Source organism: Tachyglossus aculeatus, chromosome 14 (genome assembly GCF_015852505.1).
Source record: "Tachyglossus aculeatus isolate mTacAcu1 chromosome 14, mTacAcu1.pri, whole genome shotgun sequence".
In the NCBI taxonomy this organism is placed as follows: Eukaryota; Metazoa; Chordata; class Mammalia; order Monotremata; family Tachyglossidae; genus Tachyglossus; species Tachyglossus aculeatus.
Genome location: NC_052079.1, coordinates 10,768,027 through 10,912,205, shown reverse-complemented (window position 1 = coordinate 10,912,205; position 144,179 = coordinate 10,768,027). Strand labels below are relative to the sequence as shown.

The 144,179-nt window shown below is 40.1% G+C and overlaps 1 long non-coding RNA gene and 1 other non-coding gene across 2 annotated transcripts; one reads left to right on the top strand and one right to left on the bottom strand.

Moving 5' to 3' along the window:
• The first annotated feature begins 30,249 nt into the window (after positions 1 to 30,249).
• Positions 30,250 to 30,387, top strand: LOC119937431. Its single transcript, XR_005454101.1, has one exon. It is a non-coding gene; the product is annotated as a small nucleolar RNA SNORA7 (small nucleolar RNA).
• Positions 30,388 to 38,821: 8,434 nt separating this feature from the next.
• LOC119936529 lies at positions 38,822 to 125,135 on the bottom strand. The gene is made up of 3 exons (XR_005453795.1): positions 125,012 to 125,135; positions 123,884 to 123,992; positions 38,822 to 38,964 (listed from the first exon to the last, which is right to left on the bottom strand). It is a non-coding gene; the product is annotated as an uncharacterized LOC119936529 (long non-coding RNA).
• Positions 125,136 to 144,179: the final 19,044 nt, after the last annotated feature.

Below are 144,179 nucleotides of genomic sequence, written 5' to 3'. Positions count from 1 at the left end.
AGGTAATTGAGGCATAGAGAAGTTAAGTGGCTTGCCCAAGGTCACACAGCTGACAAGTGGCAGAGCCGGGATTCAAACCCATGACGTCTGACTCCCAAGCCCGTGCTCTTTCCACTGAGCCACGTTGCTTCTCTGCAGGAAGACAAATAATAAGTGAATATTACAGGATATGCAGTGTGTGTGTGTGTGTGTGTGTGTGTGTTTGTGTCTATGGGTGTAAATGCGTACGGGTGCATGCGTGCATACCTGTAAAGAGACTGTTAAATTTTAGGATTGATTTAATGTGACTGAGTTGGTTCTTTTTTAAAATATTTCAAATTAGACAAATATGTATAGATGAATGAAAAAATATGTGAAATGCAATTTTAATTCTCCTGGAGAAAAATGGAAAGGAATAAAATTTGGCAAACACAAACATACGCACACACATACATACACTCACTCCCCTCTAAATATTAAGCCTTGCTCCTAAAAGCTCATAAGCTCATCAGAATTTTGCCTGAATGTAATGAAGACCTCATCATCATTAGAGTGCAAGTCAGTTGGTGAGGATTTGCATACTTGTTTTGTAAATGTTACATGGGTGAAATTATTAATTAGCATCTAATTAATATTTGTGTTGCTGAGAATGTATTTTTTAAATCCTGGAATCAAGGAAATATAGAACAGTTAATTATCCACCTCTGATCTTTAAAATTCCTAATTGCCAAACGTACCTAATACAAGGCTTACATTAATAAGAATAGATCTTAAAGAATATCACTTTTATGAAAACCAGCTCAGTTTGATTCTTTCCATTTTGAAACTTTGCTCCTCCGCTCTAGGTTTTCTTCCTCACAGCAGATAGGCCTCAGACAGATCGTCTGCTTCTGAACCTGTCCTGCATGTTGGACAGAAGTGACAAAAACATCTCTATTCAGTTGTCCACTGCAATATGCTGCTTGGAGAAGCTGTGTAGCTCAGTGGAAAGAGCCCAGGCTTGGGAGTCAGAGGTTATGGGTTCGAATCCCAGGTCTGTCACTTATCAGCTGTGTGACTTTAGGCAAGTCACTTAACTTCTCTGGGCCTCAGTTATCTCATCTGTAAAATGGGGATTAAGACTGTGACCCCCACATGGGACAACCTGATCACCTTGTATCCCCCCCCCCCAGCGCTTAGAACAGTGCTTTGCAAATAGTAAGTGCTTAACAAATACCATCATCATCATCATCATATAATGCTCTACAATGTATATATTGAACTAACGGGGGTTAGAGAAGGGGGAGAGGGTAATATGGTCCCATTCCTTCACCTATTCTTACTTGAAGCAAACAAATCCTTACTTCAGGAGAGGAATCACAACCCTGATGACAGCAGTATGTACTGCTGCCCTCTCCATATGTCCCACAAGTAAATAATGAATTCGAAGGGCCCAAGAGTACTGTTATAGCAGGGAACCAAGCAACTCACTGCCTTGTGGAATCCCCTGCCCCCATCCTCTCTGACCCATAGAGGAAGCAACATATCATTCCTTTCATCATCATCATCCCCAGAGGAATTAGCTGAGCAGTAACTGCAGGCAGAGCCCTGAAAGGGACTCAGGAAACATATAAAGGATGTCAGAGATGAGATGCCGGCCTTCGATGGCTTTACAATCTTAATGTTCACACCCTTTAGAAGAACAGCAGATGTTCGATGTGACAAGGCGTGTGCTTCCATGTGTTATTGCACATCTGTGAGTTTCAGGCTTTTTCTTCATCAGATGGGGATTCTGAGACACTGGGACTCCAGGGGGTAGCCCTTCAGCCCCCACTACATCCCACTTGAATGCTCTTTAAGGCACATAGAGCGAAACAGACAATTAAATTATAATTGTGGTATTTTGAGCACTTAACATGTGCCAAGCATTGTGCTAAGTAGGGCATTCGTACAGTTCAGTCAGGTCAGACAGTTCCTGTCCTACATGGGGTTCACAGCCTAAGTAGGAGGGAAAACAAATATTGTTACAGGTGAGAAAACTGAGGCACAGAGAAGTTAAGTGACTTCCTTAAAATGAAACGGCAGGGAAGTGGCAGAGCCTGGACTGGAAAGTCAGTTCCAATCAGTCAGGTCTGTCTTAATGCGGATTTGTATTATGCATTTTGGATAGTATACTATAGCATAAATAGTGAACATTCCTCTGACAACTAGTGCATGTCTGGATACAGTGCTTTATGGTGTCAGAAGATGTGGTTTTGTGCACAAGTGTGGTGTCAGATGCAGCATGAGTATTATCTTGACACCAAAACCCTCGCCCAGGTCTTCCCCCTGGCCTGGAACTCTGTCCCCCTCCATACACGGCACACCACCACTCTCCTCACCTTCAGAGCCTTAAATAATAATGATGATGATAATAGTGATATTAGTATTTGTTAAGCACTTACTATGTGCCAAGCACTGTACTAAACATAATAATAATAATTGTGACATTTGTTAAGCACTTACTGTGTAACAGGCACAAAACTAAGCACTGGGGTTGATACAAGCAAACCGGGTTGGACACAGTCCCTGTCCGACATGGGGCTCACAGTCTTAATCTCCATTTTACAGATGAGGTAACTGAGACACAGAGAAGTTAACTGACTTGCCCAAGGTAACACAGCAGAGAAGTGGCAGACTCAGGATTAGAAGCCAGGTCCTTCTGATTCCCAGGCCCGTGTTCTATCCACTAGACCACACTGCTTCTCTTTTGGAGCATTATGAGATAATCTAGTAGGACAGAGTCCCTGTCCCAAACAGGACTTTCAGTCTAGGAGGGAGGGATAATGGGTACTGAATCTGTTTTACAGATGAAGAAACTGAGGCAGAGAGAAGTTCAGTGATTTGCCCAGAGTCCCACAGCAGGCAAGCGGCAGAGCCGGGATTCGAACCCATGATCCTCTGACACCTAGACCCATGCTCTTTCCACTAGGCCATTGCTGCTTCCCTAAAAACTCATTAAAATCACGTTATTAAAATCACAACTCCTCCAAGAGCCCTTCCTTGATTAACCCTTCCTTTCCCCTTTTCGCTCTCCCTTCTGGGTCACTTGTGCACTTGGATCTGCACTGTTTAAGCAGTTGATATAATAACAATGATAATAAGCACTGGGGTGGGGGGTAGATACAAGGTAATCAGGCTGCCCCACATGGGGCTCACAGCCTTAATCCCCATTTTACAGATGAGGGAACTGAGGCCCAGAGAAGCAAAGTGATTTGCCCAAGGTCACACGGCAGACAAGTGGCAGAGCTGGGATTAGAACCCATGACCTTCCAGTTCCCTGGCCTGGGCTTTCTCTACTCCACCATGCTACTTCTCCATATTCACCCCTCCCTCAGCCCCACAGCACTTATATACACATCCATAATTCATTTATTTATATTAATGTCTGTCTCCCCCTCTAGACTGTGAGCTCCTTGTGGACAGGGAACATGTCTAACAACTCTGCTGAACTGTACTCTCCCAAGTGCTTAGTACAGTACTCTGCAAACAGTAAGTGCTCAATAAATACCACTGATTAATTGCCTGATTGATTGATACTACAGGACAAGTTTGTTTGAATGCAGAAGCACAATTTCTTCACTGGGACACAGAGGAATGACAACTGGATTGACTGAACAATCACCAGGGGGACACCTTTGCCACCCCATACCCAACCCTCCTAGCCCCATCCTCAAATATTCCTCCCCATTCCCCCCTGGGATTGTAAACTCCTGGAGGGCAGGAATCATGTCTACTAACTCTATTGTACTTTCCCGACCATTCAGTAAAGTGCTTTGCATGTAGAAGTGCTCAGTAAATACCACTGATGGAATGACTGATTGATTCCTATGGGGCAGATTTGCACTCAGTAACATTTATTAGTATTGATGTCATGGATGAGAGACCTACTGAAATATGTAGAACAGTGACCAGAACAGAGTGTGCAGAATAGAGTTTGGTGGCATCTCTCTATTAGTCAATAGCAGCAAGAGCAGCAACAGCATTTATTGAGCACTTACTGTAAGCAGAGCACTGTACTAGGTGTGTGGGAATTGAGCACTAGAAATCAAAGAGAAGGCCCCTGCCCTTGAAGAAATTACACTCTAAATAATCCCTCAGTCCTGCTTTGAGCCTGATATTCAGTTTTATAGTCAAAGAAAACAGTTGGGCATCCCCGAAAAAGAATATTATGGGAAATTTGGCTAAGGTCAGTTTAAATTCTGTGCCCTGCATGGAACCCATTGCAACCACATGATATTCCAAAGCTATTTTCAAGGCACTGATAGGTCTCTTTAGATTAAAATCAACCACTTCAATGGTGTAAGTAGCACTGTTGAAAGATAGTATTGTCCTATGGCCCTGTAAGATTAATTGCCTCAGCTTCTGAAAAGCACCGTTATACTGCATGAAAAAGGAAAACCTGATTGGTTATATGTATATATCTTCTTAACTTTACTGGTTCCAACAGGAAACTTAGTTGCAAAAACCTAGCAAAAGCCTAGATGCCTTGTTAAGATCAAATGCAATCAAGTCACAACAAGACTGTTCCACATCACATGTAAAGAAAGTGTTTTTGCTATGAGAACTGCAGTAGACAGTGTATTTCAGTGAGCTCTAGTACGGGCAAATATGCTGTTACTGCACTATTTTGGATAACTCTATTTTATTCTTGAAAACATAACCCTAGAGGTAATTCCCAGTCCTCCTTTCTACCTTGGGAAATGTGATCCCTTGGTGAAATTGCTGTTTTTCATTTGGTATTTACAGCTTGGAGCCATTGTAGAGAAACAACTTTGGAAAACAATTGACCTTTGGACACTCCCTGAGCTTGTGTTTGTTAAAGATAAAGAGGTCATTCCAAAAGAATAGGGGAATGCCAGCAAAGTTTGATTTAGTTTGCAAATCAAATGATAGTTATAAGGACACATGGCCAGCCTCCTACTGACAAGAGACAAGAAAATTATTCATAAAACCTCCAAACTCCATTGTCAGATTCCTAAAAATGTTTTGTATTTAAACCTGAAATCCTGAAAGCAATGTTGTGTATAACACATGCAGAATAAAAGTATTAATTTTTAAAAATGACATTTTTTTAGCTAAACCATGTCACATTTATGACAACAGACAAACTACTTATTTTGGCAGTTTATGACTTAATGAAGCATTTAAGTATCAATACAAGGCTTTATTAAATAGAAACATATGGCAAACGATACCATTATTTAGATAGTCAAATGTTTAAGAACTGTTATGGTTTAACAATGTAAATAATACCTAGTTGATTTAGCACTTCATTGCTAAATTTCAGAAAATATTTAATAGATCATTGCATATCTTGTCACTGTATTTACAACCAAGATCCCAATTTCACTTTGCTGGGGGTCATAGATTACTCATGTAAAAGTTTCGGTATGGAGCTCATTTGAAATCTGAAACTAATCTCAAGTGAAAGTGAGTTTTGTTGACTTGTTTTCTGGGTAATCGGAGGTTGTCCAGAAGTAAAACTCCTTCACAATTCACTTCAATTAGCAGTCCCTGATCTCTAAGATACATAGGTACAATCACTAATCCATTTTCAATAGACTACAATATCAATAATGGTATCAGTGTCACCACTATTTAATGAGCACTTGGGCATAGCCCTAAGCACTTTAGAAGCATACAAAAACACTCAGCGAGGCAGTTCATGCCATCAAGGAATTTATAATCTGTGGGAGAAAACAGTAGACAGAAATCGCCAAATATACTCTTGCTAAGAGTGAGAAACTAGATATAGGTCTTACCGATATCAACTCAAGTGCTAAATGGATTTCTTCAACGTTGCCCCCGTGGAAAAAGTGTGATACTGGGAACCAGGGGACTTGGTTTCTAATCCCAGTTCTGCCATTTGCTTGCTGTGTGGCCTTGGGCAAGTCGCTTAATTTATCTGTGCCTCAGTTTCCTCATTTGAAAAATGGGAATAAAAGACCTGTTTTTTACCTTTTAGACTGTGAACCACAAGTGGATCAGGGACTGAGTCTAGTGTGAGTATCTTGTACCTAGTTCTTGGCACATAGTAAGCACTTAATAAATTCCACCAACCATAGCCAATACATAAGCAGATGAATACGAAGGCTAAGAAGGTGATGGGATGATAAGACTGAATGCAAAGGAGATTCATCAGGTAAGTCCTGGAGGGAGTGTCCTTGTGCTTTGATATTTAAAAGTCCTGTAGTTAAGGTCCCTTGAATTTTTCTAACTTCAGGTGCCAGATCAGATTATTTTGTTCCAGATGTTCAAATCTGGTTCCGAGACACATCAGTGGAGCCATTTAGGATCTTTGAAGAATTCTTGCACCCATCTCTTGCCAGCCACTCAGTTCCTCATCACGATGAGCCCCTGCTTTACCAATGGAAAACTTAAAAACATTATTTTAAAAAATGTTTTGGTACACTTAAGGCAAATTATTTTCAAGATACTTAGAACTCTCCACGATTGCCAAATTCTCCACATAGATGGTAATAGCATGTCTACACAATGTCTTTTTCCACTCTACCCACACTTATTAAATCTTAACTAAATAATATTATATGATATAGTCATTAATAATGCTGAGCCTCTTTTAGACAAGCTATATACAAAAGTGTAAGAAATCTTGGATGAGGTCCAGAGTGAAGTGATTATGTTCTAAATAATGGCTTATAACATTCAGTCTCATTTTATTTTGTATACTATCTTTCATACAAACTGTACTAAAACACGTTCCAGAGTTACTGTAAATAATTCAATTACCAAGCTCAATAACGGATGATAGCAGAGAGAAAGAAATTAAGAGGCAAAGGAGGTTGGAGAGAAGTGTTTTCAGCTGAGAGGTGAAATGAGATAATCGTGAAGCAGTGTGGAGTTAGGGTGGTCACTGACAACCCTAGTGGATAAGGGAGAAGAAGACACATGTGGAATCATGTGTGATAGAAAGGACACAGTGGGTACTGTGATGATGTCATACCCCCCATTTTGCGGTAGTCTGCTTGAGGACCCTGGAAACCTAGAGTCTTAGGGGGCGACTCCTTAGCTCCCACTTCTCCAGTTCCCCCGGTAGACAGGGAGACTGGACACACAAGAAAAAGAACTACCTTCAAGAATTAAGAACATTAAATAAGGAGGTAAACAGCACGTAGATGAAGCCAACAGGCCTTGGTTAAGAAAGGTATCAGGCACCAGGAAAGTCTTCCAATCAGGAAACCAGACTCCGGATCAGTTTGCCACTCCAGTGGAGGGTCAGGCTACTCTTCTTCAATGTCAGAAGGACACGTGAATGCTCTTCCAGCCATCCCCCTGAGGACCTTAAAGCTCATAGTGGAGAAGTGAGGCTTCGATTGCCTTCTGCTCCTGCAGAGAATAGGGTAGTCCAGGAAGAATTCATATATAGACTGAAGTCAAGATAGTCTGAAACTGAGCCCCAGAGTGTGGGATTTTTATCTGGCTCTTCACCTAACTGACCCAACTCACTGAGGAACTCCAAGGTCAAGGTCAGAAGGGCTCTGCATACATAAAGCATCTCTCATGGGCAGTCAGTCATTACTCACCTTTTTTTCAAGTATCTGTTAAGCATTTATGTGTCAGGCACTTCACTAAGCACTGAGATAGATACAAGCCAGGCAGCATGGACACAGTCCACGTCCCATGTGGGGCTCACAGTCGTCTTCTCCATTTTATGGATGAGGTAACTGATGCACAGGGAAGTTAGGTGACTTGCCTAAGGTCACACAGCTGAAAAGTAGCAAAGCCAGGATTAGAACCAGGTCCTTCTGGCCCCCAGGCTGGTTAGGCAGTGCTCTGGGACTCCCATTAGGCAACTCTGCTTTGCGGATCTCCTGGGAGTGACTTGTGGTCCTAGGAAATTCCTGGAGTCTTCCAAGCATGTGAGGTGTTATGAAGCTGTATAGCAGGTTTAGAATCCCAAGGTTTGGAAGGAGCTGTGGTCCCTCTGGCCCGATAATAGGGGAACAGAGGGAATGGTAGCAGTCATCCACCTGGAAACCTCTCTACAGCTCTGCCTGTCCGTAATCAGTCCTGCCCTCTCTAGGTACTCAGGCTTAGAGAGAAAGGGGGTCCTGCAGTTTTGCCCAGGGTATGCACCTCAGGAAGACAGAGTGATATACATGTGACCGGTTTTGGAGAGGGTTAAAATCAGGCAGGAAAGAAGGAAGAAACAGAGGAGAAAGCACTAGGTCAGTTGAGGTGGCAGTAGCAGCACCAGTGGCCATTGTGGGTGCTGAAGAAGTGGAGGAAGAGAAAGAGGCTGGTTATTTCTCCTCCACTTGTCCCTATTCCTGCTGCTAGGCCATTGCTGGGGATAGTAGCTTTCCATCCCCTCCTGACAACCTGACTGATTGCCCTTTCAAGGGACTTCAGAAAGCAAGAACTACAAAAAGTGTGGACCAACCTACCTAATATGGGATGACTGATCAAAACAGAATACCCATTTTTACTTTTCAGGGTCTCCTCTTTTATCCTGTCCCACAATGCCCACTCCAACACTGTTCCCTTTAGATGTCTTGAAGTTCCTGGTTCTTTAATCACTTTGCAAAAGTTAGTGCATAATTTGGCAGGAACTACCTGCCTTTAGTTGTTTAGCTTTCTCTAAAATCAAACAGCAATTATTTTTCACCAAGCATGCGTCAGTCTCTCATTAGCAGCATGTCTTCAGCAATCCATAATTACAGATTGTGTATCTATTAAAGGTTTGATGGATGATTAATAGACTCATCTGCCAACAGGTTTACGGTCCAGGGTTTGCTTTGAAATGAGAGCAAATTTGAAAAACTGAAGCAAAATTTAAAATTCAGCTGTTTCCTGCAGTCTTCCAGCTATTTTCTATGAAGGTTGACTTTCAATTGCCTTCTCCAAAATGCTCTGCAAAATTGAGTTTCTCAAATTATTCTATAGAAGAACACAGACTTGAAAGGCAGCTCCCCAAGCACACACACGTATACACACGCATGTGCGCAAACACACACACACACACACACACACACACACTCACATGCTCTTCCCAGCTGAGAAAACATTTGTCACCTTCTGGTGAAATTGGTTTCTATGTACTTTGAAGCACCCACTTTCTCCTGTTTTCTAAAGTGGGTTCTCTTCTTCTGAGGGATGTTTCTTCCTCCAAAGATGGGAAGATGGAGTGAAGAATATATTTTGCAATAAAAATGTCATTTTGTAAACCTGGCAACACCTTCAATTTTTCCAGGCAGGCCTTCATTGTCAAACAAAAGGCTGGAAATTATGGCTGTCTGCAAATCTAAGATCGAGAGTGTTAGTATGCAAACTGCTGTGTTACAAATGAGGCATTATACAGTACATAAGCAATGGGGACATAACACAACATATAAAACCTCGGTTTTTCACTATTTCGTGGTCTGTCACGTAACATCATATGACACTAATACCTCCCTTTCTGTCTTCCACTCCCATATATGGAATTTCTTTTAATCCAAAACTATAAGGCTTAATTAAGCACAAGCCCTAACTTTCATATAGAAAGATCATGGTTAATGATCACCAATTCAGTATATTGTGATACCAAAGAAATACAACTACAATTCATCCTCCATTGTCTTCTTCGAAATCCTTGGCTTTGAATGTATTCTCTGCTCTTGAATTTCCGCCTCTTCTACTGTTTATCTCCATCAGAGCATCTTCACGTTCCAAACCATCTCCCACCCAATGTCCTTCAGCCCCCACAACTCATTACAAAACTACCGTTTTATCAGTAGGAAACAAATCTTTATTTCTTTGTGTGGTTCCAATTGGAACGCTTTCTTTGTCAAGCTCAAAAGGAAAATTCTAATACAAAAAAGGTGGAGATGCCAAAGAGCTATCATACCTCATCATTTAGGTTGTTATTCTGAACACGACAGCTTCTAACATGATAGACAGAACCTCAGAAACAGCCAACCATATAGCAGATGAGCAAGACCGTTTTCTCTAGCAAAGGATAGGTAGTTATTTAAAATCTAAACATCAGGATCTGTCCATGAATTTAACACTTGGCAGCAACTGAATCTTAACACAGGAAGAAATATCTGTTCCTCTCTTGGAATAGGGTTGTTGTAAGGGAAGACTGTGGTCAAGTCACCATGGGGAAGAAAGAGGTAATATCCACTGAAGGTATTATTATCTTACCATACTTAGCTGTTGAGAAAAACCCATTTTTTAGCTGTCTATAGAATTAATTTTCTGGACTCTGTTCTGTGACAATTCTGACTTGCGTCCCCTGGTCTTGGTTTAGACTTTGGCAGCCAGTGAGAGAAGAAGAAATTTGCTTTACAAGAATTTCAGGGAGAGGAAGGCAGGAAATTGCCGGGTGAACAGGATTGACAGACATTTCTTTTATACCTTTTGCAAAACTCCACAAAGCCTCCCACAGTGCTTTGCACACAGTGAGAACTCAGCACTTATTGTTGGCTGACATTTTCCATTGGGAAAGAATTTGTCACAGGCTGCAGATGCCACGTTTGAAATATTTTATTCTGTCCCACCACAGTGGGGAGAAAGCTATCATGTAAGCAGGTGCTACCGCTCATTCAGACCCTCAGACTAGAGAGCATCAGATTTGGTAACCCTTAATCCCCAACAACATGAATTCAGAGGCATCCCATTTCGTTCCAGATAATAAGGCCCAGATCCTGTCCTAATCATTGGTCTAATGTATCCTGACTTTTCCCCCTAAATCTTCTGGGTTGTCAGGATACTGCCAAAGTCACTGAACACTATACCCTCCTCTATTGTGCAGCCATTGAGCAGACATTATAAGGAGTTTACCCCACAGCTGGAAACCTGAAGAGCATCTTTGGGTAATGATATTAGAGAAAATTTTGTCATTGCCCAAGTACAGTCATGTTAGTATAGTTGGGTTTCTTGAACTGAAAGTGGGACAAAGGTCTGGTATTCCAAGGCCTGGGCTTCCAGGAGGCAGAGCTTCAAGGGGAGGGCTCAAAGTGCAATCACAATCAGGAAGAAAAAAGCATGAAAGGAAGACAAATGGGAGACCAAGATAGACGAGACTGATAGGGAGACAGATGGATACAGAAAGGAGTTATAGAAAGGGATGAACACAGAAGAAACAGTCAGAGGCAGAAATGAGCAAACAGAGGCAGTGACAGAGAGAAAAAGAGAGACAGTCACATGGAAGGGGCAGCAGGTCCACTCGCATGCAAACACACAAACACACATCCACACAACATGCACAAAAAAGTTACATCCTCACTGAGATGAGGTTCTTGGCACTTGGCAAGGAACAGCAGTAGGAGCAGAGAAGGGAAAACTGTAGCAATGGGATGTGGCATCACTGGCTTCCACCATTTACCATCACCAGGAAGCAGCCCACAACCTCAGCGTCATAATGATGGAAAAGGCAAGATTTGGCAGAGGTTTGCATAACAGCAGGGTAGTGGCAGTGCTGCAGGAGGCACTACAATGGCTATCATTTCACTGTACTTGTTACTGCATCGCTCTCTGCCCCAGGCTGGGTTTTCTGTCTCCGTCAACCACACAGCTCCCTGCTGTTCCTGCTGTAGCCAGACTTTGAAATAATAATAACAATGATTGTGATATTTGTTGACTATGTGCCAAGCACTGTACTAGGTGCTGGGGTAAAAACGAGATAATCAGGTCAGACAGACACAGTCCCTGTCCCACATGGGCCTCATAGTTTAAAGGGGAGGGGTAAAGATCAGGTTTTGTGGTCTGGCAAAGTTGAGCAAGGAAGCCATTGTAGGCCAGAGGAAGGGCATGAACAGTGGATGGAAAGTTGGAGAACTGAGGCTGGCTTGGGAGGAACAAAGAGCACAAATGAGAGGGTAGTGGGAGAAGAGAGAAGATCAATAACGAAGTGAATTGATGGAGAATCTGTAAGCTAGTAATCAAGTTTCTTTTTATTAGTTCTACTTGAAGCAATAGGGAGCTATTGAAGATTTCTTGACCTCTTAGAATCTCTTTATTAGTAAATTATTCTCTGATGTATTAGCCTGTGAGCAAAATAATGGTATCTACCTCAAGCACAATTAGGTTCAGGTATTCAAGGTGGCTAAGTGCTTGGCAGATACCACAGTTATTATCCTTTGGGCTCTGAGTACTAAGTGGGACTGTGTCCGATCAGATTGTATTATACGTAACCTAGTGCTTAGTAAAATGCTTGGCACAAGATAAGTGTTAACACATACCACAATTACTATTAGTAGTACTATTACTATTATTACATCCCCTAAGGGCAGGAATAGTGATGATGATGGCATTTGTTAAGTGCTTACTATGTGCAAACCACTGTTCTAAGTGCTGGGGAGAATAGAAGGTGATCAGGTTGTCCTACATGGGGCTTACAGTCTTAATCCCCATTTTACAGATGAGGTAACTGAGGCACAGAGAAGTTAAGTGACTTGCCCAAAGTCACACAGCTGACAAGCAGCGGAGCCAGGATTTGAACCCATGACCTCTAACTCCAAAGCCCATGCTCTTTCCACTGAAGCACACTGCTTCTCTGGTAGGTAGGGTCTACCTACTCTGCTGTTCTCTCCCAATCACTTAGTACAGTGCTTTGCACACAGCCAGCACTCAATAAATATCACTGATTGACTGAATTCCAATTACCCTTACCACAGCACTCAAATCACCCTGGTGAGGAATTTCCCCATCCACATCCCCATCTTTCCGTGGTTCTGAAAGTACTTCTAAGTCATAGGAGAAGGCAGAATGGGGAGAACAATAAACAACTGAGACTTCATGTTCTTCATTTAAAAGTTAAAAAAAAAAGAGATTCTGAAATACCTGGCAGGGGCCGGGAAACAGCTCTGCTAAAGTTCTTATTCTATTTTGTATTCCCCAGGGTGTTGATTTTATGAAACAAAGTGACGGGATGATTTCTATCATTTGAGAAACTGTGTTAAAAAATTTGATGCATTGGCAACAGCAGAAATGTTATGGTAGGAATCAAATTGGTGCTTCCATGCTGGAAATGAGTGGAGTACTAGTGCCTGTCATTTTATTTCTGAGCTGTGTATTTCAAACTTTAATTTTTCAGTCTAATGGAGATCAAAGATTCATGTAGAAGAGGGCCAGCACCTGACCTTGTTTTCCACTCTTGCTTATTTCTTTCCCTGGGGGAGACAATCAGTTCTATTCAATAATCGTACTAATTAGGAAATCTGAGATAAATGGGATTTCAAAACCTAGTTCTCTCATAGGAAAACAATGTTTCAATACCAGTCCCCTGTTACTGTTAAGTGAAAATATTAAGCTGAAAAATAAACAAAAACCTTCAGATAACTTTCAAAAATATCCCAGGTACCCATCTCTATCGGCTCAAACTTTACAGTTCACAGCTGAGCTATTCCTTGTGCGGAACATCTTTCCCTCATTTGCCATTGAAATAATCTTTCTCAGGGAGAGAATCAATCAATCCATCAATCAGTGGTATCAATTTAGTGCTTACTATGTGCAGAACACTGTACTGCATTATTATTATTATTATCATTATTATTACTAAGCTATTGAGAGAGTACTCTATCCTGTAAACTCGCTGTGGGCAGAGAACGTATCTCCCAACTCTCGTGTACTGTACTCTCCCAAGTGCTAGCATAAAGCTCTGCATGCAGTCAGTGTTCAATAAATACCACTGATGATAATGATTTGATAAATTAAGTAGACAGGACCCCTACCTTCATGGAGTTTGCAATCTGAAGGGGAATGGGAATATACATTCTTCACCTTTCAACCATTTTAGGGTCTGTAAAATGAAAGACTGGAAAAGCAATTCAAGATTTTAAAGTTCTCCTAGGTAAAGAAAGGGAGAAATGGGGGCAATTGGTGGGCTACCCCACGTAAGAGCTTGAATTGTGTTCTCCACTGAATATCCAGATTTTTTGACATTGTAAAGCCACCTTCAATATTGCTTATTGTTTTGCAATTAGGATTCATTCTGGGCTTTGATTGCTTCATCTCTTTCTTCAGTGTTTCTTTGGCCTGAGCATTTCTATCCTTGGTGTCTATCCAACAGTGGGGTAACAGGGGGCAGAGAAAGTACAGTGAGTTCTGGAAGAGGCAGAACAGATATAGGCTATGAATGGATTTTCAGGAGGCTGAAGCCCGAGGCTAAAACAGCATGGGGTCTGAACTGTATGTTCTTCCAGAGACTTTCCTTGGAGTTCCAACTCAACAAGCAATCTCCCCTCCCTGGAAAAACCAAAACAACAAACGATTGCAAAATCGAATGTGGGACTGGACGATGTAAGCATTTGCCACTGCTTGCCTGGGGACCTTGGCTATCGTTCCCACGACAGAGGTGAAGGCAGAACTCTGTGGAGGAGCTCCAGATGTGCAGGGCTGGCGAGCTTTCTTCACTTGCAAAGCCACTCCATCCACCCATGCGACTGATTCGAATCTTCCCCTCACTTCAGCCTGCTGGGATTTATTCCTCAATTCTTTCTTTTCACATTAAACTCCTAACTATTCTCTCTAATGTGCTCTACCAGCTGTCTGACTCCAACCTACCCACTTTCTTCTGCCGTGAGAGGCCAACTTGTACTCTCTGCTCCTTCTAAACTACTGTTCTAAAAGCACCCCGCTATCCATCCTCCCATCTGTATATTGATAGTGAGTCAGGCCATCATCAGACTTTATATTTGATCTCCTACAGAGGTAAAAGGCTGCTGGGAGGAGCCACATAATGACTGACCTTCACAACTGGCTGCGGTTTTAGGGCTAGATCACCTAACATCCATAAGCCGTTCCTCTTCCTACCCAAATCTACTAGTAGCCCGCTATGGTTTGCCAACCTATGAATTTTAACCTGCACAGCTTGCTAAAGTAACCCCTTCCATATACTTGCCATCTGATATTTGAGTATTACCTTTGGTTTTGTTTAGTTTCAGTTTTTGACCCTACGACTTTGAACTTCTCTTCCTCTTTCCATCCTGAAGAATCCCAGCCTTTTGGTGATCTTTGTTCCCCTTCTCTGTAGTTTCTCCAGCTCTATTATGTCCTGCACAATATGCATCACCACAGTATTGTAGGTGTCAGTCTGCCATGGTTCTCTCTGCTTTTTCTTTTGTTTTCATCATGCTATCTGAGGGTGAATTTTATTGGCTTCTTTGGTTGATGAAGCAGGCATATATTGAACATGCTTAGAGAACTGTAAAAATGACTTCAACTACCAGCCACAGCTCAGGATAATGTATTATCATTATTAGTATTATTGGCATTTTTTGAGCATCTCTGTCATTATATACTAAATATTGGATAAAAATTCAAGGATATCATTTAGACATGGTCTCTGACCTTCTGGTTAGGAGTAGAGAACTAATAATAGACACACAGAAAGGCAGGATAAATAGAGCAGAAATAATAAATCATCAGCGTGGTCTAATGAAAAGAGTATAGGAATGGAAGCCAGGAGGTCTGGGTTCTAATTCTGGCTCTAGTACTTACCTGGTCTGTGACCTTTGACAAGTCCCTTAGCTTCCCTGGGCCTCAGTTTTCTCATCTGTAAAATAATAATGATGGCATTTGTTAAGTGCTTACTATGTGCGAAGCATTGTTCTTTGAGGATTGAATACCTGTTTTCCCTCTCCCATACATTGTGAACCCCGTGTGTTATAAGGACTGTATCTGATCTTACTGTATTAATAATAATAATAATGGCATTTATTAAGCACTTACTATGTGCAAAGCATTATATCTACCACAACTCAGCACAGTGCTTGGTGCATGGTAGGTGCTTAAGTAAAATAATAATTATTATAATAATAATTGCTATTTTATGATGATCATTATCAACAACAAAAACACTAACAGCAAGAACTGACATATAGTACTCTGAAGGGAAGTTTGCAGTTTTCTCTTGGTGCTGACAAGGTTGCTCCCAATCCAAACACACTCTCGGTCGTTCCAAGCGATGGCTTCCGCCTGCCCCCTTACCACTGGGTAAGACTTCTCAGTCTGGTGATTACCTACTTCTCAGTGGACACTGAAGACCCAGAGGGGAAATTCTCCCGGGCTTTGTGGCTAAAGCTCCAGCTTCCTGGACATTCAGATAGTCTTTCCATCTGTACCTGATGCGTTCCTGCTTATTTATTTTGCTCAAAAAGATCTTTCTCCAGCTTACTTCTATTAGCAAAGCATTTTGCCACCCAGAAAAGTTGTCATCTGCAAATCTGAAGATTTTACAACGATTTCCTCCTCCAGTTCACTTATAGGTATGTTAAACAAAACTGGTCTTAGCACTGATCCCTGAGGAAGCAGCGTGGCCCAGTGAATAAAGCATGGGCCTGGGAACAAGAGGACCTGGGTTCTAATCTAGAGAATCTAATCTAATCTATAGAAGCAGCATGGCTCAGTGGAAAGAGCACGGGCTTTGGAGTCAGAGGTCATGGGTTCAAATCCCAGCTCCACCAATTTTCAGCTGTGTGACTTTAGGTGAGTCACTTAACTTCTCTGTACCTCAGTTACCTCATCTGTAAAATGGGGATTAAGACTGTGAGCCCCCCATGGGACAACCTGATCACCTTGTAACCTCCCCAGTGCTTAGAACAGTGTTTTGCACATAGTAAGCACTTAGTAAATGCCATCATTATTAATCCTGGCTCCACCACTTGTCTGCTGTGTGACCTTGGACAAGTCACTTCACTTCTCTGTGCCTCAGTTACCTCATCTGTAAAATTCGGATTAAGACTGTGAGGCATGGATGTTTTATTGGTTTTTTATCATATTGGTTGAGCGCTTACTATGTGCGAGGCACTGTACTAAAGCCAATCAGGTTGGACACAGTCCATGTCCCACATGGGGCTCACAGGCTTAATCCCTATTTTATGTATGATGTAACTGAGGCACAGAGAAGTTAAGTGACTTGCTCAAGGCAGCAATTGTAATAATAAGCCAAGCCAGGATTAGAGCCCAGATCCTTCTTACTTCCAGGTCTGAGCTCTATCCACTAGGCCATGTTGTTTCTCAACCTGTGTCCAACCTGATGAGCTTAATCTACCCCAGAATTTAGTACAGTACCTGGTACATAGTAAGCACTTTGCAAATATCATAAGAAAAATAAACCCACTTGTTACCCTTCTCCATTTTGAAAAGTGGTGGTTTATCCTCATCCTTGGTTTACTAGCTCTTATCCAGTTTTCTATCAATGGCAGAACATTCTTTTCCAATCCATGATTACTCATTTTTTAAGCCTTTGGCGTGAACCTTTATAAAAAGCCATTTGAAAATGTAAATATATATTCCCACTGATTTCCCTCTATTCATATGTTTTAACCCTCTCAAAGAACTCCAGTAGATTAATGAGGCATATTTCATTTTTCCGGAATCATGCTGTCTTCCCTCCGGCAAGCTGTTTATGTAAGTACTATTTATCTTAAACTTCTATAGAATGCTAGATTTCCAGGTTTAGAAGTAAAGTTCACTGGCCTATAACTCTCCAGTCACCACTCAGACCCTTCTTAGAAATGATAGGAACAATGGTCCCTCTCTGGAAACCAGGATGAGTTCTTGTCTGCACCACTGAGGAGACTCTATCCTATCCTACATTCTACTACTAGGAAAGGAGAAAACACCCTCACATAAGGCCTCCACAAAACCCTGGGAATGCTGCTGGCCCCTGTAATGTTTGCTGCAGCTACAGCCGTGCCTTTGACTCTGAACCATCAGGAGCCTGAAATTCTTCTTCTCTACTGATTTTTGGGTTATTTTGTATAGTTTCCCTTTTATTTCAAGATATTTTACTGTTTAATTGTGCAATTATCCTTAAGGGTCTGTCATCAGTCTCCTTATATTCTTACATTTTTGAGACTCTTGAGCACCAAGAACCATGTCTAATTTCCATTTGTTGATGCTTTCCCAGAATTTAGTATAGTAAAATCAGTGCTTAATAAATCCTATTATCACTATAACTACTAATACTACTACTAATGGTGATCTGCCAGTCTTCCAATACAAAAGTGATTTGTAGTGACCAGTCACATACTCTTGTTCTGCAACCTCCCTTAATTCAATTAATCAATCAGTGAAGAATATTCATTGAGCACCTACTTAATACAGATCACTGTACTAAGTGCTTGGGAAAGCATAATAGAGTTAGCAGACATTTCCTGCCGGGTGACCTTGGTCAAGTCACTTAACTTTTCTGGGTCTCAATTTCCCCATCTGTAAAGTGGGCATTAAATACCTGGTCCCCCTCCTACTTAGACTGTGAGCCCTGTTTGGGACAGGGGCTGTGACTGATCTACATATACTGCATCTTCCTCAGGAGTTAGTACAGTGCTTAGCACATAGTAAGTGCTTAACAAATACCACAATTATTATAATTGCTATTATTATCATTATTTCTATTATTACAATATAGAGGGATAGAAAGATATTAAAATAAATTATGGATAGGAGGAGGAATTGGGGAGTCCTATCCGGTCCCAGTGACGCCGGTGGGACTCTGGTCTGGGTCTTCTGTCCTGATCATTAGTCGAGAGTGGGGGCCATCACACACACACACACACACACACACACACACACACACACACACACAAAACACAAAACACAGACACACATGCGTGCACACACATGCATAAAGTTCTAAGTAATTCCAAATTATAAAGCACAAATTCATATGAGGTCTAAATTAATATGTACTGGAAGACTCAATGAGACTAGCATAAATATTAGCTTCATTTGTCTTGGGGGACTCAACAAAGAAAGATGAGGCACACACAAAGCCCTAATCAATGCTCCCAGTTGGTAATGAGAGCGAACGTGGTGTCAGACTATTATTATCAGGGTGTCCGTTGCTGTCACACGTCCACTCTAATTCCTTGGCTGGAGAAAACAGGCCATAGTTGGTAGACGATTGCAGACACTCTGCTCCCAGGCAGAAATTGAGTGTTAGAGAGTTGCGTGTGGCAGTCCCGGCTATTAAAATCCCTAGTTACAGATAATCACGCAAAGCCTCCAAGCAGTAAAGAAGCAAGCAAAATAGCACTCGTTCTATAGCATGGCTCGATATGGATGTGCCAAGGATTCCTGACCATGTGGTTTCTTCTTGGGGTGTGCGATGAATCCCTGAAATTTGAACTCTGGAAAGGGTTGGGAAGGGAGGGTGAGCCCCATAGAATGGTGCTGCCTTGGAGATGAAAACTCTAGGTTTTCTTGCCTGGCTTAAAATGTACCCAGGCAGCCAGCTCCCTGCTTGTTAAAAACTCTAATTGGTGTTTTTTCAACTTGCTGCTGAGCTGGTTTTTCTTTATTGATTGCATTTTGGGGGTTTGTAGGCTGCCATCAGAGCCCTTTGCCCAGTTTGTTTGGAAGCTGGTTTTCCATGAAAATGCTTTGACGAGAACGGGTATTGCACCACCCTGCCGATTTTGTTCAAATAAGCCTGCCCTGTTGGCAGTGATTTCCCACCATTTTGGTGCCCTCTGTCTCAGTTGCTAAGGGGAACCCTGTGCTACCTTGGCAGCGTGACAAAGAGTGGGTAAAGGAAGAACGCGCTTTGTTGTATTAGAAAAGTCTGAGGAGACAAAAGGAAAGCGCAGTGCTCAGTAAGGCCGCCCCAGGCGACAAGGAAACACAAACCAGATCCGTGATGGAAGCACCATCCACCAAACTAGATGGTTCCAGTTTTTAGAATCTCACTAATGCCGAGAATTCACCTTCCTTTCTTCTGTAGCTTCAGCCACCAACACAAGGGGGGAATCTCTTTTGAAGCACTAATTGTTGGGAAGAGCAGAAACCACCAGTGCTGAGAAACGTCACAGGAAATTTACAGCAGAGGAAGGGGGGAACACTTCACTTGAGTTTCCATCAAAGACCAGGGCAACCAGAGGATAAGGACTGGTTCATTTATCCTGAGCCAAGTTGTCCCAACTGCCATGCCTTCACTCACATCCAGTTTTGATGTCAGTTTAATATCTCCTCCTTAACCAGGAAGATAATCCCAAATGGAGAAGCAGCAAGGCATAGCGGATAGAGGACAGGCCTGGGAGTCTGAAGGACATGGGTTCTAATCCCAGCTCTGCCACTTGTCTGCTGTGTGACCTTGGGCAAGTCACTTTACTTCTCTGGGCCTCCTTACCTCATCTGTAAAATGGAACTGTGAGCCCCACGTGGGACAGGGACTGTGTCCAACCTGATTTGCTCGTATCCACCCCAGCGCTTAGTACAGTGCCTGGCACATAGTAAGTGCTTAACAAATACCACATTTATTATTATTATCATTATTATCCTCAAGACGCTATGCTTGCTGTGGGCAGGGAGCATGTATACGAACTCTTGTATTAGAGAAGCAGCATGGCTCAGTGGAAAAGAGCCTGGGCTTTGGAGTCAGAGGTCGTGGGTTCAAATCCTGGCTCCGCCAATTGTCAGCTGTGTGACTTTGGGCAAGTCACTTAACTTCTCTGGGCCTCAGTTCCCTCATCTGTAAAATGGGGATGAAGACTGTGAGCCCCACTTGGGACAGCTTGATCACCTTGTAACCTGAACAGTGCTTTGCACATAGTAAGCGCTTAATAAATGCCATTATTATTATTATTATTATTGTATTGTACTCTCCCAAGCACATAGTACAGTGCTCTGCACATAATGAGCCTTCAATACAGACTACTGATTGATTGATTGGACTCTGTTTTGGGACATTGATCACCAATCTCCTAAAATACCACCTTCTACTAGAAATCTTCCCCAATGTGTACCTAGGATCCTAAGTCACGTTGAAACAAGGGCAGCTCTTAGTTATTTACTCAACTTCAGCACTTACGTATATAGAGCTATAGTCGATTATTTATTCCCATTAGAGTGCCAGTTTCTTGTTGGCAGGGAATGTGTGTCTTACTTATTTTGTACTTCCAAGCATTTAGGATAGCACATTGCACCTTTTCAGTGTTTAATAAATTCTATTATTGCTACTACTAGTCAATTATTTCATAATGACATGTTCACAGTACTACTTACTTCTTGTTCTTTCTTCTGTTCCTACTGTTTGTAAAATATTTTTTCCCTACTAGATTGTAAGGTCTGATCTGATTATCTTACACCTATGCCTTTACTTAACACAAAACATATTGATTAATGTCTTTATTAATTCGGTGCTATGTACCAAGCACTGTGCTGAGCACAGGGGTATATCCAAGGTAATTAGAAATGGCACAGTCCCTTTTCTATACATGATTCATAATCCAAGGGGTCGGAAGAGAGGGTACCATATTCCCATTTTGCAGATGAGAAAACTGAGGCTCAGAAGAGGTTAAGTGATTCTCTTAAGGTTAGACAGTGGGTCATGGGAAGGCCCTCACTAGGAAGGTCTTAGGAAACACCATACCTAAGAGGTAGTGTAGGGTATGAAATATGACGTGAAGGGTCAGGTTGATATATTTAGTCCTTGTACCAGGACAGTCTGAAAATCCCCACATCCCTTCCAAACTTTCCGCTTTCAATTCCAAGAATATCCTTAGCTTCCTCCCAAGAGGATCTTGGGAACTAAATGGAAAAGGTCTTTCTTATTCCTCGATGAAAGGTTTGATATAAAGGGAAAGCATTGTTAAATTGCCAACAGAGTAATAAAAATAGCACATGACAACCTTGAATTATCATTATCCACCCTCTAAAAATGAAAAATGAACATCAAAGATCCATTTTTAAAACTTTATATTAAAAGGCATTAAAACCAGAAGGTAAAAAAGCAGGTTGGGGAGACTGCTGGCATAACCTTTGTCCAAAATAAACAGATCCAAAAAACATATATAAATGACAGTAGTTTGAATAAATAAATGTAGTTTGAACACAAACTACACTGAAAAACAAAGCAACCTGGTCAAGTGGCTTATAGGTGAATAATAATGCAAAATGTGGGGTGAGGTTTAAAGAAAAATAAAACCCATTCAACATTACTTTCAAATTGAAGTTAAAAGAAGACATCAAAAAAGTGAAGTATTTTCTCATCAATGAATATGATTGAATGCATATTCAATATTTAAGTTCCATACAAAGGAAAGTGATAACAAAGTCCAGTCTTGTGAATTTTTACAGGCAATATTTTTCCCTCTCATTCTCCCTTCTACTTCAACTGTGAGCCCCATTCATTCATTCATTCAATCGTATTATTGAGCACTTAGTGTGTGCAGAGCACTGTACTAAGCGCTTGGGAAGTACAAGTCAGCAACAGATAGAGACGGTCTCTATCCAACAATGGGCTCACAGTCTAGACTAACTGGCCCGATGAACTTGTATCTAACTCAGTCTTTAAAACTGTGCTTGACACATACTAAGTGCTTAATTAATAATAAATAATTAACTTGTAGATAACAAACAGAAGGTAACCTGTGCTATGAACACTCATGATAGGAGATAATTTAATTCATTTTTATGTCATACTAATACTAAGGATAAATAACACAGCCCAACAAAGCTCTAATTTAGGCATGCATGATTTGGCCAGAACTGTGAGTCCTGTATTGGTCTTTTTCCATACACCCACACCTATAGATGGACTTCACCAACAGAAGCATCATCTCTGGATAGGAAGAACAACTACCCAATTATTAATAGTACAACTTTGGAAGAAATTAGGTAGGTGGACAGAAGGTCCTTATAAATGCCTGGGATGTATTGTAAAATGCACCGGCTAACTGTTGTCTGTAAAGATACCCCAACCTGGCTTTCAGCAATCAGATAGTATAGGATGGCTATTCTAGGGATGAAACTTTGGGAACTTAATTTTCAAGAAATACAGTTGAAGAGGGCACTAAGGCATTGACACTTCCACAAGTAAATGTGATATGTGCATTCTGTGGAAGGGACAGTTTTAGTCAGGGTTACAATAACCCACTTGCCTGATGGCCTCTAAGGGGACCTCAATTTTTGCCATTTCCCAGAGAATGTGGGAAGCAGCAGCAACCTAAAAACAGCTGGCTAATATGGGCGGCTAAAATCACAGTGGCTTTGAAAATGGCTATCTTGGCAACCAACTGCTGTGCTATGGGGCTACAGCTAAGTATTGGCACTCTTCCACTCTCGTATGTGTGGACTAGCAGTAGCCACACACACACCCAACCGACATATACACACTCATAATACACTCACTTTTCTCTCTCACACACATAAACTGTGGCTGACCATCAAAGTATGTTACAACCAGTTAAATGTCTCAAGTTTGGGAAAAAAAGGAGGAAAAAAAAACCACTGTGGATTATTCATTGAGTGCTACTTCATGCAAAGCATTATACTGAGCCGTAGAAAAATATACAGATAAATTAATTAGATAGATCCAGGCATCTCCCCTCAAGTAGTTCACTATCTAAAAGGGGAGACAAATGGAATTGTTCTTTGACACCATTTTAGAAAGTCCATTTTCAACAATTAAGGAAGAGCCAACAGAGGCCTGTGAGATGACTCACTGAGTGCAGCACTATGACTTCCCCTCCTTCCTCAGGTCTAGATCATTTCATCAATCTACTCACTGTACCTGCCTTCAAGCTGCCTCCACGGCAGCTGAGAGGCCGCCTTTGGATGCATGTTGTGAGTGGAACTGCTCTGGCAGCCCAGACTCTTGCTCTGGACTCAAGGACTGCTGAGGTTCATGTTAGACTTTTCTGTTCTGAAGCAAAACTTCCAGGATAGACACAGTGATCTGTTCCAAAAGGTATAATCCTAAATGAAGGGCATAAATGTTAGACACCCCATCCCAAAGAATAATTTCAAAGGATTGAATAAGGAACTGTGCAGTAAGCTCCCTGCTACATTTGTAAGATTCTACAGGGTGGTTATCATGTTTCCGTACTCGATTGTACTCTTTAAGTGCTTTATATAGCATTCTGCACGTGATAGACAATAAATTCCATTAATTAATCAAATGTTAAAAAGACTTCCTTATAATTTTGTTAAAAGTCATGTTTCCTTTTGTAACTATGTAAAAGCAGCTGGACTGTAAATTTAAACCATATTAGGGTGAAGTAAAAATAATAACAATAATAATAATAATTGTGGTATTTGTTAAACGCTTACTATGTGCCAGGCACTGTACTAAATGCCGGGGCGAATGCAAGCAAATCGGTTTGGACACACTCCCTGTCCCATGTGGGGCTCACAGTCTTAATCCCTATTTTACAGATGAGGGAACTGAGGCCCAGAGAAGTAAAGTGTCTAGCCCAAGGTCACACAGCAGACAAGTGACAGAGCGGGGACTAGAACCCATGACCTTCTGACTCCCATGCCCGTGCTCCCTGTCTGTCCTTCGATCAGCTTTACTGTGTTCTAATATTGACTTTGAGCTTTTGCAACTTTCTTTCATTGTAGCCGGACTGTCTCTTCCCCCTGTCTCTGACTCAGTACCTGGGAAAGTGGTGTAGCATTTCAATCAATAAAGAAAAGTGCTGCATCTTGACATGCTGACTGAGCACCACTGAAGCCAGGCCAACTGAGAGTAGCAGCTTGAGAATTTAGAAATTTCCTCCCCACTGGTAAAAACTATCTGAAATGAGGGATCCTTTTCCGGCATCAGAGGCCAGGGTGATAAAGAAACAGGACACTGCAGAGGCTGAGATTTAAACCAGGATATTTGGGCTGATTAATAGAACGGTAATTTAATTATCTATTTGTGGCTAGAAATATAACAACTCCAGGTAGTAGGGCTTGATTTTTTTTAATGCATCTGCTAGACCATTAAAAAAAATCAAGCCCTACTAGCTGGAGTTGTTATATTTCTAGCCACAAATAGATTTTCTCAGGTCTTGAGGGGTTCTGCACGCGGTTCTTCTAAAGGTGGGTCAGTTTCTTAGCCTCCTTGTCGTTCATTCAGTAATTCATTCCATCATATTTGTTGAGTGCTTACTGTGTGCAGAGCACTGTACTAAGCGCTTGGGAAGTATAAGTTGGCGACATATAGAGACAGTCCCTACCCAACAACAGGCTCACAGTCTAGAAGGGGGCCGTCATTGTCACAATCATCATTAGTATTACTTGACCGAGTGCTGTCTGTGCACAGTACTGTGTTAAGGCCCTTAGGGGATGTACAGACAACCTCTTCACTCAAGGAGCTTCTGACCTAAAGGACAAGGTAAGGCAAAAACCACGGTTGTTTTTTATGAATAGAAAAGTAAATGTAAATAATAAACATATTAAGATAAAGAAATTCATAATGAATAATAATAGATAACAAAAAAGTAGTGTAGGAGTGACTGGGGGGCTGGGAAAAGATGGTGAACAACCTGGAAATACCTTCTGGGACAGGTGACTTTTGAGATAGTTTTGCAGAGTGGCTTAGTGGAAAGAAAGATTATGGAGCTGGGATTCGATCCCAGCTCTACCACTTGCCTGTGGGTGACTGTGGGCAAATCACATAGCTTCTCTGTGCCTCAGTTTCCTCATGTGTAAAATGGGGATTAAATAACCATTCTCTCTACCCTTAGACTATGAGCCCCATGTAATGCAGGGATTGTCTAACATGATTAACTTCTATCTACCCAAGAGCTTAGTACAGTGCTTGGCATCTAGTAAATGCTTAACAAATACCATCGCCATTATTATGTCTGGAAGGAGGGAGGGATTGGTGAAACTGAGATGCTCCCAGCAGGGGGTAAGGGGGAGCGAATCATGCAGGAAGCAGTGAGGGTAACCACTGGAAGTGTTTTTATGGTGTGCTCTGTCAGACCAGTGTTGGAGCAAAATGATCAATGTGGCTGTTTGTCAAAGAGATTGAAGAGGGAGTGGCTGGTGAGGGAGATCAATAAAGAGACTATTAGAGTCATCTTATTGGCCAGTGACAACAGCAGGTCTGGCTCAAAACTACACCTCTCAGTGAGGGTAGGGGAAAACTTGATTTTTGTACTCGTTCTTTCACCTAAACCATTTTGAACTGCTTGGAGGAAGTCTAGTATGAGTAAAACAGGATTAAACTCATCCTTAGTGAAATCTCTTGTAAAACTGGGCTATTTCAATATCATATGGGCTGTCCTGGTGATTGAAAATGAAGGGCTTTCCTTGAACATATCAGAATACCCGAGATCTTACAAATCTTTTGACCGTATGACCAACTTAAGGTTGAAATCCTTTCTAGGACTACTGATGTTTGGTTTTGGGGACCACTACTGACATTTGAAAATATCAGATACTGACAAGGATGTGACACCACAGCGGTTACCCCTGGTGTGAGGTTTTTCCCCTCTTCTCTCCTCTTGCAGCAGGGCCATTGCATTCCCTTCACAGATCCCTTCCAGCACCACTTCTGATCCACAGAACTCCATGTCAGGAGCCCAGGTGAAGGGAGGCTGGTCATTTAAAAAACCACCAAACACCAGACATCAAGATATCTGGGGTTGTATAGATACTGGATAGGGCACAACTGACCACTATAAAGCCTTTGGGAGACTGTCAATAGTAGGCCATCCTACCTTTGGCAGGTGCGCCTTTTACCACCTCGTGAATCTGGCCTCCTGCTGTCGTTTTGGATTCCCAGATCTGACTCATTAGGAGCCTGGTTCTATGGACCTCCTTCTTACACTTAAACAGCTAATTTATCCCAATCTCTTATTGCTCTTCACTTTCAGTTCCATGAAGTCATTGTGTGAGGCTTTTTTTGTTCTTTCATTTCCATTCTGGGTTTCACCATCTACTTGAAGCTTCCCATTTTTTTTTTTTTAGATTGAGCACTGTAGCTTTGGACATTAAAACTTCCACATTAGCATTTTGAATCATAGAGCTGCTTTATTGGCCTGCTTTACAGGATAAATAAGTGTCTGTTGATCCTCATTAGTTTCAAACCCATGATTTGAGATTCTTTGAAATGTGCTAAAATTAACAAGTCTTAACAATGTGGTACAGAAAGCAACAATGCAAAATAATAAGGCATGCTGGGAATTGGATATCTGACAGAGCTTCAATTTTGAATTTGGCCTGCCCGATTTGGGAGATTCTACTTTGAGGCAACAGATCTGAAAATATTTGCTTGTCAATGAATCTAGGCAGTCTCTCCACTACCACAGACCTGGGTAGCCTGGAATTTGGAAGGTAATGCCAAGTCAGAAGAATAGATAGGAAGAATATGGTTTGATTTTCTAAACCGTCGATTGATTTGCTAATTGTAGTTTATATTGGCAACTGAATTCAAGATGGCACTGTTCTGTGTCCCGTTGAGGTCAGTGATTTCTTTGTTATAATTATCTGGGGTATCTTTCCAGAACGTCTGATGGAGCGTTGCTATATCTTGATATTTACAAAGTTTTTGGATAACTACATTTATATAGATATTTATATAGATGTCCAAACACACACACACATTCGTCTCTGTGGAATCCACCAATGCATTACACTGCCCCTAATTCCCAGTGGGATCTAAGCCATAGTCCTTCTGAACCAGTTACTAACAAACATTTTTATCCAAGCCTCTCTGAATCTTATTGTTGATTTAGCCTTAACACCAGCTCACCCAACCTTGCATCAAGAAAATAAATCTTTTCTAAAAGTACAAAACATTTTTTAACTTTCAAAACTTTAATTTTATTTACAGAATAAAGCACACTAAAACTATCACGACGAACCATGTGATAAATGTTTTCCATATGTGAGCCTCTCATCATAATTTTCAAATCCTTTTAGCCTCCAATTCTCAGTATCAGCCCAAAAAGGACCATGTGAAGCAAAACCAGGTTGCTGCATTATGTCTTAGACCAAGTGCTCTGTACCCAGTAAGTGCTCAATAAATACAATTGAATGAATGAATGAATCTTAGTCTTGTCTCTAGGATGTGTTGATTGTGATGGCTTGTCTAGATGAAATGGGAAATCAGTAAGTCTATCAAATGCATTTACTGAGTGTTTACTGTGTGCAGAGCACTGTACTAAGTGCTTGGGAGAATATAATAGAGTCGGTAGACATGATCCCTTCTTTCATGGAGTTGACAATCTAGTAGGCGAGGCACATTAAAACACTGAGAGGGGAAGCAATAGATCTTAAAGTTATCTCCATGTCCTTGCTGTTACCAGTTGTACCTACAATTTTCATTCTGCTTGCACTGTATGCATTGTTTACTTCTATTTGCCACCCCAACTAGATTGAAAGCCTCTCAAGGGCAGGGGCTTGTATCTTTTATTTCTTCATGAGTCACGTGGGGCTTAGTACAGTGTGCTCTGCTCACAAAAGTTGCTAAATCAATTCTGCTGAATGAATGAATGAGTGAGATATCCACAATAACTTTGCTGCTCTTTCCAAGTGGGACAGGAAATCAGTCTATGGTCAGCCTGTCCCTGATTGCTGATCGATCCCAACTCCTCCTAGTTGATTCTAACCCATTGGCTGATTGCAGTCTTTATCCTCTCACTTTTGCTAGCACACCTCTGATGGAACTATGAATCCCCGTCAAATTATAAACCCCTAGAAAGCAGGGACCCTATCATTTGCTTCTGTTATACACTTCTAGAATCTCAGATCAGTTTGGTTTTATTTCTATTTTACAGAACCTAATCAAGAAGGCCAACAAATCCTCGGAGAGGCTGTCAAAGAGTGTGGTGGCAGTGTGGTATCAGGTTCCAAGGCAAATGAGAGGTCAGGAGAGCCTTGGTGTTATCCAACCTTCTCTGTAGCCATAAAAGCGAGGCTTCCCCTAGATGTTACATCCAACTTCCTGAGCTGTTCCATCAGCATCATTTATGGGCTATTTTCAACATCAAGTGGCAAATACGATTATAAAAAATGAAGTTCTAGAAGGAAGTCAGTCTCTTAGCATTGAAGCTATTTTCACAGCAACACTACTGTGCTGGATGTGACATTTGAGGAGAATGGATGACAGCAGGACAGCCAAGCAGCTGTTGTACAGTGAAATGAAATTGGGAACTTAAAGCAAGGATGGCAGAGGAAATGATTAAAGGATACAGTAAAGCAAAGTTTCAGACCATGTGGTATCTCAAGTGACCAATATAGTGGTCAGCAAGTAGAGATTGCTCAGTGTGCAGTTCTGTGAGTATAGGTGGGCACTCTCTGTGGCTCTCTGCACACAGAAGCTGTTGAAACCCATTATAATGTTCTGCATTCACTTAGTGTTCAGTACAATGCTTTGCAGAAGTAGGCACTCAATAAATACGATGATAATGATGATGATGATAACTACGGTGATGTCAAGTCTGAGCTCAAGAAAACCCCAATCCACTCAGCCTAAAAATATGAATAAAAATGGCCTGAATTTGATCCTTCTAAAGATTGTCAGTGCTTCCTTTTCACTCCCGTCCTAGATAACATATATTGGAAAAAAAAATGCACACCTGCCATTCTAATATCTAATTCATGTCATAGAATTTACATCCTTACTTTGAAAGGTGTGGATGCCAACCAGGATTGGGGAGGGGACTGAAAACATATGGAGAAGTCAAAAGTGGGTCACTTTGCCTTGTGATTTTTCTAAGCTGAGAGAGTGCTGCTCGCCTCACGGTTTTAGCTGTTGTTCCTCCTACTCATTGTTCTTTTATATAGTGTAATTATTTCCATTAGTTAGTCTTTTCTTGCTAGTGACAGTTGCCTTCTGCCAGCTGGTGCAAGTAGAAGTCCCTTGGAGTTCCTAATGTTGACAAAAAAAATCGCTTTAATGTCACACAGGTTTGGGCTGTATGAAGGACTTATTGTCCCCAGTACCTCCATCTTTCACAGGAAGGAATTCAGGCCTTAGTGGAAACACATTGCTTCCTCCAGGCCACTAAGGGACCATTTAGTTCACTGCTGCAGGAGTGATCTAGCAACCTGCTCTGGAAGAGTGATGCACTTCAAGTGATAATGAGTTAGTCTGTTCTAAAGCAGGGGAATTATGACCTTAAAGAACCTCACAGTAAAGATAACTTGCATCTGGGTACTCATGCTATGCTATGCTTTGTGCTTGCCAAAACCATGTCTCCTGACAGCTCATCATGAAGTATCCAGATGGATGCACACTGTCAGAAGAACATTCCCTAGTTCTGCAATAGAAGAGTTTTCAACAGCCTTTAGTTTCCCTCATAAATCACGGATAAGCCACTGTCCAGTTACAAAGATCTCGGGACCAAGAACCTGCACCAAGGAATGGATTCTAGAGCTAGCTCGATGCCACTCACATTCTCTTACCCCTACCAGGTGTGTTCCCAAAGGAGGGTGGGGGCCAGGACAAAATCTACTCCCATAAGTCACTGAATATAGGCGGGGTAGGCCTAGAAGCAATCCAGCTTTCCTCAGAGCTCCTCAAATCATCATCATCATCATCAATCGTATTTATTGAGCGCTGAGCCTCTACCAACTCCCCTCTCAGGGTCACACCTGGAGAGTTTCCAGTACTCTACCAGTCCTGACTGCGGGAGGGAGAGTCAAGCAGAGGCATACCCATTCCATTCCTAGCTTGGGCAGTGGCTAGCAAGTGGAAGGCAACCTGCTACAAGTCAAAGCTCACCTGTGCCGGGCAGCAGCAGCATGGAAGAAAGTCGAGGGCCAAGGGTCAAGTTTACTGTGCAGAAGGAGGAAATGGTAAACCACGTCCGTATTTTTACCAAGAAAACTCTATGGATGCACTACCAGAATGATTGCAGATGGAGGTGGGGCATTCTGGGAGAGATGTGTCCATGGCATCGCTATGGGGTGGACACGACTCGATAGCATAAGGCAACAACAGCAACCAATTCAGTTGTACTTTTTCCTGAGTACTTTGTACACTGCTCTGCACACAGTAGGCATCCAATAAAGACCACTGATTGATAGTTTGATTAAGCCAACCAAGCCTGGAATAGGCTTTAAGGTAGGCTGCTAGTTGGATTGCACTTCCAGCCTTTTGATTCTCAGAGGTACCAATAGGCCATAGCAATGGGAAGGAACATTGATTTGGAATCGGTGTATCTCAGGGAGATGTTCAAGAGCAGCCCAATGGAGCAGTATCCACACTCTACCTGAATAGATCCACTGGAAGTATCAATCTAAGGAACCGTTTAGCCATGACTCTATTCTATTCAATTTTCTCTTTGACCCAGGGGAGAAAACTTGTATTAAGTGCCACCTGTAAGCTGAATTTGAAAGCATCATTATATTTAGCCAAAACCCAAATCTCTCTGGAAGAAAGGGAATACTTGTGGACCAGAATGATGTAAATTTGTATAGACCTAGTCCATTCTATCTAAATAATTGATATTGATATCATTTTAAATTCTACTATTCCTGATTGCTGCAGTTTAGCTAAACATACATCCTAATTTCTTTAGCAATCAGCCAACCTAATCTTATTTATAATCCATGCATTCCTTTCAAGTTTGACTCTCAAATCACTTACTATCTTGAGGTTTGCACATTTTCATAATAATGTATTGAACTTTAAGAGTGCTGTTACTTTTACCAAAGCACTTTCACATTGCTTAATTCATTTTATCCTCACAAGGTCTGTCAAGTAGGGAGAGGCAGGCATTGTACTTCCAGGGCAGTGTGACTTCTTCTTTTAATGGTACTTGTTAAGCACTTACTATGTGCCAGGCACTGTTCTAAGCCCTGGGGTAGATCAAGGTAACCAGGTTGAACAAAGTCCCTGTCCCACATTTGGGGCTCACAGTCTTAATCCTCATTTTACAGATGAGGGAACTGAGGCACAGAGAAGTGAAGTGACTTGTCCAAGGTCACACAGCAGACAAGTGGAGGAGCCAGGATTAGAAACCAGGTCCTTCAACTCCCACACCTGTGCTCTGTTCACTAGGCCATACTACTTCTCAACTTGCCTAAGGTCAGAGAGCAGGCCTGCAACAGAGTTGTCTGTCTCCCAGATCTGTACTCTTTTCATTAGACTGTGCTGCCTCTCCTCTCTAACTTACCAACAAAATTTGTTATTGAGTTCCAACTGAAATAATGAAAATCATGTAAATAGGATAATAATAGAAAATGTTCACTATAATAATGCTTAACTTCTCTGTGCCTCAGTTTCCTCATCTGTAAAATGAGAATTAATACCTGTTTTCCCTTCCTCTTAGACTATAAGCCCCTTATGGGGAAAGGACTGCACATGACCTGATGAGGGCTTAGTATAGTGTTTGGCACATAGTAAGAGCTTAAAAATACCACAATTATCATTATTATATGTATCATTATTATTTGTTTGTAATCGTTCCATCTGGCTTCCATATTAATGAAAAGCATTTTTTAAATGATAGAAAATTGATAGAGAACTCCTGGACATTTGACTCTTGATAAATAATAGTAATGATAGTATTTGTTAAGCACTTACTATGTGCCAAGCACTGTGGACAGTTTTCATGAATGTTATGAGTCAGGTGACCTTATGTGTGTTACTCTTCTTAGCAGACACTCCCACCACCTTAACCAGGCCCCATTTGTACCCATCCACACCAACAAAACACGAACTAAAGTGCCTCTGTATTCAGTATTTGCAGTTGCATCAATGTTATGGCTACCCAAGGTGGGGAAAAAAAACTGGCTACCCAAGGTGGAAGAGAAACCATATCTCAAGTCAAAATCAAAGTCAAAAATATAGACTAGAGGTTTTTTTTCCATCCACCTCCTCCTTCTGCTACCCCATTATCTATAGTGTTTGCAGGAAGGAGAACATTCCAGAAAATAACAGATGATGGGCTACATGGGTTCAGCTGTACATATTGCAACATTAGAAAAACAAACAGGGGAATAAATATCGAGACAAAAGGATCAGTAATGATACATCCTAGATTGTGCTTTGTTTTCTGTGGGAGCCATTTTGTTAAAAATTAGCTATCTCCTCTCCCCCTCCCCTCCCCTTGTAATAAAAAACAAGGATTCCAACATCCAAAAATAATTTGAAAAGCATCATTTCCAGATAACTTTCCCCTATCTGGCAGTAGAGTTCAGAGACATGAGATACCATGAGAAATTATAATCTGGTCAATGAAATGAAATTATATATTCACAAAAACTCAGTCCCACACGGGTTAACGGCCTCCTCACATTGTCACTTGGATGCCATGGATTCATTATACCAGCCAAAGAAGATGGTCTCTTAATCTTTCCCTTAGTAACAGAGCTCAGCAAACGGAGGGAGGGAACGAGTATCTGAAAGCCCTTCATATTGAGCCATTCCCCATTTATAATTCCCAGACAAGCTGTCTTAGTCACCAGACTGCCTGAGCCCCCCAAGAGAAAATTACACTTTTTTTTTCTGAAGTCTCTCACATGCCCCAAATAAAATTTACAGCCACAAAATACAATAGGTGCTAACTAACTAAGCCAAAATAGGGATGTATCTTCTAGGGAACTGCAATTGAAATTCTAGACCTGAGGTGCAGGCCTTGAAAGTGAAGGCACTTGAGAGCCTCATATAGTCCTCAAGATATTTAGAATCAATATCCTAGATGGAGAAATCAAGCAATTTATGATCCTTACTAAACCTGTAAATTAAAAACATTAACATCTTCCTTGGCACCACATGGTTTTCAAATCTATATGACATCGCTTGGCTCCAGTTTTAGTCAGCATAATTTTGGCTTCTCTTTTTAACTGGACTGCAGCCAACTTCATTTGCTTCCATGTCCAATCCTAGCATCTTTGTTTAGTTCCTCGACTAAGTTTCTGTTTGAAATGGCTTGCGACGTAACTGTAAAGAGAGATAATTTTTTTCCCCAGCATTCGGAGGTCTCTCTGTCAAATCAAATCGCTCTCATTTTGAGCTGTGTTTTCCTTTCCACCATTTAAGCAGGGTAGCTTTCATTCTATAACTTACTTGAAAGTTCCTCTGCAAGCCTGCTCTGTAAATTGCTTTGATTCATATCATTTTCTCGGCTGTTTTCTCTACTCCCATTCTATGCCCTCTTTGATGAGTGAAAAATACTGACTAGGAATGTCCCAAGGGTTAAACTTTTCTGGCTTTTCAGTAGCAGATAGCTTTTAAAGATGAATTTTTTTACCCACGGCAGAACATCACTAATAGAGGAGCACTAATTTCCTTGTCTAAACATTTAGTATTTTATGCCCAAAGACTGGAGGTTATTCCACTGAAGTCTTCTGCTAATAATGCCTCCAAGAATTTCCTGATATCTTTCGAGATGGATTCCACTTCACTCAGACCATCTAGGTCTTGGTGGCTCTGGTTTTCTTTTTTTTTTTTTACTCTAACAGCTGATTTACTCTGTTTTATTTCATGTCCTTATCCAGGCAGAATTTTGCCAGTGAATCTCATTTTACTGCATAATGCTAAAGAGGCTTCTGTTTAATGTATTTCTGTATATTTTCAAAATCTCTATCATACTCTCTGAATATTTTTTGGTAAATTGAAAAATGATGACAGATGGAACATCTTCTGAATTTTGATGACTTTTTTTCTTTGTCTAAATATTCAACAATTTAGCAAAAGTTTATTTATAATACAGTGCGATATTCAGCTGTAGATACCAAAGAACTGAATAAATGCTGCACAAAGGGGACTCGTAGATCAGGGCACGAACTGAAATTCAGTCTGTAATTTGAATCGCAGGATCTCTAAGTATATTTTACACTACTATTTGGCATATGAGGGCTTTTTTTCTCCTTCATTCCTGGGTACAGGCAAGTCTCTACCATCTCATCTTGTATCTATCTCAGCCCTTAGAACAGTGCTTGATGCAAAGTAAGCGCTTAACAATTCCCATAATTATTATTACTATTATTACTATTGTTCTCACCCACTCTATTCTGTTAGCTCATACTGTAGACTGTAAGCTCATTGTGAGCAGGGAATGTATCTGCCAGCTCAGTTATATTGCAGAGTATAAAGATATGTACTTAGATGCTACAAGGGGTTGTGTCACCTAAGTGGCACAGAAATGCTGAAGTGGTATTTGGGGGGATATTGGTGGGTAATTTAGAAGGACTCCTGGAGGAGATATGACTTTAGTAGGGCTTCAAAGATGGGAAAGCAGTGGTCTGTTATTTGTGAAGAGGGAAAGAATTCCAAGCAGGAGGAAAGGAGTGAGCAAAAAGTAGGCAATGAGAGAAACGAGAACAAACGACAGTGAGGAGGCTATTTCACTTACTTTGTATGTATGCCAGGACTTATACAGCACTTAGTAATTGCTCAGTAAATATGATTACTGCTACTACTCAAATTCCACATTGGATCTCAATGAGCTGCAAAGAGAAAGAACTCATTAATTTTATTCTTATTTGGGGGAATGGGAATAGTTACTTTTTTATTCTCCAAAAATGTCTCTGGATCCTCATCTGCTTTGGTTCATCACTAGGAGTAGAGAAAGGAGTAAGTTTAAACATCCAAAGTGAAATTGATTGTGTCAGTCTCAGTAGTTTAAGTGGAAGTTTTTCATCTTCAGAGAATTGATGCAGTAAAGCCCCATTGTGTTGTCCATACAACAAACATTTTATGTGAACCCCAACATCCCATGTTTCAAAAGGCCTTTCAGGCCTTCCACCTTTCCTGATTCCACCTTCACACGTCATGGTTCTCCTGAATTGGAATCAGCCATTTCTTGCTTGATGTCACACTGGCTTAGAGGACATTGTGTGATTGAAATTGTGTAATTGGATTATCAAAGATTTGTGCCATAGTCACTGCACAGGTCTTTTTTCCATCCCAATCCCATCCAAAGCTCTTCAATCATAATCTATTTGTAGCAATAGGGTCACCGATTCCTTTAGAGACTAATAGATATAAAAAGTAAATTCCTTTTGATGAGACTTCAAATGATCATATTTCCATCAAGCTGACATACTGTCAACAGTAATATGACTGTTTTTCAATATGAAATGTAAACTGAAAACATCCCAATACAAATATTCCATTTAAAATTTTATTTTAATGATAGCTGAAGGTGCCTGAATGACAACCAGCCTCTGACTGCTGAATAGATAAAGTACTGAAAATTGTGCCTTCCTCCACTTATTATGTCTCCTTTCTATGATATCCTGGAATGCTAAATCACCATTCATTCATCATTTCTCAAAGAAGACCATGTAAGTAGATTATGGGCAGGGGAAATATCCTGTTCACTGAAAAGTACAAGTGAAAAATAAAAATAATGGCATTAAGTGCTTCCTATATGACTGAGCATTGCGCTGGGGGAGATGCAAGACAATCAGCTAGACCTCATCCCTGTCCCACATAAAGCTCAAAATCTAAGATGGAGCAAGGGAGAGCAGGTAGTTTATCCATTTAAAGATGAAGATACTGAATAATAATAATGGCATTTGTTAGGCGCTTACTCTGTGCCAAGCACTGTTCTAAGCGCTGGCAGAGAGAAGTTAAGTGATTTGCCCAAGGTCACACAGCAGGCTAGTGGCAGAGCTAGGACTGCCACTCACTCTGACCTAAACCAAACTTATCACCTGTACACTCACTCATACTCACAAACATCCACACAAGCATTCATCAGGACCAATGTCAAAAATGGCTGAAGGTAAACAGGTAGTCAACTAGACCAGAGATAGGGGTATATTGGTGAATGGGCCCCTTCCTTAAAGAGTGGAAAGCCCCAATGTGGTGGTGGGAGGAAGATGTTGGCAAGTCAGATGGATTCCCTTCCCCTTGACTGGCCAATATTAATTTCCTCTATATAGATGCATTTTACACCTGGGCATACTCAGGAGGAAGGGAATTTGTTCCATTTGTCTAGAAATAAATGAAACAATGTCAATGTTTATAAACAAGTCTTCTATTGGGTTCTATCCACCATGGTCTCTAGTTACTCTGGGAAATCTTATTTTTGTTTTCCATCCTTGAGCACCAGGGTTCCACTTTTCATACTGTCATGGGCTTCATCATGTTAAATAGTGTGCAATAACAGATACAACAATTGGGGAAAGTGAGGTGTCATAAAATAAATATCTGAGCCATGGGTGAGCCATTCATTGCCTTTGCACTCCCTAGATTCATATCTAGGGCAGAAAACAAGTACATTTAAGACTCAGATTTTCTCAGATGTTAGACTCAGCAAATGATAAATATTTCACACAAATTGACCAATAGTAATATTGGCAAGGGTTTGTCAAGAAGGAAGCCACAGACTTGACCATTAGAATAGGCTTCTCTGGGAGAAAGGTCAGCTGCTCTGATCACTGAAGTTTGCCTTTTCTTGTTTGAAAAGCTGATGGACAGGTGGCAGGAGTGAAGCCAATTAACATTTCGAGGGGAAGAGAGCACCAGTGTGCCCTGCAAATTATGACATAACGTGAGAAACATGATGTACTGTCACAGCTATTCAATAATTTCTTCTTCTGTTCTTCTTCCCCTCAATACTACCATAATAAACCCAATGCTGATTGACCTGGAATTGATCAGAAAGAATTCCCAGTTCACACATCCCAGATGGTCTCAAAATTTCTCTGCCACCCTCTTGCTGATATTCTGTCAAGGAACCAGTCTTTCCATTATTTGGAAAAAGCAAATAAGTGAGACTTTAGGTAGAATCATGGCTAGGAAGAAGGAAAGAAGGATGAAATAGAAGAGATATGGGGAAAGAAAATAAGAGGAGGAGAATTACGACATGATAATTCAAAAGCTAACAAATGGAATTTTACTTTTGATGCTGGTATCCAGATGCGTTTAAGGATTAAGTTGAATTGTTTCTATTGGAAAGTTGTTTGTAAAATGCTAAGCTTTCCTGGATTTTGATGGCTGAAACACGACAGCTCATATGTACCTTTGAATGCTCTGACAGCATGAAAAAAATTCACTGGCTCTTGGATGTTTTAGCTTAATGTACCTACAAGTGCCACATTATATTACAGTTTCTTCACCCTTAAAAGGTTTTTCATTGTTGTATGGGACAGTTCTGTCTGGTTTCACCTTATGATTTCCTCATTGGGGATTTTACCTCCATCAATGAAGTCAATTATTTTTAGACTAAGCAGTCAAAATTACAGCCTTTTCATCAGCGTAGATACATGGAGTGATGTATTTTTATCTATCCATTTGGTTTACTGCAGCTATTTAAATGAAGAAGTTAAAATACTATTGTAACCATTAAAGGTTTCTTTGAGTTGATTCTTCATGGAAGTAAAGTATTAAGCTTTTCCTCCCAACACCTGCATGCAAGAGGAAAGGTTTTCGAGATTCTGAGACACAGATAAGATGGGTTGGGATAGCACCTGTCTTCTTCCCTCTCCCCGTGCATTGAACTTCCTGCTATTCTTTTTCCAAAGCCCAACTCCTCCCACTAAGAAATGATTCTGGAGAACACAATGGAATGTAGGATGAAACAGAAAAGCAGCTGGCCTTTTGCATTCTTTTCCATTTTAGAATTTGGCAGTAGGACCTTATTTGGCAAATGTAACAATTGAATTCTGACATATAGCCCCCCAACTTACAGCCTAGAATGCATGAATGGGCTGGCACACGGGCAGATAAAATAAAGATCTTTGGTTGTCTAGCACCAGTCTCAGAGCGTCTGAAAGAATGCAGAGGCACTTTCCTCCTAAGCAATCTCATCCTATGTGTGATGGCAAATAAGAGGCGACAACTCCTCAGCCTGAAAAATGGCATTTCCTTCAGCTGTTTCTTTTTACAGGTTGCTGTACGGATTCTATTTCTAAGACCTCTCTCCATATTTCCCCTTTCCAAACCTCCACAATCCTCAAGAACGCAGATGAAAGGAATTCATTATGTAGCGTCACATTAATCAATCCTCCAGAGAGGAGGAAAAAAATATGTCAGCCACACAAACTTAATTTCAGTCACTTTATTTGAGGTGTTTTGCCACAGTACTATAATCACTTTCAGAGTACCTGACTTTATTCTTAAAGCGTGTTTTTAAATTCATTCTTTCTAGTAGCACTAGCAGCATCTTTAAAAGAAAGTATTTGTTAATGGGGAAAGTGATGACATTTTCCTTGAGATTTCTAGAATTCACAGTCAGAGGCCGGGTGAGAACCATTTTAATGGAGGTCAATGCTACCCTTACCTAGGCAGAAGGATGCTGGGTTGTGGGGAGATAATGTTTTGGGTTACTCCTTTGCCTCTTGTCACTGAGAGGTGCCACTGGACAGCGGTGTCTTGTACAATCAGAAGCTCTGCAGGGAAAAGGGAGAGGGGAAAGGGTTGTTTTGTTGAATGTGGAGGCCTCTTGTAAACTTCCAAGGGTCTGAAATATGGAAATGCAATTGAGATTATACATTTTGTGTTTATCTCTCTCCTCCATTAATTTGTAAGCTCTTTCAAACGTGTCTGTCTCCCCAATCCTAAAAAAACCCTATCTTGACCCCATGGCTACTTTCAGTTATCGCCCCATCTGTCTCCTACTGTTTCTTTCCAAACCCCTTAGCGAGTTGTCTACACCTGCTGTCTCAAGTTCCTCGTCCCCAATTCTCTCCTTGACCCTCTCCAGTCTGGCTTCCATCCCCTTTAATCCACAGAAACTGTCCTCTCAAAGGTTAAAAAAATGATCTCCTTTTTGCCAAATCCAACAACCTCTATTCCGTCCTAATCCTCCTTGATCTCTCGGCTGCCTTTGCCACTGTCGACCACCCCCTTCTCCTTGAAACATTTTCCAATCTCGGCTTCACTGACACTGTCTTCTCCTGGTTCTCCTCCTATCTCCCTGACCACTCATTCTCAGTGTCTTTCACAGGCTCTTCCTCTGCCTCCCACCCCCTAACTGTGGGGGTCCCTCAAGGTCCAGTTCTGGGTTCCCTTTTATTCTCCATCTACACCCACTCCCTTGGAGAACTCATTCACTCCCATGGCTTCAACTACCATATTGAATATTTATTCTATTTATTTTATTTTGTTAATATGTTTTGTTTTGTTGTCTGTCTCCCCCTTCTAGACTGTGAGCCCACTGTTGGGTAGGGACCATCTCTATATGTTGCCAACTTGTACTTCCCAAGCACTTAGTACAGTGCTCTGCACACAGTAAGTGCTCAATAAATATGATTGAATGAATGAATGAACTACCACCTCTATGCAGATGATTCCCAAATCTACATCTCCAGTCCTGAGCTTTCTCACGTTCTGCAGTCTTGCATTTCCCTTACCTTCAAGAGATCTCTACTTGGATGTCCTGCCATCATCTCAAACTTAACATATATATAACATATAAATATAAATATAAATCCTTATGTTCCAAACCAAACCCTGTCCTTCCCCTGATTTTCCCATCACTGTAGACAGTACCACCATCCTTCCTATCTCACAATCCCACACCCTTGGCATTATTCTTGACTCCTCTCTCTCATTCAACCCACGTAGTCAATCCTGTCAGTTCAACCTTCATGACATTGCTAAAATCTGTCCTTTCATCTCCATCAAAACTGTTACCACGTTAATCCCAGAATTTATCCTACCCCACCTTCATTACTGTATCAGTCTCCTTTTTGACCTCCCTGCCACCTTTTCACACTCCCTTTGGTGTTGCCATGACTTGCTTCTTTTATTCACCCACCCCACTCCACCCCCACAGCACTTACGTACATACCCATAATTCATTTATTTATATTAATGCGTGTGTCTCCCTCTAGACTGCTAGCTCACTGTGGGCAAAGAAAGTGTCTGTTATATTGTACTCTTCCAAACACTTACTACAGTGCCCTGCACACAGTCAGTGCTCAATAAATACGATTGATTGACTGACTCATAAGTAGCAGAACTGATGACCACATTCACAAACTCCTTACATTTTTCAGTGACATCAGTGCAGAGAATATGCAATCGGGAGCAGTTGCCATTTTTGGTTCCTTCTGTTTAGTGTGTGAAGGGCAACTGTATACTTAGTTGTTGTTCTCCACTGCTTTACACTGGTTCTTTTTCCTTTTTCCCTGTGTTTTTTTTTTCAATAAAATGGCTTACTCAGGCACTTCAGTTGTCCTACTCAACAATGGCTTAGGTATTAGGGGAAGTCTGATGCATACGAATTCCCAGATATTCTGCTTCACTGTACATAGACTGCTAGCTATCTTGTGATTTGTGACACTCAGAACAGGGAGAGTGGGTTTGAGAGTGAGAATGCCTCAGGGCAAGCCATCACTCCTGTAAAAACAACTCAAGTGCATATCCTGCTGGCAGTAGGAAATACTTTCCCTCTATTCACAATTGCTGTCTGATCAATGGTCACCTGGAACAGTCAGAGACCTGAAAAAGTGGACTATTTACTGTGCGATTCATGGACTCATCAGAGTTCAAATATATAGAAAATACATGATGCTCACACTCCTGGATACAATCTCAGGGTCAGCATTACTATCTTCAATCTCAAACTGAAGGTACAACTTCAACTTATGGTCCCATACAAATCATGAATTTCTGAATGCCTCCGCTTCTCTAAAAGTAAAATATCTGAAGAGTGGATCTTGGTTGATAAGATTACCAGTAAAACGTCCTAAGCAAAATCAAGGTTATGGTAAAGGCAAAGACAAAGACAGAGGAAGGAGCAACATTGCCTAATGGTTAGAGCCCAGGCTGGGAATCAGAAAATGATGGGTTCTACCATATTTGCTTACATAACCAGGCATGTAAGCCAGGGTTCTAATCCAAACTTTACCACTTGTCTGCAATGTGACCTTGGGCAAACCACTTAACTCCTCTGTGACTCAGTGATCTCATCTGTAAAATGGGGATTAAGACTGTAACCCAATGTGGCATATGGACTGTGTCCAATCTGATTACTCTTTATCTACTCCAGGGCTTAGAACAATGCCTGGCACCTAGTAAGTGCTTAATAAATACCATAAAAAATGTTATCTTGTAGAGCTTGCCTTAAGCAGGCTTAGAAACCTTTGAGCTATTTAAATCATCCTCTTTTTTATAATAGCCTAGTGATTTTCCCCAATCTTCCCTGGGATTTTTACATTAAAATAAACTGAAGTGTGATCGTTGTATGATCCACAGATCATCAACTCAAGTAAATACATACCCAAGGCCAGAAAACTTTGATCATTTCTTAAAAGCTATTCTTGTCTGCCCTGATTTTAAGAAAACAATGCATTCTTAACAACCACTGTGGATTTTAAAAAGCCATAAATTAAGTGTGATTTTCACACTATATTAGAAGTAATTTAAGTGATGCACTCAGAGCCAGAGTTAACAATTATGAAAGTTACAATTAAAAAGCTAATCTACTTAATATAATGAATTATGAGGCACTAAAATGAAATAAAAACAATTAACATTAGGGGGAACACATCCAGTACTATGGGAGGGTTTGCATGTTGAGCTCCTGGGGAACAGCTGGAAAGAATGCTGTTGGGAAACTGTATCTTGAATTGGAGACAGCACTGTATGACATCTTGCTAATGGTTCTAGAGTAAAATGACATTCACCTACTGTTCTTTACTGTACTTTCTCATGACACCTAGAGAAAAGCATTCCCTTATTTTTAAATGCCATTGAACAAAAGTTTATTGGATGGACGCACAGGTAAATTGAGAAAAACCTGTATGTCCATTTCCCTGGGAAGAAACTGGGCTCTGTCTGAACAGTGGTTAATGTCCTCTGGCTCAAAGGCAGTGCTCAAATTTGCTCTCAGCAGCTTCCAAGGAAATTGAGTATCTCCCTTGCAGGGCATATCCCAAGACTAGAATCTTTAAAACACATTTTTAAATGCCGTGTGCACAATACGCCTTTGGATTATTTCAGTATTTTGCCTCTGCTGATCTGTGTTAAGCTTCATACAGTCCAAGAGAGGTTTTACAAATGAACCATACTGCAGATGTTAAAAAAAATTCTACAGATTTTTCCTATAATCTGTTTGGAGTAATTTCCAATTTTTTGTATTGACACAAACCAATAATTGTAAGCAAAACCGGGGAGAAACCTGCCCTGAGTAAACTGTATTTGAAATTTCAGATGTGATCCCTTATTTTTTTCCCTTATTCCAAAATAAACTGCCATCTGCATGCATGGACTCTACTATAATATTTTGCATTTTCTGAACCTTCAAAGTCAGAGCCAAAAATGTATTGAAACCTGACTCCTCATAATAAAGTGTGTAGAAAAATGGATACAAACTAAGCAGTTGTCTCAAGAGAAGGCTGGGAAGTAGTCTCTCTATATATCAAGGAACTGAAGGGCAGGCATTGGGACATTAGATCTTTTGCAATATGCTGCAAAAGGGATAGCAGTAAAGTGCTAAGGAAATTTGATCCTAAATTTATTAATAAAGGTGAAGTGCAGGCTGGCTCTCTAACTCATAGGGCTTTCTAAGAGAGTCTTAATCTTCACAGGGCATCAGTACTGCTGCTTTAGTCCAGCCAGTAATATCATTCAATCTCCCCTCCTATGAGGTTTGAGCAGGGAACTTTAGGAAACACTAATAAAGGCTGGATCTCAGAGCAGTGGGGCCAACTTTAAAACCTGATAAAGAGCTGGAAAGCTCATTTTGAACAGGACACTGACGTTAGCTAGTTTACTAATGAATTTCCTTAGGTGCTGAATATCAGGCATATTTTAGCTACCGAAGACTGGATATACCTTCTGCTGAAGGTCATTGAGTCCCCATGTGGAACAGGGACTGGGTGCAACCTGATTATTCATTCATTCTATTCAGTTGTATTTATTAAGCAATTACCATGTGCAAAGCACTGCATTGTGCACTTGGGAAAGTACAATACAACAATAAACAGTGACATTTCCTTCCCACAGTGAGCTTAGTGGAAAGAGCCCGGGTTTGGGAATAAGAGGTCGTGGGTTCTAATCCCAGCTCCACCACTATCAGCTGTGTGACTTTGGACAAGTCACTTAACTTCTCTATGCCTCAGTTACCTCACCTGTAAAATGGGGATTAAGACTGTGAGCCCCACTTGGGAAAACCTGATTACCTTGTATCTACCCCAGTGCTTAGAACAGTGCTTGGCACATAGTAAGTGCTTAACAAATACCATAATAATTATTATTAATAATAAATATACCCCAGTGCTTTATACGTAGTAGGTGCTTAACAAATATCATAATTATTCATCAGTGTGACTCCAAAAAATATTAGGTGTGATTCTTTCCTTACTTATTGATAACAGCAACACCCCAGCATATACAAACTTCCAGAATTTCTTAAAACTTACATTAAGATCAAAGACCACTTCTTTTTACCAGATAGAGAGGATATACATGGGACTTTGTGTTTCATGTGATCCCTCTGGTTTGTTCGTCTTCCTCTTTTCCCTCTTCCCCTTCACTAGATTGTGAGGGGAAGAGAACATATGTCTTGCTTCTTTTTTTTTTACTTTCCCAAGTGCTTAGTGCAGTATTTCACACTAAGTAAACTCTCAATAACTGACGTTGACGGAATGCTTCATCAACTCACGTAACATCTGATTGAGCTAGGTTCAAATGAATGTTCTCCTTTATCGTCAAAATAAGACTGACTCTCTCTCTCAAGCAACATGGTCCGGTCAGTCAATTGTTTCAACAGTACAAGGAAGCCTGAAATTCTAAGTTCTAGGAGGAGGCCAGGAGCAGAGGAGGTTGATGTTTCTCAAACTCCTGGCTCTTCCACAGGCCACCCAACATCTAAACAAATCCCTGATCTTCCACACTGGGAAAATTGTTTTTCCAAAATAGACGTGTGGAGTCAGTCAATCAAACCTCTTATCCACTAGGTGGAGTAAAAGATTAATGCCACTGTGTTTAAATTTAATCAAAGTTCGCATTCTGGAATCTTTTTGATTCATCACTGATCAACCCAGTCTTTGTGAGTAAGTTATTATCTAAGAGTTAGAATCAGGCAGTTTAAAAAGAGCAGTCATTTATTCAGGCCCGAGAGGACCACATAATTTACTATAGCTGCCAAACAGCACTTGTGTATATACAAACATATCAATAATTATATTAATGCCTCTTTACTTGTTTTGATATGTATATATCTATAATTCTATTTATTTGTATTGATGCTCTTGATGCCTGTTGACGTGTTTTGATGTCTGTCTCCCCCCTTCTAGACTGTGAGCCCATTGAAGACAGGGACTGACTCTCTTTGTTGCTGAATTGTACTTTCCAAGCACTTAGTACAGTGCTGTGCACACAGTAAGTGCTCACTAAATATGATTGAATGAATTAATGAATGAATACTAGATATCTATATACTATTTTGAAATAGTGAATACCCTTCCCAGAGGGTCTAGTTTATTCCCAGGGTATGACTAAGGGGACTGAAAGCCCAAGGTGCTCAGCACTTTACAAGATGAAAAAGGCATGCAATCCTGTCTACAAGAAGCTTCTCATCCACCTGGCCGTAGTGAAAGATGAAAGGTAGCAGACAAGGAAAACATAGCCAAAATAGGAGCTTATATCTAAGAAAGCAATCATTTCTGTCAGATAAGTTGACGTGCCTTCGCAGAGTCATGTGAGAAGCTTGAAAGGCCTCTTCCTGCATTATGCCTGGTATATTAGCTGCTCAGTTTCGGCCTAGAATCTGCTGTTCTATAGAGTCTTTCATAATTAACTTTGGAGAGTCCAAAGCAACAAAGTGCCCGATGGCTTAGATGCCTGGTTATGTAGGCAAATATGGTAATACGATGCCCTGTTTGGTCAAGAAAAGGAGAGTTTGTCGGGACCCAGGGGCTAGATCCCCTACTTTTTGAATTTTGAGATAGACTATTTCATGTCCCACTGTTGGTTTCCTGAAAAGTAATCATTTAGCTTTTGAATTCCAAAGTGCCTTTTTTTCCAGATGAAATGCTCTTGCTTAAAATGAGCATCTTTGACCCGACAATGGTGATCAAATCAGTTGGAAATATGAGGTTAAATTTTCAGCCCAGCTCATGAGAAATCAGATACCCCACCTTGCTCTATTCCTAATGGGGCTTGGAAGCCTAAATCTCTACACACCATTAACAATTTACTGCAGAGGGAGGGGGCCCAGGTGGATTGAATGCTGCAGACATTACTCTTTATTGTTTTATTCCAAACTTTCTGCAATTTAATTCCATGGAAATGGTAGGTGAAGGGAGACGGATTCTCCAGAGTATAAAGCCCTTGGGGTCTCTGTCAGACCGGCTGATAAACGTGTTTCAGAAGTGCAATGCAACAATGAACAGTTATACCGACGAATACCGACTTTGCTTAGCTAATAAGTGTCACATGCTTAATGAGCCCAAGGTTCATTCTTAAAAGGATAAATCTGTTTTCAGGAACAGATTTGACTGTTCCTTCAAAACAGTGCACAGCTGCAGTGTGGTAGATGTGCTTGTACTTCCTGGGATCCTCAAACTCTCCAGAGAAGATTTCACTTTTTCACAGTCTTACATATAGATTGAAATTCCATTTTGACAGGCTTTTTTAATGTTGAGAGTCCCCCTCCCACCATATTAATGTGTACATGCATTCTTTCTTGAAAACTAGGTAGCCTAACCTGGAAATAATACAATGAATGCCAGCATGCAATTTGTTTAATTTAGGCATTTTCAATTACAGAAAAGTCATATGGCCCCATTTGATCTGTTTTGGAACTCCAAAGAGAGAAACCAGAAACTGCTAGCAAAATGTTAAATTAAATGTTTAAAAATAGGTTTGCTGAATTTTGCTTTGAAATACCTGCATGTATACTTTAAAAGATGTCTAAATGATGTGTCATGCTATGTTGAGTATCTTCTTTCAAAATAAATCCTGCCCCTCAAGGATATCTATATCCAAAGTAGCTATGCCGTAATGTAGACTATAATAGTCCTTCTGTGTTAAGAAGAACAGGGATAGAAATAGATACTGTATGACTAAATGCTGATTGACAGTTCCATCACAGGTTGGTTCTTCTTTAACTAAACTGCAATAAAAGACTTCATATCACACTATTCAACAGATAATAAAACAGTGTAAACAGATGTAACCTTGTGGAAGAAAAATTTTCTACTCGATTATAATGATAACACACTGAACAGTTATTTTTCAAACATGATAGGCAAAGATCACCGAAATAAATGTCTATTCACAAGGCAATTCAATTACCCATTAAAATGTTGTTTCTCACAGAACAGTGCACCAGAGTCTGTTACTATGTAAATACTTACAGGCAAATATTTTCTTAGCTCATAGAAAAGTTTTTTTGGGTTTTAGGGGTTTTTTTTAAGTACAGAGACACTGATTGAGATGTCTCCCAGGTTCACTAATAAGACAGCTTAAAAGCTCTTATGAAATGAAACCTAGCTTTTGAAGCTGTCAAAGTTTACAACATTGGTACATTATTGCAAAAATCTTAAGAATTCCTTGTCATCAAAAGTTCTACAAGAAATAGCAGTTTATCAGAAGCAAAGAGCTTCACTCTTAGAGATTTCTGGTTTGCCATCAGGCACGACAAAGAATGGCATCATTCCTGGTGGTAACAGATGAGGACTAAAACCAGAGCCCCACCCCAACCCCAGACAACCAGAAGCCAGATATGACTCAGTTACACTACCAGAACTTTTTTCTATTCCACTCAGATTGTTGGATGATCAATGGATGTCCCTGTATTCACCATAGAAAAAACACCTTTAAAAAAAAGTCCAAGAATGGTTTGAAGAATATTGCTTCTCCTGACACATTGTGAGACCCAGCCTGAAGGCAGTTTAGTGTGAGAGTGCAGACATCTACAAAGTTCTACAGGACATATAAGGATTTCTGAGTCTCCAGCTATAGGAGGGCAGCCAAGGTTTTGACTGGCAGCCCTAAGAATTGTAAATCTTAAGCCAGTTTATTCAGCAAATTGTAATGAAAGATTGCTGAGCTGCTAATTTCTTTTTTTGAAATGGACCTGTCTATAGCCCAGGGAAGAGATGACATACTTAAGAAGGAGAAGGAGGAGAAAGAGGAGGAAGAGGAACATACTCATGGCTCTCATAATTAGTGATTTACTTCCTAGTGTCCCAGAATTTTCTCTCTAGCAGCCCATTTCAGATCTAACTCATGGATCCAGCCAAGTGTTTCCTGAAGTAATCAACAGCTTCTGACTGCACATCTTCCTGTAGAAATGGGTTTCATATGCTTACCATTTGCTCAAAAAAAAAAGTTTTTCATTGGTTTGTGTTGGTGAATTAAAATTTTGGCCCCATCCTTTTTTTACCCTTCATGGTATTGTAAACGTTCCTTACCCTTTGGCTTTCCAGATTGAAGAATCCTAATTTTTCCTTTTTTTTACTCTTGTGGAAGCTTCTCCATTTTCTGATAATCTTAGTTTCCCTTCTCGGTACCCTCTCTAGCTCCATGGTACAGCTTCCTGAGACCCAGTAGTCATAGCTGCAGGTTATATTCCAGATGTAGATATAGCCTAGTTTTAGAAGGTAGGGGAGAAAGAGGAGGAGTAGGAGCATACTGATGAGTCCCAGCATTTGACTAACCATTTCTACAGCTTTCACATGTTGGACCCAACAACTTGAAGGAGGAGTTAGCAATTATTTGAAATCTCTTGCCCGAGTCATACCAGGCAGCTCAACAGCTCCTATTCCCCTACTGTGGAGCACCAATTAAGTGCTCTGCCTATTGGTGATGATGATGATAACGATTTCCAGCATTTGATGGGTCATTTTGCCAGCTTTCACACACTGTACCCATAATTTGAGGGAACAGTTTCTCTTTCCTGAGTGATGATTAGTAGCACAGAAAGCAGCATCGGATATTTATCATTTGGATTATTTTTCCCAAGTCACATTACCATAACTTCAGTGATGTTTAGCAACAACATTTCCACCCACTCCCTCCATTCTTCCTGCAGTCTATCCCTGTCTGCATGGCATTTCCCACCTGAAAGAGCAGTGTCATCTGAGCACCTGAAGATTTCACTCCTCATTCCCTCTTCCTAAATTTGCATTTAATTTTCTTTAAAAAAATCAACTAAGAAAAGTTGTAGAGATTATCAATTTCCTAATTTTCCCATTTCCTGCACCTAGATGGGAGGAACTGGGTAGAGAGCACAAAGATTAGCCACATATTTTTTCCCTATAAAACCTCAATCTGCATTAACCATCTAAGCCTGCTTAATCAATCTGCATCATCAATCTTCCAGGTATATTTATTGAACATCTTCTGCACACAAAGCAATATACAAAGCACTTGGGAAAGTACAACAGAGGTAGAAGACGATGTTCCTGCCCATAGAGGGTGTATAATCTTACGGCAACTAAACCTTTGGAACTAAAGTTTCTTGTTTGGGATAATAAAAATAATAATAATTATGGTACTTGTTAAGCGCTTACTTTGTGCCGAGCCCTGTGGTAGATACAAGGTAATCAGGTTGTCCCTCTTGGGGCTCACACTCTTAACATTTTACAGATGAGGTAACAGGCACAGGAAAGTGAAGCGACTTGCCCAAGATCACACAAAAGACTAGTGGAGGGGCTGGGATTAGAACCCAGGTCCCTCTGACTCTCAGGTCAACACAAAACCACACTGATACCCACACTGACAGAAACACTCTGTCAGTACCTTACTTTGTTTCTCACTTCTGTGGCTTGTAGGATTTCTAGAAGGATGGAAAAGGCTAAAAGTTTCTGTGGCATAAGGATTATAGTAAAACAGAGAATGGAGTCGGGGCCCATGAAGTACCATCTCTGTCTTGTCCCGGGTCACCACTGTTTCCCACCCAGCAATCACAGCCCAGTGCAGGGTAACCAGAGCAGAGTCGAACCTGGACTAAATCTCATTCTATCTCTGAAAAGAAGTCCCAAGGATTGCAAATCTGTCCCACTCTTTATGCTCTCCTGGCCAAACTTTGAGAAGTGCCTCCACCTCACAGAGGACTGACCTTATTCCGAACCTCTCAAATTATGGGTGCTAAGTCACATATTCACAAATATAGCTTTCTTTATTATTTCAAATTTTAAATATATACATTTGGGAGTCTGTATCCTAAAAAGAAACTGCCAGAAGACTCTTGCTTATCAGGCTGAAATAAGGGTGGAATCAGAAAAGTGGTTTAAAGCAAGATGAGTCCACCAGGAAGTTATCCTAGATGGTAAAATGGTGTCTGTAATGTGCATGGATATGTGAAAGAATCATTTCTCTGGCCTCCAGAGGAATATAACCAGCATCCTGGATACCATGTTAAAAGCACATGTGCACAATAGGAGGGGGAGGAGGGAAAAAGACAGGAGGTAAAAAATGCCTGAGGACAGGGCTGAAGAAGGTGCCTTGATTCCAGGGAAGTCTGTGGGACTCCAGAAGCTAGAGGCAGATGGGAAAGCCAGTAGAGAGCCAAGGTTGGTGGCAAGCAATAGAGGTGAGTGGCAGGCTCCAGAGAAAGGGGTCCTTCTAGACTGTGAGCCTGTTGTTGGGTAGGGACCGTCTCCATATGTTGCCAATTTGTACTTTCCAAATGCTTAGTACAGTGCTCTGCACACAGTAAGCACTCAATAAATACGATTGAATGAATTGAATGAATAGTAGGCAATCCCAAAGACAAGTGGCAGAAAAGCAGCGTAGTTTAGTGAAAAGAATCTCTCCTCCACCATGTGTCTGCTGTGGGACCATGGGTAAGTCACTTAACTTCTCTGGACCTCAGTTACCTCAACTGTAAAATGGAGATTAATACTGTGAGCCCTGAGCTCACAGTAGGATACAGAGCACTCTGAATTCCAGCAGAAACTGGGACCCCAATCCCCAAGAGGAAGGAGCAAAACTAGGCCAAGAACCATAAAACCCAGGAGACCCAGGTGAAAATCAGCAAAGGCAAGAAGAAAGCAGTGGAGAGGGAAAAGATGAACAAGAGCCATTTTCAAAGAAAGGGCCCAAGGAGATCCAAGATTTCCCACAAAGCGTCTGCTGGTAGCTGCTTCAGGGAGCAGTAGGATATTTCTTAGCTGGATACAGGTCTAGCAAGTCTTCCCTGTCCCCAAGCAATCAATTAGTGGTATTTACTGAGCACTTACTGTGAGCAAAGCACTGCACTAAATGCTTGGAGAGTATAACAGAGTTAATTCACATGACCCCTACCCTCAAGAAGCTTATAATCTAGTGGGGAGACATATTTAAATAAATTACAGATAGGGGAAGCAACAGAGTGTAAAGATATACCTATAAGTGTCTCTCTCCCCTCTTAAGTTGGGAGCACAGAGTCTGATTCTCTTAAGGTATCCCTGTAGAGCATTTCACAATGACTTTTCCCTCCAACAAGAGAATCCTCCTGGCTCAGACTTGTCATCTGCAGCTTCTCGATGACTTCTCATTGAGGCTCCTGCCATGGTAGCTGGCAATGCTTTACCCAGGCCATTAATTCTGTGTTTACGCAAGTCAACAATCGTGACCTGCCTAAGCCTTTTCTTCTGGACCCTGAGCCTTTCTTTTGGTGGCGGGGCGGGGGGCTCTAAATCCTCCTCAGGCAGTCATAGGGAGCTGGGAAAATGTTCAAGGAGAAACCTAAAAAAGGGTTAAACTCTGACCCCTGGGTGGTTTGAAAACTCTGCCCACTTCCAGATTCACACAGAGAAAAACGTGGAACTTAAAGGGTAACATTTGATATAATTTCTTCTTGCTTGGTCATGCGCAAGGATAGATTAGAGCTAAATATGGACTGGATCAATCAGAAGCCTAGGGCACTGAAAACTAGTCTTTGGGAGATTGGTGTTGCTATTAGGAAAAAAAAAATCCATGATTCGAGTAACATGCTGGTAAAAAAGATAAGGAAGAAAGTGCCAGTAACAAGATGTTGAGACCCAGAGGTATTAACTGGGGTCATGAGGGAGGAGACAGTGGTAAAGGGGGAGGAAACATCGCTATAAATATTTGAAAAATTTTCAGTGACCTGCTTTCAGAGCAGAAACAACTGGTTCTTCTGTTTGGTCTCCAATCTTTTCCAGGTTGCACCCAAGGAACCTGCAGAAATCATTCATCTCACATCCAATCTGTCTTTTAGAGAAGCAGTGCAGCTCAGTGGAAAGAGCCCGGGCTTTAGAGTCAGAGGTCACGGGTTCAAATCCCAGCTCCGCCAACTGTCAGCTGTGTGACTTTGGGCAAGTCACTTAACTTCTCTGTGCCTCAGTTACCTCATCTGTAAAATGGGGATTAAGACTGTGAGCCCCCCGTGGTACAACCTGATCACCTTGTAACCTCCCCAGCGCTTAGAATAGTGCTTTGCACATATTAAGTGCTTAATAAATGCCATTATTATCATTATTATTTTAGTTTCCAATTATAGTTTCATTCATTCAATCGCATTTATTGAGCTCTTACTGTGTGCACAGCACTGTACTAAGCACTTGGAAAGTGAGAGAAAAGGATAATTGCTCAAGCCCAGTAAACAATAATAATAATAACTGTGGCATTTGCTAAGCGCTTACTATGTGTAATGACCACATTGAACTTCCTCTGGCCTACGTGGAAAATGAATTTCCTTGCTTACTTAACTTGTCTTGGCAAGTGTTACATGATGAAAGCAGCAAGCTCTTCATTCCCAAAATGTACCCAGTGCTACCCCAGGAATACTTCCAGTGCTTTCTCCAGAACTACCATCCAGTGCTATCTATCCATTGAATGAATGACTGACTGCACTGATTAGGAATCTCCTATTCCTAACTGTCTGAAAGTCAAAGTAATAGTGCAGTGTTATGCACATGGTGAGCACCAAATAAATACTGTTGACTGACTAATTGAATCTCTGCTTAGTGTTTCATCCATTTGACCTCCTCATCCTGAATAATCCCAAGCCCACAGAGCCATATGGAGTGTAGGGTAGCACTGCTCCCTAAGTACTAAGACAATGGCTTTTGAATTCCAGCAAACTCTCCCAGACAAGAACCCGGAAGCCATGTCTCAGCCTTCTGCAAATGTAAACATTCATCTTTGAGTTTATCTGGTGTCATATGAGTAAATAAGGCATGTGTTCATCCATCTATTTACATTGGCAGCTCAAAAAAAAATCACATCAGCGATGACTAATCTTTCTATTCAGCTGATGGTAAAAGAGTATCCAATTTCTTTCTCGACTAAAGATGGATTACACATATTCTTCAAATTTGGACAGGAACCAAGAAGTATAGCATAAGTTTTCACACATCAAAAAACCCAGAGAATATTTTTAAGGAAAACACATATACTGAACTTATCCTAAAATAGCCAAGGCAAGGAATGAGTGTTAAGTTGCACAACTGAAATGCCTTCCATAATCAGTTCTGCAATTTTTTTTTGTTTTGATTTTTGGAGGTTTTTGAATGTGGCTTCTAGAAACCATTTTGCAACAACTCAGCACAGTACTTGAGCTTAGAACAAATGCTTCCATTGGGAATTAGTATTTTTGAATCCAAAGTAGACAAATCAAAAGATTTTAAGCAAACATGCTTGTATTTTCAGTTCATTTCTGGGTTTATTCGACAATTTGTAATTTTCACGTATCCATCTGTGGATCACTTTCTCTTGTCATTATTATGGACAGAAAACCTCATCTTCATAAAATCACCTCTAGCAGTTTTCTACATGTACAGTAAACTATTTCAGGAATCAATTCACTCAAGCTCTTTGTTAAAATTTGCAAATTATCTATTAAAATTCCACAGCTTTTGTCAGGCAATGTTCTTAGCAACCTAATAAGTGTCTCTGAAGATATGTGTGCAACTTGTCAAAAGAGACAAAAAGTGTACAAAACTGTAAAATGTCAGCAATCAGGAGATTTAACAGACTTTGATCAATTTACAAAGGAGGAATAGAAAAATTTTATATTCATACATTGTGCTCAAAAAAGTGAAAGGAAGAGAATAATAGTGATTTTTTTATTTTCAGAAATGATTTTAAAGTGTATAAAATGGATTACAGATAATGTATGAAATTTAGGTATATTAATTCCTAGAGGAAACCAAAAGCCCATATATCATTTTATTGGTTTAATTTAATGACAGAGAAGATGGTTAAAACATATATTCCTTTGAAATAATCCAAATAGGTAATGTAAATTTCTTCACAGAAATCTCAGGAAGTTGGTAGATTAATTTCCCATGTGAGTACTGTAGCAGAGGATAAGATATATTCTCCGGAAATCTCAAATTCTGGAATTTAATTGTCAAGAATATACCTCAAGTAATTTAAATACCGGCACCAATTCCCTCCCACTCCTGCAACCTTATGCAACTCTGCGTTAACGGAAGGTCTATACTTAGAAAAGAGTAGCGGGGGATAAAAACTGAGGAGGTGAGTTTCCCTTAAGAGTGAAGAGAATTCTTGAACTGATATAAAATTGAACCAAAGGACCACTTGTAAAACATAACATTTTGACAAATAGATTTCCTTCTCCCCATTATTTTTTTCTTTTTTGCTGGTTGAAGGGGAGATGCAAATGATCAGTGATGTAAAGATATAACATCCTTTTATTCAAAATATTCTATTTGCACTGTCATAACCATCTTGTGTCACATCTGAACTGTAATTGCAGCTGTAAGCTTGTCTTTTTTTAATGTCTACCCTCCTGAAGAAAATTAAGCTGCATTCATATAATAGAAGGGAGAGAAAGTTCAAACTCCAGAAAACCTAACTTACCGTGTTTTTGAGAAAGGGCCTTACAAATGAAAATGTTCAGTACAAGATCAAAAGTAACTTTTGAAAAAAATGATACCAGCTAACTGGAGAAGGCCCAAAGAGAAAATAAAATTGGATCATTTTATGTCAGGAGCTCTAAATTCTAAGTCTTCAATACTCATTACTGCCTTGATACCTGTTTTCAGTGTCTCAAGTTTTTTTTATTTGTCCTAGTACTTTGATAGTCCTGATTAAACCACCCTTAGATTAGTAGAATTCTTCTGCTGTTCATGTTTGAGAGGACTTATACGTCAGATATATAAAGCACCTTTCAGTAAAAGAATCAAATAGTAAATAGTAAACTAATCTTAATCAATTCTTATTTCTCAAAACTTCATGAGCCATCAAAAGTACTGTTTTATTAGCTAAATGCTTTTGATTCTGAGTCAAGGTGCCAAATTATCTTAGGTAAATGCTATTAATTTTCCTCCCACCCCACTAGGTTATAGATTCCTTGATGGCAGGGATCATGTTATCAACTCAGCTGTATTATACTCTCCTAAGCACTTATACAGTGCTTGGCAATAGAATAAATATTCAGTAAATATCATTGATTGATTGATTAATTCTTTTCCCTTAGAGCTTTCCTGTCTAAGAAAGTTTGCCTTTAACTCCAGTTTCTTCCTTTCTGGCTCCAAACCCACCCAAATCTCTCATACTGAAAAAAAAATATTCCTCATATCCTCCACCTCCAACATCTTTTACCCCTTCTACTTTCTTCATTCTTTTCTAAACTCGCTGACTGTCATAAATAATAATAATAATAATGGCATTTATTAAGCATTTACTATGTGCAAAGCACTGTTCTAAGCACTGGGGAGGTTACAAGGTGATCAGGGTGTCCCATGCAGGCCTCACAGTCTTAATCCCCATTTTACAGATGAGGTAACTGGGGGCCAGAGAAGTTAAGTGACTTGTCCAAAGTCACACAGCTAATTGGCAGAGCCAGGATTTGAACCCATGACCTCAGACTCCAAAGCCCGGGCTCTTTCCACTGAGCCACACTGCAACCATAGCTTCTCCTTCTCCTCCACAGACTCTCTTCTGTATTCCTTCCATTGTGAATTTCCCCCTCCTCACTCAAAAATAATAATAATAATAGCATTTATTAAGTGCTTACTATGTGCAAAGCAGTGTTCTAAGCACTGGGGTCGTTACAAGGTGATCAGATTGTCCCACGGGGGGCTCACAGTCTTAATCCCCATTTTACAGATGAGGTAACTGAGGCACAGAGAAGTTGAGTGACTTGCCCAAAGTCACACAGCTGACAATTGGCAGAGCCGGGATTTGAACCCATGACTTTTGACTCCAAATCCCGTGCTCTTTCCACTGAGCCATGCTGTATCCATAGCTTCTCATTCTCCTCCACAAACTCTCTTCTGGATTCCTTCCATTGTGAATTTCCCCCTCCTCACTCTACTGAGACAGCATTTCCCAAGCCATCCAGTGATCTCTTTTTGGCAAAATAGATGGACTCTGCTCTGTTCTAATCTTTGACCCTTCCAAAGCTGTTGGCACTGTGGGGCTGGGACTACAAGCAAGTGAGGAGACATGGGAGGACCAAATTAGCTCTGGGAGAGGTGGATTAAAGATGAGAAATTCCCTTGAACACTCCCCCAGATTCAGCTATTTTTCCCCATTTACCTCCAGATTTCCCCATTTACCATGCTGCTTTCTCAAGAAATGGGTACAGACGTCAAGGCAGGTGTACATTAAGAATGCTTCCTCTCAACCAATTCGATCTACTGCCAGACCAAAAGAATATGAGTTAAAACCACATAGAACTATAAGTACTAGAGAAGTTGATTTATGGTTTACTGATAAGGAACATGCAGGATACCCTTCTGGCTTTACTAGTGATTTGGATCAACACAATCAACACAACACATAAACTATATTGGGTTATTTTGGGTCATCATAAATAATGAGGTTGAAATGATTCTCCAGGATTAAAATCTGAACAAAGAATATATAACATAAAGGGAGAATTTGAAAAGAATGGAAAGGGTTGCTGAAAGGGGACAGATGTAATTTTCATGAACAGTCTGAAAGGAATGAAGAAATCTGTTACTAAACCAGAACAAAAGTCTTGCAACAAGAATCTCCTTGGGGTTCTTAGGGGCCTCCTCTTGTTCCTGGACAGTTACTTGCAATTCTCTAGAAAAGCGGGCAAAGCCCAAGTTTTATCAAGAAGAAAGTGCAGGCATAACCAGAGGGATGGATATTTAAGGGGATTCCTTGAAGAACCATCAGTAACAGGATTAGAAGGCCTTAAAAGTTCCAAACCTCATTATCTAAGTGCATTTGTGTTAAATCAGTGTGAAGGCCGGCTGGATTAATAAACCTGATGATTAGAAAACCTCAGAACAAGCCTGATCAACACTTAATTACTTCTGGTAACCAATAAGTTGTCTCGATATGTCAAAACCAACTAATTGTTATTCCTGTTCAGATGAACATTAATGTCTTCAAAAGAAATTGGGTTAATCTTTTAGATATGTGACTTCAAGTGGGTTGCTTTACTCAGTGCAAATCCTTTGCTTCTCCTAAGAAAATTTTAATAAAACTTTCATGATCAAGGATATTGGTAATTTGGTAATAACCATTAACTTAAATCTGATCATTATCTGATATTCCTGTTACCATTTTCAGAATTAGGAAACCACCACTAGCAGATGATCATTTTCAACATAAGTATGAAATGAGTAATTGTGTAGCAGACTATGAAGCCGATAATTTCCTCAGCTCAGCTAAATCCCCCAAACAGATTTTTTATAATTAATAGAAGTGTGATTCAATTACAAATACCATAGGATCTTAGCTAAAGCAGCAAAACAGAGTGGCATCATAGACTGGCAGGCGGTTGCCAGGGTAGCTGCCTCAGTAGCCACTGTGGTCTTCACTGCCACGTTAGCTAGCTATTTTCAGGGTTCCTGCTAAGCCTGTCCCACTAGGCAAGATGCCTTAGGCTGTTGTTTGGTTAGAAATCTTCACTACCAACGGACTAGCCCCAGTGGACTAGTCTTTCCACCAAGCCATGCTGCTTTGCCCCCGCTCCCAGCCCCAAAGCACTTATGTACATATCTGTAATTTATTCACTTATATTAATCATCTGTCTCCTCCTCTAGACTGTAAGCTCATTGTGGGCAGGGAATGTGTCTGTTTATTGTTATATTGTATTCTCACAAGTGCTTAGTAGATTGCTCTGCACACAGTAAGCACTCAATAAATATGATTGACTGATTGACTGACAGTAAAAATGAATTGATGATGATAGTGATAATCAATCAATCAATGGTATTTGTTGAGCAAATACTATCTGCAGAGCACTGTAATAAGAGTTTGGGAGAGTACAAGCCAGTAGGTAGAAATGTTCCCCACCCTCAAGGAGTTTACAATCAATCTTACAATCTACAATTTAGTAAAGTTTATATGAAGTATGACAAAACTTTCTATTTCCTTAACAATTCATATTTTAAAGGTGCTGTCACAGTTAGTTCTTAGTTATCATGACATTTGCTCCCAGGAATTGCAGACAAATTATTTCACTACTTTATGGATGCTAATGTAATGATAATCAGAATCTGCATTTATATAGCCCTCTTAATTTTCCCTTTTCTCATTTTGCCCTCCTGATATCTCTGGGAGGAAGGATTGGTTAGTCACATTCCATAAAGTAACGAACTGGACCAAGGTCACAGAAAAGGGCCAGTGGCAGAGTTGGGACTAGAACTGGGGTTGCTTATCTGCTCGACCTAAACACTTTTCATTGAACCATGGAACATCCCAAACCATACCCCTTTCATCAACTGTCATTCCGGAAGGTTGAGTTAGGTTCCCTACTTTAGCAGTTCTTTTTGGTGCCTGGATTGAACCCACAACCAGAAACCCAAGACAGTGATTGACGTTTAGCTGCCCTCAACATACAAGTCTACTCTAAAACAGGATTTAGAGGAATTTCAGCAGGATTTCTGGAATGAATCCCAAAGCAAGAAACTCAATTCCATAGTTACAACCCAAAATAGATGATACAGTTTCCCAGTTATCCTTCAAGTTCCTGCCCAGAAGAACTCACCCTCCAGCTGTTGACAGCTATGGAAATGTTCTCTGAGTAGCTCTTCCTTCCTCAAGAGACACATCCAACTTTCTGCACTAGCAGCTAGGTTCAAAGGGGCAAGTGTCCATTCCTCCCTGTTGAGTTTGGTGCTATCCCTGACCCAGACAGTTCTCTGCACAATTTTTCCAGGCCTGGATTTTGAACCAATGAATGAAGGCTACTGGAACTGTTATCCTAAGGCTGTATATTGTTCACGTGGGCACTACAGTTATCTTTCCCTGGAATAAATTCCTTTTTCCCCACTATCATCACATTTTTCCTTGATACCAAATTTAATTTCCCTTTTCAGAAGATAAGTTAATCAATCAGTTCATAGCACTTAGTGAACATATACTTTGTCCATTATATTAAGCTCTCTCGAGAGAGAACAATAGAGTTAGGAAACACCATCCTTGCCCTCAAGAAGCTGGCAGTCTAGCATAGAGTACAAGTGCATAGTTGGCATTCAATAAATGAACATAAAATTATACCCAGGATCATCACTTTGACAACAAGACATCACAGGGCAAAAAACAGATTATCTGCAAACATGTGTTGCCACCTAGCTGATCTGCACATGGAAATAAACAAGGGAAGGGTTTGTTTTTTTCAATTAAATTTCACTAGCTGGAGTAGTGTGAACTGCTGATTGGCCATGCTGGGTGAATTCCTTTGAACTGTATGGGCTTGTGTCAGAAATATGTGGTGTGGGCTGAATATCAAGCTTTATATTAAGTTGTTTTGTGAACACACTAGATTCCCTAATTTATTTTGCTTTCAGCTTTATTTCTTTGAAGATCTAATTTCAGCTATCGGATAACAAATGCTATCAAGCTATTGATCCTTTCAACTTCCAAGTCTCAACATTTGTTCTTCTGTTGTTTCTTTTTCACTGGTAGCTATTAGGGCTGTCATAGCACAGTTCTACTCTGATACCCTTATGAAGTGGTGGGTATAAAGGAAGGTATTGTTTAAAGGAATACAGCTCAGACTGGTTGGCCCAAATTGTGACTCCTCCACTCTTAAAACTGTTTGTCAAGTCCATGTGATTCTCATGAACCTTTCATTTAGTTCTCAGAGTGAATGTCTTGGTTTTCTTTTAATTAATGTTCCAAGCCCAACTTCCTGGTTGACCCTTCATTTTACAGAATCAAACAAATTTTAAAAAAGGAAGAAAATTTTACAGTTTAGGTGTCAGGTAGTTTACCTCAATCTAAAATCGAATATAAAATATATTTTATGAAGCATTCCTTTCTGTGCTGATTTTTAATGAATCAAAGTCAGAAATATGATTAGCTTTCAATCATCATCATTATCAACAATTTTGAAGATTAAGAACCTTCATTTATTAGCTTATCTCTAAATTAACCAAGTTTTCACAGGTATAGAAAGTCATGGCCTTGATGGCCAAAAATAGAAAACAAATTACTGAAGCATATTCCTGTGTCCTCCGCTAGATTACAAAATCCTTTAGGTCAGGGATCATGTCTCCTAACTTTATTGTACTCCCCCAAGCTCTTAGCATGGAGCTCTGCACAGAGTAAGCTCTCCATAAGTACTATTAATAATAATGGTATTTGTTAAATGCTTACTATGTGTGAGGCACTGGGGTAGTAGATGTAAGCAAATTGGGTTGGACGCAGTCCCTGTCCCACGTGGGGCTCACAGTCTCAATCCTCATTTTACAGATGAACTGACTTTTTCTCATCCTTCCCATGGAAGACAAGACTCCCTCAATTCATTAATTCATTCAGTCATATTTACAGAGTGCTTACCACGTGCAGAGCACTGTATTAAGCACTTGGAAAATCCCATTCAGCAATAGAGACAATCCCTGCTCACACTGGGCTTCCACTCTAGAATGGGGGGAGGACAATCCCATTCCCACCATTCTTCCACCAACAACAAACAATGAAATCCTGGAACATTACTCCTAATTTCACCCTGGAGGGATAATAACTAAAATAATGGTGCCCATTGATTTTAAGGAAGGAGCAACTCTAGCAAAAAGAAATGGACTTTTCTGAATATTCCCATCTTCACTAGCTTTATCTTCCAAACGTAGAAGGAGCTGAACATCTTTCTACAGGACAGTCAGCTCCAACGATGTAGTTTTGGACTATAATAGCCACCTGGAGGTTGAGCTAAATGGTCTCCATTCTGATTTTAGGCAAAACAGCAATGCATCACCTAACAAATGGGGACTTAACGAAGTAAATTATCATGGATTCATTCCTAAATTGCTCATAAAAACTATCTAGGAGTGTTTATGGCTTGTATCCTCCACTTGATCAATTGGATGGAGTCTTGCTTTGACTCTTGGTATTCCCAGTTCTGGTATTTCAGCTTCAGGCGCACAGCCTCTGGAGTTGAAAGAGTGTTGAAGAACTATTGAACTGTCTTTCCTGGAACCAGCTGATGTTTTTGTATCAAGCTGATTCCTGATATGAAAGCAATTCATCCCCAGTCTCTACCTTAGTGGTTGGTAATGTTTTAGCTTGAGAAGATCAGATTCCTTGCTTCCTTGTCTGGCTATGGAATAAAGTCCACTGTACTTCCAATAATAATAATAATTGTAGCATGTGTTAAGCACTTATGATAGGCCAAGCACTGAACTGAAGACAGGGGTAACCATAAGATGATCAGTCTAAGTGGAAGTGAGAATAGATATTGAATTTCCATTTAACAGAGGAAGCAGGCATAGATAACTTAAGTAACTTGCCCAAGATCACCTCAAACAAGTGGCAGAGTTGGGATGAGAACTTTGATCCTCTGATTCATAGGCATGTGCTTTTTCCACTGAACCACACTGCTGCTCTCTTATGGGCAACACTTATCTTTCACCTGACTAATCAATTCTGCCAGCACCTGTAGAGAGCTGATTAAATCCAGATATCATCAGAAGGTGGAAAAAATGCCAAGCCAATGGTCAAACATCACTCATTTCATGCTCTACTTCCAGTCAGGTAAAAGAGGAAATGGCATTTGTAAAACTGTTTCACCTGTAGAGGTAGCGTTAATTGGTGAGCTGGAGAGCAACTGGCACATAGCACAGTACTCTGTATGCAGTAGGCACTCAATAAGTATTATTGATTCGATGTTTGAATAATAATAATGATTGGGCTCTTCTTATGTGCCAAAATCGAGCTAGGATCTGGGGTAGATGCAATACCATCAGATTAGACACAGTCCCTGCCCCATGTGGGGCTCACATTCTAAGAAGGAGTGAGAATTATTTAAAACCCCATTTAACAGATGAGGAAACTGAGGCACAGAGAAGTTAAGTGATTCAACCAAAGGACAAGTGGCAGAACCAGGTTTACAGCCCAAATCTTCTGTCTCCTTGTCCTGCGCCTTTCCCACTTATAGAGGATGTATTTTGAGGATTGATCAGAGTACAAAAGCACTAACAAAGACTAAGCATTTGGATTATCTTAGGTTGTCATGAAACACTATTAATCACAGAAATTCAGAATTTCCAAGAATTCAATGACAAATCAACTTTTGTAAATTCTGAGAAAATATACTTCACATAAAGTGCTCCTTTTAAGGTGTTTTCAAGAACATTATCCTTTTAAATGGAAATTCTCATCTCTCTAGACAAGTCAATGTATATTCTGTACCTGAGCTCCTGGTGGGCAGGAAACATGTCTACCTACTCTGCTGTATTGTACTCCTCCAATCGCATAATACAGAGCTCTGCACCTGGGAAGTGCTCAATAAATACCAGTAATTGATTAAATGATAAAATCAGAGGTGAAAATTGACAGTAAGATTTCTTAGGTGGATCAAAAAAAGTATTTCCTGATTTCAACAATGTATTTACAATAGATTTTCCTTTTTATTTTAGTAATTGATTTATGACCCTAGATTTTACATCTTAAATGAACAGCTTTATTAGTAAGAACAATTAAGTGATATTTAGTACCAATATATTCATTTTTTCAAAACGTCCGACTAACGGTAGCGGGGTAGATGGCAGGAGACTCAAGCAACTCCTGTAAAGTGAACTGCAAGCTGAAAGGACAGTATAAATCAATCGTATTTATTGAGCGCTTACTGTGTGCAGAGCACTGTACCAAGCGCTTAGCACTGTATAAATAGTTTTAAAACAGTGCCAGTGAAGACACTGAAAAATAGCCAAGTGGAAGATCTTGCAGCCGGGCACACTGGCCTGGTGAACAACGCTTGGAAGAGGAATTATCCTCCTAGAGTGCAGACTTTCCAAAGGTCAGGATGCCAAGAAGCAGGTTTGAAGTAGGCACTGAAGGGAGCAAGGACATCAATACAGCAATAGGTTATCTTTACATATGCACAACACTGTCTATCAGGGTCTGGCAGTAATTTACTGGACTTTTCAGCCACACCTGGAGGGGCAATGTAGCCTAGTAGGAATCCTAGTAGGAAGTCAGAGGCACTGGGTTCAAATACTGGCTCTGTCACTTATCTGTGGTGTGATGTTGGGAAAATCACCTAACTTACCTGTGTCTCAGTTTTTTCACCTGTAAAGTGGGAATTAAACAACTGTTCACCCTCCTACTTAGACTGTGAGCCTTATGTGGGACACTGTGATTATCTTGATGTGATTACCCAGGGCTTAGTATGCCCCTTGGCACATAGTAAGAGCTTAATAAATAGTCATTCGTTCATTCAGTTGTAGTTATTGAGCACTTACTGTGTGCAAAGCACTGTACCAGGTGCTTGGGGGGTACACTATAAAACCATAATTATTACTAGTGCAGTGCTTTGCACTCAATAAATACCATTGATTGATATTATTAAATTATATGCATGTGTAGGACTTCAACATCAATACTATCATCTTTTGAAAATGAGTAGTTTACTCACATATAATTTATAATGTTGACTAATGATTCATCTCCTCAGCTTCCTTGTTAGGCAGTTAAAGATTGCTTTTCTCATGTTCTACATATCTAACTTTTGAGGGGGAAAAAAATCTATTGGAGTTGTTATGGACAATTGGTTAAAGACCCATTATTTAGAAGTTGCATTATTTAATCTATAGAGGGTGACAGCTGTGTATTACATGAATATATAGTTATGGACTTTAGAACATTTATTACTTGCTTGATAGTCTATAATGGCTCTGAATGGTCTACTATGTAAGTATATATTTAGTCATTTTGAAAAATGCATATTATTTACTTAGGAAACCTCGTACCAAAGCATGAGAGAACAGATATTGTTTACTTGGTACCATTCTGAGGCAGTGCCAAGTGTTCATAAGTGATTCTAAAACATATATTATTTACCAGTACTAGGTTTGTAGGTTGGTATAAGTGTTTTTAAATGTGAATTACTGCCCTAGACCTGTTTCTTTACAAAAAACTTGCTGGCAACATTAGAGCACAATTTACTCCATTAGCTTCCTACTCTTCAGATACTAACTGTACATTAGAATACACCCTTTAACATCTTAGTTCTTAGACGCTCATCTTGAAATTGGATAAATCTTTCATTTTTACCACATTTCTTCCTTTCTAATTTCTCTCAGCTACTACAATAGCTTTGCTCCATATCTACCATTGACTTCCTCCCTAACACTTCAGCCTCCTGAAGTCTTGACTTCCCTTCATGTCACTGCAGGGGAATGAGCCTCCCAGATCTTTAACATCAATCTCCTCAGGATCTTGAATCTTGAATACAACTGTTTCCCCATTTTTTTTGTCGATTTTAAAAATCAGCACCTCTGAGTTCTCCTTTTCCATCCGAAGTTCCCAGAGTTGTTGTGGGATCTGTGTTGGCTGGTGATATGGCTTATAAAACATCTGCTAATGGAATGCCCTAGTATGAATGCTTCTTATTATTATTATTCCCACTGTTTATAAATATTTTATTACTATCTTTTCTACTAGATTATAGAACACTTATGAGCCCGGCAAATGTCTTGTTTCTGTTGTATTTTCCCAAGACTTTAGTAGTGACTTGCACTCAGTAGAACTCCAATTAATACTACTACAACTACAACTACTATTACTACTATGCCTGCTTTTGCTGTTACTGTTGCCACTACTACTACTACTTCTAGAGCAAAGATGGAAGACAGCTTGTCAAAAGGATCCAAGGCTGGAGTCCACCTGAGGTAGGCTTCCTTTCATCCCTCTCTAGACTTTCTACTGGGTTATTTGAAACACCCTTCTCTCTCCATTTGTGGTTATCCACTTGCTATTTGTAGGGTTTTGGGACTCTAGAGTGGGTAAGAATTTTCCAGTGTCTACTATTTATCAGGCTAAATACAAGGAAACTGTTATTAGCACATTTTAGGAACAACATTTTCCAGAATCAAAACCTCCATTTGTAAAAATGGGTTGCTATTGATTTGTTTTCATGGAGAAATGAAAGCTGATGAATAGGGTGAAATATATTTCGATTCTTATTTCATTTTCTCTTTTTTAACTACAAGGCGATTTGAAATAGGTTTTTATAGTGAAAACAATGTCAAATCCTTCTCTCTGGCTTAATTATTATATGAAAGTGGCTACTGTGATCACACAAAGTTGTCATATTACTAATATAGACTTTCTCACAGTTAAAGTAAATTACTATGATGTTGACTGTACTGGCAAGACTAAATATAATTCTCACTTAAAAAATCCTGACTCTTCTATTAATTTCAATGTGAAACTGTATATAATTAACTGAGAATCAAATTTCACATTTATATCTTGACAAATGAGTTTAATGCTGCTAAGGAGATAATATAAACACAGCACTTTGATTCTGTGCTGCCTTCTCAAATATAACTATATAAACCAGCATTTACCAAAGACATTGGAAATTCACTTTACTCCTGAATACTCCTCTCAAGTAAAAGTTCTGGAATTTAAGAAGCACTTAGTTACTGCATTAGGCCATTTAGGATGCTTCCACCTCTCAATTGACTGTAATTCCAATCTGCTCAAGTGCCCTGTTAATGACCTTCCATCTCTAAGAGAGCTGAGGAATTTGGTGTTTATACTTTGTTTTACTATACCACAAACAGACAGAAGGACAGGTTCCTTTCATTCTAGCTGTACTGCGCTAGAAAGATGTAAACTGTTACCATTACTTTCAAGTGAAAAAGACTAACATTCATACCTCCCAATGAAAGCCCTCATTGACAAAACGAAATCCACTGACACAGGTAGAAGGGAGCCACTTGAGTGTTTTCCATTCCTTATTGTCCAACACCCAGTAATGATATTCAGAGGAGCTAAACAAGTAGTAAAGTTTACCTACATTTTCACACTTTAACTTTGGTAACATACAATATTACTCCAGGAAGAGATGAGATTTTCCTGGAAGATGCTATATCATTTTATGTGTGTGCATGTTATATAATAATAATAATAATAATAACAATAATAATAATGGCATTTATTAAGTGCTTACTATATGCAAAGCATTATTCTAAGCACTGGGGAGGTTAAAAGGTGATCAGGTTGTCTCTCGGGGGGCTCACAGTCTTGATTCCCATTTTCCAGATGAGGTAACTGAGGCACAGAGAAGTTAAGTGACTTGCCCAAAGTCACACAGCTGACAATTGGAGGAGCCTGGATTTGAACCCATGACTTCTGACTCCAAAGCCTGTGCTCTTTCCACTGAGCCATGCTGCTTCTCTATGTGTGTGTTTGTGTGTGTGTGTGTGTGCTTACAAGTGCTTACATGTGTGTATTAAGATATATGAACAAGTATATTGGGGTCAAAACAGTTTTACCTATTTGATTCATTAAATGATTCCCTTTTAGTTCATTCACTGAAATTATCAACCCATATCATAGGATTTTCCATTTTGCTCCACAACCTGCATAGTTGATCCAGTTCTTAATCCTGGTCATTGCTGCATCAGCCCAACAAAAATAGTGACAAAATGTACTTCCACTTTTCCTAAGTAGGGTAAACAGATGACGGCTGAGTATTGAAATTTTGTGTAAAATGCTATTGTGTTTCAGAATCAGGTTGAGTTACTAAATTTAATATAAAGCTCTAATGTCAAGCTCCAGGCACAAGTGTCATCTTTCTTCATAAACCTCAAAGAAAAGCATTAGTGTTTCCTAACATATTTACTCTGAAAATGTTTTGTTGCCAGCAGGAGCCAAAATGAGCTATTCAATTTTCCAGTCTGTAAGAAAATGAACCAACTGTCTTTAGAAGACTGCAATTTCAGTGCTCAAAAAAGAAAACCTCTGATGAAAAACACTGCAGAGTGGAAAGAGCATTGGAATGGAGACAAGAAACACATTCTAGAACCTGAGTCCTATCTTCCACACGTCTCTGTGTGGCCTTGGCCAAGTCACTGAACTTCCCTGTGCCTCAGTTTCCTCAACTGTAAAATGGGAATTAAATACCTAGACTCCTGGCCTTTTAGTCTGTGAGGGACAGGAGCTATGTCTGATCTGATTATTTCGTATCTACCCTAGTGCCTGACACACAGTAAGCTCCTCACAATTATTATTATTTTATTATTATTATTATAAAGCCCAACCTCAGCAATGTGGTATATTTAAATAGCTCAGAAATGTTATCTTTTTTATAGTTTCAATATTTGGTCAAGAAAAGATATTATCAATTGATTTCACATGAAAAGAGGACCTGAAAGAATTTATTTAATTCTCAGGTTTTCAGGATTCCCCACACTCCCCACTATTCCGCAGGCACCTTTAACCCAACAGAAATGAAGTTGACAGCCTGTTAAAAAGCCATCATTTGAACTGTAGGCTTTTTCAGCAAAGTTACCACGTCAATTCTTCAGCACCTCAATCTTTCTTAGATCTCCCTCTGAGATCTCCATCCCAGTTTAGGTCTCTGTTTTCTCTACTGTGCTTCTGAATTATTATGAAACACTCCATGAAGGAACTCAGTCTTTATAGAGACATGAACAAAGGCTTGCCCCCTTCTCTTTCCCATAGTCTCTCTGGCCCATCTCTCTCCCAACCCTTTCTTTCCTCAGGTTTGATCTGTGGATCAACTGAGATGAACCGTGGGACTCATCACTTGAAGAAAGGGAAGAGCATCTTCAGAAACAGGCTTCTTAATAAGGGAGGGAGATTTTAAAATAGGCTCTTGGGGATTAATTATATTTTGTATTTCATCTATTCTCAGCATATATGATTTTCATTGATACTTTCAATCGCTCTAAGACTGTAAACCTGTCGTGGGCAGGGAACATTTCTTACAATTCTGTTGTATTGTACATAGTTCAGTGCTCTGCACACAATAAGTGCTCAATTAGTAAACTGGATTGATTGGTAGATCGCCTATTCTGCTACTGCATCCCGATGCACTTAATCCATTTTCAGTTATGTCTTCTAATGCACATTATTTGTAAGTAGTTTTTGTTCTTTCCTTTTCTTTCTTTAGATTGTGGAATCCTTGAGGGTAGTGAACCTGTGTGTTTCTTCTCTTGTATTCTCCCAACCTCTTAGTACAATGCTTTGCACTCAAATACCACTGACAGAGGTGATCATGATGATGATTGACTAACTGGAACAAATACATTCACAGGGAAGTGATATTTGCATTGTTCTTGGAAGGTGTCCAGGAAGAAGAGATGCAGAGTAGCCTAGTGGATAGAGCACAGGCTTGGGAGTCAGAAGGACCTGAGTTCTAATGCCAGTTCCGCCATGTCTGTTGGATGATCTCGGGCAAGACACTTGATTTTTCTGTGCCTCAGTTACCTCATCTGTAAAATGGGGATTGAGACTGTGAGTTCCGTGTTGGACATATCTCATGTGGGACAAGGACTATGTCCAAACTGATTAACTTACACCTACCTGGCACATAATTAGCATTTTAACTAACACCTTTAAAAAAAAAAAAAGGGAGAGTAACCTAGATTGGACTTGGGAAATTCTAGTATGCCTGGCAACAAAATAAAGAGGAAGACAAAAGAAGAGCTATCTCTCAATTACCTGAAATGTTTGTACACATGTGGAATGAGCAGGGGGAAACAGACATGAGTGTCAGGAGAATCTGGCTGAAGACCTCCTTGATATGCTGAGGTGGAGTGTATTAGCTTTTCTAGCTGCTATCCTCCACTAGAGGATTTAAACCGTGTAGGAAAAGTAGGAAGGAAGAAAAAGGGAGGTGGGGTGCATACCCTGCCCTCAAGGAACTCAATACCCGGCTCAAATGCCTGGGAACAGGGCAGTAATGATGATAATGGTACTTGATAAGTGCTCACTATGTGCCAAGCCCTGTGATGGGTGCTTAGAACCGACACTTAAATGTGTCGCATGGGGTTCACAGTCTAAGGGGGTGGAAGAAAAGGTATTTGATTTCTATTTTACAGATGAAGAACTGAGCCACATAGAAAGTGACTTAAGTCACAGAGAAAACAAGTGGTGTATACAGGAGTAGAATCCAGATCTTCTGACTTAAAGGCCTTTGCTCTCTCCACTAGGCTAACCTTCCCAAGGATGCTAACCACCTCAGGGGGGCTGAATGTCTAGGAAATAAGTGAGGTTTTTGAGATGACTTCTTTGTAATTGACGAATCCATTTATGGCACAGTGGCTAGAGCACGGGCCTGGAGTCAGAAGGTCATGGGCTCTAATCCCGGCTCTGCTACTTATCTGCTGTGTGACCTTGGGCAACTCATTTCATTTCTCTGGGCTTCAGGTACCTCATCTGTAGAATGGGGATTGAGACTGTGAGCACCACGTGGGACGGGGACAATGTCCAACCTGATCTGCTTGTATACACCCTAGAGCTTAGTACAATGCCTGGCATATAGTTAAGCACTTAACAAATACCATAATTATTATTTTGGTCAGAATCTGCAAGGAAAAATGAAACTCTGAAAGGAAAAATGAAACCTCTGGCACCAAACTACTGGATGGATAACCTCTTGCAGACGAGAGAATCATTTCTTTACCCAACCTTGGGATCCAATATTGGTTAGGGAAGGCCTGCTTTCCCCTTTCTATCTTTTGTTAACTCTTCCTGGACTTTCACCTCAGAATAGGCAAAATGATCAAAACATGAAGTCAGAAAGAAACCTCTAAGACCCAGGGAAAATACAAGGAACATGAGCTTTCTCTTGAGAAGTAGAAGGCCAGAAGGGGCTTTAGAAACTCCCGGGGTAAAGAAAATCTGGAGCAGCACAGGGAAGAGAATTTATCAAAAATGTAAATTAGAGACCAATCCACTTTTCCCATTCTGAAGGATACTGCTCCATGCCCACCCACAGTGCTTCTCTTGAAAGGTAATACTGTAGCTTTTAACTGTTCTATTCTAAAGCTATAGAATCTCAGTGTAACAAAATAGTCACCATGGTGAAAGTAGAAAAAAGTCTCAAGTTTTCCAGGCTTTTTTTTTCTTAGGAAGGATGGGAGGCTGGAAGAAATAGACGTGAAGTGACAATCAGGCAGACTTTCATGCCAATCAAGAGTCAGACTAGAGAATGCAGCCAAAGGGGAAAGACCCTTCTTCCTGGGCTCAAGAAAACAAGTTTCAGAGAAACCCAGGAATATGAAAACAAGAGAACTAACTGCAAATGCTCCTGCCACATGACTGAACCTGAGATTGGAAATGTCAGTGCAATTAAAACCACTGTGAAATTGTGCTTTGTCGTTTTGCTTTTTTAAAAAACTGAAAATAGATATTAGTCATACGGATTGGGATAAATGTGAAAACTGTAAATAACATAGACATTGATAATGCTGGGAGTCTCCGATCAGGAGCAGAATTTTTTCCCAGATTTTCACCAGTATTCATTGAGACATACATTAACAAATGTAAAAATAAAGAACGAGCAAGCCATTATAATAGACATACTGATTAAATAATTAACAAATAAATACATGAATTAATAATAATAATAGCAATACTTACTATTATGGTATTTGTTAAGTTCTTACTATGTGCCAAGCACTGTTCTAAGAACTGGGATAGACACAAGGTAATGCAGTTGTCCCACGTGAGGCCCACTGTCTTATTCCCCATTTTACAGATGAAGTAACTGAGGCACAGGGAAGTTAAGTGGCTTGCCTAAGGTCACAGAGCAGACAAGTGGTGGAGCAGGGATTAGAACCCATGTCCTCTGATTCCCAAGCCTGTGCCCTTTCCACTAAGCCACACTTCTTCTGGATGGCCTGACAGGAAAGTGAGTGGAAGCAGCATGGCTTAGTGGAAAGCTTGGCCTGTGGTTTGATGATAAGTCACTTCTCTGTGTTTCAGGGTCCTTATATGTAAAATGGGGATAAAATATCTATCTCTCCCTTCTTGTGTTTGTATCTTTTATGATTATCTGGTGTCTACCCGAGCTCCTGGCACAGGGCTCAGCACAAAGTAACCACTCAATGAATCCTATTATAATAGTCATCATCAGGAAATGAATGCCTCCTGGAAGAGAGGGAAATTTAAGAGAACTTTGAAGGGAGGGTGCTGATGATGGTTTAGGGGAAAGGGAAGGGTTATTAGTTGATTGGTTATATTTCCCGGCATATTTGGAAGGCTTGAGACTAACAATTACAATTCAGTTCCCAAAAAATATCATTTTCAATGAACAAAACGTAGAGAAGCAGCGTGGTTCAGTGGAAAGAGTCCGGGCTTTGGAGTCAGAGGTCATGGGTTCAAATCCCAGCTCCGCTGCTTGTCAGTTGTGTGACTTTGAGCAAGTCACTTCACTTCTCTGAGCCTCAGTTCCCTCATCTGTAAAATGGGGATGAAGACTGGGAGCCCCCCTTGGGACAACCTGATCACCTTGTAACCTCCCCAGTGCTTAGAACAGTGTTTGGCACACAGTAAGCACTTAACAAATACCAACATTATTATTATTATTATTATTATTATTATTATTATTACAGTTCTTTGTTTTAAATCTCTGTCTACTGTTAACTCAATCAATCACTCTCTTAAATCCTTTAAATCTCTCGGAGCCTTTCCTTTTCCTATGGATGGAGTAAATAATAGCAGCTCCGTACATTGCTTAAGTCTTCATTTATTGTGTAACAATACATTTGAAAGACGAGTCCCTACCCAGATGAAATTAGCTTTAGCTGGAAACCAGTTTGCTGCTACTTCTTTTTTAGATATGATCTTTGTCCACACGTTGGTTGGGTATTGCATTCTTCCTGCTCTACTTGTTTCCGTTGCTGGATTAAGTGCCACCATTTTTCCCATGACTCCTTGCCCTTCTATTTCTCCTCTTCCTACCAAATGTGATCGTAAGATTCAGTTGAGTAAGCAGGAGACAAAAAGCAAGACGTCAGTGAGTCCTAATCAGTCCATCAATCAGTGAATCCATCAGTGATATATATTGAGTGCTTACTGTGTGCAGAGCACTATACTAAGCACGTAGAAGAGTTCAGTGCAATGGTCTTGGTAGACACGATCCCTGCCTACAAAGAGTCTACAGTCTACGGGGGAGATAGACATTAAAATAATTTTCAGGTATGGGAAATGAGAGAATATGTATTTGTATATAAATGCCACAGAACTGACGGTGGGGTGAATATCAATTTCTTAAGGGGTACAGATCTGAGTGCATAGGTGATGTAGAAGGGAGGGCGAACTGGAGAAATGAGGGCCAAGTCAGGGAAAGTCTCTTGGAAGAGATGGCTTCGAAGGTGGGAAGAGTGGTCATCTGTCAGATATGAAGTGCAAGGGAGTTCCAGCCCTGAGAGAGGATATAGGCAAGGGATCAGCTACAAAACAGATTAGATCAAGGTACAGTGATTAGGTAGGCATTTGAGGAGTCAAATCTGCAGCTTGGGCTGTAGTAGGAGATCAGCAAAGTAAGGTGGTGTTGGAGGAGATGACAGTGCCTTAAAGTCAATGAAAAGGAGTTTCTGTGTGATGAGGACATGGAGATGGGCAACTGGAGGAAATTTTGAGGAGTAGGAAATCTTTCAAATTTCAAACCTTCAAATTTTTGAGGTAAGTCAACCTCACTCCCAAACTATGTATAAACAGCCTTGATGTCTCATACCTGAATGAAAGATTTCCTCTTTTGTCAATTTATCTTTGGAAAGGCCACAAAGAATTTTCAAAAATCCTACCATCCTGATGCAAAATTTAAACATCTCACAAATAAATAAGGATCAAGACCAATTCTGGTGTCAAGATGAAGGTGTGAGATTTTATTTTTATTTTATTTTTTAAGAAGAGCTTATATTTAAAGAATTATATTTCAATGTTTTTCTTTCCCTATGGATTAGAAGAGCAGTTCCTAAATCTTTCATTTAATTTTAGCCTTAAATAATTATTTGTCACTGTTAAGACATGAGCTTAAACCAGGACTATTCTCCTAAGGTATCTAAATAAACAGTGAACCAAACACACTTTCTGTGCCATGGATATAGTCTGTAGCAAGTTTTGATCTACTTTCCATGCCTTTGCTCTTTCAAATGTCTGTGGCAGGATCAGTTTAGCTTCTTATGTTTGTTCTTTCAACTATCCAGCAATCTCCTAAGTGACCACTTCAGTGTGATAAACAACTTAATCCCAGTCATTCCAAGTATGTAGTGCAGCACTTTCCTCTGTTTATTTTTTCTTTTTTATGTACAAAACAATTCAAATGACATGAACAAGTAGATACTTAGAGTAAATTTGTTGGGGGAAGCATAATTAGTTTTTCTTCAACTTGTACAGCAGAAATAAAAACCATTCAAAGAAATTTTAGGTGAGTGAAAAGACTATGGTTTCAATCAATAATGGTTTTTCTGAGCACTCTACTAAGCACTTGGGAGAGTACAATTCGATAGAATTGGGAGTAGACACAATCCCAGAAATTGAGTCTCAGTCTCAAAAATGACCCATAACTTTTCACTTAAAATTCAATATTAAGCTCAAAGACTTTAAAGAAAAGGATCTTCACCTGCCCCAAAATGATATACTTACTTAATAGATGGATGCTTAGTCTACAACCTTAAAAATGGCTTACTCTTATTGAGTAACCCAATGTCACAGGCTCAGGGCAGTTTCTTAAAGACAATGATGTCTGCTATTTTGAAATGGGCTCGGTACTATAACATAACATTTGCATTCTTGATAAACCTTGCGTATAGGAAAATTAGGGTTGCAAAATTGGGGTAGCAATTTTCCCCTTATGCTAGGACTATGCAGCATAGAGTGATGGATTGACAATTATTTATGAGAGCAGGCAACCTAATATTCTAAGTCCCAAAGTGGCCTTCAAGGTCTAAAGGTTGTCATCTGTCTATCCTGCCCAAATTTGCCATATAATTTTGGCTTCTTCATTGCTTCATTGCACATAGTAAGTGCTTAACAAATACCATTATTATTATTATTATTATTATTATTATTATTATTATTATTATTATTATTATTATTATTATTATTTCTCTGAAGTCACATGGCCTAAAAAGTCCTCCACTGTCCAGGAACTGTAAGGCAAAAATCAAGGTAATTATGTTGCATGTGTTGAGTAACCTCAGAAGGTAACACAATAATTGAAGGATGTATAACGAAGTTAAATTATGTAGGCAAATGGCCAACAGCAGTTCATCTTTCATATATGATATCATCCTATAGAGAAGAACTATTTATTTGCCTTTCTTTGCCAGCCTGTTTTGTCACCCAGTTTGAAGGACTAGCCCTTTTTCATTACATTGGAGAAGAAATCATTATGACCCTGTGGAGTCTTTTGCTATGTTTACAGAGTGAAAGGCAAGCTGCATATTAAATATAGTTTGGAAATTGCATCAACATTCTTTAAACAGCTGTAAACGCACATCACTATTACAAGAACATTAAATATAACCAAAATGATCACCATGTATACAAATACATAAATGCCAAAACCAGAAGCTTTTCTTCTAAAATATGTTACTAAAAATATGCTGCAAAATGAAAGGAAATTAATATTGTGGAAAATTCTTTGAAAACTAAAATCTCAGTTCCATGGTAACAATGTATTATAACGTTAGGCAGCAATCACATGTATAATTAGAGTGGTAATTATATGCATATTTATAACATCAATATATGTTCCTCAATTTGTTTATCATAAAACAGATAACATCCTGAAAATGATTAATTCAAAATTTTCTCACTTAATACAGAGCTAGAAGATCCTAAAATTGTGATTTGTAATTTTTAAATGGAAAAAGTATTTGGTAGTAGAGAGTGTTTCAAAGAACATAAAATATTAACTTTGCTGCACTTCCAACGATTTGAGGGAATGAAGCATTGGCATTTAAATGTGAAAATTACCCATAATTTTAGGCTTTTAAATGAAAAACTGAAAAAGAGAGAATGCAAACTTGAAGAAGTATCCCCAGGAACTGAAATGCCTCTTTATATTTTGACCTTTTCTGCACCCGTCATCGGCACAACCAAGTCAGGAGCTGGGGTGCTAATGCGAATCCCAGTCGTATGACCTTGACATCTGGGTCACATGATCTAGACATGTGGGCAGGAACTGCAGTTGTCTTCCTCTAGAAATAGGCAACAACCTCCCCCTTCCCCCTCCCAAGATGAAAGCAATATAAGGCTAATTAAGCCTCCAGTTCATCTCCAGCATTATATCTGAACTGAAGGAGAAGGTTCAAAGGGAAGAGAAGCTGGGGCTGGGCTAAAATCGGGATAGGATTTTGATACAGTCTCTTCTTCCATTATTGTTCTATTGGACTCTTCCAAGTGCTTAGTAAGTACTCAATAAATGATTGATTGAGAATAATGCAGGCTTCCAGGGATCCAAGTCCAGATTTTAGCACAGTGCCTGGCACAGAGTAAGCGCTTAACAAACACCATAATTATTATTATTATTATTCTAGTCCCAGCTCTGCTATGGGCCTGCTATGAGTCGATGAATCTCTGAGTCTCAGATTCATCATCTGTAAAAACGGGGATAAAATAGATTGTGAGCCCCATGTGGGAAGGGGCTATATCCAATCTAATAATCAGTTGAAAGAAGGAATGGTGGGAGAAGGGAATCTTACATTGTTCTAATTGCAAACCTGAGTTAAGTGCAAGATTGCTGGGCCCTGTGTCAAGTAAAATATGCAAATGAGGGAAGCTCCTCTGTATATCTATTTTGTAGCGTAGAGAAGGATGCCTATTCACTATCTTCTACTATACCTTAATTCATAGTCTTCATTCTTCTCAAGATAACCTACTTGCTGTCCTGCATTCTTATCCTGGGGCTATTTGCTCTGCTATAAATCCAACAGTGCTTTCAGATATCATCATTCTCCAAGATTTTAACATCATGCCATTAAAATTGGGTGCAAACCACTCTGGATACACTGCTTGACTCGATATCATTTGGAGAATATTACGTGGTGGCCAGCCAATCAAGCAAATAATCAATGATGTTCATTGTGCATGTACTGTGTACAACTCACTGTACTAAGTTTTCTGGATGGGAAAACAGAAGATGAGGTTAGTGAAAGAGGTGATAATTATGAGCTAACTTTATTCCACAAACAGGGCTAAGAGTTGTAGCTGATTCTTCAGCTACATGAGTGTCATTGCACGTTTCAGCCAACAAATCAAAGTTTCCTCCTGAAACAAATGAAGCGGGTCTCATACCCTGAATGAGAAAGCGGTAGCTGCAACGGAAAACCCAGAATGATTGAAAACAACAGAAAGCATCACTAGATGAACATTCAAAGCAGAAAGAACAGCTTCTACACATCTGAAAACAGGTGAGATTAAACTGAAAAGACAGCACCATAAGATGAGCTCAACAACAGATGTTCTGGTCTCCAACTGTTCTTCTGAGGAAATGACAGGCAGAGTGATAGGAGGAGAATGCAGAAGGCCAGAAATCCAAGATAGTAAAACCCAACTAGAATAAAACTTTGACTCTTATCCTGACTCTTCAGTGCTCAGATGCCTAGAAATCAAAAATAAAATGGAAAGTTTAGAAAATATGAGACCTGGGAAATCAGTCTGGTCTTCACAAACACCCCTAGCCTACTCTGCCCTGTAGGGTGTAGGAATGGGGCATTTTCATCTTTCATAAGTGCAGTACCCTTATACTAGGATTTGGGCCCTTTATACAGTCCTCCAGCACTTATGTACATATCCAAAATTTATTTAGTTACATTAACAGCTGTCTCCCCTCTATGCTGTAAGCTTGTGGTGGGCAGGGAAGGTGGCTACCAACTCTGTTATACTGTACTCTCCCAAGTGCTTAGAACAGAGTTCTGCACACAGTAAGTGCTCAATAAATACAGTTGATTGATTGATGGATTGATTTCAGGCCAGTGAGGGTAAATTGTCACTAGGGAATCTCACACATGAAAATAACAGCATTAATGGGGCCTTAGCCCCATAAGAGAAAATATTTTTAGGCTGGAATGAATGTAAGAATCATAATGATGCCTCTCTTCTGTCAAAATATGGTTTTTAAGTAACTCCACATTAGCAAACTTTAAAAAGTTGAATGGAAATAAATCATTGTACCTAATGGAAAGAGCCCAAGACTAGGAGTCAGGAGACCTGGGTCCTAGTCCCAACTCTACCATTGGCCCATGGTATGGTCTTGGGCAAGTCATCTTACCTCTCATATTCTTCATCTCTAAAACAGGGATAAATTAGATTATGTAGGACAGGGAATGTTTCTGAGTGAATAATCTGGTTTTGATCCCAGTGCTTAGCACACAGTCAGTGTTTAATAAATGTCATAATTATTATTAGAGGACTGGTAATATACCTACATTCTCTATGGAGAAACTGAGAAAGAATTTGGACAAGTGACTAGTCCCAAATTGCTCAGCTAATTTGGATAAGATTCAGGGCTAGGATCAGGAAGCAAGGGAAAAAATATATTGGAATTTCTGATTGAAAATAAATAATAATAATAATGGTGTGTGTTAAGCGCTTACTATGTGCCAAGCACTTTTCTAAGCTCTGGGGGAGATAAAGGTAATCAGGTTGTCCCAGGTGGGGCTCACAGTCTTTATCCTCATTTTACGGATGAGGTAACTGAGGCACAGAGAAGTTAAGTGACTTGCCCAAAGTCACCCAGCTGACAAGTGGTGGAGCGGGATTAGAACCCACAACCTCTGACTCCCTAGCCTATGTTCTTTCCACTAAGCCACTCTGCTTCTCCAAATAGGAATTATATTTTCACTGAGCAATGACCCGACTGATTGTCCATGGTATTTCCTAGAAAAGGAGCAGAGGAATGGTAAAAGAAGAATTTTAATGCAAGTATTGAAACACTAGGCCATATCACTTTTTAAAAATCCAAGGGAAGCAGTGAAATAATTTGTGTGGACTAAAGAATATATATTAGAGGTTAAGGGGATAGTGGTAGGTGTTTTGTTGGATATTGAAACAGGGGCAACCGATGCACTCCAACTTAGTAGAGAGCCCATTTAATATAGTTTTATAAGATTTTCAGAAGAACGAGACAAATATGGTTAGGCTAGAGGTAGCAAAAAGTGTAAAAACAGTGAACAAAAATATGCTAAATGAAATCTGTTATTTACATTAACACTTAAACAAGGAAAAAATTGTTTTACTAATAAAGACAAAGGTAACAATGCACTTGTGATAATCAAGTTTTCGATATATCTGCATCATTTTAAATACCACTCATGTAGAGCAGCATTAAGATGAATGTAAAAGCAGACTAGCAAAAATAAGGGCAGCAAGCCAGCAGAGAAGACATGGATTGGGTTCTGAGTTCAGAGTTCAGATCAGTCACTAATTTACTGGGTGACGGGACATAACATGATATCCTTGGTACCTTGGTTTCCCATCACTAAAGCAAAACAACTCCTTTTTTTTTCTTTTTATTGTATCTGTTAACCATTTACTATGTGTCAAACACTGTTCTAAGCACAGGGGAAGGTACAAGTTAATGAGGTCGGACACAGTCCCTGTCCTATATGGGGCTCGCTGTAGAAGTAGGAGGGAGAACGTGTATCCCCATTCTGCAGTTGAGGAAACTGAGGCACAGAGAAGTTAAGTGACTTGTCCAAGATCATACAGCAAGCAATTGGCAGAACCGGGATTGGAACCCAGGTCCTTCTGACGCCCAGGCTCATTCTCTCTCCTCTAGGCCATGCTGCTCCTCACTCCTTATTCATTCATCAGTTATTACTAAAGTGCACTGAGCCTATCCATTAATGTTCTACTAGGCACTTAGGAATATAATAATTCATTTATTTTAGTGCCTGTCCCCCCCCCGCTGCTAGATTGTAAGCTCCCTGAGAGCAGGGATCCTGTCTATAAACCCTGTTGTACTCTCCTGAGTGCTTGGTACAGTGTGCTGCACTGAGTGAGCACTTAATAAATATTCTTGATTGATTGACCATAACTACTGAAGTGCAGTCACCAACAATATGGTATAACCGTGGATATTGGGGGTCCACTGAAACAGACAAAACCAGCCTTGGCTCCACTGAAACAGACAAAGCAGTCTGGTGACAGTAATCAGGAGAGAGCCTTTGAGCAAAGGCTTTGAGAAGATGAGGCTACCAAGAGGCAGGGTGAAGAGTGGAGACAGGCCCTGTCTGGGGCAAATGCATTAATGCAACAAGAGCCTATTCTTAAGGGCAAACATTAGACCAAGGTTTGTCAAGCCCTTCAGTCTTTTCAGCCACACTTGCACACATGAATAGGATCTTATCATCAGTAGCATCAGCTTTTGAATTGAAGATCAGCTCTAAGGCTTTATGTCGGTCCGGTGGAAAAAGCATAGCTTGGGGAATCGGAAGATTCCAGCAGACTACCCCTTGTGCCAGCCCCTTGAACCAAATAGTCACAACCTTCCCAATTTGGCAGTGTGATGCTGGGAGTCTCTGCCTCCCCAGGTCCCACAGAGGGAAGAAGAAAGGGACACGTCACTCCTCCAGGGCCTGAGAGGAGGGAAGCTGCCACCATTAGGTGGCATGGAAAACCTGGTCCATGTGAGTCTCTGCCCAGGACAAACCATTCATTTTGAGGATTTAACCAGTAGTATTGCTGTTGGTAATCACTTCAACTCTGCTGGTCATTCTGGGCCAGACGACTATGGAACAAAATGGCAGCCGCAGCCACAGGAGGTGAGTTCCCTCTCCCCTCTCTTCCCTTCTGTATATCCCAGTCTCTCCCCAACAATTTTCTTTTTCCCCTCCTCTATCTGTAGCACATCCTGCCCATTTCAAATCCCACCTCCATCCCTTCTCTGGGAGATTTTGATACCACTGTCTCCCTTGACCACCACAGGGCTTGGGGTCAGTTTGGTGGAGTTGCCCTCAATGACAGGGGCCTTTTGAGTTAAAGTCAGATCTATTCATGCTTTGGTTGCCCACAAAGGAGCAGCTACAGAGTCAGTACTCGTCCTGTGCCCGTTGCACAGTTGGGTGTGGTCATTCATTTATACATTCAATTGTATTTATTGAGCGCTTACTGTGTGCAGAGCACTGTACTAAGTGCTTGGGAAGTACAAGTTAGCAACATAGAAAGACGGTCCCTACCCAACAATGGGCTCACAGTCTAGAAGGGGGAGAAGACAACAAAACAAAACATGTAGACAGGTGTGTGGTCCTTTCCCTTAAACAGGCATTTCTACCAAGTGACCTGTTCTATTTCCCCACCCCTAGGCTGGGAAGAGTGTTTGTTTCAAGATACTTTAATTAGCATTTAAATGTTTCTATAGCACTTTCCCATTAGTTACCTCGGTTTTCCTTTCACATAGGTGAGAGGTGTGCTAACACCCATTTCACAGAAGAAGAAACTGGGGCATTGACACAACTGTAAACAGACTCCGTATTTTCTTATCTCATCCTAGTCTCTTTTCTTATGGTATCTGTTGAGCATCTACTATGTGCCAGGCACTGCACTGAATGCTGGAGGTGGTTACGAGCTAATCAGTTGGACATAGTCCATGTCCCACATGGGAATTGCAGTCTTAATCCCCATTTTACTGATGAGGTAATTGAGGCACAAAGGAGTTGTGACTTCCCCAAGGTCACACAGCAGAAAAGTGGCAGAGCCGAGATTAGAACCCAGGCCCGTGCTCTATTCACTAGGCCATGCTGCTTCCTGAAATTGCTCTTTCTACTAAATCATGCTTCCTTAAAAGTTTGAGAAATCACAGGACTTAGACTTGTGAATGTATTGCATACCTACATATTCCTTTAACTGTTTGTTCACGCAACAGGATAATAACTTCAGGCTGGATCATTATCCTGAAATGCTCAAACTTGTTCAAAGTATATTCCTTTAGATCAGGTGCCTTTAAAAGAAAAGAAACATACTACTGGACGATGATATTTGTATGCTGCTCTCTGAAATGCCAGAAAATTAGAACTATCAAGAGAAAGGGCAGTTTGGTGGTCACTGCTGCATCATTATAGAGACCTTGACCAGATTCAACTGGTGGAACATTCACTTCACAGGTTGTTTCCTTTTTTTTTTTGAATTATGACAAAGATGATACTGCATTTGCACCAAATTCATCAGATTCTGTTAAGGACATTTGAAACTAAATGTCTTAAAATTGTTTGAATGTAAAAATGAGACATTTTGATTACGCAGGTAACATCCTTGGCATCCATAGAGTATTAAAACAAAACGAAACACCTACTAAACTTTTAACTACTGTCTTCTATTCAACTGCTATGGAAATTAAGGAGAGCATTATATTCCTGTATTACTATGTTTTACACCATCAACTCTAATGGGGTGCCTTTCCTAATAAACAATTCAGGAGTTTTTTTGTCCTACTAGTTGAGCCCAAACGAATATCTTTTTAAAATTACAATAAACTGAGGGTTAAAATATAATTTATATTACACTTCTGTTAAACTTGGCTTTCATCTGTGATTCACTTGGGTATGAATTGGAGGAAGAGATGTGAAGTTGTCAGATGTGAATTGGGAGGCCAAGGGGAGCATAGGGGAAGTGGAGGAGGCCCTACTTAGTGGGGATTAGGATTTATCGTGGGTGAATAGATGACAGTATGGCCTGTGTAGAAGACATTTACTTACTCGTCTGGATTTCCTTTCATTCAAGTAGCAGTTACTAGACAGTTGTATCCACTTAGTTAAGCCATGACATTTACAGATGTTTACATCTGAACTCTTTTCATTGCTTTTTGAGTTGTGGTCATTTCAAACAATAGAAGAAAAAGTCATGGGGTCATCTATGGTCTGAGGCGAGCAGGTCAATCAGTCAGTTAATTATATTTATTGAGTACTCACCGAGTGCAGAATACTGTACTGAGCTCTTGGGAGGGTATAATATACCAAAATAACAGATCGGTTCCCTGCCCACAACAAATTTACAGTCTAGAATGGGTGAAGAGGACCTGCAGCAGAGAAGTTTGAGGTTGGCAAGTCAGCTGACTTGCCAGCAAACACTGGATAAGAGATAAACTTCTATTGTCCCATTCAAAACACGCAGTTTAAGAGGCAGGAAAAATACATATTCTATCCCCATTTTCTAAAGGAGGAAACAGAGACAGAGAAGTTAAGTGACTTATTCAAGGTCACACAGTAGGCAAGTCACCAACCTGAGAATTGAAACCAGATCTCTTGATTCCCAGTCCTGTATTCTTTCCACTAGGCCATACTGTTTTCTATTCACCACGATAAATCCTAATCCCCACTAAGTAGGGCCTCCTTCACTTTCCCTATGCTCCCCTTGACCTCCCAATTCACATCTGACAACTTCACATCTCTTCTTCCAATGCCACCAACATTAAAGAAGTGATAATAATAATAATAATGGCATTTATTAAGTGCTTACTATGTGCAAAGCACTGTTCTAAGCACTGGGATCTAGGAGGGAGATGGAACTATTATGGTTGCCTTTTATGGTTGGTTACCCACCTTGGCCTGGTTCTAAGCCCATCCTGGCCACCCCCAAGATTTAGGGATCCCAGATGTCACAGGTGGTAAGGGAACCCTTATGAAGGCAAGGCTACCATATATACACAATATATATATACTTGATATATATCAATATATATAGTCAAATATCAGAGTGGATTCTGATTTCAGGTCATGGAACTGGCCTGATGGGGAGGATTGGGATACAGAGGGTGAGTCAGGTTAATGGTGGGCACCAAGGACACAGAGGAGCTTGGGGGAGGAGGGAATGGAGAGATTGGGGATGAGGGTGAAGAGTAGGCCAGTCTTACATTGAACGATCCAGTTTTCAGCTAATCTGCCCCCAATCCAGAATGAATTTGATGACTGATTGATTGATTGAATTCAGTTCTGCCAATATTTTTTATTAAAGTCTCCCCAATTCCCTCCTCTTCAGCTCCCATGTCTGGGTTTGGCAGCTCAGAGTGATGATGATTATGGTACTATTTCTTAAGTGCTTACTATGTGCCAAGCACTGTTCTAAACACTGGATAATGATAGTACTTGTGAAGAGCTTACTATGTGTTAAGCACTGTTCTAAGCGCTGGGGGAGATACTAAGTAATCAGGTTGTCCCACATGGGGCTCACAGGCTTAATCCCCATTTTATAGATAGGGAACTGCGGCACAGAGAAGTGAAATGACTGGCCCAAGGTCACACAGCAGACAAGTGGAGGAGGTGGGATTAGAACCGATGACCTCTGACTACAAAGCCCGGGCTCTAGCCACTGTGCCACGGCCAGGAAAGGGAAGACAGAGAAAGGGAAATTTCATTCAGTAATCAGAGGGTGGGTGGGGGGGGTGGGGGAAAAAGAGAGAGAGAGAGAGAGAGAGAGAGAGAGAGAGAGAGAGAGAGAGAGAACGGAAAGCCTAAATTATATGGGTTCAAATCCCAGCTCCGCCAATTGTCAGCTGTGTGACTTTGAGCAAGTCACTTAACTTCTCTGTGCCTCAGTTCCCTCATCTGTAAAATGGGGGTGAACCCTGTGAGCCCCCTGAGGGACAACCTGATTACCTTGTACCCCCCCCACCCAGTGCTTAAAGCAGTGCTTTCCACATAGTAAGCGCTTAATAAATGCCATCATCATTATTATTATATATAAAATTTATTCCACGAGGCAAATTGAATGATATAATTGTTTAGGTGCAATGGATTGAACTTCACTTTCAGGAGGAATGTAATCAGTTAGCAATATTAGAGCTTCCCTAAAGGGAGGAATACACTCATACATTAGTTGCACACAGATGAGGTGGCTGGCTCTTACCTGGTGCTCTCCCTATAGGGGAGGAACCCACTGACGTTCCCTGTCTGCAGCGGGGCACCTGGCTCCCACCCATGGACCCTCAACAAGACACTCACCCGTCCCGTGGCCCTTCCTTCAGTGTGTTGGTCTGGTTGCAGAGTGGCCATCTAACATTCTGGACAGAGAGAGAGAGACTCGTGGATTGCTGTTGCTCCTACTGCTGCTGCCCATCTCGATGTTCTGTCCAGAAGGTCAGAGGTCACAGGTATTTATATCACCTGTGGCTCAGGCCATTCCCATTTCTGTCCTCTGCTTGCTCAATCTCTGCCCCTTTCATCCCCCATACCTTAGTTGGTTGGCACGGGGGTGAGGGACATCTATCTTTCCGCCCCGCTCCCCTCCGGCCAGAGAAGTTGATCAGAGGTGGCATTTGGATCTCGGGATGGCCGATGCCCAGGGTCACCTTGGCACACTCACTCACTCTCAGGCTGCTGTGGATCCCTTAGCCAGAAATCTTTGTCAAACTGCAGATTTGAACTTGCAGAAAATAGCCCAGAGAGTAACAACAGCGTCACCTTCAAATGCAGAGGATAATATTATATATGTATGTATATATGGTATTATGTATGAATAACTAAGCATTGCTGATTGTCCTTTGCACTCAATGCACATTTGCATAAGGCACCGAGCTGTTTAAAGAGCCATGAATTCCGTGCGGGTTTGGGCTGTGTATTTCATGGAATGAGTTCACATGCCCTTCAGGGGCAAACCCTAGTTTGGAAAAAAAGAACTGAGAAACAGTGAAAATCCATTTTTAATGCAGTGAACTAGTCAAGCATTAAAATTCCAGGTGCATAAACATGCTAGAAGAGAGAGGATGTTCTGGCTGGCATCAAAGTGTTAACTAATCATTGAACATGGGAATGTTGAATCACCAACTAGGGCTGTTGGTGACATGATTAATCACATTGTTTAATTATGTCACCCACCTGCCTTGGGGCAAAAAATGAACACTTTTATAAAGTTTGTGCTTTTAGAAGACTCAGAATTGGAGGAGAAAGCATAGAGAAATAATTTGAAGATGGTATTTTTGATGACATCCTTTGTTAGCCCTTTACATTTCATCCTTTAAGGAAGGATTCTGGGCCTTGGCCACTGACTCACATTGCTTTTCACCAAATGAATATAAGACTTAGCTGAATATAAGATTTAGTTGAATGCAGAAATGTTCTATCTTGTGCATAACCAACAAAGTCCCTTGAACTCCTGAAGAGTCTCTAGTTAATAATTGTGCTATTTTGTATGTGCTTACATATTTTTCATGTGCTTACAGTTTCCCAAGGACTGTACTAGGCTCCGAAGTAATAATAATTATGATATATGCCAAGCACTTACTATGTGCCAAACACTGTACTCAGCACTAGGGTAGACAGAGGATAATCAGGCAGCCCCTGCTCACATGGGGCTCACAGTCTTAAGTAGTAGGGAGAATGTTATTTAATCTCCATTTCATAGATGAGGAAACTGAATCACAGAGAAGTTAAGTGATTGCCCAGTTCACAGAGTAGGCAAGTGACAGAGCCAAGATTGGAACCCAGGTCCTCTGACTCCCCCTATATTCCTTCCACCAGGAAAAGATGCTGCTCGAGGTTGATATAAAGTAGGCAAATTGCACATTTATTTGGGGGTTTTGCTTCACTCAATGCTCAAGCATTTAATCCCCCACATAGCTGCTTGAGAGATTAAACATGGAAGGCCTCCTAGAAGAGATGTGATTTCTGAAGAGCCTTGGAAAAGTGGAGAGTTCTGTTTACCAGATACATTTTCCTCTGATGATAAAGTTCATTTTAAGGGTGAAAGAGTCAGCACTCAAAGAATAGTTTCTCTTACTAAATAATCATATTTCTCCTTGGTCAAAATGGTATTCTGAGGAAAAGACTTTCCCAAAATACCTGCCTGCCCTACAAGAATAACCTTGGGATACAGAAAGACATTGGGTCGAAGTGAGGAAGCAGATATATGGGGGAGTGACTCAATTAGCATGATGGGAAAAGCCTTAGTGAGCTGATAGTTTTCCTTCTCACCTTCATTTTCCTGTGATCCCTGTTCTGATGTCAACTCTTTGGAGAATACTGCCTGCGTTGTTTAAAATTATACATTCAATGTCAGCTTTGTGCTCTGAGGAATATTTAATGGGAGACATCATTCACTTTGCATAGAAATTAGTTCTGCAGTGTGAAAACTGACTTCAGGTGAATTCTACTTAAAAACTGCACACGAGAGCAGGAAGAACCTGAAAGCAAACAATATCACTATCAGGAAAGTGTCTCACCCACATTATGGAGGTGTATTTACTAAACTGCAATGAGTGTCATTCATGGGAAAAGAGGTCTTTGAACTGCATGGGAAACCCACAGGCTCTATTTCTGATTTTTTTTTCTTTTAAACCAGCATCTACTGAAAGCCAACTGTGGACAAAGCACTGTATATAAAGCACTTGGGACATAAAATAGCTGTAGAAAACCTAGTCCCTCCCTAATGGAAGAGACAAAGCGGATGTACATTGCAGATGATACCATTACATGAAAGAGTGATGCAAATGATAAAAAGCACAAGCAATTAAATAACTAGGGAATAACTACATGAACAAAAACTCATATGAGGGCTAAGGCAGCTGGAAAATTAGTCTGGAAAGGTAAACCTGGAGAAGGTAGCTTTCTAGTTTGGCTTTGAAGGTGGCAAGGAAGGTGGTTTGGCATACCTGAATAAAAAACAGATTCCATCTAGGGGAGAGAGCATGAGCAATTCATCAGAAACATGAAGCTCACAAGCAAGGTCCAGATAGGGTAACTTGTCAGGGCAGAGAGTGTGAGTTAGAATGCAGCAGGAAGAGAGAAGGAATAGATTAAAGAGAAAAACAGCTGGTTGAAACCCTGAAACCAGTGCCTATGAGTTGTTTTTGGCAAAGACAAAGTGACTAGCCACTGGATGTTTGTGAAGAGGGGAGTGATCTATTAAGAATAGTACTTTAAAAGGACGACTGATGTAACTGTACGTAGGTGACATTGAAGCAGGTAGCTTGAGGTGTATTACCAATAATAATTATTAGCAATAACAATTGTAGTAGTTGTTAAGTGCTTACTATATGCCAAGCACTGGGGTAGATACAAGATAATCAGGTCCCACATGGGGCTCACTGTCTATGTAGGAGGGAGAATAGATATTGAAATCCCATTTTGCAGATGAGAAAACTGAGGTACAAAGAAGTTAAATCACTTGCTCAAAGTCACACAACAAAGTGGTGGAGCTGGGATTAGAACCCAGGTCTTCTGACTCCCAAGTCCATGCTCTTTCCAATAGGTCATACTGCTTCACCCATAAATTTGGAGAGGAATTTGGAGGGGACTTCCCTATGAAGTTTGCTAAGGGTGAATTTCCTGTCCAAAGCTACACTGACAGTGAAAGTTTCATCTACTCTAAGGAAGCAGGCAACAGAAGAAATAACCCACACCCTTTTTTCCCCCAAAGAGGGACCTTTTTGGAGATTCTTATTTGGATGACGCAACTGTACTTATGTTACCTAAAAGTTTTCTGAAGTGAGACTGGGAGGATGTGATTGTTTTATGGTGCTTTGGAAATGTGGGGCAGGAGGCAGCAGTGGAAGAACTCAAGGCTACGAATCATAGAAAGGGGTTTAGCTCCAACATTCTGGACATTATTAGCTGTATGACTTTCCCCAAGGTCCTTCAAGGAAACAGCGTGGATCAGTGGAAAGAGCCCAGGCTTGGGAGTCAGAGGTCATGGGTTCTAATCCCGGCTCCACCACTTGTCAGCTGTGTGACTTTGGGCAAGTCACTTCACTTCTCTGTGCCTCAGTTCCCTCATCTGTAAAATGGGGATTAAGACTGTTAGCCCCATGTGGGACAACCTGATCACCTTGTATCCCCCCAGCGCTTAGAACAGTGCTTTGCACATAGTAAGCACTTTACAAATGCCATCATTATCATTATTCTGGGTCTTGGTTACCCCATCTCATTCTTAAAGGAATGATTTGAGGATAAAAGAGATGGTTTGTATCCAAGTATTTTTAAAATAGTGGCACAACATTAGAATAAATTATTATTGTTATTAAAAATGCCAATTAAAATCATTGTTACATAATTACCATTATCCTTTGTTTGAATTGCATTGTTTTAGTGTAAAAGTTGTAAATTTGCCCAGAACCTTAACAGCTTCATAAAATAATTAGTAAATAAATAAATCTGACAGAGATAACAGAAGCAGATAAGAGAAAAAAGAAACCCCAAAAAAGGAAATGAGGGAGAGATATAATTGAATATGGAGCTTTGATAAATTGAGAGTAAGGGGAGCAGTTGTGAATTTAGAAGGTAAGTACAAAAATGGATGTTTCCCATACTAGAGAATCACTAGCAATGGCTTGACCAGAAATGCAAAGGGGAATGGAAACACTTTTTAACCAAAAGATCTACTCAGGAATAAAAGGAAGCTCTGCAAAGATATAATGGCAATAAAATCAGGGAATATTTTTATATGATGCATATAGAAAGGCAGCGATTATTATTCCCATTTTGCAGATGAGTAAACTGAGGAACAGTTAAGAGACTTGCCCATGGTCACATGGCATATGGTTGTCAAAGTTTGAATTCAAACCTGGGTCCTCTGGCTACCAAATCGGTGCTCTTCCACCTCACTATGCTGCTTCCCCTGATAAATGCCTTCCAGCAACAGGCTTGCCTCCCTCTGTGATGGAGAAACACTGGATCCATACTGGTGGACAATTGAAGGAAACCACTAATATCTCTGATCCTTCCCTTTACTGCCTGCCAGGAAAGAAAGGAGGGAAAGCAATGCAAAAATACTGAAGGTACAACAGGAGAGGCACTGTGGAGGCCGCAGCCCCTCTATTTGGTGACTAAATGGACAAAGGATCTACAAGAGTGTTAGGAGTTTGTGGAGGTGAGGGATCAGGAGGGGATTTGGAGGCTTTTACTCAAGTACAGAAGTTTGTGAAATCTGTAGGTTAGGCAATAGAGGAGAGTTATTGCAAAGTTGTCATTTGGTGGCGTCCAGTCGTAGCTGCAGAAGCTACAGGTTCAGGAAGAATACTAATAAAAATAACAATAATAATAATAGTCACCTATTTAAATAAAACAATAATAATAGGAAAATTGCCACTATCACCCATCATTAACTGTTTAGCAGTTTAACCTGTAAAGGAACTTCTGGGGAAGTTAGGGGCAGGCTTCACTCAATCAATCAATCGCATTTCTTAAATGTTTATTGTGTGCAGAGCACTGTATTAAGTGTTTGGTAGAGTGCAATACCATAGAGTTGGGAGACATGATCCCTGCCCTCTAGAAGCTTCCTAGGAGTCCTGGAAGGAAGAGCCCAATGCCCCTCATCATCTCTCCCTCTTAAGCAAAGATCAGCTTGACCACTCTGGACACACAGGGTATTTCTTTTCCCACACCTAAAATGTATAAATGAATCTGATTTCACTCATGAGATGTTATGAAGCTAATAACTGAGGCTATAATTTTGTCAAAATTCCCACTTGGGATTCAGATTGTTTTGAATCCTAATGCCATGTTGGTGTCACATTCTGTCTTTGAATCCTCCAAGGGACACACTAGCTTTCCCAGATCTGATTCCTGACATCTTTATTGTCCTTACATCATCAGACATTGAGCTATCTAAGTAGTGAAATTCAGTGAGATCATTCAACTCTGCTTCACCAGTGTTGATTCTTAACTATGTTTGGTTTTGCCAGTTGGAGATTAGTACATAATCTTGGTCTTCTTCAAATTCATCATCAATCAAGAGCACTTTTGGGTTCTGAGAAACAGGTCAAAATCACCTGTCTATCTTTTGTACCTGGGGACTCCCAGAATGCAGCCATCTGGGAAGAGGAGCCTCTGTTTGAGTAACTCAGAAACTTTTAATGATGCTCTCAATCTGCTGAAGGATTGAAACTGGATCCTGACAAATACGAGAGGACTTCTGGTGCACAGCCACATTTTTGAACAGGCCTGGCCCCTGACTGGCCCTGATGGTGAGGTTGTAGTGTGGTTGCTTTGAGTCGTAAATTGGTCCTAGTTACCCACCAGCACTAAAAGTCTCAGTTTTTAGAGTCATTCTCATATATGGATAGTTATAGCATTATTGTTATGATTACTGTTTTCATTCGTTCTTTCAGGATTTAGAATCCCAAAAACTATCAACTGCTGGTATTTAAAATCTGTCTTCATGTCTTTCTTGAAAATTAAACTTAATAAGGCTAGCTCTAAAATTACTTGAAAGCACAAAAGGACATGAACCAAAAAATCTTTCCATCAATTCTTGTTCATTTTCTTTGCACATTTATTTAATTTTAAATGAATCTTGACAAGAGCTCAAAATTGGGGGCACTGCTAAGACACTTTCATTTTCCACTGGGGCCTCTCTCTGGGTTCATGTACCACTTTTAACCATGGCAGCATGGGTGGGGGGGAATCCTGCATTCCTGGAAAGAAGGGTTTTAAGCAAATCACTTTTTTTCTTAATTCATTTCTTCTGGCTATTTCCTTAATGTCCTTACTGCTGTAATACAGGATAATGGAGCTTGTAAGCCCTGAACAGGTAGTTATGGACTGATCATTTCAAAGGTCAAAGCATTCGGGGAGAACACTCATTAGACTATGCCCATCATATTTTATAATTTCTAATAGATCTAAATATCTATCTACACACTAAATGCAGTTGCTGCTCTCTGCAGAGATTCAAGGAATTCTCCATTATAATACTTTGCCTTTTTCGTGAATACTCTACTCTGCCATAAGTCTTCACTGTATTAGCTGAAGGCATCCCATGGAAACTTAGCCTTGTCTAAACTGCTCTTGCAAGGCATATCATAAGGAGCACTTATTAATATCTAACAATAACTAGGTAAAACATTGTTTTGTTTGGAAGATGAAATTGTTTGAAAAACTGCCCTACCATATTAACTGAATTTCAACATGTTCTATACTTTCAGGAAGCTAGTTAACTCTTTTAAATGGCTTTGAAAAGTGGCTTAGAAATTGTCATATATTACCAAACTTTTACATGACTCTGTTTTTATAAATGGAGATCCAACTGAGCCCAGAATTTCAACGGGAAAGTGAATATTAATTAAATGAATGGAATCCTTCTGTTTCCCTATAGCCAATACATTTATGAAGTGGAAAATCTTTTCAATATGGTCCCAGGCTGGAGGGACAGAAGAGGAGGAAACTCACCACAGTTTCTGGAGAAGGTGTGAACATAGGGAAACCCAGAAACTCAGATCCAGCAAAATGGCACAGCAGAGGAGAGGATTTAAGGTAAAAATTGCTTAACCAAGCAGAGACGTTGGATTACATTAATGGGGCCATGGTGGTGGGAAAAAAAGAGCTGAGAATTGCACTGTCCACATGACGGTGAAAGTAGGCCCAGATAGTTTTAAAATCAAGTGGGGGAAAGTGCCTTGAATCACTGAATGAGATTGACACGGTGTTTTTCTTTTGCCATGGGAAAAGATATACAGGCTGTTCTGTGATGAGAAGAACAGTATTTGCTTCGAAATGAGTGAAACCTCTGTTACATTTTAGCAAACGAAATATGGGATCAACGTTGCAGCCCCGTTAAGAAGCCACATGGGATGGCTACCACCTTCCTCTGAAAAGATCTTCCCTCCACCAAATGAAGAACCACAGACTGTATGTAGGTTCCAGGTTATAGAGTCACTTTCTATTTGAGGCATCTGGTTTGAATAGAAAGGATGGAAATGTAAATGGAAGAGCTACATAGACACATGCACACCTTTACACATGAAATAGACCATAGATCATTTCTGAGTCGTCTGAGATCCCAGAACTAACCCAACCTAATCATGATTCAATGGATTTCCAAAAGCTGTGATTTCACAAATGTATTTGGAGGATATAAAATGAGTTGAAACCATTTTAAGTTAAAGAAACAATATTAATTGACATGTATTGCACCACTCTATAGAGTGTAGTGTGAACAGTTACACTAAGTGTGTGTGAATTCATTTGTCAGTCCTGTCACTTCCGTTTTAAGATGTGTTATATGCTATGATTTACAGGTACTAAGGGACCAAAAAGGAAGGCATCACCATTTCACACCAAGAAATGTTCCAATTATACACTGTTACCTGTATTAGCAATTGACTATTGCAGATACGCAAAGGAATGGGTCTATATTTCTATGGCACTAATTGATATATGTGTGAATATGCTAATACAGTTCACAATTTTTAAGATTCCTCATGAGGGCTGGGGCTCCAATACTTATTAATTGTTTATATCTAGCAACTACTTTGAAATAAGTTAGTAGATCTTAAGCTGCTACTTAGATCATGTAAATATGGTTTCATTTATGGTTCCTACACTGTAAACAGTACTTAGCTCTTGGCTACGTATGTCAAAATGAAGCAATAAAAACAAACAGTACAGAGTACCCAAATGAATTAAAGTGATCTATGGGAAAAATAATTAAATGTAATGGCATGTCATCACTCATTCATCAAGTACTTCTTTCCCTTTTAAGAATGCAATATCCACGGAAATTCTGGAGCAAATGTTGCCGTTCCACAGCTATCTATCCTTTAAGGCCAAATTTTCAGTGCTATTTAAAAATATTATCAAAAGCAGTGGGAAAAGTCTCCATTTATGGGAAAAGTATTGAAATAAATTCACCATCCTCGTTTAAAATGCGGAATCAGGTTGAAGCTGTTTTTAGTTGTTAACAGTTTTGTGGTTTTCTACCTCTTAAGAGTGTTAAGCTCCTTTGTGGCAGGAAAGGTGTCACTTCTTTATTCTGTACTTCCCAAGTGCCTAGTACCAATCACTGCACTAGGGTGCATTCAATATATGTTGCTGCTACTATTACTACTATTATCACTACTACTAATAATGGCATTTTTAAACTTTATAGAAAATGGAAATTATTACTCTGTATTTGCAGGGTGTAAACATTTCTTTGTCAGTCATTTCCCATTTTAATAAAGTCAGTGTGGAAGTATTAGCGGACCATGACACACTGTGATAAGCTCATTTCTATTTTTGAAAAGTATTTCATACAGCCATATAAATCACTGGTGGTTTGATTCCCGAAAGGATATAAATTGTGACTTTCTGACTTTCCCAAAAGCTTTCTATTTCAGTAGAAAGTATTGGTCACTGGAAAGATCATTTTCTTTATGACAAAAACCTGGTAAAATTCTCCAGAATCTTTAACAGTGTCACAACTTCTTTAAAGTATTCTGTAGAGGGACTATGTTGACCATCTTGAGTTGCAGTAAATGATTCAATTTTAAATTGCTATGCAATTGCCATTAGAAAATTAGGCAAGCATGAGATGAAGGAAAAGTTTTAGAACAATAAAGTCTCATTCAATGCTATACTCTGATCTTTTACCATTAGAAAAATATTTTAACCTGATATTAACATTAGTTACTTAAAGTCAAATGATTTATTTTCTTTGGTAAATTGCCTGGCAACAGATATATGGTCACTGTTTTTATAATAGAAGAATTTGTGGTGGGGGGTTGGGGGTGGAGGGGACTCTGCACATGAAACCTATTGATGATAATTCTAATATTTACCCCACTCTTACACTGAACCATTTCCCAGAGGCCCTCCAAAGATCTAGTAGAATTACTGGGATTATATAAATCATCTTCTTCTGCTGCTTCAGAAGAGAAAGGTCAGAGAGAAAATAAAATGGCTATAAAATCACTTGCACAGGAAGTGGTTATAAAGGGAGGGAGAAACATAAGGGAATATTTTCTGTTGATATGTTCAAGTCTCTCATTTGAAGAAAAAATATTTTACATAATTGGAAAAGAAGTCGCTGAAAGGACACAATAGATTATTTAGTGATTGTCAGACATATGGATAAATGTTTTCACATTCTTTAAACCTAACTACTAGTGAGTTGAACAGGAAAGAGAACAGTCTATTTATTAGCCTAACTAGCATAAATATTTCAGGAAGTTGTAGAGGCTCAAAATATCAATAAGTTCAAGAAAGATTGAGATATAATTAATGGTTACCAGAGGGAACGTTAGTGATGAGGGAACATTAGGGGCATTAGATAATCCATCCATAACCATTAGAATGGATACCAAGGAAGCCAACCATTACATAGTTATTCCAAGGATCCCATTGCCACTATATGAGACAGAAAATTAGACTGGATAGACTGCTGACTTGACTCAATAACCTTCATGGTTTTGTGTTCTTAAAATAACTGGACTTAAGGAATTCAGTGACAATGAAAAGGAGTGCTACAAGACACATTCTTAAATTAGTAAATGCATGATCAGTGAAGAAAGTTAGCTGCTTAGCAGAGTGCACTAGCAGTAGTGGTAGCTTGTACTGAGTGCCTATTTGGTATGGTGTACTGTATTAGGTGCTTGGAAACTACAGAATGGCCAAGTAATGCACTTTCTGTCCACAGAGAGTTTACACATTACCTAACAGGGAACGACAAGAATAAAAATATACATAATTCTGTCAAGATAACTAAATTAATCAGACATACAGGAATGCTAAAGAGGGTTTAAATCAAAGAACAAAGTCTGTGTGGTCAGGAAGACCCACTGAGGGAGAATATGGCCAGGATTAGGCAAGGGTAATGAGGACAGCCTGCACCCATTGGCTTTGTACATCAGTGGAAATAGTGGCTACATTCCTTTCCCAGGTCTGGCCTTCAGATACTAACCATTAAGATGATCATAATCCTGGTCATTTTAGGTGGGGAAGATGCAAGTACAAATGTAAGTTGCCTAAAGATAAGGGAATCAAAGAGACACAAACAGGAGAAGGAAGATGGCGATAAGGAGGAAGAGAGGGAAAGGGGTGGAGGGGGAAATGGTTGAAGAGGACCAAGATGATCCAGGTCTCCAAGGGTTAATGCAGCTCGGGGTACTGACCCATCCTGGACAAGGGCTCTCAGGCTGGCTATGATGACCACTTTACAGCTTGTTAAAGATTCAAATATCATCTGTCCATCAGGCATGGGGGCCTGATATCAGAGTTGCTGGGACAGCCACTCAGAAAAGATAGTGGTCTGTGATTCCCAAAACAGCCTTCTCCTCCCAGAATGATCCCTTCAAAAGTTACTTTTGTCCCAGTGATTAGCTCTGCCTCGTCAGAAGAAAACTTTTACGTCACTTGAAAATTCCTTTCTAAAAATATGCCTGGCCTCAACCAAGCCAGAGTCATCAGCTCATTCTTATTTTAAATTTTGAGTCATCAAGCTTCAACCATTAGACCACACAGACATCTTTATTTGAATGTCATCTTAATAGAATAATCATAGATGCTTACTCATTATTTTCATGTTTCTTATTGATATTTATCATGATATTTTGGTGCCTGAAAAGAGATATATATATCCATATGTATTTCTATATAGAGTACATCTATAATTTACTTCAGTATCTGCCTCGCCCCTAGACTGTAAGTTCCTTGTGGGCAGGGATCATGTCTACCAACTCTATTGTGTTGAACTCTCCCAAGTATTTTGTAAAGTGCTACACACCCAGGAAGTGCTCAATGTATACCACTGCTGATGACTGATGATATCTTGTGTTCACTGCACACCTACAATGCAGACCATTGTATTAAGTGCTTGAGAAAGTACAGGAGAATTAGTAGACATGTTCCTCGACCCCAAGAAGTTAACCTCCTACTTCATTACGTTAGCTTCACTTAACTCAAAGGTGTTGGTTTCTTTCAAATATTCAGAACAGAACAGAGAAGCAGAATGGCCTAGTGGAAAGATAGTGGACCCAGGAGTCAGAATTCTAATCCAAGCTCTACTACTTACCTGCTAAATTAACCTTGGGTAAATTCTCGGGCCCTCAATTTCCTCATCTGTAAAATGGGCATAAAATATCCTGTCTTTCTTCCTCAGACTGTGAGCGACAGGGACTATGTCTTTTATTGCCTTGCATCTTCTCCAGTGCTTTGTACAGTATTTGACACAAGGTAAGCACTTTCCAATAATAATAATAATAATGGTTGTTGTTGTTATTGTACCATTATTATCCACCCTAAGCCCCACAGCACTTATGGTGTGTATTTATAAATTATGTAGATATTATATTACACAGTGCTGTTCACACAATAAGCACTCAACAAATAGTCCTGATGATGGTTGATGATACTAACTCATAAGCAGAAGTTGAGGGGGCTCAAAGTTGCATAAATAAACATGACTAAAAGAATGGAATACAGGTCAAAGGAGGAAACCTAAAGAATTGAGGTTTTAGTTCAGAAAAGGGCAGCTTGACAGGGAAAAACAATATCTCAAAGGGATTTTATGGGGAAGATACCAAATAGTTGTTTCACACATTTATTGTGCTCTACTGAGGAATACATAGGCTTCAATCAATGCATCAAGATTATTTACTGAGTGCCTACAGTATGCAGAGTGCTGAAATAAGCTCTTGGAAGAATACAATAGAGATAGAAGACATGATTCCTCCCCTCAAGAAACCACCATCTAAGGGGGAAAAATGAATGTAAGAGAGTTTTCAGTTGGGCACAAGGAATAACTAGACTGTCAGAGTGATCAAACATTGGACATACTACCAAGAGAGAAAAAAAATAATAGCAATAATAATAATGGCATTTGTTAAGTGCTTACTGTGTGCCAAGCACTGTTCTAAGCGCTGGGGTAGATACAAGGTCATCAGGTTGTCCCACATGATGATGATGATGATGATGATGATGATGATGGCATTTATTAAGCGCTTACTATGTGCAAAGCACTGTTCTAAGCACTGGGGAGGTTACAAGGTGATCAGGTTGTCCCCCGGGGGGCTCACAGTCTTAATCCCCATTTTACAGACGAGGTCACCGAGGCCCAGAGAAGTTAAGTGACTTGCCCAAAGTCACACAGCTGACAATTGGCGGAGCTGGGATTTGAACCCATGACCTCTGACTCCAAAGCCCGTGCTCTTTCCACTGAGCCACGCTGCTTCACATGGGGCTAATGGTCTTAATCCCCATTTTACAGATGAGGCAAATGAGGCACAGTGAAGTGAAGTGACTCGCCAAAGGTCACACAGCAGACAAGTGGCAGAGCTGGGATTAGAACCCACGTCCTCTGACTCCCAAGCCCGGGGGCTCTTGCCACTAGGCCATGCTGTTTCTCATGGTATTTGTTAAGTGCTTACTATGTGCCAGACACTGTACTAAGTGCTGGGGTGGATACAAGCAAATTGGGTTGGACATAGTGCCTGTCTCACGTGGAGCTCACTGTCTCAATCCCCATTTTACAGATGAGGTCACTGAGGCTCAGAGAAGTGAAGTGAGTTGCCCACAGTCACACAGCAGACAAGTGGCCAAGCTGGGATTGGAACCCATGACCTTCTGACTCCCAAACTCCCAGGCCTGTGCTCTACTCACTAAGCCATGCTGTTTCCCTAAGAAAAGGTGTCTCCATTCCTGAAGTCCTTTAAGAAGAAGAGAATAGACATCTATTATGGATGGTCTAACTATTCACTTTTCTAGAGGAAGGGGGCTTCGTCAGATTATCTCAGAGGGACCTTCTAGATTGAATGATTTAATGATTCTCCAGAAGTCCAGATGTTTTCGATGTGTGAACCTGCCAATATACTGCATTGCCACTTTTACTCATAAGCTAAGGGTTTCAGCAAATGCCTGAACGCCGTGACCAATTTGGTTGAAAATCATATTTCAACCATGGTTCCAAATCCTGATCCCAAGTACCAAGTACTCATGGGCAGACATGTCCACTGCCTCTCTCAGTCTCTAATTTTCCATTCTATCTTGACAACCAAGACACCACCTTCAGGGCTTCACCCTATTTCTGTTCTGATCCCCAACTTCAGCAATCTCACTTCAAACACTAGGTTCTTGGGGAATCTGCTCCGGCCCATAATGACCCATGGGGTGAAGAGAATTCCCACTGGATGTCTTGGATGTTTCCCTGTTCTCTCCCTTGTCCTTCTTGTCCACTATCTGACTTCATTCTTGCCTCCCACCTGCTCAGTGGAAAGAGCACAGGATTTGGAGTCAGAGATCATGGGTTCAAATTCTGGATCTGCCAGTTGTCAGCTGCGTGACTTTGGGCAAGTCATTTAACTTCTCTGGGCCTCAGTTACCTCATCTGTAAAATGGGGATTAGGACTGCAAGTCCCACGTGGGACAACCTGATCACCTTGTATCCTCCCCAACGCTTAGAACAGTGATTTGCACATAGTAAGCACATAACAAATGCCATCATCATTATTTCTCTCCGGGTGTCACCTGAGAAAGAAATGTCCTAATAATATTCTCAAAAAGACAGTTAACAGTCACTGCTATACATACATAAAATAAATGTGTATTTTTCCTTGTATAGTACATTTCATTTTTTCCTCATCTTTTCCTAAAAGACCCTGAAAAATTGCTTATTGACAGCCTGAGAAATATATATTAATCAGATTAGGATGGTTAGCTGATGGTTCAGGAGCTTTTTTCTTCTACTAAAGCTTGCTTTCCTCAAAAGATTGCAGGCAACATACAGGATTGAAGCAAATCTTATGATAAAATTACCTCTAAATATCTTTGAGCAAACAGTACTCACTGTGACTTCATGTTTTCTCTTCCTTCTGTGTCCACAGACAGCAGGAAGCCCTCTTGTTGACTATGACAGTGTTTGATAATAACCTTTCTCTCCTCCTTGTATTACTTCGAGTGCACATCGTTTGAGATGTATAATGTGTTGGGAAGCTCCCACAGTCCACCTCAATTGGCCGGCACCATACCATCCACATCCTCTCTGCACGCCATTTTCTAAAATCCAATTTTCCAGCTGAGTAGATTGAAGCACACACTATTTTCTGGTATCCCATGAATTTTCATCTATGGAACGGGCAGAAAAGTGTGTCCTGACTTACACTGCTCCCTTCCCTCAGTTAGGGGAAAGATGAAACAACTTCATTGTAGATTACATTTTCCCCCATTCCCGCACCATCCTGAAATACTTCAGAAAGCTTAAATGACACCTGTGAAATAATGGAAATAAAAATAGAGAAAAAAGCCAAAGAAACCAGAAAGGAAATTTAGAAACAAAAGTCTCAGAAGGACACTCTTTTATGATGCAATTTACAGGACTAGCGGATGGATGAAATATTAGGTCATTGGTGGGTAGAGTGCTGAAATCTGCATATTAAGACTAATGAAATTTTATGAAGAGAAAGGAAAGAGCACAGTTTTTGGAAAGCAGGTGGATGGCTAGGGCAATATGAAGAAGTTAAATCCAAACATTGGACTGTAGTCAAAAAAATAAGTGGGATGATTTGACACGAGGATAGTAACTGATAACAAGCCAATTGCAGATAATAATAATAATAATGGCACTTATTAAGTACTTACTATGTGCAAAGCACTGTTCTAAGCGCTGGGGAGGTTACAAGGTGATCAGATTGTCCCACAGGGGGCTCACAGTCTTGATCCCCATTTTACAGATGAGGTAACTGAGGCCCAGAGAAGTTAAGTGACTTGCCCAAAGTTACACAGCTGACAATTGGCAAAGCCAGGATTTGAACCCATGACCTCTGACTCCAAAGCCCGTGCTCTTTCCACTGAGCCACGCTGCTTCTCGTGGCTGTAGGACCTGTAGACAGGTTCCTATGTGCTCAGCACTGTTCTAAGTGCTGGGCTTTATTGGGTAGGGACTGTCTCCACATGTTGCCGACCTGTAGTTCCCAAGCATCCAGCACAGTGCTCTGCACACAGCAAGCACTCAACAAATACAATTGAATGAGTGAATGAAAAGTAATGAGGTTGTCCCACATGGGGCTCACAGTCTTCATCCCCACTTTACAGAATCCGTATTTTACAAAATCCCCATTTTAGAGAAGAAGCGTAGCCCAGTGGAAAGAACCCAGGCTTGGGAGTCAGAGGTCGTGGGCTCCAATCCCGGCTCCACCACCTATCAGCTTTGTGTCCCTGGGCAAGTCACTTAACTTCTCTGGGCCTCAGTTACCTCATCTGTAAAATGGGGATCAAGACTGTGAGCCTCAAGTGGGACAACCTGATAACCTTGTATCTATTCCAGTGCTTAGAACAGTGCTTGGCACATAGTGAGCACTTAACAAATACCAACATTATTATTATTATAGATGAGGAAACTGAGGCCCAGAGAAGTGACAGGGCCAAAGTCACCCAGCTGACAAGTGGCGGAGCCAGGACTAGAACCCATGACCTCCGACTCCCAAGCCCGGGCTCCTTCCACCGAGCCATGCTGCTTCTCTGGGTAGGGCCCATCTCTGTTGCCTATTTGTCCTCTCCCAAGCACTCTGCATGCAGTAAGTGCTCAATAAATACGATTGAATGAGCGCTTAGTCCAGTGCTCTGTATGCAGTAAGCTGATTGATGGAAAGAATAAGGAATGAACGAATAAGCGCCTAAGCAATTCCGTGATCACGATTATTGATTATGAGGGTCCTAGTGGGGTGGAAGGGAGTGGGCGGGGGGCCCCGAACCGCCGCCATTTTAAAGATAGCGAAACCTAACAAAAGTCCTATGAGAATAGGTGATTCAGAGAATGAGGCAAGAGTGGCATTTTTGGTAACATCCTGGATGGCTAAGCAGTGCTATTTGGGTAAGAAAATGGAGATGGGGAGGCTTAGAAAAGAGAGCACAAGTCTAAGAGTAAAGAAACCTGGGGTCCTATCCAAGCTCTGCTTCTTGCTTGCTGTGTGTGACCTTGGGCAAGTCACTTAACTTCTCTGTACCTGTTTCCTCATCTGTAAAATGGAGATTAAATATCTGTTCTCCTCCCACTTAGGTTGTGAGCTCCACGTGGATCAAGGACTGTGTCTGATCTGATTATATTCTCTCTACCCCAGTACAGTGCCTGGCACATAATAAATGCTTAACAAATGTTATTATTATTATTATTTCTATTACTACTATCATTGTTGTTGCAATTATGCCACTGGGGACACTTCTAGCAGCCAAACCAGGGTTGTTTCCCTGAGGATTATTCTATCAAAGAGTTACTTACCACAAAGCAAATAATCATTAGCAATTAATTGAGCACCTTCTGGGTGCTGAAGACTATACTAAGTGCTTGGGAGAGTACGAAAGAATTAGTAGATCCTTGCCCTCAAGGATCGACTTCTGGTCTATCTAAGAGAGATAGACACAAATAATTACAGATGGGGAAGCACGAGAGTACATAAATAAGTATTTCGTTGCTTCAGGGTGTATGGTAACTTTCAAGTGCTAAGTGGTCCAGGAGCTGAAGTGGAATTGGTGGGGCAATAAAATGAGAAGTTTGGAGATTATTGGAATCCAGAACCAAAATCACCCTTTTTCCACTAGGCCTCACTGAGGCAGAGGCCCTCTGAGAAATAGTTGAACTGTCTCCATGGGATTCACACTGACATGTAAATGAGGTTTCCACTGCAGGTAGAACTTCGAAGAATGACTCTTTGGTCTGATGGTAAACTGGCTGAGTACAGCCACCATTCACTCTTATGTATTTATCCCCATCCTCTCTCACAAAGCAGTTCCTAAATGCGATTGAATGTCTCCTAGAATCATGCACCCAGAGACTTTCAGATAAGTATAGCCTACTTTTTTAGAATTAGCACAATGATACTGACTGACGATTAGCCTGAAAAACACTAACACATTCTAGTCTGAACCAGGCAAACCATTTGCATGGCCAAAGAGCTCCATCACAGATTTCACTGGGTTGAGATTGTGAGCAGTATGTGGGATAGGGACTGTAACCAACCTGATTTGCTTGCATCCACCCCAGTGTTTAGTACAGTGCCTGGCACCTAGTAAGCACTAACAAATACCATAATTATTATTAGTAGTATTATTATTATTTTATTATTATAGGATGTCATCATTCAGTTTGGCAACATAGACATTACAAACAGTCCTTGACATACGTTGCATGTCCAACGCTTAGAACAGTGCTTTGCAAATAGTAAGTGCTTAATAAATGCCATTATTATTATTAAGATGAAGGACATTTAAATAGCATTTCTGAATTTGCACCATTTCAGCTTTACAGGATATTGGTTTTAGCTTTACAACATCCGCTTCCTTTTCACCAATAGGTCTATAGGGGAGGGTCCTGTGTGGTGGTAAATGAGAGTCACAGGGAAATAAAGAAATAATTTTCAAAGCCATATGGGGTAAAAGTTTAAAGAGAGTGGAGGGGGAAGTCAGTTACTTTATCATGGAGCCTCTCTGGTTCAATACAATATATGAATGTAATATATGTATGAATATATGAATGAAAAAAATGAGACATTGGACCTTAGTTCAAGATTACTGTTCTAGAGCCAAGAACAATAGTGTAAAATTTGTTTCAATTTAAGATAGTTTTCAGGAAACAACTATGCTATACACCTAAGGAATGCCTGTTTAAGGAAAACAAGAAGTTCAAGAATTGTGTTGCAAGAATGAGCAAAGAATAATAATAATAATGATGGCATTTATTAAGTGCTTACTGTGTGCAAAGCATTGTTCTAAGCGGTAGGGAGGTTAAAAGGTGATCAGGTTGCCCCTCGGGGGGCTCACAGTCATAATCCCCATATTACAGTTGAGGTAACTGAGGTACTGAGAAGTTAAGTGACTTGCCCAAAGTCACACAGCTGACAATTGGAGGAGTTGGGGTTTGAACCCATGACCTATGACTCCGAAGCCCGTGCTCTTTCCACTGAGCCATGCTGCAATCAGGAGGTTAAGAGAGACAGTGCGACACAAAAATGGCATCATGTTTCAGACCAAATCAAGTCTTTAGAGCACTTGCTATCCAACCTTCTAAGAGCCTCTGAGAACAGACATGCCACATCCAACTTCCTTAGCAGATCCGTCAATAACATCATCTTCAGTGTCAATGTTGTAGTTGGCAAGACAGGATTACCAACAATAAGGTCCTAGAACAGAAGCATTAAAGCCACGCTCATTGTATTCAACATTTGGTTGGGTTGGACACATGGGGAGAATTTCTGACAGCTGGTATTTGGTAAGCTGAAATAGGGGAAAAATACAAGCAGGAAGAACCAAAAACTGTTTTAAAAACTCACAGAAATAAAACACAAAAATAATGTGGCACAGACCGAGACACCTGTAACAGCAGCACCTAGACCAACCTGGACCAGTATTTAGAAATGGATGTGTTCTCTCTCTCTGAGTCACTTAGAACAGAGACTTTGAGAAAACCACAACTCCAAGAGGCAAACTTCAAAGGTGTTAAGCAATGCATCTAGCAATTGCAACATTTAAGGGTCAATCTTTAAATATAGATGATGGTCTTTGCAGTAACCCTGTAAAATTCACACTAAGGATGCAGCTTGAAAAGTGTGGCCTAGTGGAAAGAGTAAGGGCCTGGAAATCAGAGGACCTGTGTTCTATCCCCTGCTCTACCACTTGTCTGCTATATGGCCTTGGGCAAGACAACTTCTCTGCACTTGTTTACTCATCTTTAAAGTGTGGATTAAATCCTACTCCCTCACAACTAGACTGTCAGCCCCATGTGAGACTGGTACTACATCCAACCTGGTAACTTTCCAACTACCCCAGTGCTTGGCACATAGTAAGTGCTTAACAAATACCTTAAAAATTAATTATTAATACACACATATACGTGTATATATAATTTTAACTCCAGGGACAACTAAATATAATTATTTAAAACTTAACAAGCCACAATCACAGTAATTATCCTAACATCCCTATTTTCCATTGTATCAGGTCTCTCTGCCCAAGCCAGCTCACTCGCTATTTACTAACCCAACCAGTCAGGTGAAACCTGTCCAATATTAATTCGCTAATGTCAGGAAGGCACGGTGAAGATAAAGCCTATGATGAAAGTGACAATAATATCGCAATTAACAGCTCCAAACAGATTTGCACTGCCCTGGAGTCAATGTTCTTTGCCTCTTCATTCTGATAGTCAGATTCACTACCACTTTACCAACCACCTCATTTCCCCAAGGTGTATAATTATGGTCTCTGACAGGCATGACCCTCTCATTAATGAACAAGCCAAGGAAGTGAACAGGTCCCAAACACTCCTATTAGACTTTGATAGTACACTTGCATAAGAGGGAAGAATACTTTAGTGGTGACTAGACCCAGTAATCATGTGTCTTGGGTGAGTTAAGTAGATATGTTAAATGAAAAGCTAGTCTCCATAAAGAAGCACCCCTATACAAACATGATTTGCCCATCAATGAATCTCAGAATCATCCTTGATTTTCTTTCCTTGTCTCTTTATGCCAAATCCTGTCTAATCTGAAAGCAAATAATCCTTTCTGGACCACACACGTAATAACCACTTTTTTTTATCATTCCCAGGGCAGATTCTTCATGGTGCTTTTTGCATCTTATATTGAATTTACTGCTGCAAACTACTTTTCCCAGCCTTCAAGTCAAAAATATTTCAACCAAGATGTTCAGCATCAGAATAATATCTTGCATGTGTAGAACATTTTAATTTTTCTCAAATGCTTTCAGCATTTTATTTTCACAACACTTCTGTGAAGTGGCACCTAGTATTATTTTGATTTACAGATTAAGAAATGGAGTCACAACAAGGTTAAGCATCTTGTCCAAGGTCACGCAGCAGGCTAAAGAGCAAGTTGAGACAAAATCCTACATCTTCTGATAAAGATCTAGACTCTTTCCTTAAGACCACATTGTTGCTTTTGAACATCCTTTGTCTCACCCCTCCTCAAATTAAACATGCTCGAATTCAAGCCTCATCACCTGGCTTTATTTATTAACTTTTTCCTGTTCACACCTCCTCAGTCTTCTACTCAAAGGTATCCCTGTTAAGACAATCATTAGGGTTCAAAGATGCTGTTCATATGGAAATTTTTAACTGGATATGTGGGGTTGTGTGACTGATAATCTCTTCTGTATCACATGCATAGAAAGATTGTTCCCTGGTTCACTTATTCCTCTTTGTGGCAATCTTCTAAAAGCATGAGCTCTGGAGTGTTACTCCATTTCCCATTGCTGGGTCTGCCTGCCTCTCATCTATTCTGCTCAAAAAAGGTGTGGTGCAGTGAGCATTTCTTCCTTCCAGTAAGCCCCATTATAACATTTTATTGTCTTGTTGCTCCTCCTACATTACCATTGCACTCAGGACAACCATTCATCAATATTCATAAAGCTACCACGGTTTTGTAATCCGCCTCCTCTCAGTATTCTTCTGAATCATCCCGTTCCGAGGTCCGTGGGGGAAGATAAAGGACAGCATGAATGGGGAATGAGTTCTCTACTCTGTGCAATGGAAAACAGTCTTAACTCCATCCTCTGCTAACTCCCCTCTCTACCCTTAATGCACTGCCTGTATGCTTCCCTCTCAGCCTTGGTTTTGGCCAAATGCTTAGAGCACTGCTCTAGTCTCTGTTCTGCCTGGAGTTGCCTAATGGGTTTGAAGACAGTATAAACAGTTTACAAATGTGCTGCACTGGGGGCAGGGGACATGTCTACTAACTCTGTTGTTGGCTCTGTGCCAGTCACTTCAATTCATTAATTAATTCATTCAATTGTATTTATTGAGTGCTTACTATGTGCAGAGCACTGTACTAAGCGCGTGGGAAGTACAAGTTGGCAACATATAGAGATGGTCCCTACCCAACAACGGGCTCAGTCTAGAAGACTCTTCTGATTCCTCTGTGCAGATTCTCCATCCTAAAGTCCCGGGACCAAAGCTGATTATTAATCGTTCCTGATGGTTGATTCCATCTGCTGTTGCAGCATGACCTCATTTCCGCTCCCTCTCAGTCAGCCATGTTGCCTCCAGGGGAACTCCCACCATCTCTCCTCCATTTTATTCACAAACCTCCATCCCATGCTACCTTGCACCACCCAAAGGGAAAGAGAAAAGCAGATCCTGCATGGGGCTTCCACAAAAGCTTGGGAAGATGGATAGCTGCTGTAGCTGTTGCTATGACTTGGGCTCTGTTAGTGAAGGCCTTGGAATTTTGCTCCTCTTGCCACAGTTCCCTATTGATTTTTGTTTCTATGTTGTGTATTTCTCCTTGACTTTTATGTTATTGTAGTGTTTTATTGTTTCATCACTCTTACATGTCTGTCACTAGTCTCTCCTCTCTCATGTTCTTGGATTGTGATCCCCTTCAAGACCAGGGACTGTGCCTAATTCCCATTTGTGGAGTCTTTCGCAACCTTCAGTACAGTGTTCTACACGCTAAACCTTAATAAATAGTAGCAATTACTATTACTACTACTACTACTTAGCATTTAAATTCTGAAAAAGCAGAGATGTTTGAAAGAATTCTAATTTCATTCATTCATTCAATTGCATTTAAGTGCTTTCTGTGTACAAAGCACTGCACTAAGTGCTTGGGAGAGTACAGTATAAAAATAAACAGACATATTTCCTGCCCATAACAAGCTCTAAAATATTGTCCCCTTATGTGGGAGACAAATGTGTACTGACTAGCCTGGGATCTAGAATACAGAGGAATGGCCTTAATCTTATTCCTCAGGCAACTTAAAGAGCTAAACAAGGAAAAGCACCTTCATTCTGGAGGAAGCAAGTGGGAAGAAATGCTGAGAATTCAAAGAGAAACAGAAGTTGGTTAGAAAAAAATCTAAGCAAGAAATGACTTGGATTCATATAACAATTTGGAAAAAAAGGTCTCTTCTGGAAAAAAAGTAAAGAAATCTGTGCAACTGAATCTTCCCCACGGAGGTATTGAGCACTAATTGAGGGAAAGAAAAAGAGACAGAGAAAATAGCAGAGATAATCATGAAGAGGAAAAGTTAAAGTGCTACTTTTGGCATAGTTTTAGTTATTCAGGTAATTTCTAGGTCAGAATGATTATGTTGTGATTTATAAATCCTAAAGATCCTTAATCTGTACTGAGGTTACATTCTAGACATAAAGGAAGACCAAAATTCAACTGCCATTTTTTTCCTGTTCTTCCTGAAATAAGGTTTCTTTCCTTTTAGTTCAAAATTGTCTCATGCTTCTTCTTTACAGTTTTAAAGCTTAGTCTCCACAAATAATATTGTATCAAATATCCCACTTCCATACTATTAAAAGTAACATAATTTCATCAAGGTATTAAAGACTTCAATCTCTAATGGTGTCATTCTGTATTTTCATGTCTTAGGCTATTGAAATTTAAAAAGATTCTGATTCTGATAATTCCACTTTCCACCTCCCTTTCCACATAAAACTGATTCATAACCTTTTCTCATTTCCTTATCAGCATGACATTTTCCTCCACGTATGAACTGCAGCCCTGTACACGCTATCTGCCAGTTTCAATATCTGCTCACACATATTCCCTCAGCTGCCTTCTTTGAAATGCCATTCAATTGATGTGAACACTCTGAGTATTAACAATTTGGCTCTCTCCTTCGGTGTTGATGTGTTTGCTATGTGTTTGTTGCTACTGAAATTTGGCTGTTACAAGACAAAACAATAATCCTTCAGCCTTAGTTCAAGAGGTTATTCATTTTTGTCTTCTCAATTAAACTGGATGGAAGACAGTGAGCCTGTTGTTAATGCTGCACAAATATTTTCATTGTAAAATATGATTTCCCCCGTAAGTTCCTATTGAAAATTTTCCTCATTTGAGCTTTCTAGTTTAACCTTTCCTATCAGTCACAAAAGCTCTTGTTCAGATTATTGTGATGTAATGTTTTGAGAATGGCTGCAGTGAACTATTAGCATAGAGAACCTACTTCTTCCTCGTTTTGATCCCACCGTCCTTGCTGTCACTCTCCACTAACTCTTAGTCAATCAAACCATTACATTTAAGGGAATTATATTTAATTCCCTCATAGGCCCTTTCCTACCTAGTTCCATTCTTACATAGAAAACTATGTGCTACCAGGGAAATAGACTACATCCGACCTGATTATCTTGTATCCACCCCAGCATTTAGTACAGTGCTTGGCACATTTATTATTATTAAATGCTTAACAAAAAACACAATTACAATTATTGCTGTTATCATCACTGTTATTATTACACACACACACACAGTATACCCTCACATCAAAGTACAGCACAGCAGATATGATCTTTGCAGTGTAATAATAATGGTATTTAAGTGCTTACTTTGTGCTAAGCACTGTACAAGATAATTAAGTCCCAAATGGGGCCCATATTCTAAGTAGGAAGGAGCACAGTTATTGAATCCTCATTTTGAAGATGAGAGAACTGAGGCACAGAGAAGTTAAGTGACTTGACCAAGGTCACTCAACAGGTAAGTGACAGAGTCTAGATTATAACCCAGGTCCTCTGACTCTCAGGCCTGTCCTCTTTCCATTAGGCCATGCTACTTCCCAATAGATATGAAAACAGTGCAGAGACACACTGAGATGTCTGTACTGTATTCATTGCTCTTACAAAGGCATTTGATATCATCATCGGTCCTAGGGTCTGGAAATTGCTGAATTAATTCAGCTGTCCCAAGAAATTCATCAACATCCTCAGGCTACAACATGACAGAAAGACTGGTAGGGTTGTTTGGAGCTGAAGGTTCCACAACTGATCCTTTCCCTGCCACCACTGGAGTGAAGCATCACAATGTGGTAGGCCAATCCTATTCAACCTAATTTAGGCTTGAAGATGCAGCAATGGATCTATAAAGAGGAATCAAAGTACACTCATTCATTCATATGAATGCCTACTGTGTGCAAAGCACTGTACTAAGCGCTTGGAAGAGTACAATAGAAAAATAAACAGATACATTCCTTGCCCACAACAAGCTTACAGTCTAGAGGATATGATCCACTTGGAAATCTTTCCAGCTCAATATGCTACAAGCAACTTCAAAGGTTTCTCATACAGTGTTTTGCACAGATAAACTGTGCTTTAGGGGTTGTCACACATGAAGACACGCAAGTAATTATGAATCCCTTTAAAGATGTAGCACAGTGTATGATTGGACAATAAATGTGCACAAATGGAAGTTATATACCAGCTTGGATGTTCCGAAGGAGAGGTGTGGGGGAAGGGGTGAATACTCTTCTCAGTTCCTCAAACAATTGTCCTCTGCCATCTCACTTGCACTCCATTACCCCTTCAAAACTTGCAACAGGGGTGGCAGAGCCCTGGCTCCCTCATACCTGTGCCCATGAAAGATGCCACCCTCACTACCCCCTTTGTCCCAGTTCTGAAGAACAGTTATGAGTCCCCTGACTTTGTATTGAGGGTGCAGAAACCACTTCAATAGTGATGCCAGCAGCCTTTCATATACACAACCTCAACGTTGGGTATTTCCAGCTCGTGAGTACCCTCCACCTAGTCATGCCAGTTTTTAAGAAACAACAGGAGCATTTTTTTCCATAGAAAGGATAAATGAAAGTAAATTATTAAAACTCTAAAACATTTAATCACTCGGATATTTGGGCATTGTCTTTTTATTGGCACTTTCTTAGATGAAGGCTTATGAGTGATGGTGGTTGAAAAATAAGTACAATAATGACCACTGAATTTTTTGTTCCACCCTGTGGGAATTGAGGGGTTTTGAAAGAAATCAAAGCAATCTGCATTACAATACCTTGCATCCTGTGGGGGGAAACTCACAGAAAAATAATCTTTATCCACCCTTACCACAGTATGGAAGAGTATATATACAGTAGATGAACAAAGTGGTTTGAGTCTAAATCATTTGCCTGCTATTTCTGGAAAACAAAAAAAAAGCCCTTTCTAATTATTATGGATAAAGCACGGATCATACAAATGAATTATAATAGGGTCATTTTAACTTAAGAAGTGAATGTTTTTTGTCATTTGCTCCTTTTTCCCCCCCAAAGGAAAGTACATGCAAGTTCTCATTACAATCCATTTTAGCAGAATGTCTGACTTATTTCTGTTTGTATAATTGCATTGTTCCAAATTCTAATAGTATCTCCTAATCCCAATTGACACATGCAATGGGTACACTTCATCAGCATTAACCAGCGTGGAAGCGTTCTCATGTGGGCAGCAAGAAACTGCATGCATTTGGAGATTGTGTGATCTGGAAATTTCTTGTCATTTATTGGCCCTGTCTGCTGGTAATAAAAGTGAGGCAAAGAGTTGGAACAACACTCTGGCTAAGCAGCCCAAACAAGTTTGGGTCCAAATGATCCGGATTGGTTGCTTCTGGTGAACAAAGTCACCAGATAATGAATCAATCAATCTCAATTACTGGACACTTACTGTGTACAGAGCATTGTATTGGGCACTTGCAGGAGCACAAAATAACAGAGTTGGTAGACCTGTTCCCTGCCCACGATGAGCTTACAGTCCAGAGGAGAAGACAGACATTAATATAAATTACGGATACGTGTGCAAGTGCTGTGGGGCTGAAGGAGGGGTGAATAAAGGGTGCAAATCCAAGTATAAGGGCAACCCAGGAGGAGTGGAAGAAGAAGAAATGAGAGAGTAGACAGGAAAGACCTTTTGGAGGAGATGTTCCTTCAATAAGACTTTAAGGTGGAGTGATCCTCGTCAGATATGAAGAGGGAGGGTGTTCCAGGCCACAGGTAGGACGAGGGTGAGAGGTTGGTGGTGAGACAGGCAAGATCAGGGTACAGTGGGAACGTTGGAATTAAAGGAGTGAAGTGTGTCGGCTGGACTGTAGTAGGAAATCAGGGAGGTAAGGTAGGAGGGGGCAAGGTGCTTGAGTGCTTTAAAGCCGATGGTAAGGAGTTTCTGTTTTATATGGATGTGGATGGAGGTTCTTGGGGAGTGGGGGAAATATGGACTGAACGTTTTTGTAGAAAAATGATCCAGGCAGCAGAGTGAAGTATGAACTGGAGTGGGGAGAGACAGGAGACTGGGAGGCCAGCTAGGAGACTGATACAATTATCAAGGCAGGATAGGATAAGTGCTTGGATCAGCATGGTAGCAGTTTGGATGGAGAGGAAAGGGCAGATTTTAGTAAAGTTTTGAAAGTAGGACTGGCTGGATTTGGTGAAAGATTGAATATGTGGGCTGAATAAGAGAAATAAGTTGAGGAAAATGTTAAGGGTACAGGCTTGTGAGACAGGGAGGGAGGATGGTAATGCTTCCTACAGTGACAGTAAAGTCGGGGGAAGACAGTTCAACTTTGGTTCTCTTTATCTAGTTTGACATGGGGAAAATGGCCTTACTATCATGGAGGAGGGGAGGGTGAGGCTGAGTCTTTCACCCTGTTTTGGTTAAAGGCCTCAACATCATGAACTAAAAGGCCTTAGAGACCACCAAATATTCATTTCTTACCTTTAACATTTCATTTCTACAGAGAAGAAATTTGAGACTCAGTGATCCTTGTTACAACACCACTGCCCATTACCCAAATTCCAGGCAAAGATCTAGACAAGAAAATACCAAGTCTGCATACTTATCACAGCAGAGTTACATTCAACTATGCAAAAACCCCTGGTCCATGCTACATAAATAGCCAAAGAATTGTCCTGTAGAATAGGATCCACATGCATTCTGCCTCTCCTGACCTGTGGGTGAGCGAGACTACTTAGCCCAAATCAATTGTTATCTGTGACTACTCTGAGTCCATTTGAATTCTTGGATTCTTTTGTCCTCAGTCACTAATGCACAGCCAGCTCTTCAGATTTAGAAATGTCCTTTATTTCTATGTTGTCATTTATGGCAGCGTGCTGTCATTTTCTGAAGGTTTGGCCGTCTGATAACTAGAGCTTATTTTTCCATGGACTCCAAAGCTAAAACGTCCCACTTATTTTTTTCCTTTCAGTGACAACAGGAAGCGAGGTTTTGTTAGTTTCAACTTGATTTGCGCTGACTCACTTAGTTTCTCCTATGTAACAGGTAACAATCCATTCAGCACTTCTGGGCCTGCTGTTAGTGTTAAAGCAGCATTGGTCCATTTTATTTGAGATGTCTTTTTCTTTCCATTTGGAACTTTAATATGCTTCTTCTGCTGATTTCATTATCAGGTTCATTGCAGCTGAAAACACAATAGCCTTTAATATAGCAACTGGCATAGTGCCCTTTTGTATCTTCTGCCCTTTTCAAGTTTGCGTCCTATAATAAATCTCAGGACAATTGCTTTATAATAGTCACTTATCTGTCTCCACACCATCCCTCTTTTTGGGCACCCTACTAGTTTCAGGTTTTGTCCACCAAACTATCAATCCTAGTTCTATGTCTTATTTTCTTCATTTCATCTCCTTTCACTTTTTTTTTAAATAAGTTACAATGGCTTCCCTCACCTTAAGCCTCAGCTCTATAGGTATATTTGTTAAGCATTTACTACAAACCAAGCACTGCAATGAGTTCTGGGGAAGATACAATATAATCAGGTCCCTGTCCCACATGGGGCTCACAGTTAAAGAGGGAAAGAGAACAGGTTTTTCATCCCCATTTTACAGATGTGGAAACAAACATGGAGAAGTTAAATGATTTGCCCAAAATCACACAGAAAATGTATTGCTGAGCTGGGATTCAAATCCAGGTCCTCTGACTCTGGGTCCCTCCTCCTTCCACTAGGCCAAGCTGCTTCCATTTATAAGTGGGAGTATGTGGAAAAAGTTCATTTTTTTGGTTTATTCTTTCAGGTGCAGGGAGACAAGGCTCAAAATATTTCTGAGTCCATACCAGGAGGCAGGTAGAGATAGTTTCTTCTAAAGCCTTGTATCAAAAGTCCTGTTTTGAGGAACCTAAGAAATGGGAGTCTGAGAAAAAGGTTTTTATTCCAGCCAAATGTTTCTGGGATCTCATTAACATGGAATTTGGGGGCTTTCTTTCAAAGTATCCCCAGTTTTAAACCACAAAGCCTGGAACAGAGACTTACTGCTTTATAATGGGCTAGACTCTAAAACACCCTCTACAGATAATATTAATGATATGAGAGTTGAAAGTGAATAGGGAAATTATTAAAGACAATTGATACCTTGTCATTGATAGATTTCCGGGCTTAAGTCCAGCACTCATACCTGTGTCAAGTTCATGACTTGTTCCTGGTAATTAGAAAGATGTTTACTGGATTTATCCTGAGCAAGCCAAATTCCCCCAGATCGCTTTTGGGTGATGAAATTTTAAAAGGACTTTACAGGCCAGAATATTTGTTCAGTTTTCTTAGAGAAATTATACACAATTAATATCTTATGAGTCCAGAGTTCATACACTTTCCAGTTTCTTTGAAGATGCTTGAGAGCAGCATGAAATTGAATTCTCAGCAATTTAAGACTACTTCAAAATGGTGGGGTATCCAGAAAAGAAATTGACTGGTATAAATTGAACGAATTACATAACAGAATTTCATAAACAACCAGCACTATGCTGAGGAAGGTGCTGCCAAGTATATTTTCTCTGAAGAGTAATATTCAGTCAAAAGTTCCTTTTCAGTTGTGGCCTCTGATGTGGGCTGCTTTAGCTAGAACCTCACTGTCAGTAGTGGTAATGGTATTTATTGAATTACTACTAAGAGCAAGTCATTATACTAAGCACTTGGGCAAAAACAACAGAAGTATGAGCTCCATTCCCTGTCCATAGGGAGTTCACACTGTAGTGGAGGAGCAGACATAAAAATATTGATAAATAGAGAAACTGAATATATAGGAAAACTCAAAATGCCAATGTTCTAATATAGGAAATATACATTCTGTACTCCTTGATGGTACTGATAGAGACAAAATAGTAGTCTGCATTAAGGGTCTAACCCAGAATGGCATTGTGATGTTATGATCTTAGATGTATGTTTAGCTCAGGACATTTGAGTTCTAATTGTTCAACCCTCTGTATTAAAAAATATTATTCTGATCCTCATAAAAAAAGGTCTGTTGTCTTTATAACAATCACTGTTCCAAAATCAACTTCATAGGGTCTCATTACAACAGATTACATTAGGACATTAAAGTACCGGAGCTGTATTAATCATCAAGAAAAGCATTGTATCACAGAAAAATTGTTCCACAGTGAAATGCCAACCAATCGATCTGTGGTATTTATTAGGCATCTATTTGTGCAGAGCACTGTACTAAGTGCTTGGGACAGTACCTCAAAGGATAAAGGCAGGGTCCCACTCTTCAAGATGCTTTCAATCTAATAAGAAATATAGATCCCCATTTGAAACCTCCCTTCCCCGTTACCATTTACTACAGAAGATCCAGAAATGTACAATTAAGCTACCTAATGGAAAGGCTTCTCCACCTCTTCACTCTATCCCCTGGTGTATTTGCCACTACTCCACCCCTTGAATGTGAATGATGAATTTAAAGAATGTTATGTTTTCCAGTGACCTGGTCTCCTTTAACAATGATTAATCATCATTGCTGTAAGGATAATCCAAGTGACGGGACCTTGTCTTTTCCCATTTGTCTTGATTAATGGGTTTTATGGCTGAGATGCACAAAGTGAAGGAGAATGTGAAAAGAGAATTATCTGAGGCAATGGGCAGAGACTAATCGTCTGAGCTCACACAAGAGTAAACAAGTAAGAAAACATACTCTACCAGGAATAATGACTGATAATGCTCCATAATTTGGAGGAAATAAGAGCTAATCCATTATCTCCTGTTTGTTTTTGTATAGGCCAAAGATCAATGAGAAAATTATGCTCCATTAGTAAAATGCAATTCTTCCTCCCTCCATTCCTTCTTTCCTTCCCTCCTCCTTCCTTCCCTATTTCCTTCCTTCCCTCCTCCCTTCTTCTGTATTTTCCTTCCTTCTTCCATTCCTTCTTTCCTTCCTTTTGTCCTTTCCTTCCTTCCTCCCTTCCTTCTTCCCAGAAATGTATGTTCCACCATTCGTAAGGGGCTACCCTTATCCCCTGAAGACCTTATCACCCACAAGGTGAACTCATCTTCTTACTTTATTGGCACTGAGCACATTGGCACAACTTTTAAATAGAGAATGAGTGATGGCAGCTTTGTTAGTTCCTCCTGATCACTCATTGCAAAATAGGTTTCCCTCTTCAAACCATCATCTGAGACTAAAGAACAGTCTCAATGGTATTAAGAGCTGCAAATAGCAGAAAGAGGAGCTAAATTATTTTTGTCACGTCTTTGGTAAAGTCTTAATTAATGTCTTGTCTCTATTCTTTTTACAATGTGACAGTTAGCCATCACTTAGAAGGATCAAACCTCTCATGACTGAATTTGCAGATTTGTTCACATCATTTTTCATATATTTTGTATTGAAAAGTGTTTCGATATCTTTTCGCCGGGCACCATGTGGAAGAGATTGCACATCAGACAGACCATTGACCTCATCAGCCACTCTCTCATTCATGAAGAAAAATCTCACCATCAATAGCCTCATCTTCAAGCCCAAAGAACAATTATATATACTGAAATAAATTGGTCATCAGCTTTCTTTCCTCCAAGTTTCTTGTCCAATTGATATTTGCAATCCATTGGCAATCAATCTTCAAGGAAAAGTTGCACCCATTAACCTTTCATATTCTCAAATTCATCAGTGCAGAAGGAAGTCCAGATTTGAATTGGCTAGTTGCTCTAAGCTGTTACTGTGCACTAGCCTGAATAAAGTCAGGAGCCCAGGAAATTAGTCAGGTATCAGTATTTGTTTTGAGGGGTTCTTTTTAATAATTGCTAGGCCTCTTTTAGTGTAAAGCAATGGTGTATTTCAGTACAGCTCTGTAAGTGTTATTTTTATTCCCCATTCTGAGTTCATCAGAATGGTGCCCTGCATCCTGTTAAGAGTTGGTATGCGCATGTCTGAGGCTTGAAGTTGATTATGTTCCTGAAGAAAGACTTGGTTTGTTACCTGAAGTCATATTGTAGGAATAGGGAAGGAGTGGGGGTGGGGAAAAAAAAATCAATCAATCAGTGGTATTTATTGAGTGTTTACTATGTGTCCAGTGCTTGGGAGAGAACAATGCAAATGGAGCTGGGGTGGGTTAGAGGGCAGAATGACATGGCAAAGTTGGGGGTGGAATTTGGGGGAGAATCCCCACCATTTGCAAACTTGTAATAACGATAAAATTCTACTTGTACTACGACATGAAGAATCCATTTTTTTTCTTCTCCTTGTGCCTTGGCCGCTTCCCTACAGACTATCAAGATTATGTTGATTTGTGTTACATCTACAGCACATTAAGTCTCTGGTGCATGAAAGATCTTCTTAATTGGTTTAATTAACGGATTCCAAATATTGTTGCAGGGAGTAATATCCCAACTTTTAGGATAGTTAGCGGGAAGAACACACTTAACTCTGAGGTATTGGATGAAGGCATAGCAGAGCCTGCTGCTGATGAGTTCATATATGCATCCATGATAATAGACTGCAGTTGCTATTCCTACCAATCATCTCTCAGAGTGTTCTGTTGACCGTTGAGGAACCATCTGAGAGAGAGTGAAGCTGACTCAATGAAACCCACCACCACTATTGGAAAACTATTCAAGGACAAGTCTTGCTAATAGTGAGGCACAGTCACACTAACCACTTAATATTATTTTAGGGTTATGCTGTCAGAACAGGCAGGACTGATCATTCAAGCTATAAATTACATCCGTCATGACTCTATGGTCAATTTACTGCTTCACGTAGCAACACAGAACTTATAATTAGGTTAAAGAATGGACTTTGTCAGCATAGGACAAAATGAAAAAGAGGGAGGGGGTTCATTGGCCCAAATTATCCAGTTTGTAAATCTTCACAATCAAAATTAACTGGCTCTTCAACAACACTCCCCTTCACTTAAAAAAGAGTCAATGTCCCACTCTCATGAATGTTAGGAATAATATATCAGGGCCCACTGGGCTCTTGCAATTATTTGCAGAATTCCAAAGATCCAAATTCATTCATGAAAAAAACCAAATTCTCCTTGATGAAGTGGAGTCAGAAATCCCTTGTGTCCTGATATTGAACAAGAGGAAAGCAGATTATTGTCCACCAAGAGCCTTCCACTACAGGAAAGCAACATTCTTCTTCAAAATTTCAACTTTTCCTTTGAATATACTCCCTTGGCCATGTTCCCAAACAACTACGGACAAATTTAGTTTTTTAGAGAAAGAGAAAATGTGTAAAAACTTCAAAGGGAAAGTTTTCTAGAGCAGAGAATACACACCTCTGGCTAACTAATGTGTTTTATGTGGCTACTTCCTTGGGAAAATATCCCACTCAAAAAAGACACTGAGTGCATTTTAAAGACAGTGAGAGCAATCTGTACTGACAGTAGATACCATTCCAGTAATAACCCGAGACAGAGTGGAAGAATAATGAACAGGAGTGGTCAGGATACATGATTGCAGTAAGTCCTAGAAATGACTTTAATCAAGTGTCTGTGACAGATAACTCAACCTATCATAGATGTCAACTCCATGGGGATGAGGGAAGCCTCCTCCCTCCCACCCCACCTATTCACACAGACAGAAGCACAAAAATGGATTCCCATATATGGGGGCCGAAGCTACTGTTTGGACTTCTACCGGGTCTGAGACCAGACTCTTGGCTTCACAAATCCATGGCTTTAGACAAGATCTGAGAGTTTCCACACGGAACGAAGGATTTTGAAGTAGGAACCCAAAATTAGGTCATTCCAATACATTAACTCTCCAAGTCCAGTATGTCATTCCTATATCCTATCCCTCTTGGTACCCCCCGCGAGGAATTCAAGAATCACTTCACTTTTGCCCTGCAACTCAAAATGAAAAATGGACACCAATGAGCCTTGAATAAGGAATAATTCCTACTTACCATTAGACTCTGTAAAAGAGAAAGAGCCACTGTCATCATTATAATAATCATCACCATCATTACCACTAATAATGGTTATTGTAATAATGATTGTCAATCAAACAATGACATTTATTGAGCATTTACTGTGTGCAGAGCACTCTACTAAGGGCTTGGGAGAGTATAATACAACAGAGTTGTTATAACCATTCCCTGCCCACAAGGAGCTTACAATCTAGAAGGGAAAACAGATATTAATATAAATAAAAAAAATTGTGGATCATGATAATGAAGAAGATAATAATGGACCCATGGAAAGCAGTAGGGCCATCTTCCAGGCAATCAGTACAGTGCTTGGCCCATAGTAGGTGCTTAGTTGTAAGTAAAGATCACATCTACCAACTCAATTGCATTGTACTTTCCCAAAAACTTAGTACAGTTCTTCGCATGCAGTAAGTGCTTAATAAATACCATTGATCGATTGACTGATATTTATTAAGTGCTCTGGGAAATAAAAGATAGATTAGTCATTGTCTCTGGGTTCAAAATCAAAGAAGAATTCCAATTTTATAAATGAGGGAGCTGAGTCCCAGAGAGATTAAGAGATTTGCCCAAGGTCACATAGCAGGCTAGTGGCAAAGACGGGACTAGAACCCACATCTCCTGATTTACAGTCCATGTTCTTTCCACTAAAACATTAGATACGGTCAAGCAGTGTGCTGCCATCTCCCCCAGCACTTAGAACAGTGCTTGGCACATAATAAGCACTTAAATACCAATATTATTATTATTACTATTGCTATTATTATTATTACCAACCCTCCATTTCACATTGAGTGCATTCTGAAATAGTCCTTGGCTGCTCCAACAAACACTCTAGAAGCAGCAGTTGTGTGAGAAATCACTAGCAGTTAGTCTTAGGCCTCTCAGCACAAAAAGATAGACTCTCAGACTGCACTAGCATCAGCACCATGATCCTTCTTTATTAATTTGTCATTAGAACCCCTACAATCCCAACATCTCCATACCCTCAACTCTTACATTGCACATTATCTTTGACTGTGCCTGTTTCACTTTAAACTCATTCAGACCTGAGCTTAGAGCACCAAGCAATGCCCTTACAATGTGTGCAACAAACCTCAGGGACCATCCTTCCTCTCTTTAATTCTGCCCTTAGCTATACCTCCATAGCTAGCAAGCCAGTTCCACCTAGGCATTCCAGGGTTTTAGCTCACCATCAATGTATTGGCTAATTGTCCAGCAAAGCTACTTTGATCTGGATACCCTGTTACTTGGTGGTTTGGATATCATTCGTGACCCTCTTCGCTTCTTCTAAATACTATAGGCATTGTATTTGTTTGTGATTCTGGTGCCTTTCCATGCCTCTCACTTAAGTCCTATCAGCTTTTCAATTACTTCCCCAAAGTGGTGTAATGGCTGAGGTTTTCAAGCATCCATGAAAGAAAACAGTAAATGACTGGTGAAAAACAGTGTGGTCTATTGGATAGAGCATAAGCCTAGGAGTCAGAAGGACCTGGTTTCCAATCCCAGCTCCGTTGTGTAGCTGCCGTGTGATCTTCTCTGTGCTTCAGTTACCTCATCTGTAAAATAGGGATTGAAACAGCTAGCGCCATGCGGGACAGGGACTGTGTCAAACCCTATTTGCTTGTGTGCACCCCAGTGCTTAGTACAGTGCCTGGCACATAGTAAGTGCTTATCAAATGCCACATTTATTATTATTAAGCACTTACTAGGTGTCACGTGTATGCTGAGCCTTGTGGTAGATACAAGTGAATCAGATTGGACATCCAGGTTCACAGACAAAGGGGGAGGGAGAACAGGTGTTCTATCCCCATTTAACAGAGGAGAAACCTGACACAGAGAACTTAAGTGACCTGCCCAAGGTCACAAAGCAGGCAAGTGGCACAGCCAGGATTAGAACCCAAGACTCCTGACTCCCAGTTGGGTGTGCTGTCCACTAGGCCACGCTATGGGGCGGCTTCACCCCATAATGGGGGTTACTCCCGCTGCTTTGTATTTCCTATGTATCGCTCTAATCTTAATGGATTTTAATGGCCACTAAATGCAAGGATTTCACAAGGATAGGCATCTGACAGAGTCTGTTCATTTAGCAGAGTTAGTGGATTCTAATGAGGTGGCATAATCAAACTGAAAGAGGCAGGAGCTTGGGTGTCGGGGCAGGTAAGTGAATAGCCTGAATATGCCATTTCCTGAAGTTAGCAGAACTTCCTTTTTTTGTTTCACTTTTTAATCCTGAAGGCATTACTTCCCTGTGTATACATTTATGCTAATCATATACCACCGCCGTGGGTTCTTCTATCAATATGAAATGTTTTGTACTTGCTGTTTTTGTGCATCTTGTATTGTTATGTGCAATATACAAAATAATGTGTCTAACTATGCCATTTATGCTTTTGAAAGAAAAAGCAAATTACTTACTGAAGAGAATGGCATTTGCATGCATGTGTGTCAGCTTTCAAGCCATTTCCTTCTACAAAATATTGCTTTCTACACTTAGAAAATGCATCCATCCATCAGTTACAAACCATTTCAAAGCACTTTATGAATCTACAGAGCAAAATGTACTTATCTTACACTGGCAGTGTCCCAGCTGTTACAAAATTGCTATTGTCCTAATACTTACAAGGCAATTTTAGCATCAGTTAATAATTTTACAGGATAGATAACTTCTAAAGCATTATAAAATGACAGACATTAAACAATAGCAACTTAGCATTTTTTGAAACAGTTCATGACAGCTTAAAAACTAAAGTGATTTTAATGTATAGTCTATGCAGTTTTAGTTTCTCACTGACAATTCCTTTAGAAGATAAAAATGTGAAAATCCTTTTAAATAGTGGGTGAAAGAATAAAACAAATTTATCTTTAAAAGATATTCAGTAAAAATCTCAATTAGGAATAATGTTTCAAATCTTCCCATAGAGAGATAGTAGATGACAAGAACTTGAATTTATTTAGGCAGAAAAAAATGATGGTATCATTTAATGGTAGGGTACCACAAAATAAAAAGGCATATCTATTCATTAAGTTGAATACAAAAAGAAAAATACAGTGAACAGCATTTTATATAAATCAGTATGCATTATTTCATCCTGAAAACTGTTTTCTATCAATCTTACTTTAAAAGCATCAGATCAAGGCAAATTCAGGTTAAATTCATATCCATTTCTTTCCCCCTTTTATTGTCCTTGTTTAAGGCTCCAGCTTAACTGCCTGGTCAGTTTTTGGCTAGACATTCAGAATTTACCTTTGGTAACTAAAGACTCAGTGATGCACAAAGCCATGGTGATTCAAAACGAATTCATTAATTGGCAGTTTAATATTTCTGCGAGTAATCATTTTAACGAACCAATGTGAAGCACAGTAGCTATTTTCAGAAGTAAAACCAATTATTCTGTGTCATCCCAGAAACAACTAATTGATCCCTTTATCAAACTCCAACCCCTAAATCCTTCAGTACCCAATTTCCAGCTCCATATCTGAACCACGAGACACACTGAAGTAGCCCGTAAGGCATCGGTCTGTATTAGAAGAAATTATTAGTAGGTGGTCATAATGCAGCTGTTTTCAAAATATGGCCAGTCTTCAAAAGTTGCAGTTTCTTTCAAATGGATTTCATTTTGTTATGAATGATTACATTTCCCAGAGTGTAGGGGCCTTAGACTGTTGTGAAGTAGATTGTCTGGACAATTGGGAGCAGAAAAAAAAGTTCCTGAGAGCTTTTTGTAGTTTATGGCATTTTATAAACATAACCTCAATAAACCAATTTTGTGAATAAATCCAAAAGTTTACCAGCCTATCCACTAGTCAAGAGCATTGCTGGAAATATTAAGGATTATATTAGAATATTTTTCACTCCATCCCAAATGAATTATTGCTTTCCCAGCAGGAATCAGCAGGTAGGTTTTTGCAAGACTGCCATAAACAAATGCTGATCACTGAAGGTTCACTTTTTCAAACTAGCCTAAATTAGTACAGACTTTAATGCTTGAATGTAAAATACCCAGTAAATCAGGCCAATGGTTCATGTTTGCTGATTCTTCAAGGACCTCCAGTAGCTGCCCATCCACCTCTGCATCAAACAGAAACTCCTTACCTTCAGCTTTAAACTTGCCCCTTCTTACCTCACTTTGCTACTCTCCTACTATATCCCCATCTGCACACTTCACTCCTAGGTACTCACTGTACCTGATTTTCATCTTTCTTGCCACTGACCTCTCACCTACCTCCTGCCTTTGGTCTGGAATGCCTTCCCTTTTCATATCCGTCGGACAAATACTCTCCACACCTTCAAAGCCTACCGAAGGCACATCTCCTCCAAGAGGCCTTCCCTGACTATGCCCTCATTTCCTCTTTTTCTCCATCCCTTCTGCTTCACCCTGACTTGCTCCCTTTATTCACCACCCCTGACTCCCAGCCCTTCTGCAGTTATGTACATATCCATAATTTATATTCATGTCTGTCTCTCCCTCTAGACTGTAAACTCATCATGGACAGGGAATATGTCTGTTATATTGTTGTGTTGTACTCTCCCAAGCACTTAGTACAGTGCCCTGCACTAAGTGCTCAATAAATAAAGTTGATTGATTGATAAAAAGGGAAGTGTCAGCATGAAACGCAAATGTGAAGTTTGCAGGCCCCAATTAAAATTCTTCTTCTCTCATGCAGTGACTTAGGTAATAAATTTTGGAATAGTGTGTTTTTTTTAATCAACTCAAAATTGTCCACTGGATAATGGATGAAATTAACCCATTATGTGTGAACTCACTTCATAGCCAGTTGATGAATGTGTTCCTAAATGTTGAGTAGGAATTTCATTTAGAAGGGTCTTATTTTAGACTTGATCATGCTAGGAAGTAAACTGCAGACTAAGAGCGGACCCAGTCTTTGTCATTGAAGAACATACATTTTAAAGAAATCTATCCTTAGAATAGGTGCCATGAGCACAAGTTAAACATATTTTTGAATGTTTGACTCTTCAACCATTCAATCTTTACTCCCTTGGTTCCTAGAACAAAACCTCTCCTTTCCACCAGCTACTTGGTAGTAAATTCAGAATTATAAATCCTTGCAGGCAGATGAGAAAAACCAAACAGGTTGAAGTCTAGTTGACCTTTACATCCTGCCAGCACCACCAGGCCACACAGGCAGACCATGGACCAAACAGAAGCTACACTTGAGTAGGCAAATTCGTGGTAGATTCTAAAATACAATAGAGAACAGCTTCTCCATATGCATGGCGATATAAATCACTATGGTCAATCTCCCATTCAGTGCATTGGAAATTGCCATAAACTGCTTCCATTACCATTGAATGCGGTGTTATCATCTGAAAAGATCCTGTGCTGTATTCTAGGGATAATCCAAAACCACACAATTTACTAGCAAGGGACTTGATGCCACAGTGACTTCCACACATTGTCAAAGGCACATAAGACCCATATCATTTTCCCTATCATAACATCTGGCAGGTACATGCTGAAGTAAAGGCTGATCTCTCGCTGCACTTTCAGGGACGGTGCTAATATCTAGGAAGCTTGTTCCAGATTGGATCCAGCACAGTTGATTCCCAGGATACTTGATTAGTTCATTCATTCATTCATTTGGTTATATTTATCTCCATAAATGTGCTTACTGTGAGCATTGTACTAAGCATTTGGGATAGTACAATATAACAATGAATAGGCACATTCCCTTCCCACAACAAGCTTACAGTCTAGAGATAGCTTACAACTGATTCACAAGCTCAGCAGAACTGAGATCCTGGGTCAGTTATAATAATAATAATATTGGTATTTTCTAAGCACTTACTGTGCGCCAGGCACTGTACTAAGCACTGGGGTGGAGACAGCAGATCAGGTGGGACACAGTCTTGGTCACACAAGGGGCTCATAGTCTCAATCTCTATTTCACAGATGAGGTAATTAAGGCACAAAGAAGTGAAGTGACTTACCCAAGTTCACACAGCAGACAAGTGGCGGAGCTGGGATTAGAACTCATGACCTTCTGATTCCCAGGCCTGTGATCTATCTACTATGCCATGCTGCTGCTGCAATTTTAGAACTATCTGAGTCTTTTAGGACAGAACAGGATCTCCTAGGGTTATTTTCAACAAGCTCCACTGGTTCTCTTGTCAGGACTACTACCTCAGGATGACATGAACTGCTCAGTCTGGCCTTAGTACAGGGGATAGTGTGATGTATCCTAGAGTCTGCTGAACATCTTCGAGTATGGAGATATACCCAAAGGCTTGTGCTAGGAAATTCTGACATATCCATGGAGGAAAGCATAAGATTTTCTTGACTAGGTGATAGGATAGAGTACCTCCCTCCAGTCACCTTTCTCTATCTTTCAATATCTTCATTCCCTCTTCAAACCTACTTTCCGAATAAAGAATACTATCACCACAGTGCCTTCAAATGCTTTTTGGTTTATATTCACTAAACAATTAGGGAAAGGTTTTGACTGAGTTGAGTAGTTTCTAGTATCTGAGTCTGATAGTTCTTAATAAGATCAATTTCCTGTTGGCAATGTACAGACATCACTAAGAATATTTTCATTACTAGACAATGGAATGGTTATACAAGTCAGCTGAAGTTACCCCAACTGGTTCTTTCAACCTCACTCCAGGGTAAAGCAGTGCTATGTGGTGGCTTCATACTGTTCAATATTTTCTAAGCTGTCACGATTGAGAATGTAATGAGAGTACCTTGAAGGTAGAGTCAGAAAACAACTCCAATCTATTTAGGAACTCTTTTTAGGATTATCACGAGTCACCCAGGAACCACTTTATGTTGACGACTGAGCTCTTGAAGCACCTACACAAGAACACACACAAAAGATTAAGAACCACGTCGCAGAGGCAGCATAGAACTATGGACTGAAAATAAAACTGAAAACAACTGAAGTTATGTACGAGCTCAAGTCCAAGAAACTCCACAAACTTTTAAAGATTTTCAACAATAAACCAGAATATAATGTTATTACCAAGTCCTGTGACCACAAAAATACACTATGCAATGAGGCAGAAGCAGAAAACAGAACTCCAAAACACCAGGATGACTTTGAGGAGATTACCAGACAGAGCTTGGTGGCCCTTGGTCTCTGTCCTCTAAGGGACTCATAATCTGAGTCCCCTTTGATTAGCCCTTCAGTCAGTTCCCTATCCCCATATCTATGCCATCTGAGAAAACAGTCCTCTGCCTTTCTCCTTGAACCTAAAGGAAGTACCAGATTAGGGGATAAAAGCTCCCAGATCTGGACATTTACCCCACTAGATTGTAAAACCTCTGAGAACAGGAATTATATATACACACTAACTCTACTGTTCTCATCCAGGTACTTAGTATAGTGCTCTGGACACAGAGGTCAATAAATACTATTTATTGGTTGATTATGACACCACCCACCCACTATCTTTAAATCCCATTTCAATTAATCACATCCTAATAAGGTCACATCCATTCTGACTGAGGAACTGCCAAAGTTTTCTATCCATAGTGAACAAAATCTTGGGTTTGATCCAGACCTCATTGAAGATTACCAGTGATTTTCTACTTTCAAGTTATTGTCATCTCACAAGTAATCTAGTTTAGTAATGCTTTTTGCCCTAAGTTTTCAAAGGTATCCTATATTCTTTCCCCTCTTTTTCCTTCCATAGATTCCCAGTTATTTTCCAATTTCACATTTTATACATTGACTCCATTTTCTATCTTCTCCATCAAGTTCACAAGCCCCTTCAGAGATCCCCTGAAATCCTATTTCTTCATGAAGTCTTTCTATGAGATCAAAAGATTTTCCTTATTCCTCCTCCAGTGCTATAAATTTCCATACTCACTTTTTAAGCCCAGTTCTTTGGTAGCTGAAAGGGGTTTCGTGTGTTCTGACAAAGAAAATGGAATATATCTTTCACTCAGTTCTGCACAATAATGGTTTCTTCTGTCAAGAATGATAGATGGTTATCTCTTCAGGACCAAAAAACTCTGCAGTCAACATAAGAACAAAGGAACAGTAGATTTGTTATTACTAAGGCCAATCAACGACCTATTCAGCCCAATATTCTGTCACCCACCATGGCAACAGGGAGCCATCTATATGTTCTTAAACACATTATTTTACCTTTCTAAGCATTTTGCTCTGATTCAATGAATGTTTCCCTGAGCAACAATAAATGAATCACTTCGATTCTCATCATTTCAATACTTGGTACTGAAAACCAAAAACAGGGCTAATTTTGAATTTCTGTTCACACTTTAAATAAAAATTCCCCTTCAAACTTAAATAATATTAAACATGTCCACACAACTCTATTAGGTTCTGGTGGAGGACAAAGTTACCTTCTTCAGGTTAGAAATCAGAAGAATGCTCCTTAGTTTAAATTCTAGCTTCTAAGGTAAGAGAGAGCTGATGCGTGAGTGGCTGAATACCTAAACTTAGTGAAATGTTTTACTACTTCAAGTTAGAGGGAAAGTTACTTTCGTGGGGAACTTTTAGGCTTTAAAAGAATGGGGAGAGCAATTTCTGGCAGTAATTCTTTGTCCTTAATAAGGGAGGAACTGACCTCTTCAAAGTTGACATTAACAATGCAGATGCTCTTTGAAAAGCTAAAAGTGACTCCAATTACATTTCTTTCATGCAGGATACATCCCAGCCTGGAGGAAGGAGATGAAACTTGAGTGAAACTTCTTAGGTGTGTTCAGTTTCACTCAAGGAGGAAGGATTGAGGTAAGGGTGACCTAAAGAGAAGCCTACACAAATCTGGGTAGGTAATAATAACAATAATTGTGGAATTGATTTATCCTTTACATTGTGCCAAGCATTGTACTTCACAAGATAATCAGGTTGGACACAGTCCTTGTTCCACATGGGGCCCACAGTTTAAAGGAGAGGGAGAGCAGGCATTTAATTATTTTACAGATGAGGAAACAGACACAGAGAAATTATATGGCTTGTCCAAGCTCACAAAGCAGGAAAGTGACAGACTGGGATTAGAATTCAGGTCCTCTGATGCCCAGGTCCATGCTCTTCCAACTAGGCTATATTACTTCTTAGTCTGGGTCCAATGTCTTTATGCTCTCAGGTTATTAGTGGGAAGAACCAGTGCCAGTGCCACTGGTTGGCTAAAAATAATGAAACGGAAATGTGCTTCTGAAAAAGGGATGAAGGAGAGCAAGGTGATTGATTAAGGGAGCCTGTGTGGGTGCAACTTGGGCTTGTAGGAAAGAGTCCTGGTTTCCACTGACCTAGGTCCATCTGAGCCTTTGTCTGCCCCTGACTGAATGGATTCCCACACTTGAGGGTCAGACCACCACAGAGCTGCAAATTCCACACAAGGAGAGTAAGAGCTTGGAGGAGGAAACATCAGAATAATCTAATGCCGAGAGACAGCATAACAATGGAAAGAGCACAGAACTCACGGTCAGAAGACCATGGTTCTGTTTCTGGCTATGCCATTTCCCTGCTGTGGGACTTTTGGGAAGTGACAACTTCTCTGGGCCTCAGTGTCCTCATCTGTAAAATGGGGATTAAAAACCTGTTCTGCCCCTCCATTATGAGCCCCAGGAGGAAAAGAACCTGTGTCTGATTCAGTTATTTTGTATCCACCCCAGTTATTGGCACATAGTATTTGGAAATAAATACCACTATCACATCAATAAAAATTATATTAATTATCCCTAAAGGAGGAAAAAAAGCACCTTGGATCTTTCCAATGTGATCTGTACTTTCTAGAATGGTTTTGTTTTCAGCTAAAGTCATCTCAGGTTGACTTTGAAGCCAGGATAACTTGATTTGGCTCCCTGTCCTCAATTTAGGGTAACACTTTTTTCCGGGAAGGTCCATAGGAATCCAAATGGAGGAATGCCACTTATGGGCAAGAGGGTTGAGTGAAAGCAAAAGCTGTAGCCTTTCAAGATAACTGAGTGAGCAAATGTCAGTCATTAGTTCCTACTGAGAGTGGGAAGTGAGTGAATGAAAGGAGGATGGTCTCATTCTGCATCCTGACAATGCCTGTGCTCTTGCAGAACTACCTTCTCATGTCTTCTTATTCTCATCCTGTCTTGTCTTATGCTGTCAAGTCATCTCCAACCCATAGCAACACCATAGAGACATGTCTCCCAGAACTCCCCACCTCCATCTGCAATCGTTCTGGTAGTGGATCCATAGAGTTTTCTTGGTAAAAATACAGAAGTAGTTTACCATTGTCTCCTTCTGCACAGTAAACTCAAGTCTCTGCCCTTGTCTGATGTCTGTCTCCCCTCTAGACTGCAAGCTCCTTGCAGGCTTGGTACCCAATACCAAGTACTTAGTATAGTACTCTGCACACAGTAAGTGCTCAATAAACATGAATGATTGATTGGGAAAGTATAACAGAGTTAGTAGATACATTCCCTGCCCACAAGGTGCTTACAGTGTAGAGTGGGAGACAGACATTAAAATTAATTATGCATATGTACTTAAATACTGTGGGACTGAGGGTGGGAGGAAAATCAAGTCCTTAAAGGGCACAGAAGCAGGTACGTATGTGATGCAGAAGGTAGAGGGAGTAGGGGAAATGAGGCTTACTGGAGGAAGGCCTCTTGGAGAAGTGATTTTGATAAGGCTTTGAAGGTGGGGGGAATGGCATTATATTGAATATGATGGCGGAGAGAATTTCAGGTCAGAGGGAGCTCGTGGACAAGGGATCAGTGGCAAGGTAGATGAGATAGAGGTACAGTGAGTAGTTTGGCATTCGAGGAATTAAGTGTGTGGACTGGGTTGTAGTAGGAAATCAGAGAAGTGAGGTAGGAGGAGGACAGCTGAGTAAATGCTTTAATGTGAATGTTAAAGAGTTTCTGTTTGATGTGGAGGTGGAAGGGCAACCCTGGAGGTTCTTGATGAGTGGGGAGATGAGGAATGAACTTTTTTATTTTTTAGTGAAGTAAGGACTGGGGAGAGACAGGAAGCAGGGAGGTCAGCAAGAAGTGTTAGATATAGATTATTTTGATGACCTGTTCTGAAATGATTTTGATAGTTCCAACATCTTCCCTTGTTTTAAACACTTTAATATTACATGCATGCAGTTTCAGTCTGTTTAAAACAATAAAAAGAATGAAGAGTCTTCAATTCATTTTCAAGAGGACAAGCCGGTCTTAACACAACACCATTCCATCAGAGAAACTTGATGATTTTTCCAGCATTTTAAATTATGCATATGATTGGTGACACAAATACATTTTAAGTGGTTGCAAATTTAAAAAATCAATATTCCCAAAGAACTAAAATTATGCCCAATCATAAATAACAAATTAATTCACCTGCATATTTTGATCTGCAGCCTACTGTACCAAACATGAAGCTTTAAAAAAGACACCTATCACTTCATCTTGGACTCATTATAGTATTTCATACAAATATAGTTCAAATCTAAACCAAGTCCTTTGCTGGAAGTGAAACCGACAGCATGTCCTTTCTTCCGCCCACATGATCGGGTTTGAGATGGGACCGCCATATTGCTCTGAGCTCGCAATACCCAGGACCCATTGTTTTCACGGGAAATGGAGACTACATCGGGACTAAAGTGCACTCGCAGAGAACGTGGAAAATAGTGTGTGTCACTACTGTACGACGTACACAGGCAATTATGATTCAACTGTCCAAATTGTAATCAGTTCGACAAACGTCCACAACTGTCTTCATTCTATTTTATATTTTCCCTAAGACAAGACAATCACACAACCAGACAATTCCATCAGGGAAGCTTGTTAGCTGCTTAGTCTGTTAAACCCTGGTTGCCATAGCATCTAGAGTTGAAAAAGCTGCAGATTGGCATGAAAAAGCATGTCGACAATTGCCCTGTCACAGCATGCAAGCCAGGTCTTCTCAAAGGCAGCATACTACAAGTTTTCTTTCCCAGTTTGCACTACCCCATGCTGTTTAATAATATCCATTTACTGGTATTGGGATTGATCTAGCACAGTGTAAAATCCACATCTGGTGAGACTCTGCTATTCACATGGAGTGAAATTCTTTAACAAATGGGAACATGGCAATTAATTTAAGAAATGTAATACTGTGTATATATATATATATATATATGAATATATATATATATATCATAAGAGAAGTATATTTAGCTTTAATAGAGGAACAGTCCTACACATTTTAATGCATAGTGCTTCAGCAACCTGTACAGTTGCACAGGGCTTTAGAGAGCTAAACAGTTTTACTCAATAATTTTTCATGGGACTTTCAAGTCATTTCTTTAGCCTGGTTAGTCACTTTTCAGGGAAAGCACAATGCATTACATTCCAAATTCAGAATTACATTTTGAAACATATTTTAATCATACGGAAGCCTGTTCTTTGTGGACATGGTATAATTTAATTAAGCATATGTATTTCCTAGTTATAATTTAATTAAAGATGAATGCCCTGGACTTTGATTGAAATCACAACATGAAGAGTAATGTGCATCAAAATGTTTTCAGAAGGATTACCTAACAGTTAACAGTGATGAATTACAATGCATTTAAAGTATATTTCTATTTTAAAAGTGCTCTAGCACCATGCTAACTGTTCACTTGATATAAAAGAAGGATTTCACCGGGGAGAAGATGTATTTACTAATCGAAACTGTAACTTATTGGGGTTACCCCAGTGAAATGCTGTCATACAACTAGTGGAATTTATAAAACTGTTTCTATCAAAAGTTTACACTAGTTTCTTTAGACTTTTCCTTCCATTATCACCTTCGAATCTGATCTGTCACTTCATTTTACTTTTCCTTCAATGTCACAATGAAAGAAAATCTTAAACTACACATTCAAGAGCACAATTAACCTGCAAACCCATGGATTCCTGGCACAGGTCTTTATCTACATTTTCCCACCATACTCTGCCTCCCATTTTATCCTGTCTGTCATGCCGGCATGTTTTATTAAAATGTAACAACCGTGTCATGATCATTTGTCTCACCTTTTCCAGTAAAGCTCCTGATAAATAGTTAAAAGCAAGAAATCAAGGGGAGGTAATGTTTACCTTGAAATTGAAAGCTATTAAAGTACATTTTTTAAAATTATTTTAGTGTTCATATAACTTGTGATTCACTCTTCTTCCAATGTCAAAACTTTTGGCTTTAGAGTCACGTTAATTCTGTAATTTGTCATGCAGAATTCAAAGTGAAATTCTTCGAGTTCCTTATTTACCATGAAGAGGTCTGTCGACACTAGTGTTAACGCACCAATTTTCCTGAAATTCTTAAATTCTCCCTAAATATAAAGATGGAGATGAAACTTGATATTTACAGATATAATGCAGGAGCATATTTTCTCACATCCATTTTTTTAGAGCAGATCTTCCTTAAAAATAAAAGGGAAGCTATTTACTAGCTAAAGGTCTTTTATGAGCTTCGATGACTCAAAAACACCTTCAGCTTAACATATGAAATTTGGCAGAGCGTTAAGCTGTGTTATGATTTGCGCATCTCTGATATTTTGAAAAAGAGGGAATTAAAAACAACTGAGAGATGTGGACCAAAATGTTGTTTCTTCTGGGTTTAATATCATTTTTCATGCATTTTTTATTCTGGGAGGACATGTCAAGGCTCTTTAGCAGGCCACTGCCACAACATCCCAAGCCCTAATAGTTTGGAAAGATTCACACTAGAGGGAGTAGCTCAGAAAGAAAATCTAGGTACCCTGTGGCCTGACCAGCCTATTTGCTAGAGCATCAAAACATCCAGTGAGTATCACTGTATAGGCTAGCCAGAGGTTGAAATCACTAATCTTGTAAAAATACTTGTCCAAATAGAAAAGTTATCTTCACTTTATTTAGATTTTTCCATTCCTTGAGACTAACAAGATGGAGAAAAACTTTCAAAATAGCACAGAGTTTAAGAAACCCACATAGAGAGAGAGAGAGAGATTCAGGTTTAGGAGAGATACTGATTCTTGATCTGACCTCTTGGTACCAGAAATTTCAACTCACTTAAGAACAGTCCCCCAAACCAATCAAAGTTTGGATTCCATATTACTGAATGGGCAGGTGCTGGGGGGAGTTCATACTTTACCTTAGAATAAGTTTACTTTTGTGATGCTAAGTCATACGCTTGTCATAATCCAAATATCACCTTTAGCTACTACGATTTCAAAGAAAATGTCTTCATCCTTACAAATCCTCGGCCTCACCATCGTTCATTCAGGGTACATTTTAAAAAATCCAATTATATACAAAAAAGCCTTTTTCCTCTCACCTAATTTTAAAGTTTGCTCCAGGTCTTCAAAGCGGTTAATGGTGCATGACTCTCGCTGGTCAGATCATGCAATATTATATAAATCTTTTCATTTGCCCTCATGATTCCTGTTTGGGAAAATGCTCTACCTTTGTATTACTTGAATTAGAGCCAAACTGTAGGTGAAATAAAGCAGGAGAATATCGTAGACTTGAGATCCACTAATGAATGAAAATTGGCATTACAGTAGCAAATAGGCAATACACAGATTCTCCAGCAATGTCATTAGTTCCCCAAAAACCCACAGAGTAAATGTCATGTATCACAGAGGATATCCAGTACCTGTTTGTTCCAAAAATAAAAGCTTCCTAGGCAAGCCTTAAGAGAAATATTAACCTACACAAAATTTAAGTTCCATATTCACATCAAATTACTTGTTTGAGATAGTTCAGGCTTCTTGGTGAGATTTTTGCCGTTTTCTGAAATTTTCTTCAACTGACTGAAAGAGCATTAACTGCTAGATAGGCGTCACACTGCTGTCTGCATGCTGCAGCATACAGCCGTGAATTTGCTACGATCTGTTTAATCAGCAGTGTATTGATTTTCCGCAGCTTTCCTTCATTTTAGCCCCATAGCAGGCTTCTGTAATTTCCTTTGGACAAAGTGTAACCAAACTGTGCTAAGTGATGTTGATTTGCAGGGAAAAGTAAAGGGGTAAATATAAATTAACAAGCTATAAACATTTTACAAGTGGGGAGTCAATAAAAACAGTGTCTGCAGTTCTTTTAAAAAAAAAAATGATCCGAAGCAGATTGTTAACAAAGGTGTCCAAAGAAACTGACAAGAGTCTGAGAATAATTTTTGCGCTTTGTGATTAAGAATTGATCAGTCTAAAAGCCTCTGATGCAACTGAATCACCCATAAGCGGCTGGACTGAAAAGGCTCAGCAGGGGCTGGTATTTGTTTGTTAAACTCCCATGATTCCAAGTAGATAATTGGTCTGTGAAGTTCATGGCAGAATCTGAATTTACTTTCTTGCTTCCCAGCTGGCTGAGCACTGGTTTATAGACTTCTGTGTACAAATTTAGCCAGCAGCAAACCTCCTATCTTTAATGTAAAAGGTGTTTTGTTGTGTTTTTCAGGTGCTGAGTGGAAAACCCACACGCCAGAAGCTCATTAAAGGAGCCAAGTTACAGTACAGGTTTATTTCTGTCACAGCGTTTCTGAAAACAGTGACAGGGATTAATATGTTTCTTTGGTACTGGAAAAACCCTGACACAATCCCTTGTGAATTTGATCATCTGTTTCGTTGCCTGTATATGATTCAGTCTCCTATTATATCCTGTCTTTACAGCTGGAAAGGAACACGGGTAAAAATTCAGAAGATGCGCCAAAGGCTTGGGGCATGCTAATTGTTTAATTAAACAGGAATTTATTTATTTATTATTTATTTCATTTGCCTCGTAGACTCCTCTGCTCTTACTTGAAAACCAGTGCTAAAATTCTGCTTTGTCATGGATAAAAAACCAATTCAAGACAGGTAATAGAGTTGTTTTCAGTATCTTTTGAAAAAGTAAACACGCTTTTGAGTGCCTTCTCAGTAAGCTGCATGTTTTCTTTTTGCTACTGCCTGAAGGGAGGTGTACAAGTTTTCTTCTCTCTTTTTTTCCCCATATTACATCTGTTCCTTTATTCCTTTGAAAGGATTGCTTTAAAAAAACAAACAAACAATATTTCTATGTATAGGAAAACATAAGGAGAAACATTCAATTGCCCTAAGAACAAAAAGTGCTTTCTGTCTCAGCCATGAAGTCTGTAAATTTACTTATTCTGAGTCAGAGAAAACAACAAGTTGATAATTTTGAGTTCCAGAATCCAATTGGCATCTTTAAAGCTCATGAAGTCTACTACTCGGGAGCAGGTAAAGGGGACGGGATGGCTTCGGGTGCATCATGTCTTCACTCAAAACCCCAAACTTCATGCAAATGAAACACAGAGCCAACATAATATTAACCTGAAACTCATACCAACAAGAGAACCTATTCAAAACCAACAGGACCATGATAAACCTTTGGGCTGCAGAATGAGATAAAGTGAAATTTTCAGACTGCTACCCTGGAAATTAGGCAATAAGCCTCCGTGATTCTTAACAGAAGTTGTGTGCCTAATTCCCTGTGCACCACAGACATTTTAACCCATAATAGCTGATTGCACGTACAGTGCACAGTTAGCTAGAGTCCTATTTACACCTGCCAATTTGCTGCCCTGCAGCACTAAAAACAAAAACAAAATGGTAGCAGAAGAATGCCAAGCCAGACACACTCTACCCCTCAAATGTGCGGTCCTGTTTCCACAAACAAAACCTTTGGCTCCTTGTTTTCCATCAGACAAATTCAACTTTGGAATTAAAAAAGGGACAGAAAAAAATCTATTCTTGACAAAACAAGAGTAACATAAATATTAAAATATTTCTTCTATGGAAACATTTTTCTCCCTTACAACAGTGTGAGAGCCACAGAAGAAGCATGGCACCTTTAAAGGATATGGAATACTTATGCAGGGGAATGCATATCTTGGAAAATGTTGGAATCACAAAATCTTCACTAAGTCCTGGGCATAGATGAATGGCTAAAAAATGCTATTCATTTTCAAAACTCATATCATGGAAATCTCAGTTGGAAAGTCACCTCCCCTATTGTTCCTGGACCTGAAATGATTATCCAATCCATCCTACTTGTGGAAAATCTAGCAGCCTAATTATTTCTGTTTCTATTTTTTCAGCAGTTTACAGCATTTGACAACATTTTAGCAAAGGTTTCCCTACTACCTTGATCTAATGAAAATAACTGCTGCCAAATGCTAGCCATTATTTTAATCTTCTCTAGTGGAGAGTAATGACTTGCATTATTGTTGCATATATTAACAAACTTGCATCTATTATAATGGCAACATAAAGCATATAATAATTACTTGCATACATTATAATAACAATCATGTGGATTTCATCAGTGCCAAAGAGCTCAAAGCACTTTATAAGCACAATAGGCCCCACTCACATTCATTCAATTCATAGTGACTCAGTACTTAGAGGCTGCACCCTACTTCCCATGATCTTTGGAAGACCACTGAACAGAGTGCTATCCCTCTCTTCAAGGCAGAGCTCAGTGAAAGTTCTGGTAACCCTGTCACTCTCTCAGTGGGCTGATTTTTAAAAAAAGTAGGAGCTGGGTGTTATTTTATTGTTAGTTCTAAGAATTATTGAACACTTGTCTTGTGGAAAGCACACTACATTAATTACATGAAATTCAAATTCAGACATGCTCCATGGATTAGAAGGGGCTCACAACTAGGAGAGGACAGACACATGGAACAAGAATATATTCCTATGAACAATAAAGGACAAAAATTCAACAATTCTAAAATATCAAGAGTAAAACACACCAGTTTTACTCTTTGTGAAAAGTCCCCAAAGCCTACCCAGAGTCCTTAAAACTAAACAGGACCTCGAGATTGTAGAGGTCTAGACTGTAAACTTGTTACGGGCGGGGAATGTATCTGCTAATTCTGTTATATTGTACTCTCCCGAATGCACAATACCATTGATTGATTGACCTTCTGCCCATTCTAAGCTTCTGCAGAGGGTGGGTCTTGTCTGCTCTGATTGCAGGAGGAAGAATAGGAGAATCTGGAGTGCACTATATACCATAAGACCATGCCATCATCTTGGATTTCATTTAGTTCTTTTCTTCAGGAGAACTCAAACAATTTCCATGTGCTGTGCCTCAGGGAAATAAATTGTGTCAGGCATTGCTATTCCCATTGTAAAGACTGAGGGCTTCAGACACTCATAGAGAGAAGCCTCATCTCAGGTCACCCAGAGAATTGGTGGTAGAACCAAGACTAGGGGGACCGCCTGGTTCTTGGATGAAGATCAAGATGATGATGATGATGACTTCTAGACAAATACCCTCTCTTCACAAATCACACCAATGAGTTATGGTACTGGGGACATTTGGGAGTTCTGTTATATTGTAATTTCCCAGCTTGTATTGCCATGGTTGAAGTAGGTAAGCATTGTACCTGTAGAACCTTCAGCTCTACTCCATATGTGTTTGGACCAGAGACTAACTCTGTTGTATTGTTGGGTAGCAGCATCGCCTAGTGGAAGGAGCATGGCCCCGGGAGCCAGAAAACCTGGATTCTAATCCCAGATCTGCCACTTATCTGCTGCCTGACCTTGGACAAGTCACTAAACTTTCTCTGTGCCTCAGTTACCTCAACTGTAAAATGGGGATTAAGTCTGTATAATGCCTGGCACATAGAAAGCACTTGCCAAGTTCTACAATTATTATTGTACCAAAACAGTTGTATTGCCCTCTCTCAAGAACTTAATGCAGTGCTCTGCAAACAGTAAACACTCAAAAAATACCACTGATTGATTGACTTAGCTGATTCAGCTCTTTAGTAATAAGATAGCTCTATTATGGAGATAAAAGTCAGTGTTTCTTGTGGAAAGAGCACAGGACTGTGGGTCAGGAGCTCAAATTCTAGGCCCTGACTATCCAAATTTTCTACTGTGTAACCCTGGGCAAGTCACTTTATTTCTCTCTGCTCAGTTTTCTCATTTGTGAAAAGGGAATGAAACACCTTTTCTCCTTCCCACTTAGCTACTGAGCTTCATGTGGGACAGGGACTGTGTCCAGTCTGCTTGTCATGTATCTACCTCAGTGCTTGGGTCCTACTAATGCTTAATGAGTACCATTATTATTTTGAGGGTCTATTTAACAATGTGGTGGTGACCTGAAATTAACAATTGCAACCACAAATTCATTAGCATGCCTTCTATTTTGGGAAAATCACAGGGGATGGTTGGAGGATGAGAGATTCTAAAACCATAGACTAGTCAATCAGGTTAGTTTCCTTTCAGTATGGCAGCCAAATTATGACACCAAAAGGGACTCAAGATTAGAACCAATTTGAAGGTTTACAGGTCAGTTGTGAATTTAATCTTAATGCTAAGTGCTTAGCTGCATTGTATTTCTGTGAGCTTTGTACAGTGCTCTGCACACAGTAAGTGCTCAAATACCATGGCTATGGGACTGGGACCTACTAGAGACCCATACCTATAGAACAATTCCACCAAGTTCAGCTCTGGACAATTCTCAACATCAAATGTCAAGGCAGGATTACAAACAATGACATTCTAGACCAGAATCAAAGTGATGCTTGACACAGCACACCTTTACTGGAAGAGCTATGGAAGGAGAATCAACATCAGCAAGTAAATCAGAAAGTGGCTATATGATGAGCTGAAGTGGAGTGATTGTGTTGCAAAACCTCAGCCCATGTGGCACTGCCAAGGATAATTGGAAGATATTGACAAAAACTCAGCCTCATGTATGACAATAAGAAATGGGGTGATTGCCTTGAAACAGAAGCTTCAGGAAGATCATGAGACCAAGAGAAAAAAAATAAAAGCAGTCAGATACTGTTGGTAACAAACACAAAAATGCAACTGAGGTGAATCTTTACATCCACCCAATAAGGAAAATAATGACACCCACACATTGGTTTAATCAATCACACTTGTACACACAAATGCATTTTTACAATCATCAGAGCCAGAGGACAGATGTGTAAATATATATGTGTGTGTGTGTGTATATATATATATATATATATATATATATTTGATGTATATATATATGGATATATATATGGATATATATCCGTATCCACACATAGATACATACAGAGAAAGAGAAATAATGGGAAGATAATATCAATCGATTAGTGGTATTTTATTGAACATTTTCTGTGAGCAGAGTACTGTACTAATCACTTGAAGGGTACAATACAGCAGAGTTGGTAGACACATTCCCTGACCATAGTGAACTTACAGTCCAGAGTGGAAGACAGAAATCAATATACATATAGTAGGTTGAGAGATGATAAATAGATCAATAGAAAAATGGTAGATGGCTAGTTAATCAGATAAATGACAGGTGGTTAGATAGTAAAATAGATAATGTACTATCTCCAGAGCTAAGGGTGTATTGAATAAAGTAAAAACTCATCCTCTAGATTGTAAGCTTGCTGAAGGCAGGAAATGTGTCTGTTATATTGCTGTGTTGTACTCTTCCAAGCACTTAGTACAGTGCTCTGCACACAGTAAGTGTTCAATCAGATAACTATCCTAAAAAGGGAGGAAGAATCAGCATTTTATCTCCATTTTACAGATGAGGAAACTGAGGCAAAAAAAGTTAAGTGACTTGGCTAAGTTCACACAATAAGTAAGAGAACCAGGACCGGAACCTGGGTCTCCTGACTTCCAGTAGCAGGTGCTTTCCACGAGGCCACCCTGTCTCGTTTTTCAGGTGTTCTACTCTAGAAAGTAATAATGAAGATTTTGTGGGCTATGACAGACATAATCATCTCATTTGGAATGGAAGGGAATAGGGAAAAAAACAACTAGGAGCCTATTTGAAAAGGAAGGGAGTGGTGAGCAGTGGAAGCCATCAGGGCAGTCTGGGAATAGTTGGGAGGAAGGATGAAGGGGAGGAGGGGTCCTGGAGGCTTACTTCACAGTCCACCCTCAATTTGTCAACCCTGCTCACCCAGTGAAAATAGCAATTAAAAATATGAAATACATTTCACTTGTTTAGCAGTCTGATTTGCCTAGGCAAGCCAACATGATTTTCTATTCAATGGGAAAAGCAATGCCACAAGAAAAATTAAGAATGATTCTGTTTATTGAATGTCCTTTTGCGTCATTAAATATACATTTGGGTTTCTTTGACTGGCTAAACTAAATACTGCAAAACCTTACTAATTTGGACTGGAAGAGGAGGAGGGGGAGTCCTGACTGAATTAGGGCTAAATTGGAATTGTTGAAGTGTTCTTACTGCAGTCTTATTCCAGCACTGATAGGTGTGTCTGTGTGTTTGTGTCTGTATGTGTCCATGTCTTTTATCTTCCTGTTATCCACATGGCTTTGTACCTCACCGCCCCTTTCAATTTGCTCTAAATCAATTGAGTTTACCAAAATACTCTGTATGCTGAATCCCAGCTTTCATCAATCAATCATATTTATTGAGTGCTTACTATGGGCAGAACACTGTACTAAGTGCTTGGGAGAGTACAATGTAACAAGATAATAGAGTTGGTGTGACATGTTCCCTGACCACAGCAAACTTTCAGTCTGGAAGGGGTGACAGACATTAATATAAATGATATGGATAAGTACATAAGTGTCGTGGGGCTGAAGGAGGGATGAATAAAAGGAGCAAATCCAAATACAAGGGCAATGCAGAAGGGAGTGGGAGAAGAGAAAATGAGGGTTTAGTCAGGAAAGGCCTCTTGGAGGAGATGGGCCTTCAGTAAGGCTTTGAAGGTGAGGAAAGGAATTGCCTGTCAGATGGGAAGAGGGAGTGTGTTCCAGAGCAGAGGCAGGATGTGGGTGAGAGGTCAGTGGCGAGATTGACCACATCGAGGTACAGTAAGTAGATTGGCTGTAGAGGAATGTAGTGCGCAGCTGGAGAGCAAGAAGGTAACCTAGGATGGGGCAAGATGATTGAATTCAGTTTTAAAGCCGATGGTAAGAAGTTTCTGTCTGATGCAGAGGTGAATAGGCAACCACTAGAGAGTTAAAGGAAAAGGAAGGAGCCCGGTGCCCTGTCTGAATTACCACAAATTTTGTATTAATGGGTTCTGAGTAATTGAAGTTTACTACATTTTTAGCTTGCCAAAACTTTTTAATAAGAAAAAACTACTCATAGTCTAATGGAAGAATAACTCACAAGTATTGCTAACTCCATGTAATTCAACTGAAAAAGCAAGGGCTTGGGAATTAGAAGTCACGAGTTTTAATTCCAGCTTTGCCACTTGCCTTGGATAAGTCACTTAACTTGTCTGTGCATCAATCAATTGTATTTATTGAGCACTCAATGCTTGGGAAAGTACAATACACAGAGTTGGTAGAAACGATCCCTGTCCACATGGAGTTTACAGTCTACAGAAGGAGACAGACATTAAAATAGAAAAATAAATATGATTGGCCTCAGTTACCTCTTCTGTAAAATGGGGATAATATACCTATACACCTGCCCTCAGACTGTGAGCCTCATGTGGAACAAGAACTGAGTCCAACCTGATTATCTCAAACCTTTCCTGTGTTTCCTGGAAGTAGTGTGGCTTAGTGGAAAGAGCACGGCCTTGGGAGTCAGAGGTCATGGGTTCTAATTTCTGCTCCTCCACTTGTCAGCTATGTGACTTTGGGTGAGTTACTCCATTTCTCTGTGCCTCAGTTACCTCATTGAAAAATGGGGATTGAGACTGTAAACTCAAGTGAGACAACCTGATTACCTTCTATTTACCTCAGCACTTAGGACAGTGCCTGGTATTGTAGTAAGCACTTAACAAATACCATTGTTATTATTAAGTGCTTAGCACATAGTAAGTACTTAAGTACCACAATTGATATAATAATAATAATGGCATTCATTAAGCACTTACTATGTGCAAAGCACTGTTCTAAGCTCTGGGGAGATAACAAGGTGATCAGGTTGTCCCACGGGGGGCTCACAGTGTTCATCCCCATTTTACAGATCAGGTAACTGAGGCACAGAGAAGTTAAGTGACTTGCCCAAAGTCACACAGCTGACAATTGGCGGAGCCAGGGTTTGAACCCATGACTTCCGACTCCAAAGCCCGTGCTCTTTCCACTGAGCCACGCTGCTTCTCTACATTATTATTATTCCTCAATTCTAGGGATTCAATTTTCCTTCCCTTTAATATACTTCATCTCTTTCTGAACAGTAGGCATGAAAATAGATTCTCTATGTGACAGAAAGAAACTAAAAGCATGATTGTCTGAGGACATTAAATTAATAATCATAATGTCAACCAGATATTGAAAAAGCAATGGTTATCATTTAGTATTATTAATTTAGTGGTTATCTGACGTCTATATTGATTCCTCTTCACAGCTAAGTGGTGGTCTATTAAGCTTATTCCACTTTGTGTTTTGGTAATACAGCTCTGTACTGGGAAATGAATTTCAAGTCTTCATTTATCATCCATTTAACCTTCAGATTTTGTTAAGTAGAAGGGATGCTTTGTTCTTCCATGCCCTTTATTCTGCATCCTACAGCACCTTTCCACCTCTTTTCTTTATGTTCCACTGTCAGTAAAAATATTCCAGTCTTAAAATTAGACACATACTGTATTGTTCTGAAAGCTGTCGATGACCTCACGTCAGGTAACTTTAGAAAGTTAAAAGAAGTTAATGATCAATTGTCCACAAATAAACAGTATTGCAGATCACAGTAGGATTTGCACACATGCAGTTCAACAATGGATGTTTTTGTTCCTTCATAGATCACTCTTTTCCAGCTAAATCGAGATTCAGAAGCTTGGGGGGGGGCAGTGTCTTTCCCCCATTCAAAATACATAATGTCATTTGCATTCTTTACATCATCGTGTTGTGGAATGTGTTTAATGGTAATATTAAGTCAGAGCGGGATGTGACTCATTCAAGCAAATTTTACCACTGAAGGAGAGAGTGGAAAGAAAAGAATCGGAGGAAAAAGAAAACCAAACGTAACAATATCATTGTTCACAATAGTAATCATCACAATGCCATTAAATTGGTTTCTCTAATTAAACCCTCTTCAGAGGCTGCCATGATCCTGTTTCAGATTGAAGGTCCCAGAAACAGACCCTGATGAGAATGTGGCAAATACAGCCCTTTGCCACCAGATCCCCAATTCTGTTATCATTATTATTATTACTACTAGCATAGGCATTTATTAAGTCCTTGCTATATGCACAGTACTGTTCTAAACTCTGGGGTAAATACAAGAAAATTAATCAAGACACAGTCCCTGTCCCACAGGGTCCTCTGGATCTAGCAGCTGAAGAACAGATACACAGAATAACGTGAATGAATTTGAAACAATAAGAGCATATTAGCATAAAAAAATCCAAATGAACCCTATTTTAATAGATAACAAAAATAATAGATAACAAAACAGCACTTGGAGGGGACAGTCCTCAGGCTCCTCCCTGCTCTGGACAATAGGCTCTGGTTCCAAACTGCCACATCTTGGTTCCTCAAAGTTGTTACAAACTTGAGTCTCAGATGATGGTGTCAGAGGTAGTGGGGAGAGACTGCCCTGTTGTTAAACTGGCCCCCAAGCAGGAACCAATGATTTTTTTTTTTTGCTTTGGTGATAATCTCCCAAAGGCATAACACACTTCTCTGCACACAGTAGAAGCTCAGTAAACTCTACTGAAGGTGATGATAGCGCTGGCCCTTTCTGGGAAATGTCAGTCCCCAAATGGATCTATCAGTGGTATCTGTTAAGGACTTGCTGTCTTCAGAGCCTATACCAAGCACTTGGGAGAGTACAATACAGTAGACTTGGTAAACATAATCCCTGCCCTCAAAGAGTTTACAATCTAGTGGGAGAGTTTACAATTTAGTGGGTAATCCTTGTCCACTTGAGTTCTCTGTCAATACAGTAGGTCACTGGTGCTTACACAATATCACAATTCCCGAGGTACCAAAGTAACTTTTTCACCTCTGTCCATCAGAGTTTGACTGTTTGAAACACAATAGGAACTACAAAAAAACCCTCTTTACCAGTTTGCATTAAGTAGCTCTATTATTGTGAAGATATTTATTATCTACTGCCTGGTAGTATGGATGAGGAGAGGGTTTTTTGGTAGTATAAAAAGAAAAGAAAATCCCAGCCCAGAAGGGCTTACCATCTAAACATATGCTACAAGTTAAAAAAAAAAATTATTCATCATCACATGATTAGAAGGATGTCACATAATCTTTAATAGTCTCGCTTTTTGAGATTCCTTTAGCTTATTTTTAGCATATTTACAAAACTGCCAAATTCCCCCCTTTCCTCCACAAGTCTCCACAAGAGTAGATTTTACTGGCAGACAGCGTTCTTTGACTTTTTTTAAAAAAAAAATTCCCTTAATATGGTGATCTTTTATTATTTATTTATTTATTTTTAACTTCCAAATCAACTGGCAAAGAAGGAATCCCACTTGAATTGATTTTGGGGGGCTGAGTCAGTAAAGACAGTGAGGTTCCCTCTATCAGTCGATCAACAATCAATCAATGGCATTTAATGAGAACTTACTGTGTGCAGGGCACTGTACTAAGCACTTCCTAAAGTCCAAGTGCAGTAGTACAGGATAACTCATAGAGTCAGAGAGGCTAAGTCCCAGTGATAATAATAATAATGGCATTTGTTAAGTGCTTACTACATCCAAAGCACTGTTCTAAGCACTGGAGAGGATACAAAGTGATCAGGTTGTCCCACGTGGGGCTCACAGTCTTAATCCCCATTTTACAGATGAGGTAATTGGGGCACAGAGAAGTTAAGTGACTTTCCCAAAGTCACACAGCTGACAAGCGGCGGAGTCAGGATTTGAACCCATGACCTCTAACTCTCAAACCCATGCTCTTTCCAGTGATGTAAACTTTGGTGTGTTCACCATTTTCCCTGATCATTTCAAATCAGCATCTTGTGAGCAGAGAATGTGTTTTCCAACCCTGTTATATTATACACTTCCAAATGCTTAGTACAGTGTTCTGCACAATTTAAGTGCTCAATAAATATTATTGATTGATTGATTGATCCAGGGCCTCCATCAAACCCAAACTAATATAAGCTTGGGAGTTTAAATCCAGGAACCAAGGCTAGACTTCCACACTGCATTTCCCTCATGTTTGAAACTGAATGTTACAAAATTGCTTTAATCAGTCAGTCTTATTCATTTGATAACTTGCTGTGTGCAGAGCAGTTGTACCAAGCACTTGAGAGAGTACAATGTAGCGGTGTTGGCAGATAAGATCCCTCCCCACAAGGAGTTTACAGCCTTAGCTTGGGAGTACTAGAGAAGCAGCGTGGCTCAGTGGAAAGAGCACGGGCTTTGGAGTCAGAGGTCATGGGTTCAAATCCCAGCTCCGCCAACTGTCAGCTGTGTGACTTTGGGCAAGTCACTTAACTTCTCTGGGCCTCAGTTACCTCATCTGTAAAATGGGGATTAAGACTGTGACCCCCCCGTGGAACAACCTGATCACTTTGTAACCTCCCCAGTGCTTAGAACAGTGCTTTGCACATAGTAAGTGCTTAATAAATGCCATTATTATTATTATTAGCAGTGGGAGACCATGGCTATCAAAGACTCTGGCGTGAGGTTAGACAATAGTACCCCTTGAGTGTCCATTCTAAGCCATAAAGAAAGAAATGGAGACTGAGAGTCATGGGACAGCTGTCCGAGGTCCCACGCCAAATACCAGAGGTTAAGCAGTCAAAGAAAGCCTCAGATTGGTTTCACACTGCCTCCACACATCCACTGCCCTACAGACATAACAGCTCAGGCTGGGTTTCCCAAGAAGATACCCTGTTCGGGGGAAAGAGAAGAGCCAAATAAGTAACTCCAACCTGGGATAGTGGAGTGGACAACATGGATGCTGCAGGGCCTCCCTTGGGGTCAGAGTAGCATTATTCCCAAGGTGAGCCTATTGCCACCATCCAACGACAAGGGTTTCCATCTCAGTTGTTGACTCCTTCAACCTCATCAATAGCCAGAAATCTATCTGAGGGTGTAATGTTTTCTTTATAGCATTTGTTAAGCACCTACTAAGGGCAAGGCATAGGTGCTGGGATAGATACAAGCTAATCAGATTGTAAACATTTCCTCACCCATATGGGGCTCACAGTCTTGATACCCATTTTTGCAATTTTTGCAAATTTTTGCCCAATCTC